Source organism: Sarcophilus harrisii, chromosome 2, assembly GCF_902635505.1.
Source record: "Sarcophilus harrisii chromosome 2, mSarHar1.11, whole genome shotgun sequence".
Lineage (NCBI taxonomy): Eukaryota > Metazoa > Chordata > Mammalia > Dasyuromorphia > Dasyuridae > Sarcophilus > Sarcophilus harrisii.
The window spans coordinates 387,229,142-387,351,037 of record NC_045427.1 but is presented as its reverse complement, the minus strand read 5'-3'; the positions used below and the strand labels follow the sequence as shown (position 1 = coordinate 387,351,037).

General features: G+C 39.2%; 2 protein-coding genes across 5 annotated transcripts; one reads left to right on the top strand and one right to left on the bottom strand.

Annotated features, from left to right (window-relative positions):
* The first annotated feature begins 1,769 nt into the window (after nt 1–1,769).
* Nucleotides 1,770–41,506, top strand: FAXDC2 (fatty acid hydroxylase domain containing 2). The gene is made up of 9 exons (XM_012551980.3): nt 1,770–1,875; nt 29,011–29,058; nt 32,776–32,867; nt 33,053–33,156; nt 33,658–33,779; nt 36,728–36,933; nt 37,394–37,499; nt 37,960–38,126; nt 39,241–41,506. Exons 2-9 carry the CDS (start codon nt 29,011–29,013, stop codon nt 39,395–39,397), a joined length of 1,002 nt encoding a protein of 333 aa, XP_012407434.1. The 5' UTR covers nt 1,770–1,875; the 3' UTR covers nt 39,398–41,506.
* A 3,947-nt stretch (nt 41,507–45,453) lies between these two features.
* LARP1 (La ribonucleoprotein 1, translational regulator) lies at nt 45,454–98,713 on the bottom strand. Of its 4 annotated transcripts, none has more exons than XM_031953579.1 (19): nt 97,631–98,713; nt 67,622–67,683; nt 67,174–67,239; nt 65,881–66,055; nt 65,615–65,713; nt 65,289–65,471; nt 64,668–64,830; nt 63,439–63,583; nt 63,025–63,199; nt 62,708–62,877; nt 57,064–57,441; nt 56,500–56,623; nt 56,075–56,280; nt 55,199–55,305; nt 53,871–54,022; nt 53,127–53,271; nt 51,501–51,610; nt 51,180–51,307; nt 45,454–49,722 (listed from the first exon to the last, which is right to left on the bottom strand). In XM_031953579.1, exons 1-19 carry the CDS (start codon nt 98,031–98,033, stop codon nt 49,522–49,524), a joined length of 3,192 nt encoding a protein of 1,063 aa, XP_031809439.1. In that variant the 5' UTR covers nt 98,034–98,713; the 3' UTR covers nt 45,454–49,521. The 4 variants fall into 4 exon arrangements, with proteins under 4 accessions (XP_031809439.1, XP_031809438.1, XP_031809437.1 ...); XM_031953578.1 differs by having other exon boundaries at nt 65,627–65,746; nt 97,631–98,712; XM_031953577.1 differs by having other exon boundaries at nt 65,615–65,746; nt 97,631–98,711.
* Between the last annotated feature and the right edge of the window lie 23,183 nt (nt 98,714–121,896).

Below are 121,896 nucleotides of genomic sequence, written 5' to 3'. Positions count from 1 at the left end.
GAAATATGATATGAATTACTAAGAATATGTAAAAGTATGACATATTATCTGAAAAAAGGTAGGCCAGCAATATACCAAGAGTGAGGAATGTCACTGGCACGTGCAATGGTCTTCTCATGGATAATTTATGCAACTTGGGGACAAAAGTCTGACATATAAGAAGATGTAGTTGGGTCATAATCAGCATGAATGGAGAGAATATTCATATTGATAAAATCACAGATCCATTTTAGTGTTAAGTTTATTTTAATAAGGTGGCTGTTGGAATGAAGAAGAGATAAATCTGGCACATTTCAAAGGACATCTCCAGTGCACAGAGGGAGATGGAGAGGGAATAGTCAAAAATGATTTCACATTTTCCAGACTGAGAAACTAGCACCATTGAGGGAAGGAGGGCAGCAATAATTTGGAAGGAGAACCAGCTTGGGTGGTGAGGGGAAGAAGGTCAGTTTTTAGCTGATAAGAAACCTATAAGATAATATAAGATATAGAATAGATAACTTATAGGAAATAATTATAAATACTATATGTGAATATATATCATTAATTTGGGGGAGAGTAGAATAAAGACTTCTGTTTCCTATACACCCAGCTTGGAAATATACCTCCTATTTCTATAGCCTTTAGCAGTTTTCAAAGTTATTTCCATGTAAGGAAAAAACCCAAAGGATCCCTGAGGCCTAGCCACTTACTCTGAGCTGAACTTTCTTTTATGTATTTCTTCACCCACCTACCTAACCTCCATTAGATCGTGCACTAGCACAGTATTGGGCATTGCATGCACCATAGTTCTTAGTGCCATAAACACATAGTAAGTGCTTTGCCATTCCATGCCATAACAATCTTAAAAGGAAGGAAATACAAACTGTACACGTGCCCATTTTACCTACGAGGAAATTGTAGACCCACAAAAGTTAGAGGACTTGTTTTGAGTTTCAAATTCCAAGGTCAATGTTCTTTCTACCATGCTCCATTTAATCTCCAAAAAGTGCATAAAGCATCAAACTTATAACTAGTGTTGAAAGCTAAGAAAACAGAGAAAGTCACTTTGGGTAGGAAAAAAAAAAGCCAATACTTAGAAGGCACCCAATTGTTAATTTGATTATCCTAGGAACTTCCTATATTCGTTTATTGACTGGTAGCTATCCTGCCTCTCTTCACTTTTGCCTGAATAACCTAATTTTAGTGCTTTTCAAACAGCAACAGGTGGTTTAAAATAAATTCATTTAATCTATCCTGGACTGCCTGTCACTCTCTAACACAGTTGAGGACAGTCTAGTGTAGCAGAAAGAACACTGGACTTTAGAAGTAAGAAGTCCTGCCTTAGGAGAACCAAGTTCTGGTTTTACTACTTAGATGTGTGACATTGGACAAACCAGACACTACCTCTTTTTGAGATCAGTTATCTTATATATAAAATGAGGATGATAGTCCTTGGACTACCTCCTTCTCCCAGGGTTGTTTTAGAGAAAATACTTTAAAAATTTGTCAGTAACCTACCTACTAGAATGACTGCAGTTGCTATCTTAAATGCCCCTTCAAGGAGGGAAACAAAACTCCACAACTGAGTCTAAAGGTTTCTAAGCTTCCACAAAATGACCTACTTTCTCCTGGACTCTGAGAAAATCAACCACAGTCCCTTTGCCCCACTGGAAGAAGGGCATTTTTGTCTGTAGTCATGAGTGAGTGACCCAGCTCATTCTGTGTCACGTGCTTGCTAAAAGCCAGTTGATTGCTCAGTAATATGACTAACACACCCGACTGGCCTCCAGCCAGACTTGAACTTATCATTGGCAATAGCAGCAGCAGCAGCAGGAGCAGCAGGAGCAGCAGCAGCAGCAGGTCGAGCTAGGAAAGGAAACTCAAACTGTGGCCGTGAGTAGCTCAGGGGATTTTTTTGGAAGCCTGAGATTGTAGCAGCAAGCTGTGGTGAGATGGGACAGATGAGAGATGGGACAAAAAGAAGGGATGGGGGAGGGGATTTAGTTAGGAGTCCTGACCAGAAAGTTTCAACTCAGGTCCTCCATCAAGACTTTGTATAATTGTATAAGTGCACCCTCCCCGCCTCCCCAGCAACAAGAAAATATATATTGCTATATTATGCACAATCTTTCCGTGCATCCCTAGCTTCCCCAGCTGCTTTCATTATTGTCTACAACCTGTGTCTATCAGTAGCTTAAGTCTCCTTCATTTTGTTGTTGTTATTGACTGGTTGTTCTGAATTATTGCTTCTAAAGTTAGGACAATGTTAGCCAGCAATGTCGGGACAGGAATCAGACAAAATAAGGAAGAGAAAACCCACACTCTTAGGGATTCTGTGTTGGAGAGAAACTTCTGCATAGGCTGACCAGTAGAGAATAATAGCAGCTCCCCTTTCTATTATGCCTAATAATTTATAAAGCACCTTCCTCCTAACAATCCTGAAGAGAGGTAAGCAGTTAAAAGTATGATCTGGCCCACTTTGTGGATGAGAAAATAATCTCAGAGAAGTAAAACACCTAGGGCCACAAGTCAGAACCTGAAGCCATGTCTCTGGAATCCAAAGTTCTTTCCATTAATTAAAATTACAGTAACAATGGCTTTAACATCGGATTTAAGGAAGGAGGTAGTCAGATCAGTTATAAGTTTGATAACAGAGAGTGTTTAGAAGTAGCACATCAGAATCTTTGATTGTTTCTGGAAGCTGTTAGTTTGTCAGATAGTATTGAGAGTAAGGGTGGGAGTGCTGTTGAGACAGAGATAGTGGTGTCAATTTTTCAGAGAGGGATGGGTAAGGGGAGACTACCAAGGGGATTGAAGAAAGATAGACACACACACACACACACACACACACACACACACACACACACACTTTAACCCTACCTTGTAACAAAACAATAATTAAAATCAAATGACCCAGTCACCATGACAAGATATGCAGTTCTCCACTGGTGATCCCTACATATCTGCCTAGATAGGAAATGTATGTATCCCCATGATAGGTCATTATAATCAATTAAGTTGGGTTGTGGAAAAAAGTTGGGTTTAGTACAAACTTTCTTTATTATTGTTCTCCTAGTTCTGCACATCCCATGTTTCTCTAAAAACCTCATATTTGTCATTTCTTATGATGCAGAACAATTCAATTAAGATTATATACTACAGGAGCAGCTAAGAGGCACAGTGGATAGAGCACCAACCCTGAAGCCAGGAGATCTTGAGTTCAAATTTGGCCTCAGACACTTAGCTGTGTGACCCTGAGCAAGTCACTTAACCCCATTTGCCTCAACAACAACAACAACAAAAAGATTATATACCACAGCTATTGCTCTAATCGATTGGTACCTACTTTGTTTCTAATTTTTTCCCCTTTGTTATCATACGCAGGCTTCTACAAACGTTTAAGTATATATCAGTTGTTTCCCTCTATTGTTGGCTTTCTTTCAGCTTACAAATCCCCTACGCTGTGTTGTCTGGGTAAAAGGGTGTATAAGCAGTTAAGTGACTTTTCTCATCATTCCATCTTATTTCCAAGAACCTGGTGTTCCATTATACTCTAAGAGAAGGAGGCTGAAGATTCCCTCTCCAGTGATGGAATGCCCTATAGGGGAAGCAAAGAGAACTGAATCAAAAGCTCAGAAGCCTGGGTTTTGAGTTCTCGCTCTTCCACTGACTAGCTATGTCAGCTCAAGCAAATTACTTCTCAATTTCTTAGTTTATTTCCAAATGTGGAAAACCAAATGACTCTCTAGGGTTCTCTCTAGAGAAAAGTACTTTGTAACTTTTAAGAGTATTGTATCAGCAGTATAAGTTGCTACTATTTGAAAAAAGGGAATTAGAACAAAAATATTTAATAATTCAATTCAAAAAGCATTTATTGTGCTATTCCAAGGAAAATACTGATACTTGAGATAGTTCCTACTATACAGGATATACAGGATACATTTAGTGTGGCAATTGAAGACTGTGCTAATAATGAAGGTCAGGAAATAATTGATACTTTAGGGAATTTATTGATATGAGATTTTAAGAGGGAAATTACCAGTTAAAGAGAAGAGAAAGAAGGCACTCCAAAACCCAATCTCATTTCTTTCAAAAGGCAACATGCCACAGTAGAAAAAATCCTGGACTCAGAATCTGGGCGTTTTATTTCTCCATGTGACCTTGAGCAAGTCACTGCCTCTTAGCTTCCAATGACTCCACCATAAAATAAAGATGTTGGACTAGAGAACTGAAGACCATTTTTGTTTCTGATTTTAATGTGTTTTTAAATCCTTTCCACTCAAAACATTCTCTATTATGTAATGCAGTGATCTTTCTAACTTTTCTTGCAAGAATAGTATTGCATGACTTCTTTGACTCTTTCCTTCTTTGGACCTCAGTTACCTCATATATAAAATAAGGATCAGACTTGCATTACTTATGTCATAGGAGGTTTTTGAAATATAAATAAGGCAAAGTACAAGAAAGTGCTACATTATTCTATCTTTAGAGGTAAGATCATAGAAACATTTCAGGTCAATGAAAGAGTGCTAGGTTACACTTTTTGTAATGTAATCTACTTGGGAAAAGATTAATAACTTTTATATATTTCATGTTTTCATGCTTCAAAATTTTGCAAGCCTTTATTACTTTACCACCTTAGATTCCCGTTTGCTCCAAATCTGGATCTCAGTCATCCCAAGTAGTTCTCTCCAAACCCTAAGACAATGTATCCTTTGACTTTGTCTATTAGGTTTTATTGGTCTTTCTGTCGATGTCCCAATTAAATGGATCAATTTCAAGATAAATGTGTTAAAGCAAAAGACATATAAAATTCAAATAGCATGAGTCAGGGGGAAAATCTCAAGGAACAAGAAGTTGAAGAATTAAAATTCTATTATTAATGTTAATTACTACCTAGGGATTCATTCAGGTCAAAGAGTTCCTCTTCTTGTATCCTGTTTCCCATTTGTGACAATGAAATTCACAAAAAACATCCTGATGGTCAAGTGAAATAATGAAAACAGGAGTGGACCAAGAATCAGGAGACCTATGTTCTAGATTTGACTTCATTAACTTTTTGTTTGGATTTTGTCAAGAAATTACTCTTCTTTGGATCTCACTTTCCTTCAATATTAAATGAGGAGGTTGGACATAATGGTCTGTCCCTAAGTACTCTTTTAAGGTAGATACCCCAAATATAGTATTCTTAACTAAAAATCATTTAATACATCCTCCTCTTTCTCAGAGGAGGAAACTGAGGCATATAAAAAGGTATGATTTGCCCATGAAAACACAGCAAGTTAGTTGTAAAGATTTAAGTGGAATCTGGACCTAGTTCAGTGTTCTTGCTACAGTGTTATATTTTGCTGTTCTTGAAACAACATATGCAATGTCTCCGACTCTGGTACTGTTTGCTTTTCCCTTTTAGTCCCAGTGCCCAGAGCACAGTGGGCGCTTAATAAACATCTGTTGTTTGTGGTATGAAGCTTGGAGAAGTGGAAGATTGGTAGTGAGCTTAGTGTGTTGACACATTTATTTTTTTTACCTTTACTAGACAATAGTGAAATATTTCTTACCTATTTCTGTCTTCCTCATTCCTAGAATCAATTGTCATCTGAAATATTTATTGAGTGTATGGCATTGCTCCAGGCACTACTGTAATATAGAAACTCTGTCACTTATCATCTTTCTGGACCTTAGCAAGCCATTTAGTGTGAGCATCAATTCTTCTTTATATAAAATTAGTATGCTAATACTGAAAAGCACTATAAAAACATAAGCTTCTAAAAATTAAAGTGGCTATCCTGAAACTGCTTATGATTTTCACTGTTTTCCACAGCTACAGAAGCTTACAACACAGACTAAAATTAAATCAATATTTTACTGTGGTCAAAGTACAATAAACTCATATCTAATCTAGAATTTCTCCCAACTTATCTATACTCTGTTATGTTATTTCATCAACAATTTTCTGTTTTTTCTTAGAGTGGAAATTTTTTCTTCAAGAAGGTCAGGCTTGACAGGCCTCATTTATCTCCACCATGTCCCTAAGAGATAGAAAGGGGTTATTTACAGAGAAGAAATCTGGGATCAAAAGAAATTGTGTTCATTTTCTTTAGGTCACAAAGAAATTCTGTGGTAATATCAAAGAATAGACTTCAAGCTTTATCTGAGTAGGAGGAGAATAATAATGCCTGAGGAGGTAGAGATGGCAAGGGTGGACAGAGGTTAGCTCCAGGGAATTAGATAATGTAGCACTTGTGGATTTAATAGTAAGACACCATGGTACAGTGACAGCAGACCTAGAATCTTGGTTGTAATCTTTGGTTTGCTAACATGATGTCCTTAATCACATTCTTAATCTAGGTCTGGGTTTCCTTCTTCGTAAAATGAGACTCTCAAGTTTCTTCCACATTTAATATGCTATTTTCTAGGCATTATATTTTTTACACTTCAAACATTCTACTTAAAAGTCAAAATTCAACTTATATTAGTCACATAGATTTGAGGTACTATATTTATAAAGACAAAGGCAAGATAGTTCCTGTCCTCAAAGAATTTATGTCTACCAGAAGTAAAATATTTGATGTTCTCAGATCCCTCCATTCTGCAATATTTTACAATTCTGTGACAAGGAAGAATTTCAAAAGATATGGAAGACATTTCCTTTCTTTAATGTGTTGTTACCTAGTGGGAAAGAAAAAAACATAAGACACTTTTATAATATTATGATTCATATTGTGTACATAAACACATTTATACAAATAGGTTAATGTCTAGTACATAGTACTGGGCTCAATATTTGCTAATTTGATTTGTCAAGATCCTTATCCTGAACTGTGTTGTAGACTGGGCCTTAAGGATCCTCTTTGGGAGAAGATATATCTGGTTCCTCCCTAATTTGAGGTCACTGAATTACAGAATGTTACAGTTAGAAAGTCCTTGAACATTGTTTAGTTCAACTATCTCCTCTTTCAAATAAGGGAACTGAGTCCCAGAGAGAAGAAATAGTAACCTGACCCATCACACCAACGAGTTAGGGACAGAGCCAGGACTCAAGGCCCAAATTTTCTCTGATCCTAGCTGCCACCAGAGCTTTTGTTCAACAACAACTCTATTCAGGGAGGGAAAGTACCACACAAAAAAATTGAGGGGCATAGCATATTCAGCAGACAATTTCATAGTTTATAAAAGGCAGTTAACAGCTATCTCAGTAGTTAGCATACAGAAGTATTTCATTAATGACCAACAGGATGATTTCAGAAAGGCCTGGAGAGACTTACACGAACTGATGCTGAGTGAAATGAGCAGGACCAGGAGATCATTATATACTTCAACAACAATACTATATGATGACCAGTTCTGATGGATCAGGCCATCCTCAGCAACGAGATCAACCAAATCATTTCCAATGGAGCAGTAATGAACTGAACCAGCTATGCCCAGAAAAAGAACTCTGGGAGATGACTAAAAACCATTACATTGAATTCCCAATCCCTATATTTATGCACACCTGCATTTTTGATTTCCTTCACAAGCTAATTGTACAATATTTCAGAGTCTGATTCTTTTTGTACAGCAAAATAACGTTTTGGTCATGTATACTTATTGTGTATCTAATTTATATTTTAATATATTTAACAACTACTGGTCATCCTGCCATCTAGGGGAGGGGGTGGAGGGGTAAGAGGTAAAAAATTGGAACAAGAGGTTTGGCAATTGTTAATGCTGTAAAGTTACCCACGCATATATCCTGTAAATAAAAGGCTATTAAATAAAAAAAAAAGTATTTCATTGCAGGATCATAAAAGAACCTTATGAAAGGTGGTGTTTCTTGCTGGCACAGCAAGTCAAATGGCCAATTTTCAAAGATAAACATTTTCCCTTTGGTCACAGAGATTAAGTGGAACAGAACTGGTCCTGTCTAACCAAAGTCGACTGGATTGTGAATTCAATGTCTAATTTCCTATCCTGCCCCTTAGCTTCATGAAAACAATTGTAGTGGACTTCAGATTTACTTCACAACTTAAGAGGCTGGCTTTGTCCCTGAGAAGCCCAAAGGAAGAGGCTTTATCACTGTGTATGGAAACACATCTTAAATATATGAATAGAAAGATTTTGTGTATGTATAATGACAGATATGGAAGGAGTATGCACTTTGTAATCTACAAATCTAAATTTTCCTTATAATATCTCTGGCAGACCAAGTAGGGAAAGTAATATTTTAATTCCCATTTTATAAATAAGGAAACAGTATTAGGGAAATTAATAACTAGAGATTAATTATAATAGCCAATGGTAATATAGTGCTTTACAATCTACAGAACATTTTTTTCACAACTCTCTGAGATGAGTAGTATTAATATTATTAACCCCCACCAAAAAAAAGGCTCAGAGATGTAAAATGATTTGTCCACATCACTGGGATATATTGAAGTCAGGACTAAAAACCATGTCTTTTGATTCCAAGTCCAGGGATTTTCCCTAACATTACCTATCATGGACAGAAAGCTATTAAGATCATCCTAGCCTGGCTTATTTTTTTTTAATTCTAAGGAAAAGCCTTAGGCTTTAGTAATTCAGAAGAAAAGATTCAATTCTGCTGGTGCATCTAGGCCTAAAGTGATTATTCAACTCTCTCTCTTTAAAGAAATCTTGACAGTCCTCTTGCCTGTGAAGAGAAATCTATTTTCTAAATCTTCCAACATAGATTGGATAAATGTATTTTGAAATGAATTTTGGCAGTCAATGCTGCATAATCCAAAATAGTTTGAACATAGATGAGTGCTTAATAAGTTAGGATAGGATAGGAACAGGAATGGACCTGTGATGGCGAAGAAATTCTCACTGCTAGTTCAAGTCAGCACCTGCAATTTATATATCGTTTTAGAGAGCATTTGAGAGCATGTGACAGATTAAATGACTTGACTTACTTATATCATTGAACATATATATATATATTTTTTTTTATTATAACTTTTTATTTATAAGATACACGCATGGGTAATTTTTCAGGATTGACAATTGCAAAACCTTTTGTTCCAACTTTTCCCCTCCTTCCCCCCACCCCCTCCCTCAGATGGCAGGTTGACTAATACATGTTAAATATGTTAAAATATAAATTAAATATAATATATATATATATATATATATACATGGACATATATATTTGGACAAATATATAATTATTTAATGAGAATAGTGGTGGGAGAAATGGACAAGACTGAATTCTCAGCCCCTTTGGCCTGATAAAATAGAAGAGTTACAGAAGATTTAACAAATAAAGCAAAGTAAATAAATAAATAAAAGTCCTTAGCTTTCCTGACAGGAAAAGTTATCACTCATATAGTGTAATGAGCTCTTGGACCACCAGTAGGTATAGGTTCTAATTACAACTTTGTCAGTATCTCTGTGACACCCCTAAATAATCATATTCTTTCTCTGGACTTTACTTTTCTTAATGAGAAATTAGACTAAAATCATAAGATTTCTAGGGTCCAGCTCTATCATCCCTAAACAATTAATACTGATTCTCCATTAAACGTTGATGTGGAAGTATGTTTATTTGCTAAAATTTTGGTGCTATTTAAAACTTTGAAGTATTTCCTAGTGGGCCAATATTCCTTTGACACTTGGTTCCTTGGCTGTGAGACAGACAGTACTATTAACTCCCACAAAGTAACCCACACCATTAACACCACACCTCAGCTCTTAATGATTTATGTTTTTCAGTCCCCAGCTGGTAGCTGACCTACTACATGGAAAAAAGAGCTTGCCTTAGTCTCTTTTGTCACTACCTCTTTTGAGGGAGGGGAAAGTCTGCACTTAGCACAAGACGATGGAGTATTTGAGGATCCTATCTATTCTTTATTTGATCTTTCCACCCTCATTCTCTTCTGCCCTTTGTAGCTAAACTCAATGTCCACTTTTTCCTCCTTTCTCTTAATCTCTTAGAATCTGGCTGCTGACTTCATCATTTCTATTAAAACTGTTCTCTCCAAATTTATTAATGATCTCTTAGTTGCCTAATTCAGTTGCCTTTTCTCAGATCTCATTCTCTTTGATATCTCTGCAGCCTTTGACACTATTGATCACTCCTCCTTGATACTATCCCTTCTCCAAATTTTCAGGATCTCATCGTCTTCTGGTTTTTGTTTGTCTTACTGACAGCAGCTGCATCTCAAGTCTTCTTAGCTGTATCATCTTCTAGATCACATCCTCTAACTGTGAATGTCCCTCAGGATTCTCTCCTGGGCCCTCTTTGTCTTCTCTCTATAAATTACTTCACTTGATGAGCTCATCAGCTTCCATAATTTTTTTTTTAATTTATTTATTTATTTTTTTATTTAATAGCCTTTAATTTACAGGATATATACATGGGTAACTTTACAGCATTAACAATTGCCAAACCTCTTGTTCCAATTTTTCACCTCTTACCCCCCCCCCCCCTTCCCCTAGATGGCAGGATGACCAGTAGATGTTAAATATATTAAAATATAAATTAGATACACAATAAGTATACATGACCAAAACGTTATTTTGCTGTACAAAAAGAATCAGACTCTGAAATATTGTACAATTAGCTTGTGAAGGAAATCAAAAATGCAGGTGTGCATAAATATAGGGATTGGGAATTCAATGTAATGGTTTTTAGTCATCTCCCAGAGTTCTTTTTCTGGGTATAGCTAGTTCAGTTCATTACTGCTCCATTAGAAATGATTTGGTTGATCTCGTTGCTGAGGATGGCCTGATCCATCAGAACTGGTCATCATCTAGTATTGTTGTTGAAGTATATAATGATCTCCTGGTCCTGCTCATTTCACTCAGCATCAGTTCGTGTAAGTCTCTCCAGGCCTTTCTGAAATCATCCTGTTGGTCATTTCTTACAGAACAGTAATATTCCATAATTTTCATATACCACAATTTATTCAGCCATTCTCCAACTGATGGACATCCATTCAGTTTCCAGTTTCTAGCCACTACAAAAAGGGCTGCCACAAACATTCGTGCACATACAGGTCCCTTTCCCTTCTTTATAATCTCTTTGGGATATAATCCCAGTAGTAACACTGCTGGATCAAAGGGTATGCACAGTTTGATAACTTTTTGAGCATAGTTCCAAACTACTCTCCAAAATGGTTGGATTCGTTCACAACTCCACCAACAATGCATCAATGTCCCAGTTTTCCCGCATCCCCTCCAACAATCATCATTATTTTTTCCTGTCATCTTAGCCAATCTGACAGGTGTGTAGTGGTATCTTAGAGTTGTCTTAATTTGCATTTCTCTGATTAATAATGACTTGGAGCATCTTTTCATATGACTAGAAATAGTTTCAATTTCTTCATCTGAGAATTGTCTGTTCATATCCTTTGACCATTTTTCAATTGGAGAATGGCTTGATTTTTTATAAATTAGAGTTAATTCTCTATATATTTTGGAAATGAGGCCTTTATCAGAACCTTTGACTGTAAAAATATTTTCCCAGTTTATTGCTTCCCTTCTAATCTTGTCTGCATTAGTTTTGTTTGTACAAAAACTTTTCAGTTTGGTATAATCGAAATTTTCTATTTTGTGATCAGTAATGATCTCTAGTTCTGCTTTGGTCATAAAGACCTTCCCCTTCCACAGGTCTGAGAGGTAAACTATCCTATGTTCCTCTAATTTATTAATAATTTCATTCTTTATGCCTAGGTCATGAACCCATTTTGACCTTATCTTGGTGTACGGCGTTAAGTATGGATCAATGCCTAGTTTCTGCCATATTAGTTTCCAATTTTCCCAGCAATTTTTATCAAACAGTAAGTTCTTATCCCAAAAGCTGGGAGCTTCCATAAATTGAAAATACCATCTCTATGGTGATTCTCAAATCTACCTATCCTACTCCAATTTTTCTGCTGACCTCTAGTCTCACATCTCCAACTGCCCTTCGGAAATCTTGAACTAGATGTTCAATAGACAGTTTAAACTCAATATGTCCAAAAGGAAACTCATTATCTTTCCCCCTAAATCATACCCCTATTTCCTCCTTCTTTGTTACTGTATAGAACACCACCATTCTCCTAGTCCTTCAGGTTCACAATTTAGGAGTCATCCTGGATTCCTCCCTAGGTGAAGTGGGTTCTAAGGCCATTGTAATAGTTCTGGTAAGTCTCTCTGTACTTCCGTCCATCCTTCATTCAGTTACTAAAGTGATTTTCCTGAAATGCAGATCTGACCATGTCACCCATTCTATAAACTCCAGTAACTTCCTTTTGCCTCTAGAAGCAAATACAAAATTCTGTTGAGCATTCAAAGATCTTCACAGATCTTTTCCTACTTTTCCAGTAGTCTTACACTTTACTTCCCAGTAGATACTCTTCATTTTCAATGATACTAACCTCTTGGATGTTCCACAAATAAGACATTCCACCTTTCATTCCAGATAGTTTCTTTACTATTACTAATGCCTAGAATGCTCTCCCTCTCTGCTCAGACTGATGGCTTCTCCAGCTTCCTTTAAGTCCCAATTAAAATTCCACCTTCTGCAGAAAGCCTTCCCCGATTTCATTGCCTTTTCTCTACAAATTTTCTCCAGTTTATCCTCAAATAGCATGTTTATACATAATTTGTTTCTGTTTTGTCTCCACTATTAAATTGTGAGTTCCTCAAGGGCTCTTTTTTGGCCTTTCACCCCTCATCCCCCAGCATTTAGTACATGGAACATAGTGAGTGCTTAATAAATATTTAAATTGTCATATATACTTAGCTGTATACCTCTTTCTGTGAACTGTAAATTCCTGGATCTTAATTCATTAACTCTTATTTAGGCTTTTTACATTGTCAAAAGTATGTATTAGGAATTCAAAAAAAAAATATATATATATATATGTAATCACTAGACTGCAATCTGTTTGTCTCTGGAAGCTCAATCAACCTTGAATATGTTGGAATTCAAAGTCAGGATCACACATACAGCCCAATGACTATTTTAATGGACTGTGGAAGAGCTGAATTCTTAAAGTACTCCTGGAGGTCATTGTAACATTCAATTTGTACTTTTAAAACTTGATGGTAACCCATCTGTTACCACGTTATGTGTCTTTACCAGAGCAACACTGATGAGTCAACTGAAAAAGCTAGTAAATGATCCCAGAGGTCAACTGATTGTATGTGTTTGGAAATGGAGGTTGGCTCAAAAAGTTATCAAACTGTGCATACCCTTTGATCCAGCAGTGTTACTACTGGGATTATATCCCAAAGAGATTATAAAGAAGGGAAAGGGACCTGTATGTGCACGAATGTTTGTGGCAGCCCTTTTTGTAGTGGCTAAAAACTGGAAACTGAATGGATGCCCATCAGTTGGAGAATGGCTGAATAAATTGTGGTATATGAATATTATGGAATATTACTGTTCTGTAAGAAATGACCAACAGGATGATTTCAGAAAGGCCTGGAGAGACTTACACGAACTGATGCTGAGTGAAATGAGCAGGACCAGGAGATCATTATATACTTCAACAACAATACTATATGATGACCAGTTCTGATGGACCAGGCCATCCTCAGCAACGAGATCAACCAAATCATTTCCAATGGAGCAGTAATGAACTGAACCAGCTATGCCCAGAAAAAGAACTCTGGGAGATGACTAAAAACCATTACATTGAATTCCCAATCCCTATATTTATGCACACCTGCATTTTTGATTTCCTTCACAAGCTAATTGTACAATATTTCAGAGTCTGATTCTTTTTGTACAGCAAAATAACGTTTTGGTCATGTATACTTATTGTGTATCTAATTTATATTTTAATATATTTAACATCTACTAGTCATCCTGCCATCTAGGGGAGGGGGTGGGGGGGTAAGAGGTAAAAAATTGGAACAAGAGGTTTGGCAATTGTTAATGCTGTAAAGTTACCCATGCATATATCCTGTAAATAAAAGGCTATTAAATTTAAAAAAAAAAAAAAAAAGGAAATGGAGGTTGGATAACGCCCAGATGATATTCTCTCATCATAAAAAAATAAGAATTTTGATGTCACAAGCACTTCAGCAGTAATAACAGCAGAATACATGTGATAAGTATTGAGTTTATCTAGTTTATCTATCTAATACACCCCACCCTTCACTTGTCACACACATCAAACCTTACATATGTTGAAGAACATTCTAAAAACATCACATAATAAATGCAGCATTATCAGTTCTAGATGTCATCTATATAACTCAGTATTATGATAACTAAGCCATTATTGGATGTTGATTAAGGAAACATTATTATCTCCAGGGATTATCATGCCTTCTCAGACATGAAGGTCTTGTTTAGCCCACTCTTCTTTAATTAGCCTATTCTACCATATATACTCAACTGCTTCTAAATGTTATAAATGGGGAAATTCCATGCCCTTTGACCCATTGTTAGATCCCCTTGGTGGTCAAATATGGGATCTCTGACTACAAGCGTGGAGTGAATTCCATAGCAGTCTTGAAGGTAGGCTGTTTAGATACATGATGGTTGTTTATTTGTTTAATTTGCAAAGGCAAATTTCTGAGTATCAATACAAGTTAGAACAAATCTCTACCCTGCCTCCCCAATGGAATAGATTCCATATAGTTAGTCTGCCACCATGCAGCAGGGTAACATTTCTGAGGTATTTTGTCATTCCTGAAGTTCAGGACAGATTATAGACAGGTTGCATGAGCAATCAGCCAATGCCACAATGGAGAGATCAAATGTAGTTAATGGCACTCCAACCATGTCCATAATCCCTTCCTCTATGTAAGTCCACTCTGCACATTGAACCTTAGATATAGGTCAATTGACCTTATTGTACTACTGTTCAATAGTGGAAAATAATAGTGGAAAAAATAAATACTGGCATGATTATCCCTATTCAGCAAGATTCCAATAAGATTCTGCCTCAATTCTTTTAATTTTTGATCTCCTACTCCTAAACTTACCATTTGACTAGGTTGTTAACTATATGAAGTAGGATAAATATGTACTACCTCCAAGGTCACATATTTGGCATATATTACCATTCTGTAAAATATTCCAAGTTTACCTCTTGGAATGATTACCTTCCTTTTTTCATTTCATATCAAAAAACTTATCATTGACTAAAAAACATTTGCTATTCATTTCTCAGTAACTGCTATTTATGGTTTTAGAGGACAATGGAAGCACCATTCTGCCTAGCCAATTCAGTTGGCTCTTAATACTCTGGATTGGAAAATATATACTAATATAGGGGTTATGCTAATTATCCAATATATTTATATCATATATTCAGGAATGAATGAAAGCACTACAAAATACCCTCTGGGAACTAGTGGTCTAGTGGTAAAGTAGGCTTTTCACTATTACTCCCTCAATTAATTTGTTTCCCAAAGGTCTAACAAAGAAACCATAAGTGCCAATTTGATTTCTCTGGTATCACTTCTGAGTCATAAATTCAGTGCCTCTTAAAACATCTGATTATTTTCCTTAGCTCTTGGCATGGTAATGCATAGAAATTACATCAAATCCTAGAGACATGGGTACAAGCCCAGGGCATTTTTAGTCAGGTATTTCTAGATTCTTCAACTGATTATCAGGGTAGAGACAAGTTGTAGAGAATCTTCAGTCAGCCACTCTAGCCTCTTCTATTCTACTGGTCGGGCCCTTGTCACTTCTATGTGGCTTTCTACTTATCCAGATATGGGAATATATCTTTTTTGAACTCTATTGGCTTTTATCCTTAGAGAATCCATTCCAGGCTAATTTCTATTGTCACATGTTTGTATTACCAACAGAATATAAACTACTTAAGAGTAGGAACTTTAAATTCATTCATTTATTTATTTTTAGCTACAGTGCTGAACAAAATTCTTTTACACATGATAAGCACATTTAGTAAGTGTCTATTAAATTGAATTTGCATTGATTGGCTGGTACTCAGTCCCATTTATTTGGACTAACAAAGCAGATAGCTAATAAGTAGTAGTTCATCTGGGAGTAAATTGAAGCCATCTGAGAGTTCAGGCATCCTCAACTTGTCTGGCTCTATAAAAGTCCTTCTGGATATTCCCATTCCATGACTCAGGATTATGGTATATTCCAGTTAGAGTATATATCTTGAAAAGAGAGACCTGAAATGGTTTTGATTAAACTTTTTTTGGCAGCATAATTACTCCCATAAGTTAAGAGGTGAGCCTGATTTGTTTTTGTTTTCTTTCCTGAGACCATTTTTGGTATCACACCCAAGTATTCTTTTTTTTTTTTTTTTATTTAATAGCCTTTTATTTACAGGATATATACATGGGTAACTTTACAGCATTAACAATTGCCAAACCTCTTGTTCCAATTTTTCACCTCTTACCCCCCCACCCCCTCCCCTAAATGGCAGGATGACCAGTAGATGTTAAATATATTAAAATATAACTTAGATACACAATAAGTATACATGACCAAAACATTATTTTGCTGTACAAAAAGAATCAGACTCTGAATTATTGTACAATTAGCTTGTGAAGGAAATCAAAAATGCAGGTGTGCATAAATATAGGGATTGGGAATTCAATGTAATGGTTTTTAGTCATCTCCCAGAGTTCTTTTTCTGGGTATAGCTAGTTCAGTTCATTACTGCTCCATTAGAAATGATTTGGTTGATCTCGTTGCTGAGGGGCCTGATCCATCAGAACTGGTCATCATCTAGTATTGTTGTTGAAGTATATAATGATCTCCTGGTCCTGCTCATTTCACTCAGCATCAGTTCGTGTAAGTCTCTCCAGGCCTTTCTGAAATCATCCTGTTGGTCATTTCTTACAGAACAGTAATATTCCATAATTTTCATATACCACAATTTATTCAGCCATTCTCCAACTGATGGACATCCATTCAGTTTCCAGTTTTTAGCCACTACAAAAAGGGCTGCCACAAACATTCGTGCACATACAGGTCCCTTTCCCTTCTTTATAATCTCTTTGGGATATAATCCCAGTAGTAACACTGCTGGATCAAAGGGTATGCACAGTTTGATAACTTTTTGAGCATAGTTCCAAACTACTCTCCAAAATGGTTGGATTCGTTCACAACTCCACCAACAATGAATCAATGTCCCAGTTTTCCCACATCCCCTCCAGACACCCAAGTATTCTTACAGTAATGTTCCTTTCTTTATTTCCATATGGTCCTGGATCCTCTCCAGTTATCTAGAATATGAGCAACAATCAGACTACCCCACAACTTATGGATTCTTTTTTACTCCACTATAATATTCCTTTTAAAAAAAAAGTTTTGGGAGCAGCTAGATGACACAGTGGATAGAGCACCAGCCCTGAAGTCAGGAGGACCTGAGTTTAGATTTGATCTCAGGAACTTAACACTTCCTAGCTGTGTAACCCTGGGCAAGTCACTTAACCCCAACTGTCTCAGCAAAAAAAAAGTTTTGATATGTGTTATTTTTACATTATAAACAGTTACAAAAGTTCCACCTCCCCATTCCATGTGAGGGTTCTTATAACAAATAAGTGAATATTTATAAAAATGTAAAATGCTCAAATTAACAGAATGAGAAATAAAAAGTTTAACTAACCAAATTTCAGAGGAAGAAATGAACAAGTCATAAGTAAAAGAAAAAATTCCAGGACCTGATGGATTCACAAGTAAATTCTATCAAACATTCAAAGAAAAATTAATTCTAATATTATATAAATTATTTTCAAAAATAACAAAAACAAATTCCTTCTATGACATAAATATGGTCTGGATATATAAACCAGAGAGGATCAAAACAGAAAAAGAAAACTATAAACCAATCTCCTTAATGAACATAGATGCAAAAGTTTTAAATAAAATATTAGCAAAGAGGTAAATATAATATATCACAAATATTACACAATGACCAGGATGGATTTATACTAGGAATTCATGGTTATGTTCATAATATTCCAATTATATAGTATTCAAATGTCATTGCCAACATCTGCTAAATTCCTCCTCATCTATGGGAACACTGGTTGTGATCACTTGGACTATAGAGAAGAGGTAGACAAGATGCCAAACCAATTGACAATATGGTAGAGGGTCCTACTGTTTTAGAACTTAAGAGGCTATAAATCTGCCTATTTTAACTTTATGCCACATGCCTAATCTAACAAAATATCCCTGACTATTTTCAATCTCAGAAGCCCTAATCCAAGCACAAATTTTCCCCTTCGTTTATTCTTAAATTTCAGATATAGAAAGAAATGAGGCATATGAAAACATGTTCCAAATCACTAACAAGAACAAAAATGCAAATCTGAGATTTTATTCCCTGACAATCAACAAAGATGACCAAATAAATGGAAAGACATAATGTTGGAGGGGTTGTGGGAAAACACTAATATTGGTGCAACTGTGAATTGCATGGATAACAGTTTGAAATTATGTGGGAGAAATGACTAAACTGCTCACACTTGTTGGTCCAGTGATTTCTACTACTAAATGTAGTAAGTTTGTTTGTTTGTTTAAAAAGAATGATATACTGATTTTTCTTGTGCAGCATGTTGTGGAAATATGTATAGAAGAATTGCACATGTTTAAAATATATTGGATTACTTGCTCTATAGGGGAAAAGATGGGTAAAAGGAGGGAGAAAAATTTGGAACACAAGGTTTTGCAAAGGTAAATGTTGAAAACTTATCTTTGCATTGAAAATAAAAATAAATAAAAAGCTATTATTAAAAAAAAAAAAAAAAAACCTTGGACTCATATGTAACTCTAGCCATTAATGCTAGTAAGCAGAGCAATGTATTATTTTTTTCACATTTCCGAACAAAAAATTATATCCCAACCATAAAAAGAAAAAAATTAAATCACTTTTGTATAATATTAAGAATGAATAAAAACTTTGATTTTTAAAAATGATATTAAAAATCACAATTTTCATAGCATTATTTCCTAATAAAGAACTTAAAAACAAAGTAGGTGCCCATGAATTGAGAAAAGGATGAACATATAAATGTAATGAAATATTATTGTACAATAATGCACTTAATCAGCTGGCAGTTTGACCCTAGGCAAATCACTTAACTTCTTAGGACTTTTAAGCAACGCTTTAAGATTAAAACTGAAGAACTGTTGCCAATCTGTCTTAAAAGAAAGGAGTTCCTTTTTTTTTATGTTAAATATTTCTCAATTACATTTAAATTTTTAAAAAATTCTTTCCTTTCTTTCCACCCATTTCCCACCCTTTAAGACAAACAATATGTTATTGATAAAACATGTGAAGTCATGTGAAACATTTCCCTGTTTGTCATGTTGCAAAAGAAAATTAGCACCAAAAAACAAAAAACAAGGGGAAAAAAAGGAAAGTGAAAAAAAGTATTCTTCAGAATCTCTCTCTCTCTCTCTCTCTCTCTCTAGAAGTAGGTGACATTTTTCATGAGTCTCTTAGAATTGTCTTAGATTCTTGTCTTGATTAGAGTAGCCAAGTCATTCACAGTTGATCATCATTGTAATATTACTCTTACGGCATATAATGTTCTCTTGGTTTTTCTCACTTCACTTTGCCTTAATTCATACAAGACTTCTTAGATGGAACCATTTTGCTTGTCATTTCTTACAGTACAATAGTTTTCCATCACAGTGATACACTGCAATTTGTTTAACCATTCTTCAATTGATGGGTATCTCCTCAATTTTCCAATTCTTTGTCACCACAAAAAGAGGTGTTATAAATAATTTTGTCCACATAGATCCTTTTTTCTTTTGATCTCTTTGGGATACACATCAAAAAATGATATTACTGGGTCAAAGAGTATATATGGCATTCTAGCCCTTTGGGCATAGCTCCAAATTGTATTCCAGAATGATGGGATGAGTTTACAACTCTACCTTTAGTATACTACTGTTCTAATGTTTCCACATCCTCTCCACCATTTTGTTATGTTACTTTTCTGTTATGTTAGTCAATCTGATAGGTATGAGGTGACATCAGAATTGTTTTAATTTGCATTTCTTCAATCTGTGGTAATTTAGACTTTTTTTTTCCCATGTAACTATTGTTATCTTTGATTTCTACTTCTGAAAACTTCCTGTTAGTATCTTTTGCCCATTTGTCAATTGGGTAATGCTCATATTTTTATACATTTCTGTTCCCTATATATTTGAGAAATGAGGCCTTTATCTGTAAAAAAAAAAAAAAAACAAAAAACAAAAAAACAAAATTCCCCAGTTTCTAGGGGAATTTCCTTGCTGGGACATCTCCATACCAATGAAATCACAGGTACAGATAAAAAAGGAAAGAAATGATAAATATAAGGAATTCAGAAAAACATAGATTTATATGAACTTATCCAGAGTAAAATAAGCAAAACTAGAAAAGTAATACCCACAATGACTTCCTTTTTGTGATTTTTTTACTTACATTGTCATAAAGAAATTAATCATTGAAAAGCCAATAATAGTTTCTATTAGTAATGGGTGTTGGATTTTATCAAATGGTTTTTCTGTGTTTATTGAGATAATTATATGGTTTTTATTAATTTGGTTATTGATATAGTCAATTATGCTAATATTGAACCAACCTTGCATTCCTGGTATAAATCCTACTTGGTCATGGTGTATGATTTTCGGTAATCTCTTTGCTAATATTTTATTTAAAATTTTTGCATCAATATTCATTAGGGAGATTAGTCTATAATTTTCTTTCTCTGTTTTCAATCTACCTGGTTTAGGTATCAGTATCATGTCTGTGTCATAAAAGGAATTTGGTAGGAGTTCTTCATTCCCTATTTTTTCAAATAGTTTATATATAGTATTGGAGTTAATTGTTCCTTAAATGTTTGGTAGAATTCACATGTAAACCCATCGGGTTGTGGGGCTTTATTTTTAGGGAGTTGATTAATAGCTTGTTCTATTTCTTTTTCTAAAATGGGACTATTTAAGTAATTTATTTCCTTTTCTGTTATTCTGAGCAATCTATATTTTTGTAGGTATTCCTCCATTTCACTTAGGTTGTCAAATTTATTTATTGGCATAAAGTTAAGAAAAGTAACTCCTAATAATTGCTCTATTTCCTCTTCATTGGTGGATAGTGCTCCCTTTTCATTTTTGAGACTAACAATTTGATTTTCTTCTTTCCTTTTTCTAATCAAATTAACTAAAGATTTATCTATTTTGTTAGGGTTTTTTTTCCTAAAACTCTTTTTAATTGTAGCTCCAGTGTATTTGAATTTTTTTATTAGTTGCAAAATTTTCTCTTTGATCTGAGTTTTGAAATTTGGCAATAATGTTCTTATATGTTTTCCACAAAGGATCTCGTTGAGATGGTGATCAATGGAATTTTTTCTATTTCTACTTTCCTCTCATGTTCTATTACTTCAGGACAATTTTCTTGGATTATTTCTTGCATTATTATGTAAAGGTCCTTTTTTTTCTTTTAAAAATTTTAAAAATTATTATTTATTTTTTTAACTAAAGGTTTTTATTTTCAAAACATATGCAAAGATAATTTTTCACCATTGACCCTTGCAAAACCTTGTGTTCCAATTTCTACCCTCTTTTCCCCACTCCCTTCTCTAGATGGCAAGTAATCCAACATATGTTAAACATGGTAAATATATGTGTAAATCCAATATAGGCATGCATATTTATACAATTATCTTGCTATACATGAAAAATCAGAACAAAAAGGAAAAAATGAGAAAAAAAAACAACAGAAAGAGTGAAAATACTATATTGTAATCCACACTCAGTTCCCACAGTCCTCTCTCTGGGTGTAGATGGCTCTCTTCATCACTAGAACATTGGAACTGGCCTGAATTGTCTCATGTTGAAAAGAGCCACATCCAAGGGGAAGGAATTTATGACTAAAGAAGAACTAGAGATCATTACTGATCACAAAATAGAAAATTTCGACTATACCAAACTGAAAAGTTTTTGTACAAACAAAACTAACGCAGACAAGATTAGAAGGGAAGCAATAAACTGGGAAAATATTTTTACAGTCAAAAGTTCTGATAAAGGCCTCATTTCCAAAATATTGAGAATTAACTCTAATTTATAAAAAATCAAGCCATTCTCAATTGGAGAAATGGTCAAAGGTATATGAAACAGACAATTCTCAGATGAAGAAATTTGAAACAATTCTAGTCATAGAAAAAGATGCTCAAGTCATTATTAATCAGAAAATGCACAATTCAAGACACTCTAAGATCCACTATACATCCTAGCATGATTGGCTAGAATTGACAGGAAAAAATAATGATGATTGTTGAGGATGCAGGAAAACTGGGACATTGATGCATTGTGGTGGAGTTGTGAACAATCCAACCATTCTGAGAAGTAGTTTGGAACTATCAGCTCAAAAAGTATCAAACTGCATACCCTTCTCATCAAGTGTATACTGGGCTTATATCCAAGAGATACTAAGAAGGAAAGCGGACCATGCACTGAATGTTTGATGGCAGATCCTCTTTGAGGTGCTAGAAACTGAAATCTGAAGTGGATGCCCATCAGTTGAGAATGGCTCGAATAAATTGTGTATATGAATATTATGGAATTATTGTTGGTAGAAATGACAACTAGGATATATTCAGAAAGAGCCTGGAGAGATTACGAAACTGATGCTGAGTGAAATGAGGCAGGACCAGGAGATCATTATATACTTCAGCAACAATACTATATGATGACCAGTTCTGATGGACCTGGCCATCCTCACAACGAGATCAACAAATCATTTCAATGGAGCAGTAATGAACTAACCAGCTCATGCAGAAAGAACTCTGGGTGATGACTAAAACCATTACTTTGAATTCCCAATCTCTATATTTATGCCCACTCATTTTGATTTCCTTCACAAGCTAATTGTACAATATTTCAGAGTCTGATTCTTTTGTACAAAAATAACTTTGTCATGTATATTATTGTGTATCTAATTTATATTTTAATATATTTAACATCTATTGGTCATTCTGCCATCTAGGGGAGGGGATGGGGGGTAAGAGGTGAAAAATTGGAACAAAATGTTTGGCAATTGTTAATGCTGTAAAGTTACCCATACATATAACCTGTAAATAAAAGGCTATTAAATAAATAAATAAATAAAAATTGTATAAAAAAAAAAAAAAAAGAACTGATCATTGTATAATCTTGCTATTGCCATGTGCAATGATCTCCTGGTTCTGCTCATTTCACTCAGCATCAGTTCGTGTAAGTCTCTCCAGGCCTTTCTGAAATTATCCTGCTCATCATTTCTTTTTCTTTTTTTTTTTTTAATTTATTTATTTATTTTTTTAAATAGCCTTTTATTTACAGGATATATGCATGGGTAACTTTACAGCATTAACAATTGCCAAACCTCTTGTTCCAATTTTTCACCTCTTACCACCCTCCCTAGATGGCAGGATGATCAGTAGATGTTAAATATATTAAAATATAAATTAGATACACAATAAGTATACATGACAAAACGTTATTTTGCTGTACAAAAGAATCAGACTCTGAAATATTGTACAATTAGCTTGAAGGAAATCAAAATGCAGGTGTGATAAATATAGGGATTGAGGAATTCAATGTAATGGTTTTAGTCATCTCCCAGAGTTCTTTTTCTGGGCATAGCTGGTTCAGTTCATTACTGCTCCTTTGAAATGATTTGGTTGATCTCATTGCTGAGGATGGCCTGGTCCATCAGAACTGGTCATCATATATATTGTTGTTGAAGTATATAATGACTCTGGTCCTGCTCATTTCACTCAGCATCAGTTCGTGTAAGTCTCTCCAGGCCTTTCTGAAATTATCCTGTTGGTCATTTCTTACAGAACAGTAATATTCCATAATATTCATATACCATAATTTATTCAGCCATTCTCCAATTGATGGACATCCATTCAGTTTCCAGTTTCTAGCCACTACAAAAAAAGGCTGCCACAAACATTCGTGCATATACAGGTCCCTTTCCCTTCTTTATGATCTCTTTGGGATATAATCCCAGTAGTAACATTGCTGGATCAAAGAGTATGCACAGTTTGATAACTTTTTGAGCATAGTTCCAAATTGCTTTCCAAAATGGTTGGGTCAGTTCACAACTACACCAACAATGCATTAGTGTCCCTGTTTTCCCACATCCCCTCCAATATTCAGCATTATCTTTTCCTATCATTCTAGCCAATCTGACAGGTGTGTAGTGGTACCTCAGAGTTGTCTTAATTTGCATTTCTCTGATCAATAGTGATTTAGAGCACTTAAGGTCCTTTTTTTGATCATAACTTTCAAGCAGTCCAATTATTCTTATATTTTCTCTTCTTTATCTGTTCTCCAGATCTGTTATTTTTCTTATGTTTCACATTCTGTTCTAATTTTTTATTCTTTATAATCTGTTTTGTTATTTCTTTGTCCACTTTTTCTTACAAGAGAGAGTTCAATTTAGGCAGCTGAAGTTTATTATCTAGAAATTACTATGATGATAATATATATTAAATAAATATAAATATACACAAACTATATAGTATAATAATATTGTTATAATATATGAAAAATAAAAGCTGTCAATAAAACTTATTTTTCAAAGTTTTAAAAAGAAAAGCAGTGAGTTTGTCTTTGAATCCCCAACGCATTTATTTAGATCTTAAAAATGAAATGTTGATATGAGAATTCTGATACTGTTCATGTGCTGTTATAAGGTAAATACACTTTTTCCATGTGAGCTGGTAGCCTCCTAGACTTTCTTCTTCTACCTATCTCTGGAGGCATAGTCAGCTTTAGACTGGGTGGGATTAAAGACCAGGTTACATACATAGACCAGTGACAGGTCTTAACCAATCAAAGGAGTGGGAGAATGCTTAAATGAGATTCCTCACTGGCCAAGTTGAATAACTGAATGTGACAAGCACGGCAGCAGGATAGATGTTATAAGAATTGAGTATACTTGTCACGTTATGTAGACATTTAATTAAATAAACTCAACTATCCACATTCTACTAATTGAGAAATGTAGAGGCATAAGTGTTGAATATATGCATACAAAAGTTGCATGCATATAACCACTGAGCATTGGAAAATGAGTCTTCTGAAAAATCACCAGGCCTCCACTAAAACAATACATAGAAAGGGTCCTGCTTCCTCCATATCCCCTTGTTGGCCCTTGGCCCTGAGTGCTTCACAGCCCTTGACATCATCCCCTGTAGTGACATCTCTCTGTGGGAGAGAGCCAGAAATACCTCTGGGCTACTTAGAAGAGACACTGTATCATCTACTTTTACTTTCAACCAGCTTGCTTCACACCCTGTTCTTTATGTGCAAATGAAGGAATTCAGGAGACAGGATAATTTTGACGATCTAATTTTCACTTTCTCAGTTGATTTTAGAACCTAATTTCTGCAACTCCATTGTTTATCAGAAAATTCATTTAAGTTGGAACCTATTATACTCTAGGCAATGACTGTTTCATTATATCCCCTGTCAAAGGCAGCTGTAACAGTTCTGAACAGAAGTCCTTTCTCAATGTTGGGACCTAGTCATTAAATACTTAACAAAAAGAAGTTTACTTTGTCCTAACATAACAAAAGTATTAAACTAGGATACAGTGATTTAACTTCTTTGGACTTTCATTTACCTATGTAAACAAGCCTGGTCATTAGTATGGTCTTCAGATATCCATCAAGTACAAGGGGGAAGTCTGCTAGGATTTAGCATATTTATTAGGTTCAAAAGCTAATGTCAGTCAGGTCTGTTTTACAACTTTGTCTGCATTTAGAGAAAGCTAATTCTTAAGGGCAGTGATTAAGGCTGGGCCTGGAATTAGGAATACTTGAGTTCAGTGCTGCCTAAAATACCAGCTGTGTGACCCTGGGCAAGTCACTTAATCTTGTTTGCTTTAGTTCCCTCATCAGTAAATGAGCTGGAGAAAGAAATTAAAAACTACTCCAGTATCATTGCCAAGAAAACACCAAATGGAGTCACAGAATGTCAAACATAATTGAAAAATGACCAAGCAACAACATACGCCTTCAGCTAGTTGAGGATAGGGATGGGGAGGGAGGAAAGATGTAGTGCTGTACCAAATGCTGTTATTCTGTGGACTAAAGAGGTTTGGATTAAAACTGCCTATCATATAAAGCCTCTGACTAAACCTCTTTTCCAAAAGTAACTATGGACTTGGGACTTGGAACAAAACAGCTAATTACCCCCAACCAGACAATGCCCTCATCCAAGAGGTAGCATTGTAAATACAAAGATAAGCTATAAGGCTAGCCTGGGGAATCTTCCAATCCAAATCAAGACCTCAGTTTCCTTATCTGTAAAATAAGCTTGAGAAGAAAATAGCAAACTACTTCCACTATCTTTGCCAAGAAAAGCTTAAATAGGGTCATGAAGAGTCAGACATGACCGAAAATAACTCAGTAACAACATACGTACATATATGGAAATGACTTTTATTTGATATTTGTTTTCACATTTTAAAAAATGGAAAAAACAAAATAGAAAAAAATCTACCTACTCAGAGAAATATAATTTTCTAAGAGAATTAGATATTTTCAAGGGTCTTCGAAGTCCCTTTGATTTTCACAGTAACTGTATAAAATGCATAAAATAAATAGCATCATGCCAGTTTTACAGATTGAAGAAAAATCAGATCCCAAGCAGGAAGCTAGGAAGTAGCAAAGCTGAAAAATATGTGTGCGCATGTAAACGTAGACACACACACACACACACACACACACAGAGAAAGAGAGAGAGAGAAGTGGAGAGGGAGAGGGAGAATGACATAGTCTCTGCTCTAAAGGACCTTACAATCATTTAGGAAGATGTAATAGAAATATAGGAATACAGTGGAAAGAGTTCTAGATTTGGACTTAAAAGACAAGGGTTCAAATACTGACCTTGCCACTTGCTACCTGTATGATCTTGGGGAATTTATAACTTCTCTGGGCCTCAGTTTCATTGTCTCTAAAATCAAAGTTTGTACAAATGACTTTTGACATCTTGTTCAAGTTTAGAGTTAATGGCTCTAAAGGCAACTTTGAAGTCCTTCCCTCATCACTAGAACTTGGGTTTGAGCCCTGTAAGTAAGTAAGAAAAACTCTGTAACTTCCCTCTTACTATAATGCTGTCCCTCATTGAAAATGTTGTTCCAACTGCAAACAACAATATAGAATATCTGGATAAATAAAGAATTCCTTTTTTTTTAAATAAAGCTTTTTATTTTCAAAACATATACACAGATAATTTGACAACATTGACACTTGCATAGCCTTGTATTTCAGATTTTCTTCTCTTTCTCCCAACCCCTTCCTCTAGATGGCAAGCGATTCAATATATGTTAAATATGTTAAAATATATGTTAAATTCAATATGTATAAACACATTTATATAATTCTCTTGTTGCACAAGAGAAATAAATAGAGAATTCTTCATCTTCTATCAGTTACTCTTCTTGGTTTTGACTCTACAAACATCAGGCCTTTCATAGGATAAATTTATCACTAGAAATTTTATAATCATGGAGATTAGATATTCTAAACCACCTCGGAATCTTTGGCTGTTTATACTCTCTATTAGAATATTGGAAGGTGAAGCCATAAACTTTCCCCAAAGCCTTTCTTTATGGAAGAACTTTCTTGCTAAACTTTTTATCTTCCATCAACTTCTCTGCTTGGCTATAATTACAAAAGCATCATGTCCCATTAGATTGTAAGCTCCTGGGGACAGAGAGACTTTTGCATTGGTATATTATAGGTGCTTAATAAAAATTTGTTGATTTGAATATTGTAGATAACTCTTCTTCATTATCCCTTTTGTTGGCCTTAGGAACTGACTTTTGAACCTCAGCAAAGAATTATTATATTATATATATTATATTATATACTCTATTATAATGACAGTTATTTAGGGATCTGAAATAATGATGTCATTTTCAATCTAAATGACTGATGGAAATGCAACTTAGAAAAAGGAACAATATTCTAACCCTTACATCCTTCGAGAATAAGCTCCTGTGAAACCATCCCTATGTCCTCTCCCATCCAGTGACCTCTCCCTTCTCTGGCAAGTGCTTTCTCTATCAAAAATTTAGCAGTTATTATCATTTTTTCTTTACTTCATGTATATTTTTTTGCATGTTGTATTTTCCATTAGATTTGTTTTTTGAGTATACGGACTGTCTTCTGCCTCTCTTTGTATTCCTAAAACTGGGCACACAGTAGATATTTAATAAATGTTTATTGATTTATCACATACTGCCTTCTATTATTGTGTCACTTCCCAATTAGAAGTGAAATCCTTGAGGAGAGGTGCCAAGTATTAGATGCCTCTTATATCTCCCTATACCACCCAGTTCACAGTAGACATTCAATAAATAATGAGGATTAGTTGAGTTGTCTAGGTTGGATTTCATCCTGGTAAACATGTCAAGTCATTGAACTTGCCAAACCTGGAAAACGTGTAAAACGCTGACTTTTTATGAATTAATCTCTTGAATTCAACCTTCTTAATGAGGTTCGGCATGGGGATGGCAGAGGATGAAAATACAAAGATTTTCTAGTTTAGATGACTTTTTTTTTCCTATGTTACTTTAGCTAGTCTATATTTTCATTCCTCTTATCTCTTATCAGTTCACAAACCAGCCTAGGCTAATCCTATTTATCCAATGTTATTTCTTTCCTACTAAAATCATTAATTTTGCTTTAGATGTAGATAGTTCTTTTGAGTGCTTAATCAGTTAGTCCACTATGATCACAGGACCAGAGGCCTTTGTAAGTAGTCAGTTCCCTTGGAGGCAAAAAGTCTAAATCAACATAGGATCTGTATCAAAAGAAGACTGGGTCAGTAAACTTGAGGTGGAATCTCAGTTCTGCCATAGACTAGAAGAATCATGTGACCTGGGGCAAGTACGGCCACTTTGCTTCTCTGGTCTCTTCTAGTTCTGACAATCTGTTATATTTTAAAGTACCTCCTTGTTCTGACATTTTTTATTTGAAGTTCTCTTACAGCTCTAAATTTCTATGTTCTGTGACTATCAATTAGCTATTCTCTTGCTATCTATGTATTACCCGAAAGAATAATTTGAAGAGAAATTCATTTGTGTTTTCTTCTAGATGAAGGGAAAAGTCGGGGACCCGTTATCGAGTGAGAGGCCAAGGCAGGTAAGAACAAGATTCCATCAGAATTAGTATACTCATATTTTTATATATAGAACTTTACAGATTACATATTAATAATAATAATAACTTTGATAATAACCTTGTTGGATAGATAGTTTAAAAATCATCATTTTAATGTGAAGGAAACAGACTCAGAGCCCTAGTTGCTCAGCTAAGAAGTGGCAGAGCTGGGCCTGGAACTTAGATATCCAAACTGTTACTTTTTTCTCTCCTACATTACCCTGTACTTCTAATCTGACTGGAGACCTAAAAGGAATTATACCTAGCAAAAATTCAGACAACAGAAACTTCTTCAAAACAGAGTGTTTAGTTTTGGGATATGGATAATACATGTTGACATAACTTACTATATTTGAGGTTGGTTCCCTCTTTGCCGCTTTATTCACACAAGACCCCCAGCATAAAGATGAAGTTATATACTATCTACCAGGACACACAAAAACAGGAATTTGAAAAAAACCAGATTTGTTCTTTGAAAGCAGGACATGTTATCATCCTTTTCACCTTTTTGTAGCAATTAAGGGTTCCCAATATAACATTCAACTGTGAGGTCCTCATGGACAGGGATTGTCTTTTGTTTTTCCTTTAATTCCCAATGCTTAGCACAGTCCCTGGAACATAGTAGGTGCTTATAAGTATTTACTGACTGACTGAAACTAGGCTATGTTACCACCATATGGTAAAGTAACTACTCTCTTTTTTCAGTAACCCAAGTGTCAAACTCCATACCCTATATTCCTCTCCTATTTTCAGAGGCCTCCTGGGCCAAGCAGACTGGAAAAAGAAGTTAGTTCTCACCCCCTACCTAGTGTCCTCTTGGCTAAGGCAGCCTCCAGCAAGATTTTATCTCGGCTCCAAACGAAGCTACCTCCATAAAACATCCTCCTCCCCTGCACAAAGTCCCTAGAGCAAAGTGAGAAAGGTCAGCCCTTAACTATTTCATTAACCTCCCCCAGGTTCTGTTTTGATTGAAAGCTGAAAAGTTAGGAATTCAAGGTGAGGTCAGTAGCCAAGAAGAAACACTTTGAAAAGAAAGGCCTTTCTCTGTTTCATCATCCCTGAAAAATGCATAATTATCGAAGCCCAAACCAACCAGTTTAGCAAGCTTGAGGCTGCCTTTTAACTGGCTCATTTAAAAATAGGTTCCCACCCTGTACCACCTTGTTAATGAAAACAAGAAGCTGCATGTACTCCCTAAGCAGAGGAGACAGTCTTAGGCTCACAAAGGACTTCAGAATTCATCTAAGCCAACCCACACCTGAAGTAGGACTTCCTGATTCAGAGTTCCCAATGGACCGACATCAGCCAGTGCATGAAGCCTTCCCGGGACGGGCTTCTCTATATTTGTATTATGTAAATAAACTCCTAGCAGGATTCTCTGCCTTGTTAATCTGTGCACTCCCAAGAGAGCCAAGTGCCTACTGTTTGAGGGACAAGCAGACTGCTGATAGAAATTAGTTCTCATCCCCTTCCTAGTCTGGTTGGCTAAGGCAGCCAGAAGCAGGATTCTGCTTTAATCCCTGGTGTTTCTCTAGGTGTTGGCATGAATGAGGTTTTGTAAGAGATCACCAAAATTGAAGCCAGATCTATCGTGTCAGGAGCCAAGGCCTAAATGACAAATAGGTAGCATTTGGAGGGCATATTAGGCAGCTCATTTCACTTGGTATGACTTGTTAGGTAGTATTTCCTTATAACCAAAACTTATGTATGTTCAATTTTCTCCCATTTCTTCCAGTTCTGCCCTCTGAGGACAAGGACAACAAGTATATTCTCTGTATCTGTCTCACAGCCTTTTCCACATATTTTGTAGGCAGTGATCATGTGTCCCTTAAGTCTTCTCCTCTCCAGATAAATTCTCATTTCCTTCATCCAATCCCCTAACCATCCTTATGACCTCCTCCATATATATTGTGGTTTGTGAGCATCTCTCCAGATGTGGTATGAACAGAGAAGAGCACAGTGGGATTATTATATCCCTTGCTCAAGACACAAGACTTTTGTTAATGCAGCCCTAGATCACTAGTCCTTTTGGTTATCACATCTCCTTGTCAGCTCATTGACTTTGGAGTCTGTTGAAACAGAGATGGACAGGCAGGCAAATAGACACAGACAGGCATACAATGAAACCTATATCCATCAATAATGGAGTGATTGCGGCTTAGGAAATGTCACAGAGTTGACTGCAAGGGCAGTTTAGACGGAAATGATATCAAGATCTGGGATTAATACTTGTGCCACAATCCCAGAGCTCTACAGAACTCTGTTAGGCAACCAGTGACTCTACAGGATAGTTAGTAATCAGTCACATACCTCTTAAGCTTAATGATGATGACAAGCATAGCTTTGGAATTTATAAACTACAATGGTCCCCTTAGACCTCAAAGAATCAAAGCATATAAAGTTACACAAATTTAATCTGAAGTTGTACCAATTGGATGAGAGAAGAATATTTAAAATCTCTGACTCACTGGGCTTTAGTGGCATGATTGTCAGCCTTTAATTGGCTCCTTCTCAATTGGACTGTCTCCTAGAGGGGCTTTCTAATTCCTCACCCCATTTTTCTTGTATAAAAGATAAAACCATACTAGAGTAAAAGGGCAGTAAAGTAGTATACGGAGAATAGCACCAGCCTGGAAACCTGAGTATGAGCTTCTTCCTCTGCCACCCACTAACTAATTGGACAACACTTGACAACTCATTTCACATCTTTGGGCCTTCACTTCTGTTAAAGTCCGAACTCAATCGAACTCTTTCTATCCTGACAGATTTTGTCCCAAGATTACTTCAATTTCTAATCTTCAATATCCTGAGACTTTCTTCCTCTAATTCGCTGATCTTCAGTGAATACTTTGAATCTCTAATCATCTTTTTCCTTTCAAACTTATTGCCCCAGAGAGAGGATAAGTAGATAACAAAAGACATCAACTATATTTATTTCTTCTGCTTTTACTTGATGTTGAGAAAGACAAGTTCAATTGACAGGAAACCAGGAGGAGTGGAGTGGGAAATACTACAGCATTTTGGATCTCCTAAGCTAGAGAAAGGGGGGCATTTCACAAATGTTTCCTTTCCTCTGGAAATAACTCCAATAATCAGGAATTTTTCTTATACCTCATGCAACCAAAGTCCTGAATGGCTGGTGGTGCAATCCACTCTCAGGTGCTCATTCCCCGCAACAGCTCATGGCTAGAATATTCTGAACTATGTAAATTTACCTGACCTCTTTTCTGTAATTAAGGTCTTATCCACCCCTCAACCCAGAATTCATATTTTTGATAAAACTTTACCTGGGCTTGGGATTCCTCCCAATATCAAGAGTTTTTTTAGAGAAACCCAAATGGGAATGAAGTTCCCATGTTTAGAAAAAATTCAAAGGTCTTTTAAGGGGAAGGGAAGGAGAAAAAAATTGCAACACAAGGTTTTGCAAAGGTGAATGTTGAAAACTCTTTGCATGTGTTTTGAAAATAAAAATCTTATCATTAAAAAAAAAAAAGAAAGAAAACTTGGAGCTCTGGACTCTGATCAAAATTCTACTATAACTCAGTGCCCTGGTTCCTGGGGAAGAGCAAGAGCTCGGGGAGTATGTGTCAGACAAATAATTACCTACTCCTACTATCATATCCTTTCAGCAATGACTAAAAAATTGAGCTAAGAGAAACTCCATCCTTCTTTTGCCTGATTTTCCTATACCATCTGCAGGAGGGGTATATCTGGGGTTCTATGAAGAGGACAGCCTTTATTCTGAGCTCTGGTCTGCTTTTGTCTGTGGCTTTTTGGAACTCTGTCACCTGGTAAGCCAGCTTTCACTTAATCAAGATCTGTGTGTGTGTGTGTGTGTGTGTGTGTGTGTATGTGTGTGTGCTCACATGCGATCAACTATATACATTGTGGGAGAGGGAAGGAGGCAGAAAAGTAAAATAAGACTTTTTTCATACCCCAAATGCTTTCTCTTCCTTGGGGGGTTTTCTCTTTCAAGGCATCTGCAGAAATTTTGGGGTTCTTCAGGCTACTTCTGGCAAGCCCAGTGGGAGAAGCTACTTTCTACTTTTGCGGGAAACGAGTGGATCCTCTTCTTTCTAGGTACAGTTCTTACTGTTTCCCACCCACACATATTTTGTAGGCAGTGATCATGTGTCCCTTAAGTCTTCTCCTCTCCAGATAAATTCTCATTTCCTTCATCCAATCCCCTAACCATCCTTATGACCTCCTATGTCCAAATTTTCCTGTCCAAGTAATCTTTTTTTTTTCAACCACATCTTTAAATGGAGCTGAAAAAGGAAGCATTTTCAGTTGTCCAGTTTACAGATGAAAACATTGTCCAAGAAAGGAGACATTTAATTCCCTCAACTCAGAATCTCTCTGCAGAGTTCTTTAATGATGTATTTCCCACAGGAATTAAAGTACTACCATTTTAATCACTATAAATCCTGCTGATAGATTTAAAGGGCCTCTTACCCTCTTTGGTTAATTGGAAAAATGGCCCATTTATTTGAAGCCCAACCCTATAAGGGCCAAAGTTAAGGGTGAAGAAATGGATAGGGATGACTTTGACTAGCACTTCCTTTGTCTCCCTTGCTATAGGTACAGTTCTTGTTCCTAGCATGTTGTTTTGGAGTTTTAATGCCCTTCTTCTAGTGGTGGACACAACTGGGAAGCCACATTTTATCTCCCGCTACCGAATTCAAGATGGCAAGAATGATCCTGTAAGTTTTTTTTAGCAGCACTTTGACTATTTGAGTTCTTCATGGTATATTGGGGGCAGAACAGGGTAGAAGGGTGGTGGACTGCAAAAAAAAAAAAAAAAGCCCCATTGTAAATTATTAGTGATCAGACCTTTTGTTTCAAAATAGGATCATAAGATTTAAAATTAGAAGGGTTTTAAAGATCATTTAATAAAACTTTCACCTCCTCATTTTAGGTGAGGAAAATGAGGATGAGAAAGAAGTAATTTGCTCAAAGTCACATAGGCAGAAAACACTGACTCCCAGATCACAGGTTTTTCCATGATGCTTTAGCCCTCCTGATCCTTGACCTCAGGTAATCTAAATATCAGAACAAACATTATTTACAAGTTGGAAGTTGAAAAGCTGGTGGCCTCTGGACTCTGGAGTACCTAGAAGAGAGCATGAACATGGGGAGTATGTGGGGTCAGACTAATAAAACAGATATGAGGCTCTAAGAAAAATAAAAGTCTAGTATCTTTTGCCTGATAGAATAGCTGTGATGAGAATCTAGTTTACAGAGTGATTCATCTTCATTTGGACAAGATATGAACAGACTGACTTTTTAAACTTGTTTTGGATTTGGCCAAGAACATAGATTCCATGTATAGAGACTAGAGGTCCTACTGGGCTGCCAGAGGCAGCTTTTTGTTAAGGACCATGCCTAAGTTCTTCAAGAGCCTCCACACCTGTGAATCATAACATCTGAGCAGGGCAGCCTTTTCTGACACAGGTGTTGCTTGTGGACTGGGAAGGAAATAAATTGGAGGCAGAGGGAAGAGGAGAGAGATCAGAGAAAGCAAAGGCCTCTCAGTCTTCTTGTATTATCATCACCCTCATCCTCATCCTCATCCTCATCCTCATCCTCATGCTCATCCTCATCCTCATCCTCATCCTCATCCTCATCCTCTCACATGAAGAAGATCCACTCTACAGGTCTGAGTCAGACCTCCAGCAGCCACTGGCAGGTGGCTCCTGTATCACAACAGCTTTTATTTTATATAGTTCTAGAGCAGAGTGAGGCTCACAGATTTAAACAAGAAGCCTTATTCTGGGACCTTGGACCTTTTCTCAGTAGAATGTTATAACTGCTTGCAGGAGGAATGAATGTATCTGGATTCCTGGGGGTGGGCAGTGCTAGATACCTTTTTCTCCTCCTCTTTGACAGAGTTTGAAATTCAGATTGTTCTCAGATCAAAAAAGACCTGCCTCGGGGAAAATCAGGTTTGCATAGGGACTAAAAGTATTAGAAAATTGTACAGGCTTCTAGTCAGGAAAAGTATCTTACCAATAGAAGTACACTGGCCAACAACTACTTCAACCTTGGTGAAATTTATAGGGAAAAGCAGGCTGAGGCTGTGAGAAGCCTATCAACTATGTATGTCCATAGGTGAAACCAGGGATGTCCTGGAGCCATTTTGAACTGCTTTTGAAGGCAGACTGTAAAATTTTTAGTCTGAGCATTTACATTGCATTAATCAGGGCTCAGTTTATTGTTTTGTTGATCTAGAGTAGGACTTCTTAAACTTTTTCCACTGATGACCACTTTTTGTCTAAGAATTTTCCACAACCCCATCTCCAATTGGAGATGAAGCAATGTTCATACATGGCAGTGCAAAGTGCACATGTTTTGTGTTTTGAGCCAAGGCTGCAGTGAAATTGCACAATGCAACATGGGCAAATGCTACCAGAAACACCTGAGATTCAATACACATTTGATTTTGAATTAATTTTTAATTGGTGCCAGGTTTTTTCAATCAGCACATTGTTACATGTCATGTGTAACTGAATACACAATCATATGGGGTTGTGACTCACAAATTAAGAAGCTCTAGTCTAAAAATCATTACATTGAATTCCCAATCCCTATATTTATGCACACCTGCATTTTTGATTTCCTTCACAAGCTAATTGTACAATATTTCAGAATCTGATTCTTTTTCTACAGCAAAATAACGTTTTGGTCAGGTATACTTATTGTGTATCTAATTTATATTTTAATATATTTAACATCTACTGGTCATCCTGCCATCTAGGGGAGGGGGTGGGGGGGGGGGTAAGAGGTGAAAAATTGTAACAAGAGGTTTGGCAATTGTTAATGCTGTAAAGTTACCCATGTATATATCCTGTAAATAAAAGGCTATTAAATTAAAAAAAAAAAAAAAAAAAAAAAAGAAGCTCTAGTCTAGTATCCCAATTATATTAAACTTATGGCTCAGAGACAACAAGAAGACAGCAAAACTTCCTACCTTACATGTAATTGGGAAATGTTTATCAAAATAAATACAGTACACATAGATGATGTTAATTTGTGATTCTCTAAGTCAATAAGTAAGAATCCCTTTCTATTTCAGTTTGACACCTCTGGTCTAGACTTTTAAAGTAATGCAAGAATATTAGTAATGTAGGTAAAATTTAAAAGTTTCATACCTATCTTCTTGCCTACCCATTTACCAGCACATCCCTGGGTGGAGCCATTATAGAACTTTAGAATTGGAAGCGACTTTTTTAGGTATCCATGATTTTTGTGGCAAAGTAGAATTAGCAATCAGAAACAAGGCTTTGTGTCCCAGCTCTAGCACTTACAGATGAACCTTGTGGTTGATATGGACAAGTCACTCTGCCTCTCTGTATGTCTGTCCCACAAAAGGGATAGAAATGCTTATACCCTCTATATTGCAGATTTGTAATGAAGAAAGCATTTTGCAATCCTCAGATTATAAAGCTATGCATACATGAATTATTATTATTAACACTACTAAATATTTAATGAGTGCTTAGTATCTGTAGAACATTGTGCTATGTCAGCAGGGTGGGACAGGACTTCTACCAAGGAAAGAAGGAAAGGTTCCTATCCATGTTCCACTGCCCTATGCCGGGCTGTACTGGCCCAACCCAAAGATGACCTCTATCTTCCTTTCCTGGTACAGGTAGACCCCGTGAAACTCCGCCAGGCTCTTGTTACAGTTCTCTTCAACCAGTGCATCATCTCCGTCCCCATGCTGGGGCTCTACTATCCCTTCCTCAAGTGGAGAGAAGATCCTTGCCGCCCTGAGCTGCCCACTTTTCACTGGTTCCTTCTGGAGCTGTCTATCTTTATACTGATAGAAGAAGTCATGTTTTACTATTCACACAGGTGATCTGGGTAGGGAAGGGGAGGCAGGGGAAGAGAAGTCTGAGATCATTGTGACTAGAAAGAGTTCTGGCATTTGAACTAAGAAGGACTAAGATTTTAATTTCATCTCTAACACTTATTATTGATCTTGGGAAAGTGACTTCACCTATTTGAGTTTCAGTTCCTCCATCTATAAAAATGGGGTTACTAATCCAGGAGTGTAGTTGAGAAAAGTACTTTGTAAATATTAAAGGAATAAAGAGATGCAGGGGATTGTTATATACTAAATAAGATGAAGACCTCACCTCCAACTCCCTGAGCTGGGATGGCTGCAGGAACATGCTAAAGTCCCTTAGTTGTGTAGTGTGAGACAAAGATCAAAAGTGTCCCTTTAGAAGTAGTTACCATCCTTTGGCTTGTTCCTGTCCTTCTGTGCTATTTATCAAGCAAGGAAATGATGATTATTTCCTTTTTATTACAGGCTTCTTCATCATCCCATATTCTACAAGCGAGTCCATAAGCAACATCATGAGTGGACAGCTCCCATCGGTGTGGTCTCTCTCTATGCTCATCCTATAGAGCATGTGGTAAATAGAGACTCAGGCTGTGCCTTCCTTCCCAGTTAGCCTAGGGAAGGGACAGAGACCCTTAACTTAACAACTTCTCAGGCAGTCTGGCTTTATTTATTTTTCTCTTGTTCCTTAGTCCAGAATACATCAAAAAGCCGCTTCATTTCTAAACTAGCTACCCTCCCTCCTTCCTCCATTCTCAGGATTATCATCCAAGCAAACCCTAAGTTTCTGAAAACCTGCCAGTGTTCTGGGATACTCTTAGGAACACCATAGCCCAGTCTGGCAGAAATAGTCTTAAAGGCCTGATTGAAGAGAGAGGAAAGAGTCAGTGCTTAGTTTTCACAGCATATACCCATTGACTTTCCAAACAGACCTCTAAATTCCTTCTTTTAGCCTCCATTTTTAGCCCTTCTCTTATTGGTAACCCCTCCATCGCTCCCTTCCTCCTCAAAACAAAGCTGTCTCCTACCTGCAGGTCTCCAACATGCTGCCAGCCCTAGTAGGTCCTATGATAATGGGTTCTCATCTGTCTTCCATTACCACGTGGTTTTCCTTGGCTCTCATTATCACCACCATTTCTCACTGCGGTTACCATCTGCCTTTTCTGCCTTCACCGGAATTCCATGACTACCATCACCTCAAGTAAGATCCTCCTCAAGAGTTTCTTGACATGAGGATTAGCCCAGATATTAACTGTGTAAAATTTCTACTCTCTTGTCTACTGCCTAGTGAATAGCTAGCCACATGGTACATAATGGGAACAAAATGGGGCTTTGGTCCTTGTCTTGAACTAGGAAAAGAAGTAGAAATTATATGATTTATTTAGAGGGGAGAGAGACCTTAGATAACCTCCTAATCTAATTCCCAACTTGAAGAAATTTAAACCCAAAGAAGTCAAGTAATTTGCCCCAAGTCAGAAAATTATTTTGTGTCAGTAAGGACTAGATTCCTATTACTATTTCCCCTAAATCATACTGTTTACCATCCAAGTGGCAAACAAGAACCAGAGATGGTAAAGTTCATATGGATCACAAGATTCCCTAGTGCCCACCATAGCACTTTGCATAGAGTAAGAGGTTAATAAATAGCAATGGTTAAATTGAATACTAGCAATTCACTTTTGTGTTTTCCTAAGTACTTAACTCATAGCAAGATCCAATTATGCCCAAATGGACTGACAGCTTTCATGCCACTCCTTTGGTGCAAGTCATTACTGCAGTACCCTATTAGTAGGCTACCTCTCTATTATACATCTTTATCTCTCATTATGGATCACTCACAATTTTGATTTAAAGTAGAGTGATAATTTACACTGACAAAGTTTTCTCTTTTATCTCATGCAATCCTTATAATGTGAGCTTGTCCACAAATGGCTCTGCTTGGGATTGAATGACTGAGTCCCCTAACTTCCTGGAGATTTTCAGCAAAGGAGATTCATGCTTTGGGTATACACTGGACTAGATGTTCTCTGAAGTTTCTTCCAACACAAAGACTGTATGCAGAAGAAACTTCTTTCTAGATAGAAATCATATGTGATGACTGCTGGAATATGTTTCAGTTCTTGAATTCTGTGAACTTAGTGGGGAAATTGTTTCGTTCTTTGAGCTTTTTCTATAAAATAGGGACAAGAATAATTATGTTCCTTATCTTTCAAAGTTATTCTGAGAAAAGTGCTTGATAAGCTATAAAATGCTATAGAAATAAGAGCTGTTATTATTTGGGTATACTGCAAATTTGTTTCATGCTCCTTTGCCAGATTCAACCAATGCTACGGAGTGCTGGGAGTGCTTGATCATCTTCATGGAACTGATGCCACATTCAAGCAAACGAAGGCTTATGAAAGACATGTGCTGCTGCTGAGCCTTACTCCTCTTTCTGAGAGCATTCCTGACCTGCCTAAGAAGATAGAGTGAGGTGGCATGGGCCCTGGCCCCCATCCCCACTGCACCCAGCAAGGGGCTGTCCCTAATAGACCTAGAATGTCTCCCTTGACAAACTAGAGCTGACAATTCTGCCAAATGACTTTTTAATGAGATAGACAGATTCTCTGATGCCTGGCTAAGTGTAACAGAGTGGAGGGAAGGAATATAGAGAAGCAAGAGAAAGGAGCCAGAGACAGCACCAACCCCATTCTCTTCCCAAAGCTACATCTTAGTGAACATCCTCTATCAGACATAATATGATGGGGCCAGGTCTATCCTGTAGGAGGAGCACTAGAGTCTGGAGTGTTTTTTCTAAAAAGGTGATGTGCTTGGCTCCCCTTGGTGGGGTTCACTTATGGATCCATTGAAGAGTCTATTATTAGAGGATTGCAGACCATATTAGATGAGGACTGGTTGAAGAACAAGGAATGTTGAGTCCAAGGAGAGAAGACTTAAAGATGTCTTAGTTGTATTTTAAAGGGTCATATGGAAGAATGATTAAATTAGATTTGTTGTGCTAGAATTGGGAGTGGGTTGGAAGATGCAGGGAAGCAGGTTCAGGCTTAATGTAAGGAAATGTTTCCTAACAATTAATGCTATCCCAAAGTGGAAAGGAGATAGTGAGTTCCCCAGCCCTAAAGTCTGGATAATTACTTGAGGAACAATTCCTGCTTATATATGGCCTTGTTGCCCTCTTAAGTTCCCTTCATTTTTGCTTAAAGGCAGAGCTGAGGAGAGAGAAAAGAAAGTATGCCCCTAAACTCCAATTTATGGGGAAACCTTGCTAACCTAAAGGTTTTCATCAAGATTGGATGAAAGATTTATTACAGTCAGATATTACATCAGGGTTATTCTTAACTGCCAGACATTGCTATGGGAAGTCTTTCCAATGGGATGGTAAATGACAGGAAAGGTGGAAGGGATGAAAAGGGGAAAGTGAGATGGCCACCTATCATCCACCCAAGTTCTTCTTCTCCGGGTTCTAATATGCCGATTTCACCTCTTCTGTACAGGCCCTGTATAGACTTAATCACAAGAACATAGGATTTAGAGAAAGAATATTAGTCCAACCCCAAGTACTTGCCCAAGGATACAGATGTTAAGTAAATAGGAAAGCCACCACACCAAGGATGGATGCCAAGAGATAAGGCTCCTGCCAAAAACAACCCAACTTACCCCCAATTGGCTGGCTAGGATATTCTCATTTAGGAGAACAAGGCCTCTAGCTCACTTCCTGAGCAATCAAAACTCTGGCCTAGAGGGCACGCCTTGGGTTCATGACCAAAGATAGCAAAAGAACTAGAATTCTGGCTGCTCAGCTGAGTAGAGACCCAAAGATGTGCTAGTCATAGTGCCCTGTCATGGTACTTTTCAGAGTATCCAAACATTTTAGTTGTACTCAGTTTCCCCTCAGGGACTGGAGGCAGTTTTCACTGAGCACCCAGGACAAGAAGTAAGCAGTTGAAATTCTAAGCAAGAACCCCTTCCCTATCACTCCCAACATACCATAGGTCCAAAAGAATCTAAAAAAGGGCCCTGCACCAACCCCAGAACATCCTGCAGCTGCTGAAGTGAACTTAACATAGGAACCAGTTTGACAGCCAGCTCTCTCTCATCCTCTAGCTGGGTTCCTAACAGGATGAGCCTATAGAATAAATGGTAAGATTGAGCTGAAAGGACTTTTAGAGATTATTGAGCTCCATTCCTTCATTTTACAGATAAAGACACTGAAGCCCAGAAAAAATGGCTTGTCCAAAGTCTTTATTAAGAGTAGTATTTGGCAGAGCTGGAATTTAAACCCAGGTTTTTTAACCTCAAATCCAGGGCTCACTCCAATGTCCCATGCTGTCTCAAATTTATCCAAGTTCATTCCCTTTTTCACCTTCCCACTCGCAGGACATGGTGAGTTTCTATGCTTATCATGGCCAAAGAAAGTTCTCTTCAGCTGTCTCTCAAGGATCCTTTCAAGAATATATCAAAGCACCCCCCACTAAAAGCTGAACCACTTGCATTTAGTCCCAAGGTACCACTCTGAGTTTGGAGTTGCTGTACTTTCATCCCCTGTAATCTATACCTGAAAATAAAAACAATCTAAAAAAACTTAATGGTACTTTCAGTTCAATTCAAGAATTCAACCAACATTCAGCAGCTGTGTGCAAAAAAGTTTACATTTAGATAGTGCATCAATATTTACAAAGTGCTTTCCTTCCTCACAAATCTGCAGGTTGCAGTACAAGAATTATCCCCACTTTACAGCTGGAGAAACTGAGGCTCAGTGCTCAGGATCACAAAATGTAAAAGCTGATTGAAACCTAAAGACTTCAGATTTTTAAGATCAGTACTTTTTAAAATTACACTGATCTTGGTCTTCAAAATCCATAATAAAGGTCATGGTTGAAGTATGAGGGAAAGTATGGGGGTACTAACCCTCATGCCCCATTCCAGCTTCTTGGATTTCTAAGGTAAACCGCAATAGTGAGAAAAGGAGAGAAGGTGGGTCTTCTGGAGGCTTGCTGTTCCCTCTCTCTGCCATCCCCTACCCCAGAAGCTCTTGGTGTGGAGGTAATGATCTTTAGAAGGAGTTAGGCTAGTAACTCATGCTTATATAGGTGTTGGATTTATGAAGTGCTGTCCTCCCTGTACATAACAGCCCAGTGAATTCAAGAGAGCAGAGATAGATGGGAGAGGAGAGCAGGGGACCCAGAAAAGTCCCCTCCTCTCCCTTCTGTTTCTCCAGACTTTGGGTCCCCAACGTCATCCTCTTTATTATCAAGGGTTCAGACTGGCATGGGGAAAAGGGATATTCAGGTCACCAACGCGTGCTTCGGTGGTCTCACAGCGTGCCGTACCAAAGCATCTCCCAAGCTCATTTTGGCTCCCAGGGGTTTCAAACCACAGTTGGGTCCCCACCCCCAACACACTGATTAGTGATGTCCCACACCCACAGAGCACTCAGTCTCACTCTCTCTAAGATGGACATCAGACTGGCCCAGTTTTAGATCCCAGGTTATAAGTTTTCCCCCCAGCAGACCCTACCCCCTAGATAAGTGGCAGTATCCCCATTGATGAAGAAGGTTCAGAAAAGGGAAGGACCTTACTTAAAAAGTCATATATTTAAGAAGTGGCAGAGATGCCTCAGACCCAGATCTCTCAACTCCAAACTCGTGTGTTTTCCCAGTATGCCACATAACACATTGAAATAGGAACTAAATTTCATTTGCCACATGAATCCTACCACAGGCTATGCTCCCCATTTCCAAAATCTGCCTTCAGTAAAATTTGAGAGATGTCTACAATGATATTTCACTCATATCAAAGAGAATGATCAGGATATAAATCTTATTCAATTAAAATACCTTCAAAGTAATGTCTTAAAATAATCTTTTGAAAAATTTATCTGGCGTAAGGAGTAAGGCCCACAGTTAGGGGTAGCCATTGTTCATGTTAGAAACCAAAGTTCAGATGTTATTTTCCCCACATTTCAATCCCCTTGTAAACCAGACTAGGAAAGACTGATATAAAGCAGGTGTGTTAAACATCATCGTGGACAATACTTGAGTGTTGCTAGAACCAGATTAAAATGTAATTGGGAAATGTTTAAATACAAAAGAGCACAGATGATAATTTGTGATTTTCTAAGTCAACATATATTGGCAAGGATCCTTATGTATGTGGCCCATTTCTATTTGAGTTTGCTGTAAATCATTAATGAAAAGGAAAACTATGGCCTTGTCAGCAAATTTTCTAGCAATGTGTGCACAGCTCACTTTTTCTTTTATGGTCCTTGGATCTCTCTTTGCCCCTCCTAAACCAAGTGTTCTAAACCCTAACTATAGGAATCTCTAGAGGGCTGAAACTCTTGAGTCTTTGCACTGAGGTCGGTTCAAGCACTTAGGGCTAATTACTGATTGGACAATACTCTATGGGCATATGCTAGGAAAATGGTCCTTCCCACTATCCTGTGCTGGCTCAATGTGTATACAGAAGATTGTAGGAGGGATTAAGAGGTGGAGTAGGAAGAGCCAGAGTCACTTGTTGTGGTAGATGAGGAAGAAGGTGGGTCGCGGAGATTCTTCTTCCATCCTGTTCTCTTCTACCCCTGAAGACCAAGAAGAAAGACCGAGGACTTTTGCTCATCCCGACTGCGGCTGATCCTGGGATGTCTGGGGTGCTAGCACGGTCATCACAGGAATCCTCTCTTGCGTTGTTATTCAGTCACATCTAACTCTTGATGATCCCCATTTGGGATTTTCTTGGCAAAGACATTGAAGTGATTTGCCATTTCCTTCTCCAGCTCATTTTAGGGGTGCAGAATTGAGGCAAACAGGGTTACATAGTTAGCAAGTATCTGAGACTGGATTTGACCTCGTGAAGTCTTCCCGATTCCAAGCTCTCTACAGTCAGCCACCTAGCTGCCTCCCCATTATATTCTCTCTTAACATGGTTACTTAGCCTGTTTGAGAATTTAGAGTTAACAGGCTGCTCACTGCTTTTCGAGTCTGTGCCACTTTTGAACTGTAGTGGTTAGACAGTTCTTAAACTCAATTTAAATCAGCAACTGAGCAATTTTCACCTGTTGCTTCTAGTGTAATTCTATGGGCCCATCCTCAGCCTTTCTAATATGTGAAGGTAGCTATCAGCCAAAACCTTATTTTTTCTCCAAGCCAAACTACTGCAGTTCATTTAGTCAGTATTTGAAGAGCATGATTTCAAGTCTTCAACATCCTGGTTGCCTTGTATCAATACCTCTCCAACATCAAACAACTAAGACCTCATGATCTTTCCCCTTTCCCCCTTTCATTCAACTCAAAAAAGTATTAAAGCAGACACTGTAGTATAGGTAGAGAGGGGGGCTGTTACCAACCAAAAGGCATCCTTGCCTTTAAGGTGCTTACCATGCTACTAGAAGTAACATGACCTGTTTAAGGTTTGCTCATCAGATGGAACTTTACATTTACCTGTCAATATATCACATCAAATTGTGCCAATTAGTCCAGCCTAGTCTGGATCCCAATTCTGTCATTCAACATTGTAGCTATCCATCCATCATCCTCATTTGATCGATGCCCATATTTTTATTGGGCCTTCAATGGCCCAATCTTGATATATAAGCCCCAAAGAAGAGACCCCTGCGATACTCTTCTAGACAGACTGCCCAATTAATTACTAACTTATAATGCTATCATCTTGTTCACCTTTCCTCATCTTCCAAACAAGCATGTCTGCTAACCTCTCTTCAGTTTGATTTTTCTCTGTCCATACCCAAAGCTGCCAGTGACACCAGGGAAATTGCTGACCTGTAGTTGGAAGATAGAGAAGTCAGACAAAATATCTTAATATCCATTCAAACTAGGCCAACTAATTCAAACACACAACTAATCACGAATACCCCTTTGGGGGTTCTTGTTTAACAGATACTACATTATCGGCTACCCCAACACTTCTGGCCCAGGAAAGAAGGCAATGCCAGTCAGGCTTAAGATTCTTGATTGTTATTTGCAAATTCTCCACTTCATATTTCCATAAGAGCAAGTTTTGTCCTGAAGGGAAAGGGAGAAAAGTGAGTATTGGGGGAGAATAAGCTCTCTAACCCACGTTTCCAATTCAGCTACTGCATGTTGTGGAATATCTGGTGACCTAATATAAAAATCTAGGTATTTCCCCGACTCCTACTATCAATGGGTGATTCAATCTGCCTGCAAAAAGCCATGTTTTGTATCCCCTCTGCTTTTCCACAAAGCTTACCTATCTCCTGCTGTGACTAGCTTCTTCTGACTCAGGAACAGCTATCCATTCTTATATCCATTACCCCCAATCCTATCCCTGCTCCCATTCTGGGGTGGAAGAAAGCAAGCCACCATGATGGTCTTTTGAAATTTTTATTTTTATACATTTTTTTTGTATTAAAAAGGAAAAAGCATAATTACCACAAATTACAAAGGACTAAAGCGTTCGTTACTAGAATAATGAATGAATCACATCAGCCTGGAAAGCAGATACTCTGAATAATATTAATGTTATAATACAAGCTCATTCAAGTATCTTACATTTTTTTTTTTTTTTTTTTGTCCTTTTAAATGTGATGTTCTAGCACATGGTAAGATTATGTCCTATCAGGGAAAGGTGGGTCCTTTACAGCAAAGCTGGACGTTTTCCTCTCTGGTGGGGAAACAGGCTATAAGTTTTGCCTTTACCATCAACATGGCTGAAAAAGGATGTTTTGTTTTCTTAATTTTGAGGGGGAAGCTAAGTAATCAATCCCCTTCTGACCTGGGACAACAATGGATTCCAATTTGGAAGAAGCCAGACTTAATGAAATGCTCAGCCTGAGCTCTGATTAAATTAAACATGTGTAGCTCAGTCATTGGCCCCTGCTTGTCCCCTCTACCCCTGTATCCCTGGCCCCAGGTGAGCTGGCTTCTCCCTTCTCTGAGCAGCCAGGGCTTTTTTTTTTCCTGTTGCAAAAGCAAAATTTCAAAAAGGAAAAAACTAAGTTATAATGTAACAAAACAATTTTCCTAAGAAGGCTCAGCACCAATCCATGTCTGAGTCACAGCTGCCCAGGCTAGGGATGGAGGTGGGGGGAATATCTGAATTGGTAGTGCATTTTCTCCCAAAGACAAACCAGGAGGGAAGGTAAGCAGTTGTCAAACTAGAACAAAGGGTAGGACTGGACAAGAGGCACTATTCAGACGCTAATACCAAAGTTCTTACTGGAACAAGCCAACCTAGGGAAAGTTAAGTGGAAACCATCCAGGACATGTTACAACTTTGTTTTGTAGAGTAGAGGATGGGGTGGGTGGGATGGGCGCTGTGGGAGGAAATGAAGAGCTGCTTTGTGACTCAGGTCTTGGGGTTCTTGAGGGAAGATGGAAGGGCAGGCCTGGAGGTCCTAGCCCCCCTGGCATGCTTGTCACAGATAAGTCGGTCCTAGATTCAAGTGTCTTCAGAAAAGTGAAGATGTAAACTACTCTTTGAAACATTAACCCTAAAACAATAAAAAAAAAAAAAAAAAAAAAAAACTCCCCATCCCCCCACCCATGAGCTGAGATGTAGTGCTGACATTCCCACCTAGAGCACATTCTTTCAGGGTGTTTCCTTGTAGGGAGTCAAGGAGACTAAAAGGGGCAGTTTCACAAGACTCCCACCATGGGCCCAGGGACAGAATGCAGAAAACCGGTGGTTGACCTAAGTAGAGACTATGGAAAATCACAGGGAAATCCCAGCAGGCCACCTGGGTATCCAGTCACTGTAGGATGGCCGAGGTGGGAAGTTACCCTGCCTCTAGCTAATCCTGGCCGTCCTTGCTTTCCAACCCCAAGTATGGCAGAGGACTGAGCTTTGAGGTTACTGTGGCATCAGAGATACAGTACCAGAGCTGGTCAGTCTGAAGGGAAAGAATGGAGGTGGGGAAAATGCCCAGTGGAGTCCATTGCCAAGGCAAGCACCAGACCAGGGCTAGGAGGGCCTCAGAAGCCCTTGCCCTGATGAAAGCTAGGCAAATTCACCTCCATTGCCAACTCTGTTGCCTTAGATGTGAATGGGCTCCCAGAGAGTTGGAGGAGCTTATAGACCAATTCCTAGGCCACACATAACAGAAAGGACAAAACACAAGATGCTTTTAGAATGAGGGAGCAGCTGAGAACAAAATAAAAGATGGGGTGCTGTTTTAGGCCCCTTTAGCAGACAAGCTAGTTCCAGTCCAACAATAGACTACAGAGGCTAATTCTGTCAATGGCTCTTCTATCAAATAGTTTCCTACCCTCCAAATATTGATTTGGACCTACAAACGAAGAACTTTAGAGCTTGGGGAAGAAGTGGGGATGGGGGATGGGAACTTAATTGTAAGACTGAGAGTGCTGAAGACATCCATTTCCCTTTGTGCTTTCCTTTCCTCCACCCTTCTTTGATTACAGAGACACCAAACTGCTATCCATCACCCATCCTTGCTCATGATGGGAGAGTTCTGTTCCACTCATCCTTTTAGTCCCATCATCACCCAGAAACCTGACAAATGATTAGCAGCTGAGTGGCTGCTAGAGCATCAAGTCCACATGTAGCTTTTACCATATGGCCAGGGTGGTTTGTCCTGGGAGATTCTCCCAATTCTGACTTTTGTAACACCACTCCTCCCACCTTCCCACAAATGTAGCTACATTTTTCCTTTGGGGAGTGGGGAGGCCAAAGGCCAAGCAGATATGCAGTTAGGGAGCTAGGCACAGGACAAAAGGCAGGGGCCAAATACGTATGTACCATGAGAAATGCATGAGAGAACTATCTTGGCCTCCAGGGGAGGCCAAAGCCTACTCCATGGTTCCACACTGCACAGACTGGACAAATTCCAGAAGGCAGAAGCAAACGGGGACACGGACAAAGGGAACTTTGTCTTCAATAGTCCTATGGCCAATTCAACCTACCTCTCAAGCCACCCAGAGGATATGCTCTGTCCCCTACTACTGCCACAGGAAGCACATGGAGTTCAAAAGGCAGGAGCTGACATAAGACTAGAGCTCATTGATTCTGCAGCACCCATGCTGCCACCTTCCCTGATCGAAATCAAGAGGATGGGGGAAAGGGGTGTCACTCTGGGGCCCACATCTTCTCAACGGATGTTCAGGACCCTGGTTCCAGAGGCATATGAAAGAAAGGCAGGGGGCGGCATGGGGGGTGGCACAACAGCACAGTACATACAGAGAATGTCAGCTTCAAATTACACGTTGCAGGTATCCAGGGGGAGCGGCCCTTCCCCTGCTGTGGCTCTCCTTCCTAGCCACAGGAGGTGGGGGTGGAGGTGGAAGGAGAAGGGTGCTGTGCAGGTGGTATCTCAGTCCCAAGGGAGATTTCCAGCCCGTTGAAACTCAATTGTATCCAGCCAGCCAAGGACCAGAGCAAGAACTCCTGATGTCAAGTCAGTTTTAGTCTGTGATCCCAGGCCAGATTTCTGACTCCATAGAGGAAAACAGGCCATGCGTGTGTCAAAATCCCCACTCCACAATAAGGCAACTTTTTTTTAAATATTATTTTTTAAGGACAAAAGAACAAAGGGCAAGAAGTCGCTTTTTGTGGCTTGGGGTTGGGGTTTTTTTTTGGTCTTTTGTGGTAAGTTTTGTCCTTTTTTTGTCATTTTTCAAGGGACAGAAAAGTAAAATAAAATAAATCATCTTTTAACAGGGTCTCTTCTTCAGTGAGCAGCGTCTCTCTGGGCTTGGGGAAGGGTCAGGGACTGGAAAGTGTATGTGAGAAAAGGGAAGGGCCCTGCCTTCCCTCCCCAAGCAGCCACTTGCTGGGCCAGCCCCAGGCCGGATCCTTTGGTTTCCTCCTCCAAGGTCTGCAGGTCCGAAGGGCAAAGCAGGGATGAGAGGACTGGGAAGGGGGCAAAGGAAAGGAGGCCTAAGGAATGGTGGTAGAGGCCACCAGATGAAGGTGAAGATCATTCTCCGAGAAGCCAGGCAGGTCTACGGCTCTCAAACGGGAGAAATCGCCGCTTGACTGTGAAATTGGCAGTTTCCACAGGATAACGCCAGCCTGGGCATGGGTTGGTGGGATGGCACTCTAGGACTCTGTGCAGGCTGCATAGTAGAACTGATGGGACAGAAGAGAGGAAAAAGTCTCTGTGATCAGGTAGCAGGGGCTGTGGGCTGCCAGCTGTAGAGTTGAAGAGTGATTTTGGTAATATGGACGAAATTCTGTCAATAACTTAAAAACATATATATATGCGTGTGTGTGTATATCTGTATCTCTCATATAGATATACACACAGACTCATACACACACACACATACACACACACACACACACACATATATATATATATCTATCTATATATATATATATATATATATATATCTATATCTCTCTCTCTCTCTCAAACTCTTCTCCTTCCCACCCCGGGCCAAATAAGTTGAGACATGAAGACTTGTGAGGGAAAAGTAGGGGGTGGGGATGGGAGTCTCCTTTTGATGGGTCATCACAGTGGCCAGAAGCCAGTCTCTTATTGTCAAGTTGTGTGCACTACAGTGGCCTGTTCTTGGATTGTCCACCTTCACTCCAACCTCTCCATTCTCATAACCTTCTTTGTCTACTTCCTTCCCCAAGTCCAAATGGGAAACAGCCCTTTACTTTCCCAAAGTCTGTATGTCTGAGGGCTGGCTTGATATTTTGGCATCTTCCCTTGTAGACTGACTGGCAGGTGGGACATGGGCTTGGCTGGGCGCTGTGACCGGTTTGCTGGAAGACTGGGACGGATACCGTTTCCTGACTTCTCCTCCTGCCGGTGCTGCGTACCTCTTGTGGCTGCCTTCCTCACCCATGGGGGGCTGAAACAGAAAGGACATGGGCCCAACATGAGATTGAGGTAGGGAGAATGTCTGCTTCCCTATTCTTTCCTCACCCAGGGCACATGTCACTCAGAACAGAGACATGCACAATGGAAGAGAAAGCACTAGTTCTAGAATCAAAGGACATGAGTTCAAATCGCAGGTTGGATGTCTACTACCTGCAAGACCTTGAACAAGTGGTGAAAGGGTTTGGATTAGAGGGTTTCTGAGCAAAAAAGAGAGCTCCAGATCCAATGAGAACCAATATATGCATAGTACAGGGCCCTGAATTTAATTAAAAGGATCTGGGGTCCTAGTACTACCTATCACTTAGTTATCTGATGTTGGCCAAGTTTCTTATATGTATACAGTTGGACTAGCAGGTATCAAAGGTCCTACTCAGCTCTCTATGTTTTTAGGAGTTCTAAATCCAAGCCACACTTTCATTTTCTAGTTGCCCCTTAGTAAGCTATTTGAGCCCTGAGTCTCAGCTCCACCCTTTGCACAATAGGGATAATTAATAATATCTCAATTTTTCCTGTCTCACAAGGATTTCATAAAGATCAATTGAGATTACAAATAACCTTGCAACCCTATAGATAGAAGTATCTATCAACAGCTATCCTCTTTTCCTTATGATGCCACTAAAACACCGTTCATTCACTCTTCAGCACTAGAATTAGGGTCTCACTCAAGCTTAACAATCCTAAGAATCCTAGAGACTAGGAGCAAGAAGCCAAATGAAGCTTGAAACCCATGAAACCAAGGGTTGTAGGCAGAAACACTTGCTTTCAAATACCATCTTTCTCAGCTTATACTTTTGAAAGGTTTTATTTCTTAACATCTGTATTTTCTGTCCCCTTACTATACGATTCCTGAAAGCAGTTTTCCCTTTCCATGTGCAATGCCACAGGTGGCACTATTACTCAATTTTGCTAACCACAAAGTGACCTGGAATCTGGGTTCCCTAGACTTAAGTTACAATAACCAGGATAACCACTGGGTGTCACTGTGGGAGCATTTTCCCAGAGCTGGGAAAGGGCAGAGACTAAAGTCAGACACTCAAGAGAGAATGGACCTTAGTAGAACATAGAATGTTAATGAGGTGGAGATTTAGACATCATGTTGCCAACCTCTAGGCAAGGAAATGAAGGCTTAAAGACTGTTCTCCTCAGATGAACTCTGGAACACAGTGCTTAGTTTTATATAACATTATTTAAGAAAGGACATTGATAAAGAAGGGCACTAAATTTCCATTCAGAGCACATGGGTCTTGCCACTTATTTACTTGTGTGACCTTGGGGATGTCTATTACTAACTTTTGGGGGCTCTCTATCCTCAACTTGTAAAATGAGAGGTTGGTCTACAAGACCTCTAAGAATTCTTTCAGGTTCCAGTTTAATCCAGTGACTAAGAGGGTGACCCTGGGATGGGCAGAGATGCCAAGACTCACTCACATCCACTCGGAAGTCTTCTAGACGTCGGAATTTGCCGAGGTATTCTTGAAGTTTGGGGTCAATATCCAAGTTTTTGGCTTTGGAATATTTTAAGAAGGCCCAGAACTTTTCCAGCCCATACAGCTGCCCTGTGGGAAAACAAAAAGTTCAGAGGCAAGGCCCAGAAAGCTTGCAGCTTGACTTCAAAGGAATGGCCATAGGCTAGCCTGGATCTTTGATCAAGCTGACTCAAAAGCTGCAGGAAATCTCGAGACCTGGGTTCATGAAAACCCCTTTTCCTCCCAATCCACTAGCTCAAAGAGTCCACACTATGATCCTTACCCGCTTCATAGTCCTTCACAGTCTCATCCTGGAAATCCTTGAAAATATCAGGTCGGAACTTCTTTTCCAGACCATAACTGTAATATCGAAAAAGGCACTCCAAACCATACCTATAAAAAAAAAAGCAGAAGACTAAATTAAGCCTCAATTTGTTTTAGCTGTGAAATGGGGACAATAGCACTTTCTCATCTAAGGACTAAAGTGATAAATATTTAATGAGCAAGGCCCATAAATGTGATAGCTCAGTTAACTAGAGAAGAGATAAAATACAAATCATTAATAGCAAAAGCATACAAAAAAAGTGAGAATTACAAGGCTATATAATGGGTTTCCAAAAAGCAGGATCACTTTTTATTGGGAGAGGGGCAGAAGAAGAGAGAAGGAAAACTCAAGGTAGAGTACTGAATGTAGGCCTCAAAAAGACAAATCCTACTTCAAAAGAGGGAAATGGGTGGGAGAAGGAATAAAACCTAATATAGGCATTACCCCAATTTTTACAGATGAGAAAAGTAAGTCTCAGAGAGGCTGACTTGATAAAGTGTCAGACAGAATCTGAACCCAATTACAGGAGCACAGAAAAAAAGCGTAAAGTTTTTGAAGATCACCTAGTTCAATTCAGGCCCAGAAAGACATTAAGTCAATGAACATACAAATAAGCAGAGCAGAGATATAATTTAAATACATATCTTCTGACTTTAAATCCAAACACTCCTTCTGCAATAGTATACTGCAGTCTTTCTGATGAGATAAAGAAAATTCCCTATCTGTACAGACAGATTAACTATTTAGTATGAACCAGGCTAGCTCTGTTACTCAGGACCCGAGTTACTGTAGGTATGTCATTTCACTTGTTCTCATTTGTAACTAAGACCTTTAAGGAGGTCTAAAGTTAGTTACAGCTAGGCTTAAAGTTTCAATTCAATTTAAAGTTCCCAAGGGCAACCAACATCAATGAAAAGCCTGGAATTTATGTGGTATGCCTATAGTTTGAAAGTACTGAATTAAACATTCAAGTCATGAGAGCTGTCTTCAAGTCTTAGTAGGGGTGTCAGGTAGAAGAGGAATTAGGTTAATTCTATTTAGTATCAGAAAACAGAAATAAGGGATAAAAGTTACAGAGGCAAATTTAGCTTCAATTTTTGGAAGAAATTTTTTAAAAACTTCAAGAGTTGAGAAGGGGAATTAGTTGCCAATGAAATAATGGCATCTCCCTCATTGGAGGTTAAAAAAAAAAAAAAAGGTTGGATAGCTACTCCTTGTCAGGTATGTAACAGAACAGCCTTTTCTTGAGGTAATAGCTAGATTAGTTAGTCTCTTCCAAATCTAAAATTATATTACTCAACAGAACATGGGAGAATGATTAAATGTCATGAAGCGGAATTTTCTATAAAAATTAATGCTATATTACTGCATATAGTCCAACACTTATGTAAGCACCTTCAGGGCAAGGAACATTTCTCCCAGCACTGGGTCTTCTATACAATAGAGCAAGCACATGGTTCATCAAGAGTTGCTAAATAAAATCATTACATAAATGCAAGGGGCTTAAGCAACACCCAAATCCTCTTGTCCCAGCTTTTTTCCTTTCTGCCTGATCCACAACTAAATTTCCGCTTGCCATCTCACCGGTAGCCCTCCTTGCCATCTTCTACGGCCAACTGCTTAAACTCTTCATACATTTTCTTATTGAAGTGATCCCGGAGGAAGAAGGACCAGAAGCGGAAAAGGGTATTCATCTCTTGGGACTGGCCAATGCCTAGCCGTTTCCGCTCTGTAAACAGGGGAAGAGCACAAGGGATTAGGATAAGGGTTATGCTAGAGGACAGCATGAGGAAAAAGCTTGCTCCCATCTATCCCACCTCATCCATGCTTCCCATTCTACCCTGAAGTGCAAGAGATCTCTAAGGTCATTTTAACCCCACCCCACCCTAGATATAACCAGTAAGAGAAGAGAGGAGTGTCCCCCAGTACACCAAGGTTCCCTTCTCCTGGACCCATTCTGACTTGCACCTCTCCTTGCAATATCAATGCAATTTTCCTAGTTCTCTTCCTAATGGAGATAGATAGCATCTCCTTCCTATTCCCTATTAGCTAGGTATAACTCATCTCCACCTCCCATTTTCTTTCATGTCCCAGTTAAAATCCTACCTTCTATAAGAAGCCTTTCCCAATTCCCCTTAATACTAGTGCCTTCCTCTGGTGATTATCTCCAATATCTTTTTTGTAAATAGGTTTGCATGGTGTCTCCCTCCTTGAGGTCAAGGCCTGTTCTTTGCCTTTCTTTGTATCCTTGGCACTTAGCACAGGGCCTGGCATCTGGTTGACTGAATGATGCCGCTTTCTTCCTCAACCACAGTTCTAGTCTCATACCATTAAGGCAGCGCCGACGATACTTGTGGTAGACATGTTGTGTGAAGCCATTCTCTTTGAGCAGCTCATGGGAAGGATGCTGGAACTTGGGTAGTGACTGTGGGGTGCAGCCATAGCTGCCAACAGCTGGGGTGCCCTCAGAAGGGCTGGAGCTGTGGAAACCAACACAATTTGCTTTGTTATCCCACATTCTCTTCAGTCTCTTAAACCCGCTCTGTCTCTTTCTAGGGGAGAAAGTGGAGAATGGTCCCCAGCAACCACCAATAACAGATTACCTTTCCCTTCCTTTTCACCTTTGTTTGTGCTGTTCCATCCACCTGGAAGGCCTAACTTTATCTCTCCAGGCCCCAAAACACTTAACCCTCACATCAGATCTATTCCAATCTCCACATTTTAGAGTCAAAGGTTCAGAAAAGGTAACTATTGAGAGAGTTGTTTAGTGTCAGAGATGGAAAAAAGTCCAAAGCTCTTTCCATTACACAGTCAAATTTGCCTTTCAATACAATTTAGTATTTGTGAAATGCCTATGTGCACTATGACTCCAACTCCAATACCACCTCAACTACGATGTCTCCATGTATCCCCAGCTCTAAATTATTAATTCCTCTAAGTGATGGATCCCCAAAAGTAATCTTGTGGGGTGCTACAGTCACCTCAAAAAACTTTATATACTTCATGTCAGCTCTCCCCTATTACTCCCCACACTAGAGTATGAGCTAAGTTCAAGGACAATGCCTCATCCACCTCAGTACCAAGAAAAGTGCATTGTAAATCACCAGCACTCGATGTCTATTAACGACTGAAAACATTCCAATGGCCCCTTCTTAGATCAGAAGCATGGTTCTTCTGGGTCAACATCCCAATTTGGCATTAAATGATGGTGGCATGGAAGAAAGGGATACCCTATCTTCCCTAGCATAATCCTAAAGAGCCGGGAACTTTTTCCAAACATATAATAATATCATTAAACAACAGAGTACGTCCAATTCATAAATGTAAAATTCTTAAAATGATATGGGCTAGAAGAGTTCCCTAATCTCTCCCTCTCTCAAAAGTGCTATGTTTACTTATCTGAAATAAAGCCACTTCCTTCAGAATTCAGAGGGCAAACCCAAATCCCTAGTGTATGATCAACAAATTCTTGCTCATCCTATTTAGTCCCTTCCTGATTTCAATCAAATCCCTTTCTCAGTCTTTATCATTCCTTCTAGATAGAGTGTTTCACTGCAATCTCTCTTTATTTACATGGATATTCTATCATTCCAGATGCCTCTGTGTCTATCTCAAAGACTACCTCTCCCACAACCCTGCCTCTAATTTCCAAATACCTGATGGATGCTGTCCGGGGCCTGTGCTCACGGGAATCCATGACCCATCCCACATGACACTCCATAGGTGGGTTTGAGCTATGCCGTGTCTTCCTTTTTCGGGGCATCTGAAAAGGTTATTCCAAGATTTGTTACTAATTAATTTGGCTAGTAAAGGTTGTGTGTCTCCTGAAGATCTTAAACTGTCTGCTGTTAAGATATCTTTAGTCCTCATAAATAGCACCTCCATTTTGGACAGTGAAACTAGAACCCAAACATTATATACCAATAGTCTAAGGTTACACATAGTTTGTAGGGAATTATCTCAAAAATTTTCTGTTTATACTTCAGAAGTGAATTGTTACAGGCAGAATTAGGAGAAAAAATAACAAAACATTTTACAGAACACTACGAAGTTTACAAAATACTTTACCTGTTACTGAAGTAACCATCCTGTGAGACAAGTACTACCACTGTGAGAAAAATGGTGAAAAAGGTGAGGAAAATTTCCTAAAAATTTAAGTGACGAGCTTAAGTCTGAGCTATTGTTTGATTTAGGGCCCCACAGCTATTAAAGGGCCAGAGACAGTTTTTGAACTCAATTTTCCCTTCTGTCTGTGCTATCCTCACTCTACTTTCAAGTTATATTTCAAGTTAAATCCAATTAATATTGCCATTGCTCTTGGAAGTATAAGATCACTCATCTCTTATTAATCTTTCCATTCACTATCCTTGGAACTCCATCCTTCCAACCTCACTTCCATTCCTTTGAATGTTGTCTCTGTATTTGTTTTCATGACATTTAGGTACAGTGCTTAGGATAAGATAAATGATTAATGAATGCTTTCTGATTAATTTCCTTTAAACCTGAGGTTGAATTGGATCGAAGCCTCTCACCTTGGCATCTATCGTTCTTCCTTCTTTCACCACTGGGTAAAATCGGGACGTCTGGCTTGCATCTTTAAGTTGAGGGGTGCGGGGGGTCCGAGGAGTCCTGGTGTTGCGGTAATTCGGTGACTCAGGGACAGTGGTTGGCAGAGATCGGGCAATGGTTGAGGGCTCAGGGGCACCAAACAGTTTGTTGGCTAAGGCGTCTGTGGGAACTGTGGATATGGCAGTAGAAACTTTATGAAGGGTATGAATAGTATTCTATCTGAAGAGTAAGATTCGGAAAAGGGCCTTAGAAGTAATTTTAGTCTAACCTCTCACTATGCAAACCAGAAAAATGAGGTCCAATAGGTTACCTGAAGTCACAAGGTAAACTTCTAAATTCACTTTGCTAGAACTGGAATAAGCCCTACCTCTGGCTTTCTTTGACTTACCTTGCTGGAATCGTGGAGGTCCAGGTGGGACTTCTTGATTGGGGTCAACAGGGGGCTCAGGGGTCAATGTATCAAACTGCTCCCGACTAATCATATTTACTTTCTTGAAGTTCTCAACTTCTTGCTGTAAACAGGGTAGTATAAAGTGGGAAAAGAGAAACACATATCAAGACGGCAACACCAGCCTGGTCTCTGATTAAGGATTTTCTAGAAATAATTAGTATGGAGTTAATTCTCCAAAATTAACATTTTTTTTTGCCCCAGGACTATACTAGGAAAAGTGGTCATCCAACTCTACAAGTTTTTTCCATCCCTCAATACAGTATGGTTCAAAATAGGATGGGAAATCTTCCTGGGACGCCTTTCCAAATTAAGATTATCCTTCCATACCTAAAAGAATTCTTTAATTCCCTTTTCATGAACACTGAAATAGCCCATAAGTTCTCCCTTGATCTAGCCACATGATATACAGGCCCTCTGATAAATGCTTTTGTAGAACTCCATTAACATCCTCAAGTAAATCTTACTTTCTTCTCTGTCCTTTATGTAGCCCCAGGCTCTCACCTTAATCTGGGAGTACTCGGGCTCAAACTTCTCTGTCCACAGATCCTGCTCATAGTAGAAGAGCCCGTCATTTATAACTTTGGCCAGCTCTGAACTCATCTTGGCCCGGGAGGTATGGTTACCAGTACGGTCACCCCCAGGATGGCGCCGTAAGTAAGGTGGAGTCTGTGTGACAATGAGGATCTTGTTGACATCCCGGTCATCAATCTCATAGTCCGAGTCCTCATCTGACCAGTCAGTGAAGGTGTTCTTCCGCCCATCCATCTGTTCCATCTCTTCATCAAACAAGAAGTCTAACTCTTCTGGCTCATCTTGGTCCTTGGATTTCAATTGCTGAAGTGGAGCTGTTTGTTGTAGGAACTTGGGCTCCTCTGCTTTCTGAAAGACATAGCAAGGTAGGAGGATGGGGCAGGGCATATATGGTTAAATGAGATCCTTGGAAATAGTTTCCAAAATTGATCATCCAGATAACTATGGCATTCACTAGCACAAATATAATTTCCTTATTTATTTTTACCTTTGAAGCAAAACCCAAACTTTCATTGACTTCAAAACTATAAATCCATCTATCATCCCCAAATTTTGTTTCTAACCCATTTAATAAAAATTGGTTAACTGTGTTTATATGTGTGTACACCCATACATACACGCCACTTGTCTGGTTGCTGGTGAAAAGACAAAAAGGAAAAAAATCTTCATCCTTCAAAGAGGTTATATAGTCTACTAGGTTCACTGTTTCTCAATCTAGGGTCCATGAACTAATTCTGAAAGTACAAGCTTCAGACTGCTGTAGAAGTTCATGATATTTAAAAAAAGGTTAAGAATCATAGAAAATATAATATGTAAATGGATAAATATACAGAATTTGAGAAAGAAAAATTAGGGGAATTAGGGGGGAAAAATGTATGGAGGGAATTACATTTTATATAAGCCTTGAAGAAAATCCAAGGCAGGGGTGGTCAAGGTAGGAAAGGGAATGTTGAATCCAGAGAACAAATCTTGTCAGTTTGATTGGAATAAAGTATGTATGAATGAAATGTATAAGTGTTGGAAGATAGATGCCGATATATGAATGATGTAATCTCAGAAGCAAAAGGCAGCCACCATAGATTTTTGAAAGTAGTGGCAATGGTCAAGACCTATGCTTTTCTAAGAGTATTTGGGGAGTTATGCAGATCTGACTAGAAAAGGGAGAAGCTGAGAGACCAACTTTGGGGGGTAGGGAACCCACTACATGAAAGAGTAGGATTACCTGTTATCCTCAATGGTTAAGAGACATCCCCTGCTACCCTAGTTTACCTACATAATTATGAATCCAGGGTAACTCTAAAAGCTTACTGAAGGTAGGGACTATATCTTTAATAATAACGCTAACATCATCTATTAAAATATGGCATTTAACAAAAACTCTTTCATAAAAAGTTCTGTGGCTTATTTGTCAAGTGAGGATCACTAAGGTAAAAATGATTTCTTCAGTCACACAGCTAGTAATGCTTGTAAGAAGGCTTGTAAGACTACACTCAACATTGATGTATAAAAAGCTTGTTATCTTTTGCTTCTGGAACATAGTATTCCAAGTTTTTTTATAGCAATGGCTCCCAAGTCACATGTAATTGTGATTGCGGTTCCCTCATTACTTTAATTCTTTCTTAAGTTTTTCCTTGAAGCTCTAGATTTTGGTTATAATCTTCCTGAGAGTTTCTTTCAAGAGGTGACTTAAGATTCTCTTTCTATTTAACCCTCTGGTTATAAAATTTGGGCAGTTTTCTTTTCTGACTTTTTGAAATACTATGGTTAAGCTACTTTTGATCAAAGTTTTCAGGTAATCAATTGATTATTTAATTTTTTTCCCCAGGTCAGTGTCTCCATTTTTTTTTTTTTTTTTATATATTTCTTGTTATCTCATGGAGTCACCAGCTGGTTTTTGATCCATTCAAATTTTTATGGAGTTAGCTACCTGGATTTGGTTTTGTATCTCATGCTGTTAATTCCTTTTTAAATTTGTTCACACTTATCACTTCTCTTCCAATTATTCCCTTTAGTGCTCTAGATAAATGAAGTCCCGCCCCCTCCCCCCCCCCCCCAGGCAATTGGGATTAGAGACTTGCGCAGTTACATAACTAGTAACAAATATCTGAGACTGAATTTGATCCTAATTTCAGGGCCATACCATCTAGTTGCTCCTCTTTTATTCCTTTCTAAAATATATTTTCCTCTTAAAAAAAAAAAAAAAAAGTTCTTCCAAGCATTCTAAACTTATGGCCCATCTACTTTTCTTTTGGGGCTTTGTACATCATTTGAAATCATTCTTTTCTTTTGGGTTTGTGTCCTAGACTTCCCTCACAGGTATTATGTTGGAATTTGTTTCTTCTAATAGCCTACTTCTGAAGGCAATATTTAGGTTGGTCTTGCTGTTAACTTTCTTTATTCTAGGAACTTGGGTATGAACTGGGATCTCCAAGTTTTCAGGGTTTCCAAAAGTCTTGATCTACAGCAGGGGTCCTCAAACTACGGCTCTCGGGCCAGATTCAGCAACTGAGGACGTTTAGCCCCCTCACCTAGGACAATGAAGTTTCTTTATTTAAAGGCCAACAAAACAAAGTTTTTGTTTTTATTATAGTCTGGCCCTCCAACAGTCTGAGGGACAGTGAACTAACCCCCTATTTAAAAAGTTTGAGGACCCCCTTATCTAGAGGATTCAGATGAAGCCCTCCTGAACCAATCCCTGCAAAAGTGGCTTATTTGGGTTTGGGTCTGGACAATAGACCTGTAGGCCTGTTCTTAGTTGGATCTATAGTAGACTATTGCTGGACCTGGGAACCATCTTAGTTCTAAAGCCCTTCTAACCTCTTAACTAGACTAGCAATAGTTTTCTAATCTCCTTCCCTCAGGTCTCTGAACAGTCTAGTCCAACCACTAAATAATCACCAATGATTTTTTTTAAAGTATGTCTATGTTACTTTTCCACTTAAAAAGTGGTTCTCTACTGTGTTTAGAATGAAAATACAGATTCCTTTGTTTGGCACTGAAAACTCTTTACAATTGGGCCCCCAAACCACCCTTCTACTCTTAATATACATTATTTATGACTTTTCATGGATCCTCAGTCCAGTAAAATTTTAGTTTTGTTGTTCCTTGATGACAGACTTTGCAGCAGCTGTTCCTCACACTCAGAATGCACCCCCTTTTCTTTTTTACCTCCCAGAGCCTAAGAGCACCTTCTCTGTCAGGCTTTTCTTTATCCTTCCAGCTGTGAGGACCTTTGCCTTTCTTAAACAATCATTTTGTTTACAAATTTATATAAAAGCATATCTATATGTACATGTTATCTGTCTTCCATTAGAATGGAAGCAATCTTAAGGGCAGATAATATATTGCTTTTGTTTTTATATCTCCAGTGCCTGGATTTGTGTCAGCACTAATATACTACAAGTAGGTTATCAAAAGATCTACTTTGTCCATCTCCTTCACAACAACCCAAGTTCTAGTTCCATTTCCCTTTTCATCCTTTTGCCTAGAGAAGATATTTTGTGTCTTTAAGTTTGACCTCTTAGAACTATGCCAAATTCCTGGGATCGTTTGTGATTGCCTCCAATTTCCTTATGTTATTGAAGGGGCAATAGTAATTGCAATCTGTTGTGGTTAGGGGTATACTGAAAGACAGTGTGGTGAAAGGATAAATGACCCAGTCTGATGCAGATTGTCAGTCAAGAGGTCACAAGTCATCTCAAAGACACCTTAGCAGGGTTCCTGAAATTTCCTTCTGGGCTCCAAAGCAGTAAATATCTCTGATGAAAGTTGAGGGCAGATAGGCCACAAGAAAAAGTCTATAGAGGAGGTAGGTGAATCCATTTCAGAACGAATTCAGAATTTCCAATTTAAAAACCATCAAATCTAAGAAAATAAAAGAAAAATAGATAATATTGTGGAGAGATCATAGAAAGATTAAATGTACTACGGGTGAACGAACTAAGAGCTAGTTTAAGAAATCTGGAAAGTAATCTAGAATTCTACTATAAAATGTGACTATGCTCATACCCTTCTGATCCAGATATACTGCTACTAGATACCCCCAGAAAGGTCAAAGACAGAAAAGTTGCATACATATTAAAATACTCACAAAAGTCTTTATGTCTATGTGTGTGTGTGTACTTTATACTTGCTAAGAACCAGAAACAGTTGAAGTTCCCTGAATGGAAAAGGGTTAAACAACTGTGGCACAGAAATGTCCTATTACTTTGCCACAAGAAATATGAAGAATTCAGAGAAGCATAAGAAGCTTTATAAGAATTGATAGAGTGAAAAAAGCATAAATAGGAAAATAGCATATATAAGGTTAAAGAGGAAAAAAATTACAACTGAATGCTATATACTTACAACAGCCAAGAAAATTAAAAATAAAACAAAAGTGGCACCTTCACCTTTGCTAGGGGTGGTTGGGTAAGGATAGGCACCGCACAACAGAGACATACGGGACTAGAGACAGATCTTTTCAGACATGAGCAATTTAAGGATTTTTGCTTCATTCTGCTTATTTATTACAAAGTGCTTTGGGGATGGGGGTAAGAGAAGAGGAGAGATGGTGGGATATGGGATGAGAAGAGAAGCAATAGTGATTCCCGCTCCCCTCCCCACTGACCCCTTCCCCCCAAAAAAAAAGAAGAGGAAAGAGGGTCACTGGATTTTTTTAAATGCAGGAAAAAAAAGCAGAAGGGGGTTGAGAAAGGCACAGACAAGCAGGACAGCTTTGAAACTAATGTATTTAATTTATTAAATAACTCTGAAAAGAAATGCATGTTGTACGTCGAGACTGATGGTTTCATGGGCAATCCTCTTTTTGTGTTGTTCTTCTTTGTATATAGAAATGATCCTGTTTGTAGATATGGTAAATTAAAAAAACAAAACAAAATCATCTACAACAAAAATTAAAAATAATTGAGTCCAACTCTCATTTTATAGAAGAGGGAACTGAGAAATCATTTGCCCAAAGCCATTTTAGTAGCAGCAAAATGAAGACTGAAACAAATCTTCTTGACACCTTTTCAAGTGTCATCAAGTGATGAAAACACTTCCCCCCCCCCCTTCAGGTATATGAGAAGGGCCTTTAATAGGGGATGGTACTATTTTCTGATGACAAAGCAAAGAGAATGGTTTCAACTGCAGCCCTGGGTGATGGTGGTGGAAAGGGGTGGGGGTGGGTTAAATTTGAGGAAGGATTAAGTGAGAGCTATTATTAAATCAAGGGGTATGACAAAAGACCAAAGGAGGATCTGCAACCATCTAAGTAAGTCCGGGTCCTCAAGGGACCCTCGAGGTTGTGAGATTGCCGAAATGTGGTTTCCGCCTCCAATTCTGGGACTTCGGAGCCTCACTGTTCTCTGGTACATCTGGATATCTGTGTGTATGCGTTGACACATCAGGGTCATCCCATGCTGGAGTGAGACAGGTTAGGACTAAGACACTAGGAGGAAAGGGAGCAGGAGTGAATAAGGGTGGATAGGGCAAGCAATGGTTAGAACACACTGGCCTCAAAGGCCCTCCAATCTTCTGTGAAACAAAAATCTGAGTACAGAAATTCCCTGATGAATGTATGGCAAAGCAAAAAGAACAATCTGTCCAATTCCCTTCCCCATCCAATACCAACCTTGGGCTTAGCTGGAGAGGGCCGAGGTCTCTTCTTTACCTCTATCCAATTTTCTGAATCTAGGTCTGGCAGGCTGGCTGAGAGGCCCTTTGGTAGCGTCTTTAGGTTGCTGACCTCCTCTGTCTTAGTTGGCACAGGGGTGGCCGAGCGTGGAGAACCTGGGGCTGATTCTGGAGGGAGTGCTGGGATTAGAACAAGCTAGGGCCTAAATCTTGAATTGTTCCCCCAGTCTTCCCCCTCTCAAGTAGGAGGTAACATTTTCTCATAAGTGGTCTCCCCAGTTTTGCACCCCATCCTGCCAAATTCCCCTCACTAACCTGTCTCCTTCTGGAAACTCTGTCGGGGCACAAACTCGGGGCAGTTGATGAGCTGAGAGAAGTCAGTCTGGGAATAATCTGTCATCGTGGGTCCTGGTAGGGGCCATTTCTCAGGCTGCTCCTTCCTTCGGATTTTCTGCTCTACAATCTCAACCACCTTGCTATCTTTTAAGGCCTATACAAGGAATATACATGTACAGTGACAAAAAATTCCCACTTGTGTTGGTCAGACCCCACTAAAATGCTAGCTAATGGGCAATTTTAGGGACAATCACCGATGTAATATAATAAGTGTAAAGTGTAATATAATAAGATGTAAACTGAAGTGGGCTATCCTCCCACCCCCAAGGCCAGGATCCCTCCTCCCCTACCAGGTCCTGAACTCTACTTTCCCCATTCCCTACTCCCTGGCACCTGGATGATGAGGCCCACTTCAGTAGTGAGGGCTTTCACTCTGTGGAAGGAGGCAATGAGGGTGATGGGAAGGAAACCGTCATTATCCATTTTACGCCGTAGGAAGAAATCTCGCTCCAAATTGTCCACACTGAAATAGTATTCACTATTCGCCAGGAAAGAAAGAAGAGATATGAATAAGAGAGGGTGGGGAAAGAACACCGTGCCTTTTCTGCACACAATTCTCTATAGCTCATTATTATGTACTGAAACCTTTTTTCTCAGAGTCCTCCAGCAGCCCTTTTCTGCACTTAAATCTTTCATTCCCCAAAAAGGTTCTGTGCCCCAGGAAAGGTACCCTCCAAAAAAGGGAGAAAAACCTCCTAATAAAACAAGTGGCAGGATAGTGTAGTAGAGATACAACAGACTGTAACAATATGGCATATGACTCAAGACTAAGGAAATGGTAGGTTTAAATCCCATCTCTGATCTCTAGTTGATTGACCATAAACAAGTCATTGAACCCCTGTGCCTTGGTTTCCCCATATGTTTAAAAAAAATGCAACAAAAAACTCCACCCACTAGGGAATCAAAGGTATTTAAAGACAATCCCATTTCTTATATGTGCTTCTATATCTGTCTCACTTAATAGAGCTTACTGCATAAGACTTTTGTGTAAATGGTAATCCATGTAGAGTGTTTTATAAACTTTAAATGCTAGCTATCATTAATCATATAGTTTCTACTGTTTGTTATACATTGTTTGGACATAATACCCCCATCACCCCAACAAACTATATGCTAAAAGCAAATAGTGCCTTCTTGACTAGTACCCATCCTCCCCTCTCAGTGCTTAGCAGAAAACTGGGTTCAAAGATGATACTCCCATATTGTTGGTTTGAATAGACATGGCTTGACAAAAGCCAAAGGAGGCAGAATAAAATACAGAATTACAGGTTTAGAGCTAGAAGGAATTTGAGATCTGTTGATTTCCTTATCTGTAAACATGAAAATTGTCATTCAGAGAAAATGACTTGCCCTACATCATACAGAAGAACCTATATCTGAACTTGGGTCTCTTGACTCCAAATACAGAATGCACTCCTTAACTATCATACACCATCTTATTATTCCACCAGAAACCCAACCAGGTTCCTTAGACCTTTGAATTCCTTGTAATCCCACCCCTCACTCCAGCCCAAAAGCACAATCATTCTCCTTGCAACCAGCCTTGATCAACTCCAACTCACATCTGTCGCTTAATGTAGTCTTTCAGCAGTTCCTGGTCCACATTATATAAATCATTGCTGCTCACATTGTCAAAGTAATAAGTAATGTTACTTTGGTACTTGGGGGTTCGAGAGCCATCAGAGCAGTCATACTTTCGGTAGCCATACTGGTAATCAAAGTGGGCTGTGAAGTGGGAGAAAGGAGGAGAAAGATGTTATCATATGATGGGAAGACAGTCTCTTTCTCTGTGAGGAAACTTTCCTGGGAAGGACAGACAGGTGGCTGCTGAGGGAACAAAATCAGACAAAGGTGAACGTGGAGGAATAGAAAGACCACCATTCTGGGAATCCTAAATTCCAGATTTGGTCCTGCTTGCTTGGGCAAGTCACAACTTCTCTGGGATTGCATTAGACACTAAGCTTTAACAGCTCAAGTGCCCTTTTAGTTCGAATATTTTTGCATTAAGAATCTCCCAGGTTTAAGTCCATATGAAATTCATAAAAGGAATCCAGAGTAAGACTTTGCTAATGACCTCAGCTTGGCTGAGGGGTGGGGGAAAAGAGGGATCGATTCAAAACTCCCTACCCAAAACCTAAGCACTAGGTCCTATTCCCCTCACCCCATTCTCAGCTCTCACGTACATCGAGTGTTGCCCCGGCCTCGGCCCCGGCCTCTGCCTCGCCCCCGGCCTCGGCCCCGGAACGCGCCCCGAATGGCTCCCCCCTCACTCTTCACGCTTGACGTCTCATCATGGTCAGGCCAGGCCCTTTCCTGTTTGTTGTCCGGATGCCACCCCGGGGAAGAGGGAGGGCCTTGGCTCAGTCCTGGAGAGAAGGGGGAGGGGTGGGGTTCATCCACCTGGGGGATAGCTCCTTTCTGCCCCAGTTCCCTATCTACCCCTGATAGCTTCCCACTCTCCAGCCCAATCACCAAGAAATCCTTCCCACCCAGCAAAGCTCTCAGGTACCTTTGACCTCACCACGGCTGGCAGACGGGTGGCGAAGCTGCTCATTCTGGCGGTTGGTACGTAAAGCAGTTTTGTCTCTGGCCACATCTGACTTCATGTCTATTTGCAATGGAACCCACTTGTGTTTGCTCCCTGGGGAACATCGTGAGCACGTGAAACACCGTTAGGGGAGAGGGGGTTTTTCAGTAACACTTTTTCCCACCCCCTCCCACAGATAGAATGCCCAACTTACAGGTCTAGTCCTTCCCAGGAATCAGGCCACTTACCTTTCTTCTTTTGTCCAGATTTCTGGCCATCATCATCCCCATTTTTCTCTTCTCCAGATTCATCTGACTTAGCCTTTGGACTTTCCTTACTGTCACTCCCATCTCCTTTTTCCTGTTCCTTCATGTCCTTCTTCAGGGGTGGTTTGCGAAGTGGAGCTGGCTTATGGGGCTGGGGCTGGAGGAGAAATAAGGGATTCTTCACAAATAATCCAGTGGGAGAGAGAAGCAGTCAGGGTAGAGGTATCCTCCCTGACCCATCATGTTTTCCTAAATAACATCCCACAAAGAAGAGTGTTGAAGGAAAAATACTAAGTAGTTTAAAAGACCTGGGCTTGAGTGCTGGTAAACCCATGAGCAGGCTGCTTATAACCTCAGGGAGTTTCTTCTATAAGCAAGGTGGGAGTACAATATATGGGGCCAAGCCTTCCTCACACACTGCCTTTGGGACACTAGCTAAGTCACTTAATATGCACTATAAAATTTCTTGCTATTTTTATTATAATTTTTTAAATATGGGAGACAATTCCTGGTTAAATTAAAAGACTAGAGTTTTAATTCAAGCTGTGATATTTACTGTGTGATCCTTGGCAAATGTCCTGGTTTCTCAGTTTCCTCATCTGTATTTGCTTTGTCTACCCTCAAACTTACTGAAATATTGTGTAAATTTTGAAATATTTACAAGAAATGAGTTATTGCTATTATTATTATCACTACTAATCTATACATAGGCCTGCTGGCTACTTAATCTGAAAGATGAAGTCCTGGGCAAGTTAGGGCCTGAAGGGACTGAGGATCTCCCCTTGCGGGAAAGCAGAGGAGAAGCCAGACCCATGGTCACATTACCATCCGACAGAGAGTTTTAGAGGGAGAGCCTTTTAGAGGGAGAGCACACTGGCAGTCATAGCCTAGGGACCTGGCCAGGGAGGTTATCTAGCCTGCAGTCCCAGAATAGCAGTATGGAATAAAGAAACTAGTGAACAGAAAAGGCCTAACAAGGCAATCTAAGGCCTGCAAGTCTTTGGGGGAAACAAGAATAGTTAAGAATAACAAGAATAGGCCCCTCCTGATCTGGAATTCAGGTCCCCCAAAAACATTCTAGCCAGAGAACTTAGTCTAGATCATGGTAGTAGGTATGATAATACTCCAGCACAACTTCAATTTTATACTATTTCTTATCCCACCCCTATCTTTTTTTTGGTTCCTAGATCCCTGAAATCAAAGGTTAAGAAACCAAGTTGGTGGGGAAGGGTAAATGCAAAGCTGATCTCAATTGGACCAACCCTATCCTCTTACCTGAACACTCTTGTGGGCTATCTCCCCAGGTGTGGGCCAGTTGGTAGCATCTCCAAAATCACTAACCTGCAAAGCAAAATTAGACCATTCTCTTAACAGCAATGTGCCCTTATCGCCTTTTCTCCCCTTATCTCTCAATTCCTTAATTAATATAGGCTCTTCACTAGCCCCCCCACTCCTCCCACCTGTATTTAAAAATTTGCCATCAAAGCAGTGGGTGACTGGGGAATGAGATGAAGATAGAAAGACTCAGAATCATCTCCTCCAATAGCCACCCTTAACCCTAACTCTGAACAGCTGCTATTTAAGTAAAGCCTGAAGGGGAAGTGACAACTGGTACCATAGATGGAGTGAGCTCCAGGAAGAAAAACCCAATCTCATAAGGCCCTAGGTAAAAGGAAAACTGCTCCTGGAAAGCACCTCCAGTTGATAGATACCATTAACATACCTTGCTACCTTTTCGAGGTTTGGGGTTGGCTGCCCTCACCACTTTGGCCGGAGCTGAATGCTCTATGGGGATAAGATGAAAAAGACATTGGTTGAAGCAGAGGCAAGCAGGAGAAAGAGCACAATCCTGCCCTCTCCCAAATGAACTTCTATTCCCTGTCCCCCCTCTCCCCCTGTTGCACAAATAGGTCCCAAATCTGAATCTCCCTGAGATTTGTAAAGCCAATATTGGAGGGAAGTAAGGATTGAACAAAGAAGGCTCAAGTGATCTACATTCAATGGAAAACAGCTTCTCAATCCTCTTGTTCTGCACAGGCTTTAAAAACAGGGCTGGGACATAATTGTGGAGAAGAGAACCAACCAAAAAACAAAAACAAAAACAAAACAAAACACAAGTGGAATGAGGCTCAATGTTTCTATCAGTGTGTGTATGCGCGCACACATGCATGTGTGTGTGATATCACTGAAAGCATCCTGCTAACTCTCTAAAGCTTACAATCCTACAATCCTTATAGCAATGCCCTCTAACACAAGTGGGAAAATTCAAGCTCAGGAAAGCTTAGATTCTGACCCTTTAACCTTTTACCTCAATTTTCTAACACTCTGTATCCAATGTGATAGGGCTAAGGATAGGTCAAAGTCCACTTTTTTTGGTGAGCTTTCATGACCCAGGTTGATGAATACACTTCCATCACTGAAACATTAAACATATCTACATACAAGGAATATGCACCAAGTAGGGTGTTAGGCTGATGCTGAATCAAACCATTAAACCCAAGCATTGAGTTTCTGCATTGAACATAAATATCTTAACGTCATCAGGCCAAATCTAAGTCTGCTACACTAGATCTAAAAGCGCTGTGGGAAGGGATGTTAGTTTAGAGAACACAAAGAGTCACAGGGATACCAAAAGACTAGCCAATAAAAAAGACCAATTTGGAACTAAGAAACACAACACAACCTTCTATTGGGGATTCTTCCTAATTTTTAGCTCTTTTGCTTTATAATTTCTATCTACTACAAATGTAGATCAAGTCACTCAACTTTTATTATAAATAAGATGATCTAAAGTTCCTTCCTGCTTTAAATCCAATGATGCCATAAAGGGAATATGAAAATAAGGGCGTCAGGGAAAAGCATAGGAGGTAGAAATGGGGAAATGATACCATGTACCCTAGGAAGGAAAATCAGAATGGGCTCCCAAGAATTCAAACAATTAGAAGCCCGAAGCCGTCAGTCTACATGTCTCCCAAGCCTGGTAATATAGAGTCCATATCACTGTTCTTGAGGTTCAGAGATTATTACTAAGGGACAGTTACATAGGAGACCCTTGCTTTGCCAATGAATAAAAATAGATAGAGGTGGTGAGGAATGAATGAACCAGTCCCAGTTCTTCTATCACTACCTGGCTGAGCCTCAGGTTCCTCCTCCTATAAAATCAGGAGAATAGTATTATACGGTATCTGAGGTGGCTCAGGTAATAACATTATTATTAATAAACTCTATTACAGGTCATAGGTAGGGAACCTTCCTGAGATTTTGAAGAAACGACTTCCCACCACCAAACACTATTCTCTCCACCAGGCCTCTAGCCATTAAGTTGCCAATATAGCCAGAGACCAATGACCTTAAAGCCAACAAACCCTTTAGGACTCAATACCCAGGGTTTTTCTCCCGTTCTTACCTCCCACCTCCTTCTGCTGCCTTATCAGCTAGGTACCAGCTGGAGAAGATGACATTTCCCAAACCCTGAGAGGACAGAACTCACTGAGCTGATTATGAAGGAAATGTTCTACTCTTTGGTCTGACCAATGTTCTCTTAATGAGCAGAAAGTGTCCCCACCCAGCTTTTTACTGCAGCATTCCTGACAACAGCTCCCTAGGGAAGACACTGTTGCTTTAAAGACACCCCACACAGAGGTAGGCTACAAATCAAATTTAAAACTGTCCACTGTCTGTTTTCCCCTTTTCCCACCAACCCCTCCCTTCAGAGTATACAGTAATTTTCACCTACTTGCCCATATTTCCAATCAGCCTGGCACTGCCCCAACGTCTGGGAGTTCCCAAAAACTTGGTGTGATTGCCACAGTGTATTGGAAAGAATACTTAGACTGGAGTCAGAGATCTGGGTTTGAGTCTTAACTGTTGAATATTCACGTAACTGTGATCCTAGGCAAATTTAACCACTCATTTATTTTTCCCTTGGCAAAAAACCGGGAATGCCATTATTTTCATAGGTTACTATGTTATTATGAGGAAAGCACTTTGTAAACCTTAAACACAATATTAGAGATTTAAAGTTGGAAGGATCAAAAGACCACCTTCATCTTGTGCTTGAGGAAACAGGCATAGAGGTTGTAAATTATACCCTAGCAAATCAGTTATTTTAAGAATCAGAGACAGAATTTGAACCTAGATCCTTCCTGATTCCAAACCCCTCACTTTATCAATTTAACCACCTGAGCTTACTTTCAAATGAACAACCTTGAGTCAGAATCAGGTCTGTGAGAGAAGCCTTTTTAGCTTGGTTATAGGTATAAATAGCTACTGTTACAATGAACACACCAGGGTAGCTGCTCTAGACCAAAACATACCTCTCTGACCCCACGATTTTTCAAGTTAACTTCTCTGTGCCTCTGATGGAACAATACCTTACAAAAGTTTTGGAACACAAAGTAAGAAGATGGCAAATTAAGGAGTGCTTGGCTGGTCCTATTCCAGAGTGTGATGAGCATGAAATTGACAGTGAACCTGGGTTGAAATCAAGATTTATACTTGTATGACTTTAGGCAAGTCACTCCCTTTCTTCTTGGAGCCTGTTTCTTCAATTATAAAGCCAGGGTGAAGGTAAACCAGAGTATAATTAAGGCTCCTTCTAGCACTTAAATTCTATAATTCTAATCTACATGAATATCTGAAACAAAATTCACCCTTCTTGCCACATGCACAGATGCTCTTACTCTTTCCATTTTTGGTACAACTTTACACTCAAAAAAGTGAGAGGGTTGCAGTACTAGGAGCCCAAGTGTTTTATAACTGGGTGGGGAACAAGTCTAAGAGGAGGTAGAGCAGACTGAGGGCTTTCATGGGTTGGAACATGCTATTTTAAAAAATTAAATAGCAGCAACTCACATTTCTGTAGTGTTACAAGAATTTATAAGGAAAATTTTTCAGAATGATTCTTCGAGCAAAGAAGCATAATTATTATCCTTAATTTTCAGATGAAGAAACAAACTTTTATGAAGTCTGATATCCAAGATATACAAGGAATTGAACATAAAGAACCATTCCTTAGTACAGAAGGCCGAAGATTAAGAATAAATTGTCAAAAGAACTATAAAGAGGCAAACAGTTATGTCAAATGTTTTAAATCACTACTATGGAAATATAAATGAAAACAACTCTGAGCCTTTACCTTCCAACCATCAGAGAGGGTAAGAAACAACCAATTGGTGTTGAAGAAGCTATAGAAGAATAGGCACAATACTATACTGCTGAAGGTGTGAAATGTTCTAACCTTTCTGAAAAACCATTTGGACTTAAAGAAAAATAATATGCATGATTACTTATATAATACACTTCTTTACTATCTTATACAGAGTTAGGGGGCCATAGATGGGGTATATTGCATAAGTAGCATGTTGGTTTTGCTTAAATGTTTTTTATATAGTATAAGGAAGTGTTCTCATTGGAGATAGAACAGGAATTATGCTATAAAAAAAAGAGATCAATAACATTCTTCTTCCAAGTTCATGTCAATCACACCATACTTAAATTCTTTGCCTAGACCTACTCCTTTTCAATTAAGACTTTATAAAAAAAAATCCTCCATTTCTTGCAGTGAATAGACTGGGACATGAGCCATAGAGTCCAGACTACCAGGCAAAAAGAGTACCAAGGAAGCAGTTTAAAACGTCACATTGTATCATTACTGATCTGCAGGGGGAAACCTATGAACTATTGTGTCCAAATTCTTTCCATTTATCCCTTTTCTTGCTTTTCTAATCAGTCACAACAGACCAGATCTTCCCTAAAAACTGTATTTACAGTATATGTGGGTAGTGGATTTTTAAATAGTCCCTAACATAAAATCTCAAGAAGCATTTAACAAGTGCTTAATATATACCAGAGGTAACTATGATGAGTTGCAGGGTATACAAAAAAGGGGGAGGGAGCACACAAGGTCCTTGCCCTCAAGGAGATTAAATTCAAATGGAAGAACAGTTATATACTAATCTATGAGAAACAGGGAACACAATCTGGGGAAAATGAGAGGGGCTATGACCGACTGGTTAGGTTTCAAAAATGTAAACAGTAGGCACTAGACTGTAACCCTTTCATTTTATAGTTTTCAAAGACAATAAAACTAACTCCCATCAATTTGTATGGATAAACACAAAGATGATCTCAATGAAAAAACACGTCTTTCAAATCTACTTTATATTTGAGAATAGACAAAATTGCAGAGCTAGAAGAAATCATCTCGATCCAACCCACCAAGGAAAAACTAAAACTCGGAGAAAGACAGTGATTCCGCTAAGGTGATATTACAAGGCAGCTATAGAGTCAAGCCTACAAATTCAGTTCTGCCCCAGGAGCCCTGATTTCCTACTGACAATAGGTACAAAATAAGTAGAATAAGAAATGGTGAGTGTATTCAGGGTCATTTCTGTTTTTCAACACCAACTATTTATCAGTTAAAATCCCCCAGAGCTCATGGAGGGTGGGTAGTTGAGAGAAACAAGGAAAACTTGAAAATCTCAAGAGGAAGTTGTAAGAGTTTCATGAATTGGGCCGGAGGGAAGGGGTTCAGAGTCAGACTAGGTCTTATTTGCATTTGATGCAAAAGAAGAGGCTGAAAGAGGTCAAGCTAAACTAAGCCAAGCCAGGGCCCCCTCAGAACTGACTCAGCAATCCAGATCCCAAAAAGGGAGGAGACTTTCCCTGTTCCTAGACTAGGCTTTAGGAAAGGGATTTTGAAAATAGTGTATATTAAACAGTGTATTCTATGCACAGAGCTCTGAGTAGCTCAAAATACTGGCTTGCTTAATGAATGAAAAATGATGAACCATCAGGAGATGCCTGAACATAAACCACACTCCTCAGCTCACTCCAATACATGGGTGGGAGGTAGAATGGGGAGCCAGAGTAGAAAATATAGCAATTGGCATCTTCCTCCCACCTTTTAGGGAAGTCCCTCCCTGTGAAACTCCAGCAGTTTCTAGGTAACAAGCAATTCCACAACCCCAATTAGGATGCTTTATAGATCTAAGTAATGGTGCTATTAATCTTTAGGGGAGAGCAGAGGGAAAACCCACATAGAATGGATTCAGAGCAGTATAAGTGAAGGAGTAAATTCTGCCCAGTTTAACCCAGTTCATGACACCAAAAGGTTTTTCAGGGGCCTATACAAGAGGGAAGCAGCACTAATAGCGAGAGCCTAAGTTCCAAAAGCAGTCCAAGGGCCAGTTACCTCAACTCAATCAATTAATCAATTAATATTTATTAAGCACCTACCACCAAGTGCTTGATTGAGTGCTATGCACTGGGTTTAGACAAAGGCAAAAAGAATATTCCTGGCTTCAAGGACCTTCCAATGTAATGGGAAAGAAAACAAACTAATAAATATATACAAAGCAAGCCACACATAGGACAAATAGAAAAAAATCAGCAGACAGAAGGCATGCGAAGGAAGGTGGGATTTTAAGATGCAGTTAAAGGAAGCTTTGGAAGTGAAGAGAGAATATGAACAAATGTCATTTAAAGACCAAGGCATTCCTTCAGCAGTGGCCCTTGATCCAGAGATCTTGGAGGGGAAAACTCCTCACCTATATCAACACTTTAAAAGGAGAACACTACTGGGCTTATAACCCAAAGAGATACTAAAGAAGGGAAGGAGACCTGTATGTGCCAAAATATTTGTGGCAGCCCTGTTTGTAGTGGTTAGAAACTGGAAAATGAATGGATGCCCATCAATTGGAGAATGGTTGGGTAAATTGTGGTATATGAATGTTATGGAATATTATTGTTCTGTAAGAAACGACCAGCAGGATGAATACAGAGAGGCTTGGAGAGACTTACATGAACTGCTGCTAAGTGAAATGAGCAGAACCAGGAGATCCTTATATACTTCAGCAACGATACTGTATGAGGATGTATTCTGATGGAAGTGGATTTCTTCGACAAAGAGAAGATCTAACTCAGTTTCAATTGATCAATGATGGACAGAAGCAGCTACACCCAAAGAAAGAACACTGGGAAAATGAATGTAAGCTGTTTGCATTTTTGTTTTTCTTCCTGGGTTATTTTTACCTTCTGAATCCAACTCTTCCTGTATAAGAGAACTGTTCGGTTCTGCACACATACATTGTATCTAGGATATATTGTGACATATTTAACATGTATAGATAGGACTGCTTGCCATCTGGGGGAGGGGGTGGAGGGAGAGAGGGGGAAAATTGGAATAGGAGTACAAGGGATAATGTTGTAAAAAGTTACTCAGGCATGGGTTCTGTCAATAAAAAGTTATAATTATTTAAAAAAAAAAAAAAAGATGGAAAACAAGTTATGATCTCCCAAATCCATCTCTCATAAAATCTTTTCCTTCTCTGGTACTCATTTTGCATATATAAAATGAGAGGGCTGGATTTTCTCCTTTCCAGTTTTAATTTTTTGTTTAATGCACGTGAAAAGAGGTTACAGTCTTTTAAGTTTCTGTTTCCCCCAAAAAATCTATCACACATCAAAAATGGAATTAAAAACTCTTTTTTTTTTTTGCTCATTGTTCCCAGTTAGGAAGCCCTGGGCTCTGAAATTCTAGGACCGAGTGTAAACTCGAACAAGTCATAGATAGAACCACTCAGGTCTGAGCTACAGTTTCCTCATCAGTCAAATTAAAGGCTCGAGCTAAATAGCCTCTGAGGATCCCTCCCAATTCTCAATCTACAACTCAATGATCCATTTCGGCCACAATGTATTCCCAGCTCGACAAAGACCCAGTCACTGACCCCATTACCCACATTAATTAATTAGCTTTTGCTCCTAGGGCCCTTGGGTGAACAGTATTTCCTCCTCAATTCTGGATTTGAGTCCCAAAAGGCTAGAGTTTTGGGGACAGGGAAGCCACCTCCCTTTTTCCTGGGGCTCAGCCCTATCTCAAAACAGCTCTGGGTGTCTTGGATCACATTAGTGAGAAACCTTCTAATTCCAGTCCTCTCTCCTTCCAACTAAGCATTCAAAGGCCTTTTAGGGAAAATAACTCCTCAGGCCACTCAAGGCAACACAGAAACAACAGGGCATGCTCACTTGAAAAGAATACTGGATTAGATGCTAAAAGACCGCAGGGTCAGAGCTGTGGTTTTACAATAATCTAATGACCTTGGATGAGTCATATGACCTTTACACTTCAGGGTTCCTCATTTGTAAAATGAGACTGAATTAGATCGGTGTAACTAAACTTTTCCTGTGTCACAGACAGTCCCCGGGCAGTCTGGAGAAGTCTGGACCTCTGCTCAGAATAGTTTCTAAATACATAAAAGGACAGGTTAAGAAGCCTAAAATAGATTTTTAATGTTCTTTGTAACTAAACAGCACCTAAAGTCTTACCAATTAGGCAGACAGAATCCCAGATAGAGGTACCTTCCCTTAGAAGACAAGCAATAAGCAATCAAAACTTAGGGAAAGGAGCTATGGTCATATGATAAAACTGCATCTAGCAACTTCCTATCCCTTACTCATGCTGCCAAAGCACCTTGGCCCGAATCAAGTAAATAAGAAGGGAAGTAGACAGGCAAAACAGATGTCCCAGACTAGGTTAGAAGGGTGGACTTCACTGAGAGGCAAGAGAGGCAGGTAGAGAGCCCGTTCTATCATTTCTCCCAAAAAGTGACACCATTCCCCAAAGGAATTTAACCCCAACAAATACTGACAAACCCTAATAAAAGCCATGACACTCAGAACCAAACAGCCTAATACAATGAGAAAAACTCACCCTATGTTTAACTGTGCATATAGTGTGGGGATTTCTAGCCACCACCAGTACTGGACCCATAAGAGAGTTCACTTTATACTCCCAAAGCACCAAATTACTCTCCCCACATCACAACAAATTCAAGAAATAAAGAAATTCAAGATTACAATACAAGTCCCTGTAACTTCAGACTATACTGATAGCTCTCCTCCCAATGCCAACCTAGATTAACAGAGTGGACCAGGAATCTACAAACCAGTCTAAGAAAACCTGGGAGTGGGTGAAAGGGGAGAGGTCCATGAACTTTGGTGGAAAAAATAATATCTTTATGTCATTGTAATTAGTTTCCTCTTCTATACTGTAAAGTTTCCTGCAATGACTCTTAGTGAGGGTTCTCTAGCTCCTGAGAAGTTTCACAAAGCAAAATAGAGCTGTCTGAAAGAGTATGGGGACCCATATTCGATCTCCCCACCTGTGATCATCCATCATGATCTAGGGATTGAGTGGTGGCAGAGCCTATGAAAAGCTAAGTGTTTTTTCAGTTGCAGGAGACACAGAGCACAGTGTAAGAAGCACAGATTTCCCATTTTTACCTTCCACTCTTAGCTACAAAGCAAAGGGACAAGAAACAGATTAACTTCAGGACCTGCTCTCACCTTGAATTCTAAATGCTAGCTACTCTCTGGGACTTCTTTCTCTGCCTGTTTTTCAGAAATATCCTGCCCCCCCAATCAAAAAGAATCAATGAAAAATGAAGGGGAAGGGGAAAGAGGAGAGAGAGAAAGAGAACACACCTAAGAATGTCAAACCATTTTCTTCAAGTCCACTGGAAGCCAGAGTGGATGGCTGAGCTGTGTGTGTCCCTCCCTCATCAAGGCAGCTTCTGGGTGGAGGAGCCCCTGACAAATAGTCATGTGACCCTAGGCCATTTGAGAACCTCAGCCAACTATATTTAGTTCACAGTGACCTGGATGGCTCAGACCACCCCTCCTCTCATAGATGAATGTATTCCAATCCCCAATCCTAAAGCCTCTCAGATTCACTCACCTAACCCCAAGACCAGCCTGAATAAAACGAATGAATGTTAGTGATCACACCAGCCCAGATGTCCTCCTGATCCTTCACAGATGAGATAGGTGTGTGCATGTGTAGGGAGGGCAGAGGAAAAAAAGAATTCTTTGCAGAGCTACTGTGAATATAAAGTATTTGCAAATCTTACAAATGTTCTATAAATAGCTTACAAGCTGCAGAAATCCTACCTTGAAACACTTACTAGCTATATGACCCTGGGGAAGTCATTTAACTTCTTTATAACTCAATTATCTCACCTTTAACATAAGGAGGAGATACAACTCACTAGGTGGTGGGTATATCCAAAGATAACTATAATGTATGAAAAAAGGCTACCTACAAAAACTAAAAGGTAGACATTATTAGGTCTGTATTCCAAAGAAACCATAAAAAGGGGAAAAGACCTGTATGTACAAAAGCTATTTTTTTGTAGTGGCAAAGAATTGGAAGTTGAGAGGATGTCCATCAATTGGAGAATGGCCGAACAAGTTGTGATACATAAATGTAACAAAATACTGTGCTGTAAGAAATGATGAGCAGGCAGATTTTAGAAAAATCTGTTCAGACTTACATGAACTGATGGTGAGTGAAGTGAGAAAAACCAAAATATTGTGCATAGTTAAGAATTACAATGACCAATTATGACTGACTTGGTTAATTTTTTTTCTCAGCAATAAAATGAAATATTGAAGATAATTCCAAAAGACTCCTGATGGAAAATGCTAATCACCATCCAGAGAGAAGCAATGGAGTCTGGAATGCATATTGATGCATCCTATATTCATTCTGTCTTCCCCCTCAAAGTTTTTCACCTTTCACAACACGAATTTTACATGATTGCAAACATATAACTTATATCAAATTGCTTATTGTTTTTAGGAGGGAGAAAATTTGGAACTCAAAATTTTATAAAACATTAATGTTTAATATTGTCTTTGCATGTAATTAGAATTAGAATAAATAAGGTAGTTTTTTTTTTAAAAAAAGGAAAAGTTTGAATAACATGAGAGAACTAGAAGTTGAGACATATATGTAAGGCAGAATACTTCCCTTTTCTGAAACTATCAGTTTGTTCTGTTAATCTAAGAGTACTGGACTATGGACTAAAGGTCCAGTCTGATTATAAAATGACATTAAAACAAGGTAAGGAAGGAGTCAAATCTGCTTTATAGTCCTAACCTATCTCTCATTTCCCAAGGGAGATTGGCTACCTCTCTGGTTTTCATTCTCTTCATTTAAAAAGTTAAGGTTAAAAGCCTGAGTGACTTTTTGTTTGTGTTTATATTTCTTGTCGCAAACTAAGGTCCTTTCTGACTTTATCATTTTATATTCCAATGTCCCCTTTGACTCCACTATTCTGTGTTTTATGTGTCAAGACTGAAAAGCTTATGATGACCACTGACAAAAGTTGCACTACATAGCTGATTACTAATTCTTGATTGTTCACAGCTGTATCATTTTTCCCTTAGAGACTATAGTAAAACAAACAAACAAAAAAACCCTCACATTTTCACAATGTTTTTTCAATCTATGATTTCATTTACTCCTCACAATTAACTCTATGAGGAACCTATAGCAAGTGAGTCAAGGTTCCAAGGACTTATTCAGTATTGATTCAACAGATAGTAAGAAGCTGATCTGGAATTTGAACCAGAGTTTCAACTCCCGATTATATTTCCTTTACCAGGCTGTAAAATAACAATGTCAATATTTATAGGGCTTTTTAAAATGCTATAGACAATAGTAACGTTATGCATCAAAGGAGTTGGGATAAGATCCTCTAGAAGAGTTTAGATGGGAGCCAGGAGATAATCAGGGATATAAAGCTCTCACACCTTATCACATACTTTTCAAATTCAACCCATGTAGGAAACTGAATTTTGGGTACAGAGACCCCTCAGAAAGCAGAATGCTAGCACTAGAAAGGGATACTGAAATCACATTAGAGTAAAAGAAAACTGAAGCAGAGACACAAAATCATACAGGTAGTTAGCAGAAGAACTTGGGACATAAACCTAGAGCTTCTTCTGATTCCAAGCCTAGGACTTTTAAAACAACAAAAAACACCCACGGTCTCTATGATCTAATTTGGATACAATGTTAAAACTGGGAGAGACTTTCAAGATCGACTAAGTACACTTCAAAGACAAACTACCAAGAGCTAGAGGGGACAGGTAACTTGCTCATGTTTGGTCACACTTGGCTAGGAAGACAAAAATTTCAAAGCCCACAAAACGGTTGGAAAAGTACCCAATCAGGTTAGCATTAATCTGCACTATAAAATATATGCAAAATTCCAATGTAGTCTGGGGCAATTGGCTTCCTCAAATGAAAATATCACAGATCCTCAGGATCTCACAGCATTTATGAAGATCCAAGATGGATATAGAGTTCATATAAGTCTTTCCAGGTTTTAGAGACTTGCATGAACTGATGCTGAGTGAAATGAACAGGACCAGGAGATCATTATATACTTCAACAACAATACTATATGAGGATCAATTCTGATGGATGTGGCCATCTCTAGCAATGAGATGAATCAAATCAGTTCCAATGGAGCAGTAATGAATTGAACCAGCTACACCCAGTGAAATAACTCTAGGAGATGACTATGAACCACTACATAGAATTCCCAATCCTCTATTTTTGTCCGCCTGCATTTATTTCCTTCACAGGTTAATTGTACATTATTTCAAAGTTCGAATCTTTTTGTACAGCAAAATAACTGTATGGACATGTATGCATATATTGTATTTAACTTATACTTCAATATATTTTACATGTAGTAGTCAATCTGCCATCTTGGGGAGGAGGTGGAAGGGAAGGAGGGGAAAAATTGGAACAAAAGATTTTGCAATTATCAAGGCTGAAAAATTACTCATGCATATATCTTGTAAATAAAAAGCTATTAAAAAAAAACCCTTTCCAGGTTTTTCTGAAATCTGCCCATTCATCATCTTGCAGCACAACAGTATTCCACCACAAATGTAATTGCTAAATATTTTTGTACAAATTACTTTGATCTCTTAGTAAAACAAATCTATTAATGCTGGGTCAAAAAGTGTATATATAGTTGTTCTCCAGAATGGTTACATCAGTTCACAACTCTACCAAAAATGCAAGTGTGCTTCAATTTTCCCACATTTCCTGTTACATTTGTCATTTTCCTTTTATTAGTCAACCTGATAATTAACCTTCTAATTTTGAAAGTGTTTTTTCCCCTAGTATTAGGAAAAGATATAGTCTCAACCTAAATTTACAGATCATAGTATTATTTCCCAATTTAAAGAATGGAGTCAAGCCACACTGCTTATGTCATCCCTAACTCAAAACAATCCATCCTGTCCCCTTCCTTCATAACCTCAGCCTCTTCAAATCCTACTTTCCTCCCAATCTTAGCTCAAGAGCAAGTTCCTGCATGAAGCTTTTCCTGATTTCCCAGATTCAGGGCTTTCCATCACAAATTACCTTTTAACAATGTCAATGATAATAATAATAGCAGCTAGTATTTATGTGGTATTTGCAAAGGTTTGCAAAGCTGTCTGTCTATAAATATTATCTCATTTTATCTTCATAGCAGTCCCCGAATGAAGGTGCTATTATTATCCCTATTTTACAGACAAGAACATAGAGACAGTTAGGTTAAATGACTTGCCTGGGGTCATAGCTATTAAGTGTCAAATTTGAATTGAGGTCTTCTTGATTTCAGGTCCACTGCTCTGTGTACTATGTACTATGTCGCCACCTAGCTGCATGCAGACTAATGTATACATAACTGTGTCCCCCACAATTGTCTATATGGGAGTTTTTGGAGCACAAAGTTTCCTTTTGGTCTTTTTGTAACCAAAAGCTTACAGCAGAAAGCCAGTTTCCCTGAAACTAAGCATTCTTTACTTTAAAAAGATAACTATTTCAATATAATTAGTTTTTTGCTGTAATGCTATGCATTTTAAATTATTATTCTGAGAAGAGGGCCATTGAGATTTACAGAGGAATTCACGATCCCAAAAAAGCTTAGGAATCCTGGGTCTGTAACAAGCTCATTGCCTTTTAAAACATCTGTGGCAGAAGATAGCAATGTGCACCTGAAGATCCCTGAAAGGAACAGAAGTAGAAGAGTCACTCTGTGCTTCCCCCCAAGACAATAAACAGCTTCTTTGAATAGATAAAGCCTATATTTAGGGACCTTATGTCCATGCTGCTAGACCTTGTCCTGATCACTATAACTCACTCCTACCAGAAGTCAGTGCATGACTCAGCAGTCTGAAATTCAGACAGGCCTCTCTCCCTTCTCAGAGCTTCAATTTCCTTCGACTCCCAATAAATAAGGATCAAGGGCTAACTACACAGCAAGGAGAGAGTCCTCCAGAATAAGTTGCTGTTTAGTTATCCCCTCTCCTTCAAGCAAATATAGCAGAACAATATAGGGCTAAAGCCAGAAAGGACTCCTGAGGATTTGTCTAATCCAACCACTCCCCACAACCAACTTTACTTTACAGATAGGGAAACTGAAGCCACAGGGAAGTTTGCCCAAAGTCACAAAGGAAAGCAGCAGAGTTGTGGTTCAAACTTTAGACTTGTTTCCAATTTGTGGTCCCCCCCCCCCACACCTCTCACTAAGAAATTCATATAAGTGCTTATCTGTTAAACTCTTACATTCAATAATAAAAAGATACTATGGAATCCTAGGACTGGGACTTTTACTTCCACCTTTGCTATTCACTATATAATTGACATAGGAAAGCCATTTCACCTCCCTGGTCTTTGTTTTACCCTCTATAAAAGCTGTTGAACTAGATTATTTCTAAGGTCTATATTTCAGATATTATTCATTCATGATCAGATAATTTAACTTATTGGGGCCTAATTGGCACAACAGAGGGATAAATTGTTCTAATGAATCAAAAAGTAAATAAAAGCAGAACCGATCATTTTGTCTAACATTCACCCCTTTCATTTACTCAAACATTAGTTAAATCATCAAGTTAACTGAAAAAGGTCATGCCAAATTTACTTGCTAGACAAGAGTAAGAATATGTATACAACCAAGACAAGCACTGTTTTTCAGATTTTTAAATAGTCAACAAACACTTGTTTAGTGCCTGAGGAAAACTGTAGAAATAAAGCTTGATACTTCTCATTTTACAAGGGAAGAAACTGAGGCCCAGCTGGAAAGCAAGTGACCTACCTCCTCACAATCACATAATGAGTTAGTGACTTAATAATTGAACCTAATCTCATAACACTGGGACCAGTGAGTGTTCTTTTCATTCCCTCACTATTCATTTTGTGCTCATCTATTGTTATTTCATTGTATTCACCTTCTCCACTCCCTATGCCTACTTTAATTGCTCTCTGTGTCTGACATCTCCCCACAAGAGAAGTACATATTCTGCCCAGGACCAAGGAGTATGCTGTGATTGGGGAGGGAATGAATCATAATCAAACACACAGATCATACTAGTTAGTGGGGAGGTGAGCACTTGATTCCAAGTATCAAGGAATAGTGGATAGGACGCTGGGCCTGCAGCCAGAAGACTCCTATTCTTAGGTTCAATTCTGACCTCAGACACTAACTAGCTGTGTGACCTAGCCAAATCTTCCAATCCTGTTTGCCTCAATTTCCTTATCTGTAAAATGAGCTGGAGAAGGAAATGGCAAAGCCACTTTAGTATCTTTGCTAAGAAAATACAAAATGGGTTCCTAAAGATCAGACTAGTTATGTCTGATCAACAAGCTGAAAGAAAACTAGAAAACCATCTATTTCAACCGTTCCCTTTACAAATAAGGAAAGCAAAAGTGACTTCTTTCAGGGTCACGGAAAATAGATAATGGCAGAGCTGGGATCAGACCCTAGGCCTGTCTTCTGAGACCTAGCCTAATGCCTTGCCTACTACACCGCATGGAGAACAGAAGGGAGGCCAGAAAGAAGCACTGACAAGCAGGTCAGTTTAGAAAGCTATAGGAGGAATTTAATCTGTACTTTAAAAAGCAAGCTGCACATAAAAATTGTGTTTCATGTACCATCCTAATATTCTGTCCTACCATGTATATAGGAATTTCCATTTTAGTTGAGTTTAAGCTTAGAATAAAATTAAAAAACAAAACAAAAACAAAGCCAAGAACAGCTTCATGTTTAAAAGTGAGAGCTGGGCCTCAACAGATAAAGAAGTCTGATCATATGGAAAAAACACCAAAGGAATGATGATCCTGGATATAAAAATGGGATGTAATGATAGGCTCTCATTGCATACAAAGATAGTATGTTAGAGGTCCTAGATCTCACAAAGTTAATTTCCTCTGCTCTTTTCCTATTCACAACACCAAAACACAAGTATTGATTATACCAAGAAAACACAAGCTAGGCTCCTTCCCACACAGTGGCCTTAGGTTCACATAAGCATCATTCCCAGATCTGCTGTTAACCAGAAGCATGGACTTTAGCAAATCATTTATGTTAATTATCTTTCTGACTTCAAGTCTAAGGCTTCGTATAGTATCACACCAAACCTTGAGAGCCTAACGACATAATTCCTCCGAGATCCTCACAATGGGTTTGATTTTTGATCAGAAGTGTCAAACTTGTGGCCCCTGAAGGTAATACCACAACCAAACGAAGACGTCTTTTAAAGACTAGAGAATCGTTTGTCTTCCTGATAAACCCAGGCCCAAAGTCTACATCTATCAAAATGAAGGCAATAGATGCCCATGGCCTCTCTAAAGGGAAAATCTTCTTTGGCAATTATTTTGACTTCTAGCAATATCCTAAGGTACTAAGGAGTTGCTATTCTCACACAGCCCAATTAAGCGTCAGGAAATTGTGGAATCTCTCTCTGCCACTAGGGGGCCAGAACTCTCTGATTAAGATAAAACTAACTACAACTCTCCACCTTTCTTACGAGATCACATACTCCAAAGCTCACTTGCCCTAAGGGTAGGACTGTGAAAGTCAAACACTTTCCAGGGACCAAAAGAACTCCAGGCTGGTCTAGTTTAAAAAAAAAAAAAAAAAAAGCAAGCCCCTCTAGGGCAGAAGCAAAAAACAATTACAGATCACAGACAGATACAGGGTTAGAAATACCCTTATTTTACAGAAGAGTAAATTGAAGCTTAAAAAGCTTAAATGCATACCAACAGTCACAGAGGTAAAAAGAAACAGCACAGCAAATTGATAGAAAGCTGACTTCCATGAGGAGGAGTTTAAATTTTGCCTTCCTCATACTTAGTATGTGATTCTGGGACCCCAAGTTTCAGAAAAAGTTCCTAGATACCCACCTAAGAAGTTCCCTATACCAATGAAATCGTCCCAGAGGACGATTCAGTCCCAGAGGTAAACAACAGTGACAGTCCTGAGATTCTGATATGGTGCTCAAAAGGCTCACAGTTGTTTACTATCTTTGGAATCAGAGGGACCCCCAGCTAATTAATGGAGATATTTAATTCAACTAAATCAAATCTTAAGTGCCTACCATGAGCAAGGCACTGAACTCTAGTTTTAAGTCTTCCCCTTTTGTAAAAAGTTATCACCTAGCTCAATCTCAATATCTTGCAGGCCTAAATCCTGGGATCCAATGGTTCCCTTTAAAGAAGAGGAGACTGGTAATGAATAGAGAACCTATTAATCTCCTAAAACTCAATTTATCAACTCAACTAACAAGTTCTAAAATGAGAAGGAAATACCTAATACTTGTGTGTCCGTCCCTTTGTTCTGATGGACCCTTTCCTCTAGGCCAGGAGGTTCTTAACCTGGGGTCCGTGAACATTTAAAAAACAATTATTAATCATATTTCAATATAATGTAATTCTATGTATTTTATCTTACATATTTAAAATGTGTCATTCTGAGAAGTCTTCAGCAGAAAGCCAAAGTGGTCTAGGACTTTTACTCTAGCTCCAATTGAAGAACACATGTTAGAAGATCAGTAAAGGATAACAAATATGCACTTTTCCTATTCTGCTCAGAATACCAGACTTTGTCAAGGAAAACAGTACAAGATTTGCTCAAGATTTTTTATAGAGCTGCCATAATGATGTTTCCTTTTGGCCTGGGGAAGTTAACAGAAGGATTAAGATACTGGATAGGGAATGGGTAACCTTTATGAGTAAGGAGATAAGTATTAGACAGAAAACCCAGGTCTATAAGCTCCTCACCCCAAATGTCAGCCCTAATTACCTTCACCAACTGCATGGACACTTTAGCTGCATATGGGCCTTGGTTTCCTCAGCTGGAAAATGGTAATAATAATTGCACTGACTATTTGTGAACCTTAAAGCATTATTACAAAAGGACTGTTTGTAAACCTTAAAGTACTATAAAATATGGGTTATTGCAGAATCATTTTAAAAGATTAATTCTAGGAGCAGCTAAGTGGCAGTGGATAAAGCACCAGCCCTGAAATCAAGAGAACTTGAGTTCAAATCTGACCTCAGCCACTTTCTAGCTGTGTGATCCTGGACAAGTTACTTAATCCCAATTGCCTCAGTAAAAATAAAAACAAATTAAAAAAAAAAGATTAATTTTACTAATCCCCTCATTTTATGGAATGAAGAAACTGAGACCCAGATATGTGATTTGCTTTGCTTTGCAATCCACAGACATTTGATCTTTTCTCAAGGTACCAGGAGAGTGGAGACTGGAGAGGGAGAGGAATACAGTCACTAAGAATGTGACTTCTTCCTGGGTACAAAGCCCCAAATGACTTAGCAGATAAAGAGGTCCCCCCAAAAAAGAAAGCTACTCTCCAATCATCATCTCCTCCAAGGTCATATTTGGCATAGCAGAAATTCATTTCAACCAGCATTTATCAAATGTATTTGCAAAGAAAGTATAGCTTATACTATACATTAAGTATGCATATCTTCCAGTAGTCCAAAACCAGCCCTTAGGGAGCTTACATTTTTACCAAGGGGATAAATCTAAATATATTAAGTACAGTAAATTTTAAGAAGGGGAGACCATAACATTTTCAGGGTGATGGGTAGCAAAATGTCATGGGAGAAGGCAGAGCCTATGCTCAGTTTTAAAATAGACTACAAATTCCAAAAAGTAGAGTTAAGAAAAGAATGAATGATGAGGTTCTCCTGATTCAGGAGGACCAGGTTTGTCTTCTGGCTCTACCCCATAAAATTGTGTGACCCTGGGCAAACCACTTCTCTTCTGAATCTCAGTTTCCTCATTTGTTTAAAAAAAAAAAAAAAAAAAAAAAAGGCAGTAACACATGTACTTCCTATCTCAGAGGATAAGAAATACAAATAAAAATCAAGTGAGAAGTGTATAAAATTCTTTACAACCCTTAAAGTATAATAGAAATGTCAGCTATTGTGTATATGCTCCCAAGATGAACAGCTGTTGACTTCCAAGACTTCTAAAAGTACACAACTACTTCTATCACTGCTCCGAAGGAACATCGGATGTGAATGAATATGGGCAGAGTGTTCCCAATGGAAACACAAGGCTCATGTCCAAGAAAACCATAATACTTGGTTTTGGTAACTCCCATTTCTGGGATCCAGAGCATGATGAGCCTGAGCTGAGGGAGGAAGACCTGCTGTGGCCCATCTTAAAAGCAGCCACTGAGCCAGGGGTCTGTTTCCAATCAAAGTTTCCTTTAGTTGCTAGTTCTGTCTCTTTTCCAAAATGCAGCACTCCCACCATTACCTCTTTCCCAGAAGACATTCCTCATTTCTCTTCAGCATGTTGCCTGATTTCTACCTACTCTTTAGTTCTCTAAGGGTTTTTAAGTTGCCAGACCACCACCCCAGGCTAGAGAAGGCATCCAGGGTGCAAGTGAGAAGCTGCCAAAAACAACTACTAACCTATCCCTCTTCTTGTTATTTTTAAAATCAGTTGAGCCTGAAAAGCAGGTGGAGGGGCTGGAGTGAATTGAGAAGGGGGTGGGAACAAAAACTGAATTAGACAGAAGCGCCAAATCCTCTAAATCCTCAGCAGTTGGCTGTAATTGCAGCCACAGGAAGGAGTATCATCTCCATCTCTAGCTTACATTGAACAGCAAGGCCTCTCTACTCCATAGAGCCTAACCCAGCCTAACTCCCTCAAGACTCATGGGATAATTCCCATGGTATACCTGAAACTAGGATAATTCAGATTCTCCCTCTTTTTGGCAGGTGCCATCTTGGAATTCCTTGTCATCCAAGAAGTGTAGATTTGAACTCAACTCCTAGGGAGATCACCAAGTCATCTTGGCATGATGGAGAGTCTCCTACAACCTTGAAGCTCAATAATTTGCTAGGACTTGCACAGGGATACTGTTCCCCAAACATGTTGCAAATTTAAGGGATGGGAATGAAAACCAGGGTGATTGGTACAAAACAGCATCTTCTCTGAGTCCCATCTGGCCTTCAAAACTCTTAACAATGATTATTTGGATTTATAGGACCTCTTTCATCTGAGGGGACTCAGAAGGTTCACTTATATCTCAGAGAAATACTATGAGGTAGAATAGTACATAAGGCAGTACCATTTTACAGAAAGAAAAAAAAAAAGTGAAGCATGAAATAAGAGAAAGTAGTATATAGTAAAGTGGGGAAAATACTGCCATTTGGAGACAAAGACCTTGACTCAAATAATGACTCTCTAAACATGATTTTATAGACTTGACAATTTATAAGGTTCCTAGTGACGATTCAGTTTATGTTCCTACAAAGAAGGCAAAAAGGAAAGAAACGATTTGGCTTTAAAATGGCTCGGGAGTTCTTAATTCCTAGCCTTGTACAAATTCAAGGTTTTGCCACTGAATGGGATAATCAGTTTAGGAAAAAGTTTCCTTGCACTGGCACACCTTTGCTTTAAGAATATAAGTGTTCCTAAGCCCGTGGCCCATATTCAGCTTTCAGTTAACTCCTTCCTCCCAAAGGTTGGGGAGCTAAAGGTGAGAGAGGGAAAAAGTATTATCTCCACTCCACAGCAATATTAATTAGTGAACAGACATCTACTAAAATTCTGTACCACTTTAAATTAGGAGGATAGTTCCAAAGGTAAGCTCCAATCCAAGTAGCCTTCTCTTACTTACCCATAATTATATCACAAGATCAATAAATATCATACACCCAAAATATAGCTGGTTCTTCCTGGCCTTTTGCTCTACCCAATGGGTAACTATGGTCTGAATGAGGACTATTTTAAAATCCAAGAGTGAAAACTCAGAACTCCATATTTTAAAAGGGAAATCACACCTCCATTCTTTTACCCTTTACCCCTGGGGAAGAAAGAGGCAGGAAACAAAAGAATGTCCCTAATAAAAGCAATTAACCACTACATTAAGTTAAAGTACAAAGCTAAAACAAACTGGACTGAAGACTTGGTTTTGGTTTCAGCCCTGATGGCAATGCTAAGTTTTTTTCCCTCATTAAGCCTCAGTTTCCCCTTATGTTAAATGAGAGAGCTGGACGAAATATATACAGTCCTTTCCAACTCAAACATTCTCTGTTCTATGTGTGGTTCCCCCTTACAATTCTGATAATCTATCATTTCAGTTACCCAGAATTAGACCAAGAAGCACAATCTAGCAGATCATTCCAGCCCTAAAAGATCATGCTTTCAAACCACAAGGCCCAAAACTCCTACCAAGTCCAAAAGAAGGCAGTTTGGTGTTGTAGAAAAATTGCTGTGACTGGCAAAGTTTCCTCATTGTAAAATTAATTTGGATTAGATATCCACTAAATCTGAGATATCAAACACATACACACCCACAATCTCAAGTGCTTCCTGAAAAAGATTAAAAATGTAAGTGGGAAAATAATTAACAAAATATACAGTAAGAATGTTACTTTTTAAAACAGTATATGACCATCAGGGATCCTTATGTACCCATTTGATGGCCCCAATTTCCACTTGATTTTGATACCACTGCCCTAAATGTACCTCTTAAATATAAATCAATGAATCTAAAACATATTTAATTCTTCAATAGGGTTACCTCTAGGAAGATAAGATAATTCCAGGAGCAGAGATTTCTGAGACCAAACCTCACTGACACCAACCATAATGCTGTCAACAGCAAACCTTTGATAAATTTTTATTAAAAAATGAGAACAAAATAAAATCCAGACCAAAGTCATAACATAAAGAAAGACATTTTGGCTCTTAAGACCTCAGGCTTGCTCCCAACCAGACCTCCAAATTCTTCTTCCCTACTCCACCTTTATTATTAATGCCTCATCTTTGACTATGTCCCTAGAACTTTGGCTCAGCCAGGCATGGTCCATAATATTCCCCAAAACAAACCCAGAACAGAAAGCAATACCTGTACTCACTTCCAGAAGAGAGAGAGAGAAAGAGAGAGAGAGAGAGAGAGAGAGAGAGAGTGAGAGTATGTGTGTGTATCACTTTGACAACCTAGTGTTTAGCAAGACCAACAGGACTCAGTGCGCTTCAGGGCTTCTCTTCTTAAGAATGGGTCAATTAATTCTGACTGGGACACACATAAAAAGCACTGAAAGTGTTCTAGAATCCCTGCCTGACCAGAGAACACAGACTACACTGAAAGTCAGAAGAGACCATAGAACTCTCTTTACCTGGCACATATCAAGTTCAAGCCAGGAACTTGAGGTACAAACAGCCTCAAACCATTTCAGTGTGGGGATAAATAAACTTGGAATTACTGGGTTTCTATAGGACAGCCCTGCTTGATTACCCCAAAAAGCAACTATGACTTTGCCTAGCTTCCCACTTAATGAATTGGAAAGCTCATTTTAATTCCTACCATACTAGTCAACCATTCTTACTGGTTGTGGAGATGGGGCTTTCCCCAACAAGGCATTCTGGAACAGAGGATCTATCTGTGGAAACTCAAGAGCTACTAAGTCAGAGACTGAATGTTAATGTTGGTCCAAGCCTGAATCCACTGATCCCAGGTCAGAGGAAAGACAATTTCATGATGGGACTGGATAGCAGTTTTATCTGTGAAGCAAAGGGAATTCTGCCAGGATTGGAATCTTTCACAAATGCCTGATTGAAAAGGACTAGAAAACTTAACAAATGGCTCAACAAGTAGTAGAAAAACCTTTGAAAAGTCATAACAAAAAGGGTTCCAAATAGCCTCATGGAAGTTGTTATTGCTCTAATTCTTGAAGGACAGAGATCTAGGTCAGGGTTCTCTTTCTCTTGTTCATTAAGCTCATAAAAACAACTCTCTTCCCTTATAGACTCAATTTCTTTTAGGGGGCACATCTGCAGCCAAATATTTGCAATCTCTCCAAATGCCAGGGCCTCAGAAACCCAGCTTTCCATAGAGGTCCAGTCCTACATTACAATAGGGCAGGCTGCTACTATGGCCACCCCCATCTTCCCACTGCTGACATCTGACTACAAACTTCACATCTCCTCTTGGCTACCAACCAAATCTTGCTTTTAGCACCAGAAAGGTTGCTATTCTAATTATGCTAATTGGCTCCTAGTACCAAAGGCACATACATACCACTTTCTTCATTCCAATAAGAGAATCCAGTCTTCCCTTTTGGATATGGGAATCCCTGCCCAACTCCCTGGTACTTTCCAAGCCCCCTCCTAAGAGCCTCAGAAAAGTGAAGCAATCTCCACTTGACTTCCCACCACAAGGCACCCAGAATGCACCATCTTTTAAAATTATCAACAATTAGATCCAATCTTTCTTGAGTAGCAAGTTAACTGTATAAGTATGTATGTGTGTGTATGTGTGTGTGTATACACACACATATATATGTATTGCATTTAACATATATTTTAACATATTTAACATGTACTGGATTACCTACCATCTAGGGGAGAGGGTAGAGGAGAAGATGGAACAGAAGGTTTTGTAAGAGTCAATGTTGAAAAACTACCCATGCATATGTTTTGTAATATAAAAAGCCATAATAAAAAAAATTAATAAAACAAAATTATCAACAATTAAAAAACACCCTTCTACATTCTTTCATTTGAGTCTATCAACAATCTTTCCAGGTAGAAACTAAAGCTATTATTGTCCTTGTATTACAGAGGAAGAAACTGAGGCTCAGGGAAGAAAGGTTACCTGTCCAAGATACTAGTATCAGAAATAATATTTGAACCCAGACTTTCTGGATTCTATGACAAGTTCTCTATTCATACAAAATAATACCTCTCAAAGACCAAGGCTTTTTTTCCATTCTGCTTCTCTAAACTCTATGGCCTAGGGACTCTGGGACATACATAATAGATGTTTCTTTATAGAAAAGACTTTTGAGATCCTTTAAGTTTTCCTGTCTCCAAAATGAACAGAGATCACTCTTCTGGCACAGAGAGGAGCATTGCATATCTGACACAACAGGCAAAACTCCCTATATCTCTTGGCTCTTTAAATTTCATAGTTACGAACAGAGGACCTGGGGAGAAAGAAAAGACTAAAATTTGCTCTCAAAAAACACAACCTCTGAGCACCCATGGCAGAAAGGGAGAACTTATGAGCCCTAGGGTCTTGGTAATGAACTGAAAATTCGATTTTTTTAAAGAGTTGATGCTCAAAGAAATCCCTAACACAAATCTAAGAACAAGACACCCCCCAAGCCCAGTAAAGGGCTAAAAAGAGAACAATTATGGTAATGGGAAAGAGTTCTTAAAAAAAAAAGGCTCTCAAGAAAACCTACTACTTACTAGCTGAGTATGAGTAAATCACTTTTCTTTTCCAGGTCTCAGTTTCATCATCTATAAAATGATTGGTTTGAACATAAATTTGTAAGAACCCTGATGAGCATCTCCTCTGAAAAAGGAAGTGGATTATTTAGAAGTAATTTCTGTACTCTAATGAGAGATTAGAACTTGCTCTCAAAATCTAGTTCTATGTACTACACTTGTCCATTCAATCTGCCCACTGTTAACTCTCAGAGAGTCCACAAACACTGATTTTGAGGCTTAAAAAAAAAAAAAAAAAAAAAGATTAAATAATTGAAAATCCCTAAAATTACTTACTTGGCTTTGAGAAGAACACAAAATCATGTTCTCCAAATTGGCAGGGATATAAGCAGGTCAGAATCCAACTCTTTCATTTTACAAGTTAAGAAAAGACCAAGATTCAAAGATAGGACTGTGACTTGTCCAAGGTGTCACAAGCAATAGATGACAAAGCTGGGAAGTAGAACCAGATTCCAATCCCGTCCACAGCTTTTTCATTACATTCCCTGCAACTCGGATTCAGGGGTTCATATTTAGCTTAACAACCCCTGCACCTTGCCTCTCTGATGCTCCCTTTCTGATATACTCCAAATTGTCCAGAGGACCCCAAAAGCCTCAGCTCCTTTCCAGGGCCTTACACTATGCAGCTACTCTTTTTGTTAATCTGTTCCCAGAGATAAAAAATGTGACACTAAAGAACAGCTACAATAAAATGTTTATTCCTACCTAAAATATTACAAATGTATCTTGTGAGAGGTATGAATAAAAGAAAAAAAGGGAAAAGCTGACAAACTTACTTCTAGTGACAATAATACAACATCATAGTTTAAATGCTGGTTACCCCAACTAGTGCCACTCCCAGGCCCCAAAACAACTAAGAACCCCTTGGAATACAGATTCACTGATTAGTCAGAATTTACACATGTTAAAAACATCAGCCAAAAATTTCCTACAACTAGGTTGAATCCATATAATGAAATGTCACAGCCCTAGTTCTATTTTAACATTACTTTGCTAATCCCCAACTTCAAAACTACATCTAACTAAACACTCTTTTCATAGATTAGAAAGTAGCAAATTACAGGTTTTTAGAATTGTTAAGATGGCACTTTCTGCCATGAACCTCTGGAAATTGGGAAAAGAGGAGCTGTCCAGATCTGGGGGAAAGTTAGTCTAGAAGTAAAAGTTTTAATTGTGGGTATAATCCAGTCTATGTTCCACTTAAGATATAATATGTGAAACTATAGAAAAGAATTAGTATTAGTGAATTTTATTTCCCTCAGACTACCTTAGAAAAATGTTATATATATTATAAATGATTTTGATGAATGGAGGTAGTCTCTTGACGCACTTGTAAGTAGATTCTCAATTCTTAATTGTATCAGATAAGACCAGCTTCAATTCAAATGTTATATTCAGTACCTACCATGTGCAGAGTAGGTATTCTACATTAGGGGAGAGTCAACGATTCAATAGATAAATAAGAATCCAAAGCAATTATATGAGACAGAACAAAGTGCTACCTGGATGAGCAGAAGGATGAGAGAAAGCTTCTTTCCCCCTTCTCAAAGGTTTCATTTTTGCTTTTTTTTTTTTTTTTTAAATTAAGTAGACATCATTTCCTAATGCTTCTCTTGAAACAAATTAAGTACAAATCAAAACAAGAATAATGAATATGACTGAAAATGTATGCTTCCTTCATTCCATACCTAAAGTTTATCACCTCTCTGTCAAAAGGCATGTTGTCTCCTCCTATATTATTGTGGGATTCATACAAATTGTTCTGGTTTGGCTTAATTCACTGCATACCAGAGGCAGACAAGTATAGCATAAGAAAACTAGGTTTGAATTCATAAGACTTGAGTTAACTCCTGGCTTGTTACTTGTGTAACCTTGGGGAAACCATTTCAAATACCCAGACCTCAGTTCCTATTCCAAATCAAAAGGTTGGACTAGATGACTTTGGAGTAAGGCCTACCATAAATCTTAAATCTAGGAACTTGAGATTCATTAGAGAAAACTTCATGGAAGGGGCAAGTGAGCTAGATAAGGAATGGTTAGGGTTTCAAACAGGTAGAAAATATTTTAAGGTTGGGAACTAGGAAAACACCAGGTATTTTTAGGGGACTTTGAGTAGTCTAGATTGACTTGAAAAGGTAGGAAGTGACAAAGAGCTGAAAATCAAAGCTGCAACCTAATCGTGAAAACCATAGTTCTAATATTCTCTGATACTGTACTTACTACCTTAGCAAAGTCATGTGAAATGTTGTCAAGTCACCAAAAAACACACCTAAAGCACAAAACACATCCAGGTGCTAAACAGATCTTGGAAAGGGTGGACCACAAACCCAGAATCAAATCCAATAGCAAAGATTAGTGCAACTGAAATTTAGGTTTAAAACCTTATTTCCTACCTCTGGAAATTGGGAAAAGAGGAGCTGTCCAGATCTGGGGGACAGTTAGTCTAGGAGTAAAAGTTTTAATTGTGGCTATAATCCAGTCTATGTTCCACTTAAGATATAATATGTGAAACTATAGAAAAGAAATAGTATTAGTGAATTTTATTTCCTCAGACTGCCTTAGAAAAACATGTTATATATATTATAAATGATTTTGATGAATGGAGGTAGTCTCTTGATGCACTTGTAAGTAGATTCTCAAAAATTAATTATATAGGGATTCACTGTAACACATGAGCAGAAATGCTTTAATTTCAGCCTAGGTTTCTTCTACTCCCCCCAAAAGTACCCTCTGACTTCCCAAATTGGCATGTGGACAGGGAACAAAACCCAATTTTGATCCTAGGCTGCTAAGCATGAGATAATTAAATCAATTTTAAGAACACAATATATTAATAGATTATAAGAGTTGGAAAGATCCTTAAAAATTTCATAACTAAAGAAAACTTAGAACAGAAAAAATTGACCAAGTTAGAAATCATTTACTACAATTCCTTTATTTTTACCGATTGAGGCCCAATAAGTAATTTTTGGGTTATATGAATGTCCTCCATTTGTATAAAGCAAGACTAGAATTATTTTCAAGAGTATAATCTTTTAATTTCAGTTTGTATTAAATGGGATATATAAGAGAGTACCAAGCATTATAAAGAATTTTGAAGAACTATCTAGATAGTCCACTTTAATTTCACAAAGGAGGAAACATTTCAGAAGAGACATGACTGACCCAAAGTCATAAGGCAATTAGTGAAAGATCAGGAGCTCAAACTTGGGTTTCCTTCTTTTTCAAGTAAAGGAAATACTAAAGAAATAGACAATGCGAATCATCTACTATGGTAAAAAGTTGACACATTTAAACAAGCCTAGATACAGCTACATAGGAAAGCGAGCAGGTATTTGACCTCAAAGCATCTTTCATTACTCCTTACTGTGCATGTCCCCTCAAAAATACTACCAGAGCCAAATCAGTGAATAAAAATAGGCTTCTACAGCAAGCTTTGGAAAGTTTGCAGCCTGAAGTTTACACCCTATCCTGTAGCTTCCAAAAAGTTAGAACATGATATTAATGCAATAACCTATCCAACAAATCTATGAGCGTGTAAGGTCTGAAGGGGACCTCAGAAATCAACCTAATTCAATCTTAATGAACTCAGGAAAACTGAGGACCAGAGACTTCCAGCGACAGAAACAACATAATTAGAACCCTGGAATACCTGTCTTTTCCCTTAACATATGCTGCCTGTTAACCATGTGCCCAAAGAGGCATGGCAGTATGTGCTGAGCACTTTTCTCAGCTACTTCATGATCTAAAAAGGACAACTACTGCTATTCATATTTACAGATAAAAATTTGGCATAGGTTTTATTTGATTCTAGTACCCCACTATTATCAGCAATTAAGAAAGCCAATCCTTGAACTCGGATCTCATTCTATGTTTACTACATCATGTATGTTAAAGAAGATGCCTACTACTACCCAAATCACATTATTTTTGCTCTCTTACAAAATGTAGGATTTTTAAAAGCACTAATGCCAAGTTCCAAAAGGGGCTTTGCATCCAACAAGGTCTTAGTTTTAAGCTGATTCAATTGTTTCTCTGTGTGAAGACAGGATTTTGCAGTGGTCCCACCAATTCCACTGGTGCTACAGCATTAACTGGGATTCCAATGACAGAGTTAACAACGCAGAAACCAATCTGGGCAAGATTTGGTTTGAAGTACCTTGAGAGGGATGTCTACCTCCCCGCATCTTGTTAGGAGAGAATGGGGGAGAAGTCAAGAGTCAGGCCACGCATTTCCCATATGTCAACAATGGTGATGACGCACCATTTTAGAGGGCATCAGCTTTCACAAAATGCCAGCACATGCTGCACCTGTAGGCCTTCTGACGTTTCTCACTGGGATTTAAAATCCAGAAGGCAGGCTCGCTATTCAACATCCTGGAGACAGCCACACATGGCTCCTGATCATTTCCCTTTCCTTCAGTGATTTGCTAGTCCATTTAGATCATTTTTCCGCTCAATGTATCCAAACCAAAGTCCTTTTCCCTTATCCCCTGGTAGAAGTAAACTTAAAGAAAATGGAGATTTCCAAATTATCTTTTGCATAAGAGCATGTTGTAGAAAGGGAGGGGTTAAACACAATTTGAGGTACTGTTAGTAAATCCCATATGAACCCTCCTCTAGTGAAGCAACCTTAAGAGAAATGCCATTGCAACACTGATCTAAGGGCTGGCTTTTCAGTTTCCTCCAGGCCAAGGCCTCATGCCAGCTGAAGGAGGGCATGATTTCACCTCCTCCCATTTGACTTTCCTGAGGCCTAAGGTCTCCCCCTCAACTCCACGGTGTAGACTTATACACGGGGGAGAATCATCATCATGCTAGTTGGAAGAGGGCCAGAAGACCAAGACAGGGGGTAGTCTCGGCATTCCCAGTCCCCATTTCAGGATCAAGCAGAGTATAAGGCTGGGTGATCCTGCCCTGTGTAAATAGGTTGGAAGCGACGAGGGGGAGGGGGGGGAGGAATGAAATAAGTTGAAATGGGCTGGCACAGGAACCTAGGGCGAAGGGTGAAAATCAAGGCCACGAGGCTCCCAGCCCGGCCCAGTCCTCCCTCTGCCTTCCCCTCTTCGGATACAGTTGCCCTGCTCAGGAAATTCCGCCTCTCACTTCGGAATACGGAGGCGAGGAGACCCCATCCCACGGCGGGGGAGGCGGGGAGCGCGGGGGAAGGGCGTAGGGTACGGAGCCGAGCGGAGGGGATGTCGGGCCGGATCACATGCCATTTCGGCAGGCAGCGAGGAGAGAAACCACGTTGTCTTTACTGCAGTGGAATGCTGGGAAGGGGAGGAAGCTGGGGAAACACACATACATACACACTCACACACACCCTCCCAGGCGTACACCCTCACCCGGGCCCGGCGGGGCCGGCGTTCTAAAATCGAACCCTGCCACTGGGCCTCGAATCCCTCAGATCCCCGCGTGGCCGCCCCGCAGGGGCAGACCTGTCACTCACGAGGCGCAGCCCGGCAGGGCCCCCACTTTCACTGGCCTCCGCCACCCCCACCCCCACACTCCCCACCCCTCCACATTTCCACGCCCCTCTTGTGCGGCTCCCTCGCTGGACATTTCGGTAGGACCCGACCCAACCCCGAGAAGAGCCTATAAAAATTACGTATCTGGTCTTGGAAGGAAACACACACACACACCACAGACACACACATGTGCCTCACCATATTCTCAATGACACGTTTAGTTTCCTTCTCTCAATCCCCCCCACCACGGGCCCTTGGGGAGGGGGGGAGCACCTAACCCACCCACCTAGGGATCGAACATTAGGGAACTCTGAAATTCAGAATCCATATTTATCCCTACGATCTCCTCTCCTTCTGTCCAGAACACGCTTGCAGAACGCTTACAATACGTTAAATAGTGCAGAGCTCGAAAATCGGGATGCGGGATTTAGGAGAATTTCTTCTTTCGCCCTTGCCCCACCCCCCGCAGGCTGCGGGCGTTTCGGGAGGCAACGGTGAGCCAAGGGAGAAAAAGAGCCATTTACACCCGAAAAGTAGTTTCCCGGGGGCCCGAGGCCTTCTCGCCGCTGCCCGCGCCAGCTGCTACGGCCCCTGCAAGGCCGCTCGGTCCTGCCCCGGCCCGGACCCCGACCACTACAAAGCGCGAACAACTGTCCGGGGCCTGGGTCACCTCCCGGGGAGGGCCCTGGGGGAGGGGGGTTAATGACTGCGAAGACCCTTCAGATGGGTGGTTAGGAAGGGAGAAAATCGTGATGGAGTCCCCGCTCGCGCCACCCTCCCCCCCACCCTGCTGCGGCCCCGCGCGGCGTGGAAGCCCGACCTGAGAAAGCAAAGGGGCCAAGTACCCACCTGGCGGGGACTGTCCGTTCACGGTGACCAAGGCCGTAGGTCCCGCGTTTTTCGTCCACGGGTTCACCTTGGGCGGAGGGGCCTCTACGAACTCGCGGCGGCCAGTCTCACCGCCCTCCTCGCTCCCACTGCCGCCGTCACTCTCGGCCCGGGGCGGCGGCGGCGGCGGCAACTGCAGGCTCTCCCTCTCGGGCGGGGGGCCGTCGTCCCGGGACGCCTTAGCCGAGCCGGGCGGCCGAGAGGAGCGGGCGCCTTCGTCCAGAGGCTCTCCTTTCCCCTCGGACTGCGGCGTCTGCTGCTGCGGCGGCGCCGGCGGCGGCGGCTGCTTCATCACCAGCCCGCCGTGCTCCTCGGCCTGAAGGAGGGGGTTGCCCGGCGGGAGCGACTCCACCTCGGTGGCCATAGGAGCGCCTGCCTCCCGAACCGAAGCCCCCGCCGGCGCCGCGGCAGTCTCGCCCCCACCCCTCTCGCCCGCCGCCGCCTCAAACTTTCCTGAAGCTGCCCGGCCTTGCCACTCGCCCCTCCGGGAAGGCTGCCTCAGGGGGCTGCCCCCTTCTCCGTCCCCGGGGGCCGGAGCAGGAGGGGAGTGTCGGGGGGGGACTCGAGCCGAGCAGCCGGGCGCGGCCCCCTCCTTTTCCTCCCTCCCTCTCTCTCTCCCCGTCGGAGGGAGCAGTCGAGAAGCCCAGGCCCCGAGCGGCGGCGACGGTGCCGGGGCGGGGGGGGGGAACCCCTGTCTTGTCTCCTCGCCTGGGGCCGTAGGCTCCCCCCGCCACCCCCCACCCCTGAAGGCCTGGGGCCCAGCGGCTCTTCTTTCTGCCTCTCCCACTCCTCTCCCTCTCCTCTTCCCCCCCGGGGGCAACCCGGGCTCCGTGCTCTGGGCTGCAGCAATATGGAAGGGGAGAGCGGAGCGGAGCAGACCACGCGATCGGCGGGGGCGCGCTTCGCAACGCGGCGTCTCCGGGACGGGAGGGGAGGAGAGGCGGTCGGGGACGGGGACGGGGTAGCGGGGCCGCGCGCGCTGTGGCCCGGCCTCTGGGAAAGGAGAGGAGCGCGCGCGCACGGCTTCGCTTCCCCTCACTCCCGACTCCGTCCCCACCCCCTTTTCTCCCCTCCCTCCCCCAGTCTCTCCGCTCCAGCTCCCAGTGGGGGGGGGGGAGAGGAGGGCTCCGACGGGACGGGGACGAGCACGTGCCTGATGCAATTCGGAAAGGTGGAGAGAGGGAGAGCGCAGAAGGGAGGGAGCCATGGGGGAGGCCGCGGAGGGGCGGGGACCTCTTAAAGGGCCCGCATGGGGAAGCCAGGCCGCAGGTGGAGCACATGGATTTGGGGCCATGCGGCGGCAGTGCCGGGTTGCTTTCGTTCCTTAAGCGGAGGATAGCAGACTAGTTAGCTGGTGGAAGATGAATTTGCCTTTGGAATAGGGAAGGAAAAACGCTGATTAACGGACACTCGGGCTCCCCAAAGCTTGGGCCTGGCTGGGTCCCCTCCGTCCCCGCAGCGTGTGCTCTCGGCCTTCCCCGCCCAGCCTGGGTGACCTTGGCGAGCCACTTTCTCCCCCACGTGCCTTAACCCCTAGGCGAGTCTCTGCGCTACAGACCGCGAGGAAGGAGGAGGAGGAATGAAGCTAAAGCGCTGGAGGAGCGGACGTAGGGCTGCCTCTGAGCTGCTCGTGTCACTGACCTTCCTCCTCGGGGCGGGGGCGGGAGCCCCGGAGAGGGAAGTCCCTCTGCCCTCTGCAAGCAGCTTCGAACGCTGGCAAATGTTGCCGGCACGAAGGCACTCTGGTTCTAACCATCTAAGCCAAGTGAATGACGAGGTGCTCGCACTCTACACAACGGTCAGCTCAGCTGGGTATAGGAAATCCTCATCTTTGGGGCAAGGGATATGAGCTTTAAACAATGCCCCGCCAGGTCAGAACTAGAGGAGAGACCTCAGGACGCAGACTTCACAGCGTGCAGTGTTGGATAGGTGAAGCATCTGCGATTTGCAGAGCACCGAGAGTGACCCTAAGGGGAGAAAAGTCGAATTTAGCCCTCTGCAGTTTGTGGTTGCATAGGAAGAGGAGATGCAAAAGCGCAGATAGTTATAAGATCAATACAACAGAGGGAGGCAAAGCGGTGCTTTTTTGAAATGGGGGAAATAGTTATTGGGATCAAGGAAGGCTTCATGCTTTAGAGGACGCCGAGGAATTCAGAAATGGAAGGAAGGGCACACTAGACATAGGGAACAGTGAGCAAAGGCAAGGAAGTGGGAAGATACAAGGCTGGGATGGTGGTGATGTTTAAGTAGTGGGATCTGACTATAGCCTAGTGCAGAAAGAAGTAAGGAGGTCAGGAAAAAATAGGGTGGGTTCAGATTGCTGAGAGCCTTGAAGGCCAGTACTGTGATCTTCAATCTGGAAGTCAATGGAAAAAATTTGGGCAACAGAGTTACTCAGCCATACAGACCCATAAGCAAAATGATTCTGTCAACGGTATGAAATTTTCAGTGGCCACTATTGCCTCCTAAGTGCAGTTCACATACTTTTACCTTGCATTAAAAACCTTTATTGAGGCATTTGGTGATATAAATGGATAGATCAAATTAGATCTCTGACATATATTAGCAGTGTAAATCTGGACAAGTCATAAACCTTTCGTTTCCATAATTGCAAAATGGGGTTAGTAAACCAACCTCCCAGGGTTATCACAAGGATCCAATGAGATTATTTGTAAAGTGTTATATAAATGCTACATTGTTGGCTCACCTGATTTTTCATCAGTTTTTTGCTTTGTTTTGTTTTGTTTTTATTTACACTTTGCTCCAATCAAAATGGACTACTCTTAGTCTTTTCCAAACAGCCTAGATTTTCCTACTGATGTTGCATATGCCTGGAAATTCATTCCAGAAGCTCTCCTTTGAAAAATCCTTTTTCATCAGCTGCATTTGAACCCATCCTTCTGAGATAGTTAAAACCACATACTGATTTCTTCCTGAAAGCCTTTAGTGATACCTCTAGTCTCTCATTCTTTTCCCCACAGATATTTATTATATAGCATTAACGAACATTTATGAACTCTAGTGAACATTAATGTTTTAATATTATACCTATATATGTACATATATCTGTGTGTGTAGCTTCCTTCTGGATTGCAATTACCTTAAAAATAGAGACCTAACCTTACCTAACATACCTTCCCTAATGCCTACCTAATATGCTGTGATGTATTTTTTCATAATACATATATTATGTATTCATTATATATTCAGCCATGTATTCTTTTTCAGGTGAAAAATAGATCCAAACAAGGTGAAGTGCTTACCCATACAACTAGTAAGGAACAAAACTGGTACTGAAATTTTTGTTTTCATTCTGAATCCAAAATCTTAATATATGAAATTAACAGCATTAAATTTGTAAAAGAAATCCAGAATGCTAATTTCTTTATTTAGTATTGCTGAGTCATTTCAGTCATGTCTGATTCTTTGTGATTTTCATTTGGGGTTTTCATGGGAAAGGTACTAGTGATTTTGTCATTTCCTTCTCCAACCCAGTTTACAGCTGAGGAAACTGAGGCAAACAGGGTAAAGTACCCAGAATGACACAACCCATAAGTATCTGAGGTCAGATTTGAACTCTGGAAGATGAGTCTTTCTAATCTCAGGTCCGGGACTCTTATATTTTGAGCTACCCTATACCTTAATGGAAGGGACCTAATTTATTTGCTCAGAATCACTCAAAAACATTTCTGTAATGTTAACTTTATGTGTAAGGCCCTGCACAGCTCTGGATTCATTAATAATAAAAACCTACATTTATGCAACACTGGTGTATGGTATGGTATATTATCTCATTTGTTCTATACAATTTTCCAAGGTATGTAATATATCACCACCCCCATTTTACAGATGAAAAAACAAGCTCAGAAAAAGGTGGTTAATCCAAGGTCAGAAACAAGAAAGATATCAAGATCAGATTAGAGATTTCAGGTCTTATGACTCCAGTTCTTGTGCTATTTCTGCTCCATCAAGTAAGGTGTAAATATATATACATGTGTATATCTCCTCTATAGATCTCATGTGACATATACATACCACTAGATCTGTAAAATATTTTAGGATCCCCAGAAACAATCAATCAGCTAGTGGCAAAGTGGGTGGACCAGTAGGCCTGGACACAGGAAGACTCATCTTCATGAGTTTAAATCCAACTTCAGGTATTTCCTAGTGGTGTGACCCTGGACACAGCACTTAAAGCTCTTTGCCTCAGTTTCCTCAACTGTAAAATTAGCTGGAGAAAGAAATGGCAAAGCACTTCAGTCTCTGCCCAGAAAACTCTAAATAGTGTCAAGAAGAGTCAGACATGCCTGAATAACATTAGAGTCACCTCAAAGAGGCAATAAGATGTTAGAGGTCTTTTGTACATCAAAAAGAAGTGAAGTTGGTAGATGTGAGTTTGAGCTAGGATCTTTCACTTACTAATTTTATAATGGAAAATGCATTTAACTTCCCTGTACCTCAGTTTATCCATTTGTAAATTGATTAAGTTGGCTAGATAATCAATATTGAAGGTCTTCCTTCTATAATGTTCTGGGGTTTTTTTTGTTTTGTTTTTTTATGTTTTAAGATCCCTTCTAGCTCTGGTGTTCTGTCATCTGTGTCCTATGTCTTAGTGTCCAACCCTAAAACTTTATGATCCCATAGCAAGTTATACTTCTTTTAAACAAATATATTCTAATTTGTGCTATACTCACTGTGTAAATATCTTATCTCCCCTACTAGATTATAAAATCCTTTTGAGGGCAGCTGCCGTGTCTTAAAGGTACCTAATAAATATCTTTTGAATTGAATTAAACTGAAATGGTATTTCAGAGCTCCAAATCCTGGGTAAAATTGCATGGAATTGTTGACCAAAGATTTTTAGTCCTAATTACTAGTTATTCATTCTGTTCTTCAAAATAAGAGCATTTTACAGATGAGGATATTTAGGGACAGAGATTAAAAAAAAGGGATTAATCAGTTCAAGATCACATAGCAAAATAAGAAAAAAAGTCAAAAAACAGACTCAATATTGCCCTTCCTTGGTACTAGCCTAGCACCAAAGAAGGATAGACATATGAACTGGTGGAACAATTGTATATGTATTGCAGACCCTGATCTACAGGAGTACATAGAATTTATATGTGCTTCCTCTGATAGCATCCTCATTAGCACATCATAGAAATATTTTTTTTCCTCAGGTGAGAGACTTAGGCCTGAAAGAGAATAAACATAAGATGTCCAAGATGAGGATGAAAGAGACCTTAGAACATAAAACAATTTAGAGTTGGTCAGGGCCTTAGAACTATAGAACAGCCTTGTTATTCTGCTAATGAGGAAATTCAGTAATCCTGGGCATTTCCTGTAAAAGACGTTTAGTCTAAAATAATTATAACAATATTAGGCTTTTAAGTTATAGCTTTCCTACCAATTCAAGGGTAGCTAGGTGGCACAGTGAATAGAGCACTGGGCCTATGGTCCAAAGGACTTGAGTTCAAATTCAGCCTTGAATACTTACTAGTAGTGTCATTCTGGCCAAATCATTTAACTCTGTTTTTCTGTTTCCTCATCTATAAAATGACCTGGAGAAGGAAATGACAAACCATTCCGCTATCTTTGCCAAGAAAACTCCAAATGTGGTCAAGAAAAAGTCATTCATGACTGAAAAATGGCTGAAAATTATTGAACGTACCATTCCTACCAGCTCATATTATTTATAGATGAATAATCAGTTTCCATAGCACATTATGCCTTTCTAATAGTTATAATATTTACTGTCTCATTGGATCCTCAAATGATGTCCAGCCATAACCAATAAAGGTCTTCCCCTCCCATTTGTTCATAATTAAACCTATAAAATTTTACCTATCATTCAAAGAATCCTAGACCGAATGCCAAATTCTCTGTGAAGATTTCCCTGATTCAGTTGTCAGTGATCTTTCTTCCTCTGAAATGTATAGTGCTTTAAAAAAGTATACAGCATGTATTAGTATCATCATAAATATATGCCTTGTATCATAGTTATATGTATCTTTGTAGCTATTTCCTCCAATCATGAAAACAAGAATTATCCCTAATACAACTTTGTAGCTCCCAAAATATATATCAGAGTATCTTAGATTTGTTGAACAAATCTTTACTGAGTGCTTTATTATGTGGATATTCCATAAATTTTTGTTGAATGAAAGACTGATGTGTTCACTATGTGACTAGATGTTTAAACTGTCTTAGAAGGGCTAAGTGACTTGGTCAGGATCACACTAAATCAAAATTAGAACTTGAGTGTCCTGATTCCTAGGTCAGTAGTGTACCAGGCTTATTGATTGATTTGTTGATTCATCTATCAACTGCTTGCTCTGTGCAGAACTATGGATGGTAGGCACTAATGGGGAAATCCAAAATACAGCAAAGGCCTTGTCTCATGGGATAGCTAGGCAAACAGGACAATGGGGTTGGGCTGGATAATCTTTAGGATTCTTTTTAATTCTAATGGACTATGATGATAAAAATGAGGAAAAATGCATAATTAAATTACCTTTGGGAGTCTACCAATAGTCAGCAAATATAAGTACTACCAGAATAATATTTGGTTATTATGGATACTCTATCAGTCAGAAATAACTTGGTTCAGGGACCTTCTGATTATTAATATCAAGTGAAACATAAAACAAGGTGAGGTTTTCCAAATGGTATTTGCCATTATCAGAGAAGACTTCTAATGCAGAGTCCAAAACAAAATTTGTTATCTTTCCCCTCTAAGTTTCCCTTCTTCCAAATTTGCCAGTCCAGGGCACTACTCCTGTCTTCCTAGTCACTTTTGGTCCAGTGTCATCCTTGACTCTTTACTTCTATTCACTCCAAATATCTAATGTGTTGCCAGATCTTATGGTCCTTACCTTTATAACATTTCTCCTATTTCTCTGCACTCACACAGTGATATTAACCCCTCTGATATTAACTCCTTACCACTTTGAGCTTGGATTATTACAGTACTCTGCTGGTTGGTTTCCTTGCTTCAAGTTCCTCTCCACTCAGCTGCTAGTGATTTTTCGAAAGTACAGATCCAACCTATGTCACACACACACACACACACACACACACACACACAACCATACTCTCAATAAACTTCAGTGATTCCCTACTTTCTCCAGCATCAAAGATAAAATCCTCTGTTTGACTTTCAAAGCTCTTTACAAACTCGTCCCTTCCTACCTTTCCAATCTTTGTACACTTTTCTGTCTATTCTGCAAATTAGTAATCCTGTTTTTCTTGCACAAAACCCTTCTATATTGATTATACCTTTTCACTCTCTGTCTCCCATTCCTGCAATGCTTTCTCTTCTCACTTCCTTCTAGTTTCCTTAATTTTTCTCGAAGACTCACCTTCTATAAGAGGCCTTTTCTAGTCACTTTCCTTGTTGCTAGTATATTCCCTCTGAGATTACCTCCTATTTATATTCTATAATATTTCATATGTATATAGTTGTTTATCTCTTCTATTAGAATGGGAGATTCTTGAGGATACAAACCATGTTTTTGCTTGTCTTTTTGTCCTCAAGCTTAGCATAAAACTTGGTACTTAATAAACATGTTTTAATTGAATTAACAAAAAACATAAGGGATTGCTGTCTGGGAAATTGAAGAGGAGGAATTTAGGGGAAAATTTAGATGATAGATAAATGAAAAATCAGTAAAAATTATTTTAACAAAACTACATAATGAAGATAATAACTGAATTGATTGAATGGATCAACAAGCATTTTTGTTAAGTGCATATTTGTTAAGTCCGTATCTTGTTATCTGTATCTTGGATGCTATACTAGGCACTGGGCATACAAAGATTAAAAAGAAAACAATTGCCACCTTCTACAAAGATTGACTATTGCCTGGATTATGTTATAAATCTGAATAGACAATACCTAGGTTCATCTATCTGTACATATATATATATATATCTTGGATAGAAATGGCAAATGGACAATGAACTAGACCCAGAATTGGACAAGAGGAGAATGGACTACACAATCACTGAAGAACTATTGAGTACTTTTAGAGACCCCCAAGCTTTTCCCTGAAATTTAAAATTTTAAAAATATCCTTATTATTTTAATTACGTTGTGTAGCTATATCTGTCTTCTAGGGCTGCTAGGTTGAACCATGGGCCTGGAGTCAAGAAGATTCGTTTTCATGACTTCAAAACTAACCTCAGATATTTCCTAATGATATGACTGTAGACAAGTCAATTAACTCTGTTTGCCTCAATTTCCTTATTGGAATATTCCAATTCTCTCAATTGGAGAAAGAAATGGCAAAACACTTCAGTCTCTGTCCAGAAAGCCCCCAAAGAAGTCACAAAGAGCTAGACACAACTGAAAAAGACTAAAAAACAATCAGCTTTAAATACTCTGATCCTCTATGGAGTCAAAGCTGGAGGAGGCCTTATTACACAGAAAGTCAAAATTAAAGAGATTAGTGAAACCAACCCCAGAATATAATATTTTAGTTAGAAAGAAGAATTGAGCATGAAATAGCACATCTGGCAAGAATCATTAAGATCATCTTGTCCAATCTTAATTAAATCCTTCATTTTGCAGATGAAAAATTCGTCTGATTTCACTGTTTTATCCATCTGTCTCAATTCTTTGTAAATATGAATTTATCTCTACAACGAACCTTCTGAACTAATGCAATTTAGGGGTCATCTCCTACAGATGGTCCTTCCTGACCCATCCCACTCCCAAACCTCTTTTGTTAGTTCCTTCCCCTTTTTGAAATAACTTTTTATTACTTCTGGATTATCCTACCTAATCTCCCTCAGTAAGATGTAAACTCCTTAAAGGCAGGGATTGTTCGTTTTTTAATTTTGTGTCTCTAGCTTCTAGAATAGTGTCTAGTATAGTAATAGTATAATCAATATTTGTGGCTTAATTTTATTTGAAGAGAGGGGAGCATTGCAGAAAAGGGTAGTATGGCAGAGATAATGGTGCAAGAAAATGAAAGGGGAAAAAAAAAAAAAAAACATCAGTGAAGCATTTAAAAATACACAAGAGAGTAGAGGGAAATTTATTCTTTAAACTTCCAGTCCTCTTACCACCTCACAGCTTTCAGATTGGCTAAGATGACAGGAAAATATAATGAAAAGTGTTGAAGAGGCTGTGGGAAAACTGGAACACTAATGCAATGTTGGTGGAGTTGTGAAATTATCCAACCATTCTGTAGAGCAATTTGGAACTATGCCCAAAGGGCTATAAAACTATGCATACTCTTTGATCCAGCAGTGTCTCTGCTGGGTCTGTATCACAAAGAGATCATCAAAGAGGGAAAAAAACCCACATGTGCAAAAATGTTTGTGGTAGCAAAGAATTGGAAAATGAGTAGATGCCTGTCAGTTGGAGAATGGCTGAATAGATTATTGTATATGAATGTAAATATTATATTCTATAAGGAAAAATGTACAGGCTGATTTTTAAAATACCTAGAAAGAGCTGATTTGTAATAAGTATTTTATAATTTACAAAATACTTCTCCATATTACTTGTAATAATGTATGGATGGCCAGTTGGGAAAGAGATTTAGCATTCAAAAACCTGGGTTCAAATCTTGGATATGCTATCTACTGTAAGGCAAGTCATTTCTTTGGGCCTCAGTTTCCTCATTTATAAAGTGAGGGAGTTAAACTAAATGATCTGCTGGTTTTCTTTCAGGTTCCAAATCCCATAATCATCTCAACCTGTAAGGTAGATAGTGAAAATATAATTATCACCCAGGAATATAGCCTGCCTGAAACAATTAGACTCTATCCTAGGATGCTGACATCTGGAGGGGATTTTCCTGAGTGACCAATGTTCCAGGCCTTTGCTTATATGAAGCATGACCAACCCAACATGAACCCCCCTGCCCATCCCCTAAGCACAGGGGTCCTCAAACTAAGGCCCACGGCCTAAATGCAGCAGCTGAGGACATTTATTCCCCTCACCCAGGGCTATGAAGTTTCTTTATTTAAAGGCCCACAAAACAAAGTTTTTGTTTTTATTATAATCCGGCCCTCCAACAGTCTGAGGGACAGTGAGCTGTCCCCCTATTTTAAAAGTTTGAGGACCCCTGCAGATATAGGCCTGACTTTCTTAGGGACAGGCCATCTTTCCTCCCCAGCATAACGACTTATTATTAGGCAGTTATCTGTGCCAGTGATGCAGTTCCCTTCCTCCTCTCTTCCATTCCATTTGAAATGAATTTACTCCAGGCTAAGAAATTTCTACTGACTGTTTGCTTTAGTATTCCTATATTATAAAAGAAAAAACTGAGACTCAGAAAGGGGTTAAACAATTTATCTAAACTTAAACAATGAACTCAACCTATTTGCCAAATCATGTGGTTTCTCATGCTTGCTGTTGCTCTACTTTGCATAAGCATCTAAGCAAAAAAAAATTTATGTATTTGGTTACAAGCATCTGGACATCCTAGATAAATGGGAATAATGGCGAGGTGAAGGTGAGGGGGAATGGAAGGGCAGAAGGAAGGGAGATGATTTGGTTAATTTCTGTAATCTTGGTTTATTTTTAATATACAATCATTATTTCTCTGATTTCACCTCTTTAAAAAATAGTCTGAGAAATAAACTACAGAGGACCTGGTTGATGGGGTATTCAGACTTTGAACTTTAGTAAGAAATTTACTGACTGAAGCTAGCTAATGGGAGATTTGGAAGAGGAGCCAATAACTTCTCCTCTTTCTTTTGCCCAAAATATCATTTCTGATAATGAGCTTCTTCTAAATTAGCTCACTGGGTCCTCAGAAGTCCCTCATTCATCTTGAAATCAAAGCTTTTTCAATTTTGAGCCAGAGATCTTGAACTCTTTTGGCATAGCTCTCAGAATGCCAGGATTACCTCCACACCATGATGAATCATTAAAGGGAAGACTTTTGTGTAACTGAGTGCTTGAATTATTGGAGTAGAGACTTTCTTTGATACAGTACAGTGAAAGAGCTTTATCACAGTTCTCTGTAAGAGACTAGGGCAGGACAGGTATTGGACTTGAGTCAGGAATACCTGGTTCAAATCCTATCTCAGTTATTTGCTAGCTCCATTATGATCCTGGGAAAGTTTAATGTATTTGTGCCTCAGTTCCCTGATTAGGGATTGGAATTAGTGGTTTCTAAGGCTCTTTTTAATCTCTAAATACGTACCCCTATATTCCTCATTTGACAGATGAGGAAAATGAGATCCAGTCTTTCAGTGGTATCAGAGCAAATTGGTGTAAATTGGTGACTGAGCAAAGACTTGTTATTTCCAGTTTAGAGATAGGTAAGATAGGATAGAGAGAGGCCCAGAGAAGAGAAGTGACATTTATAACTAATCAGTGGCAAAGCTAGAGTTAAAACCCAATTGTCCTAGCTCAGAGACCAGTACCTGTTCCACTATCTCACTAGTCTCTGTCCTAGGAATAATCAACAGGACACCACTGGCAAATATTCCTTCCTTGCAGATGAATCATGAAAAAGTGCAAAGAGCCCTTGCCTTAAAAGTGGATGATCTAAATATGATTTCTGGCTCTGCCATGTACTCAGTGTGTAAGCTTGGGCAAGTAGGCCTCAATAAAAACAACTGAATTCTAAGATTCCTTCTAGCTCAGACATTCTGTGAGTGTTCAAGGGAACTTGAAGGCTGCTGGGAAAGTCACACAACCCAGGAAAGCCTGAATAGTATGTAAGAGAGGATGTAGGTCTTTGATCCCTGGAGAGAGCTTCTTAGCTCCAAAGCTTGCTCTCTTAGCCTGATAAAAATGGATCAGCAGGGAAAGAAGTTCAGGAAATGGAGCAGAAACTGTCATGCTAGAACTGGGCCTGAAGATACTGGAACTTAGGCAGAAAGGACTTCCTTAGTCTTGGCTTAGAATCCCAAGCACCCCAACCTATAGTGAATACTATCTTGAACACACCTTCACAGCTCAGATCCTGAAACCACGGCATCACAAAGGCATCCCCCCTCTTACAGAAGAGGATGAACCTGTCAGAGAGCTATGGTTCTCCCTCTTCCCTTTGAGCCCCAGAAAAAGACAGCTAAGGTTCCTTAACCTGGTCTGTTGCCAGGTGGTCCATGAATAAATTTCAGGAGCTCTGTGAATTTGAATAGGGGAAAAGATCTTTACTTTCATTAATTTTAGCATTTCTTTAAATTGTTTTAAAACATTATTCTGAGAAGGGTACAAAGGCTCACTAGACTGCTACAGGAATCCATGACACCAAAAAAGTTAAAGACCCCACCCTAGTTTGAAGAATCTATATCTCATATATCTTGATACTTTCTCTCCATCAATCTCTGTCCTGTTTGTTTTTTATGCTTTATTCATTGATTACTGATAATAAATTTTATAAATTTATTTTGCTATATTGATAATTTATTTATATTTAAATAGTTTTAAGTAAGCTTAATGCATAGTTTCCATACCTTTGCTGTCTTATCCTCATAGATTTGTTATGAGGATCATTGGAGAACAGAAACTGGGTTTCTCATTGTTACAAAGTTTCTTATGTCCATTATGTTGTTTGATGCTTACAACAACCCAGTGTGGTCGGTGATAGATAAGACAAATATCATTGTCCCCACTTGACACACAGGTAAACTGAAACTCAGAGAGGTCTTGTTTACAATTAGGTACCTTCAAAATGACAGAAATCAGGACTTGAATCTGGGTCTTCTGGTCTAAGTACAATGTCCTTTCCAAGACATCATGGCATCATATGCTAGTGGACACAGAATGGGAGATAGGATTCCTAGTTCCATATCCTCTCTCTTAGTTCTTTACCATTTTGGAATTGAAGCATGCTGGCTAGGGAGGAGGTACTCACCCTCAGTGGGGGAAAGCAAAGGAGGAATTCTTTCTTTGGGTATGAAAACAATATCGTCTGAGTCTCTGAGAGTCTATTAGACTTGCCTAACTAAAAACAAAGCACTTTAAATCAGAGAGAGCTATGGACACTGAATGTGGATTGAAACATAGTATTTTACCTTTTATTTGTTTTTTTCTTTCTTGTGGTTTTTTCTTCTTGCACAACATGACAAATATGGAAATATGCTTAAAAGGAATGCACATATTTAACCTATCTCAGATTGTTTGCTGTCTTAGGGAGGGGAAAGGTAGAGAGAAGAAGAAAATTTTGGAACACAAAGTCTTACAAAGATGAATGTTGAAAACTATCTATACGTGTATTTGAAAAATAAAGTACTATTGAGAAAAATAAATAAATAAAGTACTTTGTTTTCCTGGTATCAGCAGCTTGAGGAAAAAGTAAAAGAAAAAGCTCTGGATTGATGATGAGGGTAGAAAGTATTATTGTTTCAGGCCCATAGGCTTCAGTGTGTGTAGTCACAGATGGGCTGTGAAGTTTCCATCTGGCCCCTTGAAGAAGTTGTGCCACTTAGACCCCGAGGTCCCAAGAGAGTCCTCTGCTACTGAACAAGAAAATAGAAGCATAGAATGTTAGAGCTAGAAGCGAATCATCCTATAAGGGAATGCTAATGGCCACAGAGCAATTCAATCAAAGTCACAAAGTTCAGACTTTGTATAGATAAAATAAGAAAAGACCAGAAAGCTTGGTGAAAGTTGTATAGAATCAGTAACCAAGCAAAGGATTCAAGAAACTGACTTCAGCCAATTGCCTCTTACATTTTTTGGGGATTGGCAAATTCAGCCCAAGAACCAACATTGCATCCTAGCTAACCCCTACCTCCCTTTTTTGTGTCTTATGAGTTATGAATACTTTCCCTCCATATTTAAAAAAAATAATAAAACTTTATTTGAAAATGTAAAAACAATTCTTAGCTGCTGGCTCTAGGAAAAACAAGAAGCAGATGAGATTTGGCTCTCAGGTATTAGTTTCCCATCAACTAATATATACTATGTATCAGAGTGATGTGTGATATTGGGCAAGCTATATGCTTTTTTTGTTTTGTTTTATTGTTTTTTTTTGTTGAAGCAATTGGGGTTAAGTGACTTGCCCAGGGTCACACAGCTAAGAGCTGTTAAGTGTCTAAGGACACATTTGAACTCATGTCCTCCTGACTTCAGGGCTGGTGCACCCCCACGCTGCCCCAAGCTATATGCTTTTTATGAGCTTCAGTATCAGTAAACTAAAGAGAGTGAACTAGGTCTCTAAGGCCTCTTTAAACTAATATCTTATATTCTGAATCAAATCCCATCCAGTTTATTATTCTGTCAGTCAACAAGCATTTATTAAGCATCTACTGCACACTCAGGCACTGTGCTAAGTCCTGAGTATCCAAAGAAAGGCAAAAATTGTCCTTATCCTCCGTGAACTCACAATCTAATGGAGGAGAGACAACAAGAAAATATATAAACAATAATATAGCAGGAAGGCACTAGAGTTGAGGAATTAGGAAAGATTTCTTATAGGGTTTTTGTTGAGACTTGAAGGAAGCCAGAGAAACCAGGGAATAAAGATGAGGCAAGAGAACATAGGGGAGGGGCAGAGAAAATGTAGAGTTGAGAGATGGAGTATTATTAACAGCAAGGAGGTCATTGTCTCTGAATAGAAGAGTACATACATCTGAGTTGGGGGCAGGATTAAAGTGTAAAGAGAAGTGGAAGAAGGAGAGGACAATAATATCGTAATCAGTCCCTGAACATGTAATGAGATGGATAAAGGCAAAGAAGGCAAAGTCAAGAGCCCCTTGTTTTCTGTAATTTGGGGGTGGATTTCCCATGAGGCAGAAAACCCATTTCAACTGAGGTTCTGATAAGGGACTCTATTTCAGTCCTAACAACACATCCATGGTCATGGATATATAGCCCAAAGCACCTGGGCATGGGTCCTAGTGCTCAGCTCCTGGCATCTGGAACTGGTTACACCCTCAACAGGACCATAGTTTCAGCTGACAGACTGATACATCTATCCTCACAACCACTTATCCTGGTGCTGGTGCCCCCAGACCCACTGGAGAAGCCAGAGGCACAGAACCAGAATGACTCATGGGTGTGGAGACACTTGCCATGGGGTGCACATTTTCCCTCCCCAACACATTCCTGTAGATCTGAAGAAGAAGATAGAGAATAGGCAGGTCTCTGAGCCCTACATAGTTACAGGAGTAGATGCCAATGGATCTCTTTCTTTGTTGCTTACAGAGGGACTTAGTCACCAAAGTTCATTCCCCTTAATGTTCCCACACCCTCTCCTACTTGACAGATATTTGTTAAGTGTCTACTATACATTAGGTGCTGGGGTTTCACAATTAAAAATAATCCAAGAAGTTGAACTTGACCCTAGGTTGGAGGATCAAGGTAGAATCAGTCATTGAATGGTAAAGTCAGACAAACTAAGACCTGCCTGGGAAACACCTTAATTTAGAAAGGTCAGAATCACCCACCACTGCTCGGGATAACACCAGTTGTCTTGACTTTTGTCTCCCCACTCGACTTTAATAATACTGAATGACTAAGTGAGGCTAACACTTTGCTCAGCTCTGTCTCACTTAAATCCAATTAATGAGCAAGGTCAAGACATCACCTTTGTGATGTTACTGGTCCACTTCATGCAAAGGATGAACAACCAGGTTTAAGAAGATTTTAAAAAATAAAGAGTAAGATACATTGGGATTCTATGTTGTAATGTTCTTTGTTCTAAGACCCTTTATAAACTATAGTATGTGCTGGTAGTATAAGACCTAGATATAATCACTAGATTTGAATTTGGAGGATCTTGGTCAAATACTCTTTCTGTCACATATTTGCTGTGTGACCCTGAGCAAGCTACTTAATCTCTGGACCTCAGTTTCTTCACCTATAAATTAAAATCAATTCAACAAATATTTATTAAGTACTTACTAAGTGTTATACAAAATGCTGGGGATATAAATACAAAAATTAAATCGTCCTTATTTTATGGGTACAACAACATACAAGAAAATACCAATAATAATAAGCTATAATTTATATTAAGATATATCAAGGATAAAGGAATACTTCAACTAGGAAGTGAATCTTCAGCTGAGCCTCAAAGGAAGCTACAAAGTTTAAGAGGAAGAGATAAGGAAAGAAGGCATTCCAGGAATGGAGAAAGCCTATGCAAAAGCTTGGAGGTAGGAACTGGAATGCCAGCTTGAGAGAATAGCTATTACTTCAGTCTAGCTAGAACACAGACTACATCAAGGGGAGTAATATGAAATAAATATGAAAAAAAAAGTAGGTGGTTGGTTGATACTGTTCATTTGTTTCAGTCTTTTTGTGACCTAATTTGGAGTTTCTTTTGGCAGAGATATTGAAATGGTTTCCTGTTTCCTTCTCTAGCTTACTTTACATACGATGAAACTGAAATAAACAAGGAGAAATGATTTGTCCAGGACCACACAGCTAGTAAGTGCCTAAGGCCAGATTTGAACTCATAAAGATGAGTTTTCTTGACTCTAAGTCTGCTACTCTATTCACTGTGTTACCTAGCTGCCCTAACTAGACTGTGAAGAATTTTAAATATCTTTAAATATTTGGTTTTTTTTTTTAATCCTAGAATCAATAAAATGCTAGTGAAAATTTTATAGCAGTGGAGTAATATAATTAGATCTGTATATTTTAGGTATATTAATTTGGCAATGGTCTGGAGGATTAGTAAGTGAGTAAAGAGAGGCTATTACTAGGCAAGAGGGAATGAAGCCTTGAACTAGGACAGAGGCTGGGCAAGTGAATGGAAGGAATAATAGCATCATAACTTAAAACTGAAAGGGATATAGAAGCCAGAGAATTCTACTGTTTCAGTCTACAAGTGAGGAAACTAAGGCCCAGAGTGGTTAAATATCTTATTCAAATTCAAACACATCATAGAAAGTAGAGTCTGGGCTTCAAAATGAGATATACAGATGGAGGTAAAGATGGTAAAAACTTGGCAACTGATCAGATAAGGAAGGAGAGGGAGAAATATAGAGTTCAGGAGGACTCTGAGTTGCAGACTTAAGTGAATGGAAGAATAATAGCTAAAATAGAGATGTTTAGCAGATAAGTAGATTTTTGGGGAATAATGGTGATTTTCATTTTGTATTTATTGATTTGTAGATGCAGACAGATTGTATTGATGGGAATATCCAACAAGTGCTTTTGAACATAGCCCTGGGGTTCAAGAGATTAGGGCTGGATCTATAGGTTTGGAAGTCGCCTACAGAGATGATAATGTAGCCCTGAGGAGTTAAGATCAAAAGCAGTTGCAATTAGAGAAATGGAATTTCAACAAGAGCCTTGGGAGGAGTTCCTGGGAAGGAGATAGTCAATGATTAAGCAAAGGAAACTTAAAAGGAATAGTAGGAGAACCAAGATAGAACAGTGTCACTGAAGGCTAGAAAGGAGAAAGTGTTTAAAACAAAAAAAATGTCTGGCAATGACCAAAGCTGGAGAGGGGTCAAGGAGAATGAGGACAGAGGAAAGGTCCCTGAACTGAATGGTTCAGAGATTCAAAGATTGATGGTAACTTCAGAGGGAACAATTTCATTCAGGTGGAAAGATCAAAAACTGTATTAAAAGAAGTTAAGAAATGAGGGGGAGGAAGTTTGAAGAAATGTAGAGTAAACAAATGCAAATATTTCTCTGTGAAAGGATGAAAAAATATAATGTGAGAGAATTAGAGTTGAATGAAGATTTTTTAAAGATGGGGAAGAAATGGGAGAGTTTGCACAGAGTAGAGAAAGAACAAGTGAAAAGTAGATATTTAAGATGAAAAAAGGGAATGAACAAGAGTGTAAGTTTAATCAAAGTTATAAGTAAAGAGATTAATTTGAGAAAGGAGAAAAGTCACTTATCCCTTAGAAAATGAAGCAAAGAAGAAAAGAATGGAGAAAAATAGAAATATGAAGGGGGGAGTAGAGAGGAGAGATCTTGGAGTAAATGATTTATTTTCTCAGGAATGTAGGAAGTAATGTTTTCAATTGAGATCAAGGAGGAAATGGTGAGGTAAGAGACTTGAGGTGAGAAGAAAAGGTTTAGAATAGCTGAGGAGGAGGAGTGTTTGTTAGAGGCTTAATTCAGGATAATGTAAGAATTGCCATGTAGCAAAGAGGACCCACATAATATTGTAGTGATATTCCCAGTATGTGTAGGTAAACTGTTGAATTTATATACTAAAGTTCAGCAGCATATGAACAGACCAGAGTAGAGATATAGTGGGAGTAGTTCAGAGTTAGGGTTTGGCAGCATATAAGTGGTGACAGAAGAGGGAGGCAAAGAATTAAAGGGTAAAAGATAATATATAGCATGCAGTTGAACTGGTCAAACTGTAGAATCAAATTGTAGAATCAAAACTATGGGAAAAAAAAAAGAGAGAGTTCAGAGCTGGGGTGATGGATTGAGGAAACAGAAATGTAGGAATTGGCCATCAATCAATAAGCATTAACTAAGCACTTACAGTGTACTGGATATACAGATACTAAAAACGCATAAGGAGTTTGTATTCTAACAATGGAACTTAACAGCCTTAGTTAGAATGAAGAATATTAAGTTTAGAAAGGGGATTATAACAGGAGAGATAGGGTTTTGACCAAAGGGAGGAATTACTTAATTTGAAATTTTGGAAGTGAAATTGTTATGACTGATCAAGGATATTTGAGATCAAGTGGAATTGTAGATCATGGGTATTGTGATGTTTGATGAACTGGAAAGCCAGTGTGTTGAAGAGAATATCAATATGTATATTAAGTCTTTTAAGTATGAAGGCAAGGTTTGAAGGCTAGAGACGAAGGTTGTACTACAGATACTAAATTCTTTATGGAAGGGGGAAGAAAGACGACCAGTGGATATCTATGACAAGGATCTGAATGTGATGATAAAAATATAAATGAAATTAACCTTGAAGAAAGAGATATGTGATAGTGGAGAGAAGGTCTGGAAGTAGTATTTCAGAAAGAAAAAGTAGCCAGTAGCAGAGAGAAGAGATTGGGGGATACTTTATCTTATTAAGAGATTCAGTTTTCCATTAAGACTTCTTCCCCAACTGGCTGCACTCTTTTGCACTCCATCGTGCTCTTAGGTGCCAACCTGCTCTTTTCCCCCATTAGATTGTAAGTTCCTTGAAAGCAGGAGTTACCTTTCTTTTTTGTATTTGTATCCTCAATACTTAGTGCTATGCCTAGTTCATAGAAGGAGTTTAACGAATATTTATTGACCTACTGACTAAAAGATGGAAAGTGTTAATTTTAGCAATAGAAGATGAATATGAGAGAATGTAATGGAGCAGGATAACAGAGAAGGAAATTATCTGTGAAGACTGAGGTAGACAGGGAGGAGATTATTTGAAGAAGTAGCATGAGGAAGGATTTTTCCATCTTTGTAGATTCTGAATCATAGGGGTAAGAGAAACAAGAGCTACAAGTTTGCCCACTAGAGGATGGGAAAATAACCAGTTTATTGGGGTACCCACCCTACTAGGTCTTGTGATTGCTAATTATGGCATAGGTTGGGGAGGAGGAATGGACTCAGTGTACATGGTCATCTTGAATTTGGGGCTACTGGGAATATAGGCAGTAAGTAAAGAAAGCAAGAAGATTTGTCCAAATATCAGTCAGAAAAGAAATTTGGGATTCCCAGGTGGGACAAAACTCATATTTGGCGACAGCTCTATAGCTTCATCCAAAGGTGGTGGGAAATGAAGCCTATCTCTGAACAGATAAATAAAATTAAGTTAAAATTAATAGCTACAAATTCAGAATACCAACCACCTGAAACATAGACCTTCTAACATCTTTCTTGACCTGAACCTTGAGGGATTTCTGCGTATGTGCATATGGGTCCTTTTAAGAATAAGAAGGATCTCTATTCTACTCTCTTCACAAAAGATCTTCAAGCCCCCTGGTTACCTGAGCTATTTCATCATTTAACCATTTTATCTCTACAACTTCTGTCCTGAATCTCTATTGTCCAACTGGTGATTGCCTCACCTGGACCAGCCATGATGTTCACTTCCTCTGGAAAGCAGGCACATACCCATCCACTCACTTAGCTAGCTTGGATCCATTCTTGGAATAACTGAGTGCTTATTGTTCACAGGGTATATTTTAGTTCAATACAGAACCAAGGACATGAATACCTAGCCACACCCTGGATACACAATACAGAGAAGGGAGATTCACCATAAGAGTCTCAAGATGTCAATCAAGGTGGAATATTGTGGAAGTTTTTTCACAGGATGAGCTAAGAAATCTTTTAACATCTAGGGTAAGAGGAGAAGTCTATCTGGAGGAAAGGGCATTCAGGATTCAATTTCTCTTCCTCTTGTTCCTTTCCTTCCCTTTATGTTTTTTTTTCCTTCAGATTTTGATTCAGTTTTCAATTCCACAAATATTTAGTGTCTACTATGTTTTAGGCATTATGGTAGGTGCAAAGAATTCAAAGACAAAAATTTTAAAAAGTAACTACTCTTAAAGATTTTATATTCTATTATAGGAAAACAGCTCAATACACAGGTGCTTTAGACTGTAAACTCCTTTGTATTAGGAACTTGGCAAATCAGTATATTATGTGTTTAATAAGACCTACTGACGTCTTCCTAAATATGCAGGGTGGATAAGCTCTGACAACTGAGGAGATCAAAATCATGAGAATTGCCTCCTCAAATAGGGGGTGGCACTCATATTGAGTCTTGAGCCTTAAGCTTTGAATGGAGGGAGGGAATTCTAGGAGCCTTATACAATGGTAAAGACTATTTTGGTTCACATAATTAAAATATAGTACAGATCCATTACCTCATTCTGTGATCCTTACAACCCTAGGAGGTAGGCAGATTGGTAGATAGGTAGGTAGATAGGTAGGTAGGTTGGTGAGTAGGTGGGTTGATATGACTATCTCCATTCTACAGCTGAAGAAAGAAATGTTCCAAGGTTGCTGAACAGGCTGCACTGGGGTCTCTCAAACCCAGGTCTTTTCACTCCAGGTCCAAAGTTTGTTCACGGAGCTATGGACCAAATAATGAGGGGTTTCCAGGCATAGCTGTTTCTCTCATTGATGGTGTTTCTGCTCCCACGCTCCAGAATCAGCTTCTTATTCTCTTTAAAGTCTACAGTGAAACAAATGGCAGCCTCAGGCTCTACAAAAGAGTCTGTTTTCATATCCATTAGAAGCCAGGATTCTGGAAGATTTCTGACTCAGCTGGTTTCTCCTCAAGTAGCTGCAAATTAATCATGGGAGTACAGGGGAAAAAGAGAAAGGTGGGAGAAAAAGTTCTGGGGGAAAATGTTCGAAGGGGGCATCAGGTTCTAGACATGTATTAGAAGGAGACAGATTACTTTCCCTGGGCAACTCTCCCTGGTGCCTCCTTGCCATCCTTTGCCATCTCTTCTACTGCCTTGGCCCTTTTCTGTGTGCCTTTTACAATCACAGGAAAAGATAGCTCAAAGGGACTATGGGGTCATAGGTTTTAAAGCTGGAAAATGGCTTTAGAGATTATTTAGTTCAATCTCTTCATTTTGATCAGGAAACTGAGACCCAGAGAGGGCAAGTGATTTGCTCAACTTCACACAGCAAGTTTTTGGGTTTTTTTGTTTTTTTGTTTTTTACTGGCAGAACCAATATTTCCAACCTAAGCCTCCTCTCTCCTATTTCCATTACTTTCCACTAGACTCCTTCAATTGTAAGATGATACAGCCTCTGATTAGGCCTATGCATTCCCCGAGCCCTCTTATACCTCCTCCTTCAGGCCAGCATATAGCTTCCCATTTTTAGTACTCATCACTTTGGCTTCTGAATCCTGCTAGCCTTAGGAAATTTCCCCAATGGACCCTTTGAAATAATAATAACTTAGCATTTAAGATTTGCAAAATACTTTAAACACATAATTTCTTTTGATCCTTACAAATGCTCTGTAATGAGGGTGCTAGCTTTATACCCATTTCACATATGAATAAACTGAATCTTGGAGGAATTAAATATGGCCCAGGATCATACGGCTATTAAGTTATCTGATGCTGAATTCAAACTCAGATCTTTCTGACTTCAGATCCAATTTTTGACTACCTCATTATGTCATAATAGTCTCTATATTAATCGGTCAATAAACATTTACTAAGCACCCATGATACGTTAGGCATTGTCCTAAGCCCTGGGAATACTAAGAAAGGCACTTAAGGAGTTCACAATCTAATGGGCCAAGTCATTTATAATCCTTGTTTCCAAATTTTTCACATTCACTACCTCATTCCATTTTCATAAAAGTGTTAAAAACAGTTATTATTATCATCATTTCACAGATTTGGAAGCTGAAAGTAAGATCAAGTGATTTGTCCAAAATCTTGAAACTAGGAAATGGCAGAGTGAGAAACTTGAGGAACCCAAGACTTTTGACCTGTATAATGACGTTTACACTATATTAGGCTGTATCCTAATCCAGAAATACATGCAACAAATCTCAAGGTTGACATTTAACTTTCAAACTCAGCTTCCTGAAGAATATACTGGAGATAATCCTAAGAAAGTGGACTTCTTAGAGGTGGAATAAGCCCACTCTGTGGAAATCTGGTGAGGAAGGAGCAGCCCAGAGAAATCTAAGAAAGAGTTCATCTTTTTTTTTTCAGTAAGAATCTTAAGCTAATATGTCCAGAGCATACCAGCACTTTATTAATTCCTAAAAATCAAGGCTAGAATTGGCAGAGTATCTATGACTTTTTGGGAAGACTCAGACTACTTCCACTCACCAGAGCTGCTGAAGAGAGTCAAATCTGGAAAAAAAGTAGTCCCAGCTCCATGGTGGATGTGGACTTCTCCCAGATACCAGGTGGTTTCCTCATTGGGAACCAGACAAGGCAGAGGAAACCAGAAGGTCTCTTCAGACTCCAAGTTGTAAGTCTCTGCTGGAAATCAGCTGAAACAAAGAATGAGAAGGCCCTAGGGTTTCCATTGAGGTAGATTCACTCACATTTATCCCCCACATCTCTGAAGCATCTTGGGTTGCTAAGCTAGTCTCTTTACTACCTTCGATGTGCCTTTGAGACAGTGGTAGGATCCTATTGGCTACAGATGGCTCAGGTAGAGATCTGAGCAAGCTAGAGATTCAAGTTAGTAAACAGAGCACCTAGCAACCTGCGACTGCCAACACCTCCTTGTACCTTCTTCAGGCTGCCTTTGACCCCTGGTCTCTGCCTTTCCTTATACAAGGAGCTTAATGAAATTGAAAAACTCACTTTCAGAACAGGATTCTACATATAGTAAGGGACAAATCTAGCTCACTGCCTGGCCTGTTTTTGTTTGGCTTGAGAGCTGAGAATGGTTTTTACATTTTTAAAAACAATAAAAATTTGTTTTTATTTTGTTTTATTTAAAAGAAAAACAAAATTGTGCAAGTCAAGAAGTATTTGTTAAGAGTTTGACATTCTAATTGCAGGGAATTTAAAAGTAAGGCTAAAGAACAAAAAAAGTAAAAGAAATGTAAAAAAAAATGTAAAAGAAACATAAAAGAAAAAAGTCTTAATCACACTTTCTGTATAATCTTGTGGGCAATAGTCTGAGGCCCCCTGCTCTAAAAAATTTTTGAATACTAATTGAATAGAGCATTTCCTAGAAGTAGTCAGAATAATTCTCTTCCCTATTTCTGGCTAGGGTCTGGAGAACATTGTGGGTAATTAGGTCAATGGACTTTTCTTTAGTCACTTCATTCATTCTACAGTTTTTTGAAACCTGTATATAATGTCCCAGTGTAGGAATCCTGCCCAGCAGGACTTTGGAGAGACATCTATACATGGAACTTCTTCTCTCATTTCAATTGTGTATGATTTTTTTTTACCCTATTTGGGGTTTTCTTCACAAAAATTCAGGAGTGCTTTGTCATTTCCCTCTCCAGATTATTTGACAGAGGAGAAAACTGAGGTATAAGGGTTAAGTGACTTTCCCAGTCACACAGCTAGGACATGTCTGAGGCTAGATTTGAATTCTATAGGAAGAATTCCTGACCCTAGGCTTGTGCCACCTAGCTGGCCCTAAAACATAGAAAGGTGAGGGGATATAATGCTTCAATGAGTGATAAAGTGGATAAAAAGGATTATAAGATCCTTTTTTTAATCTGGAAAAAAAGATAAGAGATCATCTAGTGCAACCCCTTTATTTTCCAAATGAGGAAATTGAGAACCAGAAGGATTAAAATTAAATGCCTAGAGGCACACAAAACTGAAGTCATTGTTCTCTGAAAATCCTCCCATCTTCCTAACTTCTCTATTACTGTTGAGGGAACACTTATCTTCCCAGTCACCCAGTCTCAAATCTCAAAGTCATCTCT

Bases quoted from the DNA above. Each gene is read 5' to 3' on its own strand.
- FAXDC2 (XM_012551980.3), top strand. From the start codon at position 29,011: ATGAAGGGAAAAGTCGGGGACCCGTTATCGAGTGAGAGGCCAAGGCAG. The intron at 33,780-36,727 runs GTAAGTTTTTTT...TTCCTGGTACAG, and splicing joins AAGATGGCAAGAATGATCCT to GTAGACCCCGTGAAACTCCG. The intron at 38,127-39,240 runs GTAAGATCCTCC...CTCCTTTGCCAG, and splicing joins CATGACTACCATCACCTCAA to ATTCAACCAATGCTACGGAG.
- LARP1 (XM_031953577.1), bottom strand. From the start codon at position 98,033: ATGGCCACCGAGGTGGAGTCGCTCCCGCCGGGCAACCCCCTCCTTCAG. The intron at 57,442-62,707 runs GTTGGTATTGGA...TATGTCTTTCAG, and splicing joins CCTCTCCAGCTAAGCCCAAG to AAAGCAGAGGAGCCCAAGTT. The intron at 49,723-51,179 runs GTGAGTGAGTCT...TTTCTGTTTCAG, and splicing joins TAGAAGACTTCCGAGTGGAT to CCCCCCATGGGTGAGGAAGG.